Genomic DNA, 140161 nt, shown 5'->3' on the forward strand with positions numbered 1-140161 from the left:
TAGGCTTGCTAGTTTGCGAAAAGGACCCGTCAGTGATGATTGTGAATAGGATAGGTCGACCCGCACCATATCTATGCTGCCGTCCATCATCGATCGAATGAATGCTATTTGCCTATAGAAAATTATTAAACTATATATATAATATGCAACTGAAATCAACGAAGCTAACCTTTATTCTAGCCCTACTCCTAGTTAGCTTCATTCCCGGTAAGCTATGCACTCATGATGAGGCCGGGCACTCTATACGTGGGGCGTCGTCCGTCGCGCCCGTTGCGTGCGCAAGGTCGATCGGCTCCTGCGCATGCCCGCACGCCAAGTGCACTTGGTACATCCCGGCCGGCCGGCCGGCGGCGACCCCACGGCGGACGCGCCCGTCGCACCAGCCGCCGCCGCTAGCTGCATGCCATCCCTCCCCGGCCCAGTCCCTAGCTAGCTTCATTAGTGACCATCGATCCGTGCAGCAAGAGCATCAGGGCAGCTCGGAGTCGTGTACGTGTTTCCAGCTGTGTTTAGCTAGTTGATCGATCATATAGCTCCACCGGCAAGGAATTGGTGCCCGTGGTCTAAGAGGGGGACGGGTGAATTAAGCTAACTTAAAACCTTAACATATGGTTTCCACTACTTTTACATAAAACATAAACTAGATCATGCTATCAAGATGTGCAATTAAGGTTGATCTAGTGTGAAACCCTCGTCCAAAACAAGTTTTGCAACCTAAAACCAATCCTAGCAAAATACAAATAAAACACACAAGTTGCAAGTATATAAAATGCGAAAACATAAGAGGTGAGGATGAGGGGAAGCAAACTCTTGACACGATGATTTATTCCGTGGTATCGGTAGGCACTAAGCCACCACTAGTCCACGTTATTGAAGCACTCACATAAAAGTATTGCTTCCCGATCATCAAGTCTCTTCCAGGACACCCCTTGACTTGCCACAAAGGCTCGGCCACTAAGGCTCACGCCAAGTTCCTCGGTCACCTTAATGCCGTCTCCACTAAGGAGCTTCTCCACGAAGGAAGGGGTCTTCACGTCCCCCGCACACGGTCGTCGACACCGCTCCACACCAAGTTGGAGGGTTGAAAACTTGCCAGCGAGCCACCAGAGCTCCAAGACACCGGCACACCTTGTACAGCTGTGGTTCACTCCTTGAACCGATCACAAGGTACGCACACCTTGCACTCTCTTTTCTCTAGGCCTATCTTAGCACTAAACACTCTTCTAAACTTGTGCTAAGCCTTTGAATAATCACTTAAGCACTTTTGGTGGTTTGGATGTCTTCTTGATGAGTCTTGATCTCCAATGAACTTCTGCACACTCCAGCTTCATCCAGCAACTCCAAATGGGCGAGTGGAGGGGGTATAAATAGCCTAAGGCATCAAAAAGCCGTTGCTCCAACGGCTAGTTAAAGTGTACCATCGGATGTTTCGATGGTATGCTTTTGGGTAGCATCGGAACATCCGGTGCTACTAGCCGTTGCCTCCCCACGCCCAGATTCCTCAAAGATTCCTCACGGACTCAATCCACCGATTGATCCGGTGCTTCATCCAGTGCCCATGGGATGAATTGGTGGGTGCTGTCCGTGCCCAAAACCTCTCTGGAAGTCTCTAAAATAAATATGCTTGCTCCAATGCTTCATCGACACAAATCATCGGAACATCCGGTGTTGCGCTTCATTTCTTCTTCAGGCCAGCGATTGGTCCAACGCTTGTAGAAACCAAGGCATCGGATCATCCGATGGTCAGCTTTGATTTGGCCTCCGCACAGTTGTACCAATTGCTCCGATGGAAGCTCCGATGCTTCCTCGCGAGCCATCGGATCATCCAATGGTGTCTTTTTGTTTCTGTGCATCCCTAGCACTGACTGATTCGGTGGCTAGGTCTTTGGCTCACCGAATGAGTCGGTGACCAATACCTATTCACGCTTTGCCAGGTCACCGATTGATGCGGTGGACCCTCCAATTGTGTCGGTGCAAATGCGTCGGTGACTGATTTCTTCATTTCTTCGCTTGTCTTTGATTGTGGTTGCTTCCTTAGGATCTAGAATACCTTCAAGATATGTTCTCAATACTTTGTAGTCCTAATGATCGTGTTGTCATATTAATCATCAAAATCACAAACTAATAGCCTACCGGGGCCACGTTCGCTACACCATTTCTAGAGAGAGCTATTAGCTGCTAGCTGCAAAAACCTACGACTTACACAGCAGGATCGGAGGCAGCAGCGTCCAGGACTTGGCCATGTGAGGGGTGGTTGCACTGTATCCCGGACGGCGACCGGGACAGCCCCACGGTTAGGGGTACTTCATTCGTCGATCGCTGACTATGGAAGAGATGACGACCTGGCTCTAGCTCCGGCTCTCCGGCCGGTCTGGTCCGCTCTACGGTGAGCTACTAATAACTTTCTTGTTCGTAGACCTGGCCAGTCGAAACTACGGGAACCTGTGCTATCCTGATGAGCCACATCACAGGTTTTATTTATTTTATTTCCATCAGCTGCTGTACATTGTACATATTGTGCATTAAAATTGTGTTATGGTACCTCCCCGGATCGGAGGAGTTATCTTAACGAAAGACAATCTAGTTACGTGTAATTGGAAGGGCAGTAACAAGTATTACTTTTGTCATAAGGATGAGATGGTTCAACGTCCATTCTTTGAGTGTCGGTTGGCTCGATATGGTCTGGGCAATTGTCACAGCCTCGCAGCGTGTGGCAAACGTGTGTTGGCATATGGCTGTTTCTTGGAGCAACAGCTGCACATGTTGGTCTTTGTGCTTGATATTTGAAAACAAACAAATTTCCTTTTTGGAGGCCATCTTGTCAATTACACATCGGTTCAGTATAGAAACCTATTTCTCAGGTTCTTGTTGTGGCAGCATCTCAGTATTAGCGATAGAGATATAATCTCTTATGTAAATTCTCAGGTTGTTCAGGACTCAGGTTCGATTATAGATAAGACAATTTGTTTAGCTTTATCTCCAATATGTAATCTTACACAACCGAACCGGACTCCTAGCAACCGCCAATTGTAATCTGTCTGGAGTCTTTGAGATGCTCCTATATATTAACACGCAACCTGTAGTATGCTAAGATAGGCAACTACAGTTCTACCAATTCTTTCATGGTAACCAGAGCAACCTCTTCCTAGATACATCTACTACTCACGCCTGAAACTCCACCGTGGCCGGCGCATCCTCTTCTCTCTCGGCTCAACTCGGGTCGACGATCTCGGAGAAATTCACGCGGGACAATTATGTCCTGTGGAAGGCGCAATTCCTCCCAGCTTTTCGTGGTGCTCAGCTCGTCGGGATCCTGGAAGGCATTGTGCCGGTGCCAAGCAAGATCTTGGAGATTGTGGTGGAAGGAAAGAAGCAAGAAGTCTCTAACCCCGAGTACGATTCGTGGGTAAGCAAAGACCAGCAACTCCTCAGCTACCTGCTAAATTCAATTACCATGGAAGTACTAGCAGGAGTGGCGACTGCGACGACCTCTGCTGAAGCGTGGAAAGCGCTGGAGATCATGTTCGCGGCGCAATCAAGAGCGCGGGTTACTAATCCGCGCATGCAACTGGCGACTCTGAAGAAGGGAAATTTGAGTACGTCAGCTTACTTCAACAAGATGCAAAATATCAAGGATGAGCTTGCAGCCGCTCGTAAGTCTATTGGAGATGATGAAGTTGTGGCGCATATTCTCAATGGTTTAGATTTCGATTATCATCCTTTTGTGTCCTCTATGCTTGGCCGTGGTGATGCTATTTCACGTTCGGATCTGTACTCACAACTTATGGAGTATGACCTGCGGCTGGAGATGTTCCAAGAAGCGGGACAGTTTCAATCTTCAGCAAATTCAGCCTCTCGTGGTCGCGGTCTCAACCGTGGACGTGGAAACAGGGGTGGCAGTGGTGGCTGGTTTGGCCAAGGCCGTGGCGCGCTTGGTCAGGGACGTGGAGGACAACCACAAATCAGCAATAACAGTGGTGCCAATTCAGCCAAGAAAAAGGTGCAGTGTCAGATCTGCAAGAAAGTTGGACATGAAGCTCCAAGGTGCTGGTACCGCTATGATGATGATGATCAGCAATACAGCAAGACAGCAGGCGCTGCAGAAACAAGTTATGGTTATGATACAAACTGGTATGCCGACAACGGTGCTACAGATCATGTGACTAACGAATTGGAGAAGCTGACAGTACGTGACAAGTACACCGGGCGTGATCAAGTTCACACTGCCAGCGGATCAGGTATGAAAATTAGTAATATCGGGCATACAATTTTTTATACCCCTCATAAAAGCTTACATCTTAAGAATATTCTTCATGTTCCCAGCTCACATAAAAATCTCGTTTCCGTCCACAAATTAGCGTGAGGTAACAATACTTTCCTTGAATTTCATACAAATTTCTTGAATTTCTTTCTTATCAAGGATAAGGACACGAAGAAAATCCTACATCAAGGTAGATGCAAAGGTGATCTCTACCCCCTAGCATTAGATTCATCTAAAGAAGGTCCAGGAAAACAATCTTATGAAGTTAACAAGTCGTCTACTTCTAGATGGCATAGTTGGCTAGGCCATCCAGCTATTCCTATTGTCGAAAGAGTGCTTAGTTCAAATAATTTGTCGTGTGCTAGTGATAAGAATTTGGAGTCTGTTTGTGATTCTTGTCAAAAGTCCAAGAGCCATTAACTTCCTTATTCTATTTCGAATAAAATTTCCAGTGCTCCGCTTGATCTGATTTATTCTGATGTTTGGGGACCAGCTCCTGTTTCAGTTGGACACCATCTCTACTATGTCAGCTTTATCGACAACTACAGCAAATTTACCTGGATCTATATCTTGCGTCAAAAGTCTGATGTTTTTAGAGTCTTTCAAGACTTCCAAAATCTCGTCGAAAGAAAATTTAACAAGAAAATCCTTTGTCTACAATCTAACTGGGGAGGAGAGTATGAGAAATTAAATTCCTTTTTTCAGCGCATTGGCATTACCCATCAAGTATCCTGTCTGCATGCTCACCAGCAGAATGGTGCGGCAGAACGAAAGCACCGGCACATCATCAAGGTTGGTCTAGCTCTCCTTGCGCATGCTTCTATGCCATTAAAATTTTGGGATCAAGCTTTTCTCACTGCCACACATCTTATTAATCTGCTACCAAGCAAGGTCATAAATTATGAGACGCCTGCCGAGCGTCTTCTTCAAGAGAAGTTGAGTTATGAGAATCTGCGCATTTTTGGCTGCGCATGTTGGCCAAATCTTCGACCATATAACACCAGGAAGCTTTCTTTTCGATCTACCCGATGTGCTTTCCTTGCTTATAGTTCCATGCACAAGGGTTTCAAATGTCTCGACATCTCCACCGGCCGGATCTATATCTCACGCGATGTTGTCTTTGATGAAGCTGTTTTTTCGTTTGCAAAACTTCATCCTAATGCAGGTGCTCAACTCCGCAAGGAAATTGTTCTTCTTCCTGATCATCTTCGTAATCCGGGGGATGAAAATTGTGTTGCTTCTGATATTACTAATGCTACTAATATTCCTAGCACAAGTGGTGATTTATAGGCAGATGGAGATTTGGTGGCAGAAGGGGTTCCTGGCGTTTCTCCCTTTGTTCTACTTCTGCCTGTAGAAGATCACGGCACGGCACTCCAGGAAGATTTGGCGGCAGAAGGTGCCGACGGCACAGCTTCTGCGCCTGCCGCGCTCGGCTTGCTCCTCGGCTCGCCTACATCACGCGACGGCTCGCTCGGCGGCTCGCAGGTTGGCTCGCTCCTCGGCTCGCCCGGCTCGCGCGGCGGCTCGCAGGTTGGCTCGCTTCTCGGCTCGCGTGGCGGCTCGCTCGTCAGCCCACCTGCAGCACGCACTAGTCCGCCTGTCAGCTCGCCTGCAGCGTGCGCCAGCCCACGTGATAGCCTGCCGCATTGGGGGGCCCTCCGTTTCAGCTCCGTCCAGCGCGCCAGGGCCTCCCGTGCAAAATCCCTCCGCCGGATCCTTTGCGGCAGATGCGCCAGCGCTAGGATCTGGTTCTCTTGCTTCGTCTCCAGTACAACAACGACAAACCAGGTTGCAGAGTGGTATTGTCAAGCCGAAGAAAATGTATGATAGTATGATTCGTTATGGTTTCTTTTCCTCTACTGGTGAACCTGATTTTGTGCAAGAGGCTCTTGGAGATCCTAAATGGCGGCAAGCAATGCAAGAAGAATATGATGCATTAATACGCAATGGGACATGGCATCTTGTTCTTGATGACGCGGGCAGAAATTTAATTGATTGCAAATGGGTTTACAAAATCAAGAAAAGAGCTGATGGCAGCATACACAGATATAAGGCCAGATTAGTGGCCAAAGGTTTCAAATAATAGTATGGGATTGATTACGAGGACACTTTTAGTCCAGTTGTTAAAATTGCTACAGGTAGGCTAGTATTATCTATTGCAGTCTCTCGAGGATGGTGTCTTCGACAGTTAGATGTACAGAACGCGTTCTTGCATGGTGTTCTGGAAGAGGAAGTTTATATGAAGCAGCCACCAGGTTTTGAAGATCAGAGTAAACCAAACTTTGTTTGCAAGTTGGACAAAGCTATTTTTACTCGATATTGAGCTCAAAGTTGATTAGTCTCGGTTTCGTTGCCTCTAAGTCAGATACGTCGGCTGTTTATTTACAGAAAAGGGAATGTGATAATTTACATACTCATCTATGTTGACGATATCATTGTTACAAGTTCATCATCAGAAGCTGTTGCGGCATTACTAGAAGACTTACGGAAAGACTTTGCATTAAAAGATCTTGGTGAGCTACATTATTTCCTGCGTATTAAGGTCAAGAAAGGAAAGGATTGCATACTTCTCTCTCAAAGCAAATATGCAAGTGACATCCTGGAGCGAGTTGGCATGACCAAGTGCAAGCTGTCTACTACTCCATTGTCGTCGTCGGAAAAACTTTCGAGTCATGAAGGTGAACTGTTAGGTGCTGAAGATAGTACTCGGTATAGAAGTGTGGTTGGAGCTCTCCAATATTTAACATTGACACGGTCAGATTTGTCATATTCTATGAACAAGGTTTGCCAATTCCTGCATTCGCCCACCACACTGCATTAGACTGCAGTTAAGCGCATATTGAGGTACATATAGTACACTATAAATTTGAGCTTGAAAATTCAGAACTGTTCGTCTACTCTTGTCAGTGGATTTTCAGATGCCGATTGGGCTGGAAGCGTTGATGACAGGAGGTCTACAGGAGGGTTTGCGATATTTTTCGGTTCCAATCTTGTGTCCTGGAGTGCCAGAAAGCAAGCTACAGTTTCTAGGTCAAGCACTAAAGCTGAATATAAATCCATGGCAAATGCAATAGCGGAGATAATTTGGCTGGAATCTTTGTTGGGCGAACTTGGAATAAGAATTAAAGACACTTCTGTGTTGTGGTGTGATAATTTGGGAGCAACATATCTGTCTGCTAATCTAGTGTTTCATGCTAGAGCAAAGCATATAGAGATTGACTTCCACTTTGTTCGAGAACGAGTTATGAATAAGCAGCTTCAGGTACGATTCATTCCTTCAGGTGATCAGCTAGCTGATGGATTTACTAAAGCTCTGTCTTTGCGCCAGATAATAATTTTGTGCACAATCTAAATCTTCAGTCAACAGAAGCTTCAGATTGAGAGAGGGTATTAGCGATAGAGATATAATCTCTGATGTAAATTCTCAGGTTGTTCAAGACTCAGGTTCGGTTATAGATAAGACAGTTTGTTTAGCTTTATCTCCAATATGTAATCCTACACAACCGAACTGGACTCCTAGCAACCGCCAATTGTAATCTGTCTGGAATCTTTGAGATGCTCCTATACATTAACACGCAACCTGTAGTATGACAAGATAGACAACTACAGTTCTACCAATTCTTTCACTCAGTGCTTGGTGGTTGGTGCGGGTGGCTAGTAATTATAGTCATTAGTGTGCCTGTTTTCTCAGTTTTATGTATAAAGCCGTGCGCCACTCCGACAGAGGTTGGGAGACCTTCAAATTGTGCTATTTCTCATCTTGATGTAACTATTTGAATTTAATAAAGCTTCTCATTTCGAAAAAAAAGTACATTATGCTGTTTATGCATGCTTTGGCGAAGTAAAGGCCAAATATATGATGACCGATTGCACGCACCGGATCATATCAAACGGTTGCACGCAGGCAAATAAAGGAGCGGCCGCCAGGCACACGCAGCTTATTGCCCTGGCTGATCGACACTTGCCTGCATGCGAGAGGCGTCGTACACGACGGTGGCCGTGTCCCGTTAATCATGTGAAGGTTTGCATGCATGGCGTCGTCGTCGGTCGTCCGATCTCCGTTGGGTCCCGAGGGACCTTTCCGCCTATCTCCGATCCCTTTAGGACGTGTTAGGACATGTGACCAGGCCAGCTACTACACGTAAAGAAGTGAGCGTTGGGTGCGTGCGCTCATAAATGGACATGGTACTGCACGCCCAAAAAGTACGCGACAAAGTACAAGATGATTTCAGTACGTGCATGCCAACAACAACAAGCCGTGTACGTGTACGCGCAACTTGTACGTAGGAGTGTATACATTGTCGAGCAAAGAAAAAGAACACTTGATTATTGGCAAGTTTCCCCAAGCATGTATACATATGCGTGGCGCGATCCATGCATGGCAGCAGTGGTTGTGCTTTGAAGCCTGATCAATAATGTGGCGCGCAAATGCTGCGGCACCTAACGTGCATTTGTATGTGCACGTTGTTTCCTTGCTCGCTGCCAGCTCCGTTTTGGATGGTTAAGGGACCCTCCAACATTATCATCCCACAATAATGCAAGCTAGCCTAAGTAAATATCTATATCTCCACTAACTTAATTATTAAACGCAAGTTATCACCTGCTACTTCCTCCGTTTTTGAAAATATATATGATGTTAATTAGGGCAACCAATTAATTCATTTTTGAATTAAGAGGTAGTATATATGTGTACCAATTCAAATATATCACTTGATTTTTAAAAAAAAGCCCGTCAGTGTTTGAACTTTGAACGACACGTGTGCTATATATTTCAGCTTCGATTTGCAGTGTCTGTAGTCTATACCAACCTACCTGTATTTTTCTTTTGCATGCTGGATAGTATTTCGTGGAGATAATTTTGCTAGGCTTTCTTGCATGTTTTGTTTTGACAGTTAGATCCTCAGGTTTGTTAAGTATCACATCATCCATCCAACAACGACATAACTTCGCGTTAGCATCACATGCTGAATAGGCGTTTTGGAGCTTTGCCGGTTTGCCCATCACCTGCTCTGATATATATCCTTGTCAACCGGCAGTCACATCAAAATGGTCAATGATTATATATATGTGCAAGCAGCCCGAGCTCCATTTCTAACTATATTTTTTTTAAAAGAAAGAAGGCTCTTTTCATTGTAAGTACTACTATGGATATTCAAGGAAATTCCCCTTGGAATGGTAGAATACATATTGAATATTGAAGCAGAAAATAGCACCCCCCCTGGCACGCACGCCTTGATTATTTACGAAGGAAGCAGGACTCGAACACATGCCAATAACATGGTTGATCAAGTAGAGCCATATGTCATTGAGAACACCTGATTGCATTTGAAGCTATAAACACATAGTTGTTGAGTGCCATGTCATGGATTTTATAGCTTTTCTGTGTGTGTTTTCTTACCCCTACTTTGAAGTGCAATTGTATTTTTGCCTTCGCTTTTCAACTTTGTGATTTTGTCTTTGCTATTTACAACTTAACATGATTTTGCCCTTGATTTTTGTACATTTTCCCCCACAAAAATGCTTTTATTTACAAGTCAAGATGAACCCCGGCCCCCTTTTCCCCCAAAATACTTTTTTGTGCCAATGATTAACATTTAAAATCATGTTCTTTTTATACACACAAGGAGTTTTTGCATGTTCTATGCAATTCCTTTTCTCTTGCAAGGAGTGCGTATGCAATCCTAGACCAAATAATCAAATGCAGGTCTTAAACTCTTGATAACATATAACATATTATAGGACATTATCACAAAGCCTGATGCTATACTAAACTAGACTATACAATATCATATCTTGTCAATCAAATGCTTGCTGGCCCATGACTTTTGTCCAAGAAAAAAAATCAAAATGCTGAACTACTAATAACTGGATTGTACTGTAACGTACGCCTAATCAATTTTCGAGCACTGTAGCGAGAGAGATGCTTTATCGCTACATTGAGTTCTTCACGGGTTCCTGTTTACAACAGGAGTTGTGTAGGGAAGCTCATTAAATCATCAACCGTACGTCCACCTAATTCCCGTCAAAAGGAAAACAAAGACTGCCCGATGAATAATGCAGTTCAAAAAGAGTTCAAAATTAAATAGTAAATTGTTTATGGTTGACATACTGCTTGCATATTTACATATGTATATTGTCCAGAAAATAGACTAAACCTTTTCACATGCTAGTTGCTCAATCCAAGGCTTGTTCGGAAGCAAAAGCAAATGCTACTTAAAATTTGCTTTTCTGAGATCAATAAACAAACGAACACTCTCTCTATAACTAATGTGAGACACCACCACCCTGTGGAATCGAAGGCGCCGTGCAGTGAAACTAAAGTGAAGAGCCATATCTAATAAGTTGTCCCTCAAAAACATAGTGCTAAACTGCTAATTCATCAGTAGAACAATCTTTTTTTGTGACGGATAACAACGCATCAGAAAAGAAATTAACTAAACGCCACGTGCCATGTCGGCGTCGAGAACATCACACGTAACAAATAAAGATGATGGAGCACGTATACACAAAAAGGCAGAAATTAAAAATGGACCAGAACTTGGGAAATTAAGAGGAAATGATCGAGACGAGAGCATGACCGAACATATGTGTTCACTTTGCGTGTTAACGAGATTTCGTCGTACTTCTTAAGTAGGGTTAGCTAGGGTACGTATAAGCAGGAGCAGTGAAGTTAGACGTTTTGCATGGCGCGCAGGTATCGCGTACGTCACGATCGGCCTGAAAAGAAGCTTTGCTTGTGAGTGTAAGCAGCTACATAAGCATGCAACAGTTACGGCCGGGCATCTCCATCGGACAGGACGTAACGGGCCGGGTGCACGTACGCATGCCACTGTATATGCCATGTAGATGAATTAATCACTGGGACACGCACACGTAGTACATTACGTAGAATAATGACATGAATGCTCTATACGATATTTACGTAAGTGCGTGATAACACTTGCTAGCACGCAACACGCACGCACTTACACTCCATCCGTTTCGAATTGTATATAATTCGTTCACTTTAATTTTGTCTTAGTCAAAATTTTCTAATAATTTTAACTAAATTTATAAAAATAATTGATTATAATTTAAAATTTTAACTTAGAAAAATTAGAATTTGAAACTAAGGATGGATTAATCCACGTGTCCAATCTAAATTTCACGTCAGAGATGCAGCCAATTTCCTTTTCCGTTACGAGAGAGTATGTAAAAAACAAATCCTCGTTCTCTGTTTCACTCAAAGCTGTCAGAGTACACGCATAAGTACACATCAGGAATCACCCAATGCAAAAGAGCTAATTTTACCTTGACGCCTAGCAAGAAAAGTATGCAAGAACACTTTGCTTTTGGCTGCACTGTGGTGCAGTGGTTAGTTGCTTGCAAGCGGAGGTGTTCACACAGTGATCTGATCTCTAACAAGTAACAGCACATCATGCTCACAGTACGTAGCGCGTACACCCCGGCGCGGCCCTCCTCTTCCATCAAAGGAACTGTCCAACACCTTTTTCATGCCCTGTCACTGTGACCATTCATGAGATTCTCGCTGCTGCAACCTGTACGCCCGGCCCGGCCAGGCGATTGCCTAGTCGATGATCTTGGATTTTTTTTTTCATGGGAAAAGCACAGCAAAGACTTGCGTGTCAGTACATACGCACAGACGGATACGAAGTCGTTTTCCAAGAGGGAAATAAGAAAAAGAGAGTGATGTTTACAGCAAAGTGAATGTCGGATGCAACCCACAGGGGCATGCAGGCCATGCAAGATGTGCCTTTTATGTACCTTTCTCCAGATGTGCATGGCAGGTAACTTGGATGAAAAGGATTGAAAATAGCTATTAATGTAGTGAGAAAAAAATAAGTAGTGTATTACTATACCTAGTTCTCTCTATGCCAAAAAACATAACTTAATCAAATGTTCCACAACTATCGTGTGTCATCTGATTGGATAAGGACGTTCGAGATGGAAGGATCGCCAAGAATAATCCCAAATATGTCCCGAAACAAAAGCACCACTCTCACATGCCCTGCTAGCAACTATGGCGTGTTCCACGATGTTTTATTAATTTATTTGTTGCACTAACCAACCAAATTGCCTACACAATTACGTAGCAAGGTCTGAAAAATACAAGATTGCGCTATACAACTCTATTGACCGGCTATAAGTGCAACTGTCACTACAAGGAATTCAGTTTTGCCAACATAAATTATATAAGGACAAACATCTATAAAACACAGTTCAGTTTTGCCTACAACTCAACAGCATGCTAGCTGATATGATCCACTAAAGTTGTTAGTTAAATAAAGTTTGACCCAGCATGCTAGCTGTATTCGTTCTAGAAACGACACACATCTATGTCTGAGAATGGAGGGAGGAGGAGTAATGATTAGGGATCGTCGATAGCTCACTCGGTGAAACAGAGACTTCCCTCACTCGAATTTCTTAGCCATTAGATCTAAAATCGGTGGCTCGGATCAACTCCCTCTCTCTACCTTATCTCCTCCCCCAACCTCCCCCACCAACCCTGCTGCCTCCTCCCTCACGCCGCCCGCTGCCTCCTCCCCGCTGCCCCCCCCCCCCCGCCCCAGCACCGCCTAACCGCCGTCCACCGCCGCCCCGCCGCCGACACCCTCGCCGCCGCGCCTCACTGCCCCCACGCCCGCCACCTCTGCCAGGCCGGCCTACCGCCGCCAGCCCTCCCTCTAGGTTCGTCGGTGAGTTCCCAACCCCGAAACTCTAAACCCCGAACCCCCTAATCTCGTCGGAGCTGCTCGCCGGAGCTCAAATCCCTGTGAGGAAAAATCGAGTGAGGGAAGGTCATATTTCACTTGGGTGAGATATAGCTTTTGCCAATGATTACGAGAAAAAGCAAGGTCAGTGAAGATATCATGCATGAGCAAGAAACAAGAAGAAAAGGTGGCGAGAAATTAAGAGCTAGCAGGAAGGGTGGGGGGTCAACTGCCCCACCACAGCTGTGCGGACAGTTACGAGAGAAAAGGAGAGCGAGCCCCCCTCCTGCAGCCTATGAACACGCACCGGCGAAGATTGCCTTATCATGACACGATTCATGACCAAACTTTTTATCTAATAATTTCCGGCCCGGCGGCCTTCTTCTAGCACGCTTGCAAACAGCTAGCAAGATTATAAAGCGAGGCCAGCAGGCCGCGCTGTGCAACCGTGCGACGCAGAGCCATGTGTGGGCGCGCGCCATCGCTCCACTTGTAATTTGTAAAGGCACCACCACCCCCAAGCGCGGAGGACGCCGCACTGTGGCGCCACCTACCTGAGAGCGACCTCCCTCTTCCCCTCGCTCGCTCCAAGCAGCTCACAGAGGCCCTCTCTCCTGCTGGCATCTTTTATATCCCTTCTCCTGCTGGCCTCTCTTCTTCCCCCCTGCCTGCCACCATCATATCTCGGCTTCCATATAACGATCGATCATCGTCAAGGTCGTCGGTTGGCGGCGCACGCAGAGGCCGACCAACCGGACATCGACCGACTGGCCGGCATGGCGAAGCAGTCGTGCTGCCACAAGAAGAAGCTGAGGAGAGGGCTGTGGTCGCCCGAGGAGGACGAGAAGCTCATGAACCACATTGCCAAGTACGGCCACGGCTGCTGGAGCTCCGTCCCTAAGCTCGCAGGTATTACTTGTACCTGCACAGAATTAGTCTAGTAAGGCACTCACCAGCACAGTTTGGTAGTGTAGCTACTCTCGGCTAAATCTGAAGTCGTGCATTGTGTTGTTGGTTGGCTAATTTGTTCAGGACTTGAGAGGTGTGGCAAGAGCTGCAGGCTGAGGTGGATAAACTACCTGAGGCCAGACCTCAAGAGGGGCACCTTCTCGCAGGAGGAGGAGGACCTCATCATACACCTCCATTCCTTGCTGGGAAACAAGTAAGCTGTCGTGTTTCTGTCTGGCAACTTGTCAAGAATGCTCTGCAACATGCATGGCGGCGGCCAACAGTGGAGAATCTAATGAACTTATTGTACGGTGGCATGGCCAGGTGGTCTCAGATTGCGGCGCAGCTGCCCGGCCGGACGGACAACGAGGTCAAGAACTTCTGGAACTCGTACATCAAGAAGAGGCTCAGGGAGCGCGGCATCGACCCCGCCACCCACCAGCCGCTAGCCGAGCCCGCCGCCGCCCCCTGCCGCGCGGTGTTCGGGGACGTCGTCGACCTCATCCCGCCAACGACGACGCCGCTTCAGGCGCCACTCGCGGCGGACTCAATGCCGCTGGACGGCGTGAAGCTCCCGCTGGACTGGCCCGTCGCCGGCACCGCCGCGCCGCCCCCGTCGTCGCTGTCGAGGTCGTCATGCTACCACCAGCTGCAAGGGGCCTGCTTCGACATGGACGCGCTGCAGCAGCACTGCGCCGCAGCCGCCGTCCCGGCGGCGCCGGTCGTCCCGTCGGCGTCCAGTTCCAGCACGCTCACCTCGATGGCAGAAGCCGAACACTGCAACGCTAGCGTCGCCGGCGCCGACGGGCTCCCGTGGCTGGAGCTCGGGCCGAACGCCGTGGCCGACGCCGGCCACGTCGACAGCTACGCCGGCGCGCTGGACGAGCTCAGGTGGTCGGAGTACTTCGACGCCGCCTTCCAGGCCGCCGCGAGCCAGCAAGGCGCCCTGCAGGCTGGGCAGTGTGTCTACAGCGGCAAGGACGACGTCGCGGTGCACTTCGACGTCCATGGCCTGAGCAACTGGTGCTAATCCATTCACTCAAGAAGAAACGGTTCATCGCTGCAAATTATTACTGGCTGTTAAGCCTGATCAACGGAGCATTTCACCTGGTGTTACTTATTTTTTTTCTTCTTCTTAATTGTCCTGTTGCTGTTGATATGAGCAGCGAATTTGTTCGTGTGATGATGATTACAATTCAAGTACCACACATGTAAAGTACATATACGATGTTAATCAGTAAATACCTGCAGAGAGAGGAGAAAGAGATGAACGGGCCAAGGTTAAATAAAATGGGAATTATTATTTGGATTAGCTCAGCATAATGTATAATGTATATTGTATGCGTGCATGTATTTGACTTTATCTTGGGGTCCCTGCTTGCCCTCGTTTTGTCGTTTCTGCTTTGTCCATTAATGATATTTTGGTCCCATTTCTCGGGTTGATCTGTGGATGCAACAATGTACGTACGTACTTCCATAATTTAATACCTATCCAGTATTCACGCGGCTAGCAAGAATAACCGGTTTACGTTAGTTCGGATGATAATCATGGAGTTTTGCTGAGCTAAACGATCTTCCTATTGCTAAAAAGATAATCTTTTTTAAGTCTTCACATAATCTTTTTTAAGTCTTCCCATTAAGCCTCACGAGACATGTAGAAAAAATAGAAATACTAAAAATCTCAAAAAAAATCGGGGTTGTAAACTTGACAGCAATGGCTATTATATTAAACTAGTACCCCCTAGCCAATAATTTCGGGAGACATTAGCATTCTAAATTCATGAAAAAATAGGATCCATAGCTAACAATAAAATATTTTTACCCCCTCTCTCATTTGTTAAAATATTCTAACACAATACTCATAAAACATATACTTATTTTTATTTGCTTACGTTAGATTTGAGTTAGCAGTTACTCTATACAATACACCTTTTCATCCACATCTATAGTTTTCACTTTTCATCACAAATCCATATTTGTTTGACATGTGTCTAATTGATCAACCCTTAGGTTAAGCTTTATATTTTTAACATGAAAATTGGTATTCTCATCCCTTCCTCCATACATGTACTGCCATGGTGTCGCCGGTGGCCATCGAGGTGGTGTTCATCGCCATTGATCTTGACTTGATCTCTAGTGAGGTAGACATAAAGTATGAGTATATTGGTATGATGCATTGGGGTGGGACTTTGATCCCCATTGTACCGTGATGGTGTTCCCGCATCCACGACGAGTTCGTTGCTGGTGGAGCTAGGGATTATGTTATTGGGTGGCTTCTTTCAGCTCTCGATTGCAGCTGCGCTAGTTCTGGATTTTCTCCGTCGAGTTTGAGCAGGAGGTTGTCTATGTGCTCCAGTAGACCCAGATGCGTCTTGGTGGTGGTGTCGGGGTGTTGGCTGTTGGCTCTTGCGGCGATCCAATACTTTGGGTATGTTTCATGATTGACTTCTTTGTAACTTTTAGTTATTCCAGTGACTTCTATGTAAAATAATGGCGGGGTTTTACCCTCCCCGAAAAAGTAGGAAAAGCCCTCGTCGGAAGAAAACAAATCATATTGCCTAGGGGAACGAAAACGGTCGTCGGTCATGTTAATCTTCATGCACAGCGCCGGCGATCGTCTCTCTTCGTCAGTTCAATGATTAGATTAGCACGAGGCGCAGAGCGCGGGAGTACGTAGGCCAGCGAGCAAGGGCGGGAATAGCACGAGTTGCAAAGCGAGCGTATATCTTGTGATCCTTCCAGGGAGATCACGCCTTTCTGGATGATGAATAAAGATGCATGGACACACAGGCAGCTGCGCTCTTTCGGCCGAAAGCAAGCGCGCGCAACGGGCAGGCAGCCGGCTCGCCGGCCGGTACGTTCCCGTTTGACTTGGAGGCGTACGTCGTCCAGGGCACGGGCGGCGCACGGCATCGCCATGGCTGGCGGACGTATCGTACGTGTCCGCGGGTTCACGGATAGGACAAGGATGCATGCGCGATGCACGGTGGTGGGGAAGAAACTGCTACTACTACTGTACGTTTGGAGCGTTTGTTATCTAGGCGTTTTGTTCCATGCGTGCATTTCTCACGGGCAAAAAAACATCAGCATTCATTAGCGAGGGAGGGAAAGTAGTAGCCGAGTGCGACAAATTGACATGTATATATGCACCATGTTGTGGTCCAGTTTTGGAGTGGAAAAAAATGCCAACTTAGAGCAAATACCGGTACCGCCACCACGTCATCATATTTTTTTTTTTAAAATACCCATTTTAACGGGTCCACGGTACAAATTGAGCCGGTTTTGACAGTTTGGGTGAAGCCCCGTTTGGATCAGCTAGACATGTAGATTATGATTACGATTTTCGAAAGCTCTAGCTGATCCTGATAAAATAGACTAGGTTTGACAATCTTTGCTCAAAGTGTTCCAATCTCATGAGTTGCCTTCCCAAAAGCTATACCAGCTAGGTGTGTGGAAAAAAGATCCAACTGCCCATTGGATTTTCTAGGAAATTACCCACCATTACTATTCACCAACCTCGCATCCTTTCCACTCCCGCTAAGGCCGGATTGTCATGGATTGAGAGGGATCATAGTGCGCAACCGAAAAAGTATGGTGGACATTATAGAATATTGATATTCAAAAGCAACAAAACTGCTCCTACAATTTGAGGACCCAAACCGGGGCCCCAACTTTTACAGTAGTCCAGCTTTGGATAACAAACCACAAGTTATAAGTCAGCTTTTCATAATCTCTTAACCAATCTCAACGGGACCTACATTGTCTTGAAGTTGAAGCTAGAAGAAGTTAAACAAATAACTTAGAGCTAAAAATGGACTTGTCTCTATGTCCCCACGCAAGGCACGACCTGAATAAACATCATGCATGTCATCAACGCAACGGTGTCAATAAAATAAAAGATGCTCGTTCAAAGATTTCTTTCACAAAATAAAAAAAAATAACAAATAAAATCAAACAGGAAACATGCAACATGGACGACATGGACTTCTCCAAATTAAAGAGTTGAAGGTGGCACAGGCCGGCCTTAACAACCACCCTTTGCACTGCGTCGTCGCCTTCCCTGAGGCCCTGGCGAATCAACCTGAGCCTCTCGCTTTCGCCTTTCCCTCGCTTTCCTTTCGCGCTGCTCACCACACAGTAGTGCTAGCTAGTGCAGTAGCTGAGTGAGGTGCCGCATGCGTATGGACACTGGTCCATGCACGCAGGCCGTTTGTGCGCGATACTAGACACATAAGCTAGCTAGCGACGGCACGCGTACTAACAGTCTAACACCTATCCAATTCTCTCCACGGATGTGGGTCTCGCCCTGTCCTTCACATGCACATGCGCCGGTCGATCCATCCGTGCCTGATTAATTGCTTGTTGGCATGCCGCACCTGCTGGTCCCCGGCGGCCGGAGCTCTCTCCTCCATCAGTCTCGCTGCTTCGTCCGTCCTGTGCTTTCATATGCAGTAACCGAAATGTACTTATGTTTACTATGAGATTATATGCCTTTTCTAGTCCCTACTGTTACTGTTAGCATGTACGACAGTACTACGTACGAAGACTTCTCTCTCCTGCTTTTTCCCCCCGGCCCCTCTCCAGTCAAGCAACTTGCATTGTAAGATTCCTGGGCCCTAGCAGTGACCAGGTGCTGACAAGTGCGCCATGTCAGCAAATCACGTCTACTACAGTGCCACATCAAACAAAACCTGCAGAGTGGTTTAGTTAGGAGCTGAGCAGGGGTTTATTATTTGCTCCGGTTTTGAGAAGTACTCATGCGTTATGCTATACTAACTGTGGTAAACTTAAATATTTTTGTTTTTACTTTTCTTACAAGGATATAATATGTATTTTGCCCCGGTAGTCTAAGTAGCAATTAATGCAACTAGCAAGCTGCTTCGAACGCTTGTTCAGTGTCGCGGGTACTTTTTGTTCTTCTAGTTGAGTCATCAGTGTCTCTATTGGTGAATTTGGCCATGTCAGTTGAGTCCGGGAATCAGGCGCTGGCCCATGTCGCAGTCGAGCTACCACATGAAAATAAGAAAGCACGGGGTCGATGCATGCAAGCGCACCGCATGAAAATTGACAACTCTCCTTTCGAAGACAAATTTCATCAAAATTTCTGGCTCTTTCTGCAGGGTAGCTAGAAGCCATGGATGCATGTAATGTATATAGCTGCTTGTACAACGTGTTTCTGGAAGGAGAGGCGGAGGCGCGCGCGCGGAAACCTGCTCGATACAGCGTTCAATGCGTTCCGTTCAGGATAAGGGCGCTGCTCATCCTCCTGATCGAGTCCTCGTTTAGTAGCACCAGTCCATCAATCCATACTCCCGAGCTAATATTTTTAAAATTATTGTATTTAAAAATTAAACTCTTAGCTAATAATCAAAGTTGTTTACATAGTACTCTCTCATTCTTTTCAATACTTCAACATAATACTCATATAGATGTGTATTTATCTTTATCCGATCATCATTTATTTTTAATTAATAATCACTCTATACACTTTTTCATCCACGTTCACACTTTTTTCATTTTGTATCACATCTCCATACATTGTGTTTAGCATAAAAATCAATATTTTTCATATTTCCACACATACATGTATAAATGGTCTACATGTTGTGATGAGAACATCCCACCGGTTACACAAGACCATGCTTATACACAAGCACATGTGTATGAAGGACCAATTACAGCCAGCCGTGCTAAGAAACTCCAACACGAGGTGCATGCTTTCCTTTCTGAAATTAACTTCAACATACTTGAGAATTCTATACTACTTAAATCCTTTACATGGGTTGTTATTAAGTTTACACATGAAGAGGTGGGTACCGCACTACATGAAGATGAAACGCAACAATCAAAGCAAATCATGAGAAACGGACCAACAAGGAACGTTTGGATATGAGTGGATCAACCTAATGAAGCCAAACGTCCAGATTGTTCCTGTTTTGAGCGGTTCGGACCTGCATAATAAATCAGTCATAATTCTTGATTCCCGATATCTATGGAGGTGAATGAGTACTTGATGGAATAGGCTTCAAGTCTACTTTCCAATGTAATAAACCGCATGTCCATTGGACTTCCCAATAAGGAGTTATGCCCGATTTAGTGAAAACTGCACAGAAGCTGAGAAGACGCACGGGATTCAAAGGTCACCTCGTGAATGCTTCACCACTTGACCTTCCACCTTCCAACGTGGAGAGTTCAGTTCATACCTATCTAGGAGGGTTGTTCCTAGTATAAATAACCCCTATGTATTACAAGAAAAATAAGTTAAATTTTGATGAATAGATAACCTCATATGGTTTTGCAGTTGAGCTGTTGAGTGCCTTGCACACCCTTATTCTTCCCTGTTCTTCGAGGACTTGTGAAGAGATCTCTCTGAGGTCCCTAATTTGTGCTCTACGACTTCCAGTTAGACTACACCGTTTTATGTAGATTAGCCTCAAATATTGGTTCTGTGATCGTTCGGTGATTGAGTCGAAGTCTTCAAGGTTTCGGTGCCTCTCACCCTGGCGCTTGGTCGCATCCACCCCGGATCGTGATTCTGTGCTCGTCAGAGATCGAGTCGGAGTTCTCTTTGATGCCTCTCTCCCTGTCACTTGGTCGCATCACCCGCTGCTTGCAGCAAGTGCAGCAAGTTATCCTTGTTATGAAACCTACTGCCGTGAAGATCAGGCCATCCCAAGGACCTTGCTTGTATGGTCTCTATCATGTTGACACTCATCATGCATATATACCTTAACTTAGAATTTCTATATTAACATTGACATAAATAGATAATTTAGAATCATATATTAGTCTACTATTGAACATGTTTGTATGATGGATATGAAGATAATTAGATTAAGATTTAGGTGTTTACTGTATATTATTTTTAATAACGAAATACGTGGGTAACATGGATTCAAATTAAGAATGATATTTTAAGTTATACTTTATAATGATATGCGTGAGTAAATTGGATAAAAATTATAGGGTTACTTTAGATTATTTTTTATAATGGTAGAGCTCAATAATTTAGATATAGATTTAGGATTTATTTTAGAACATTTTCATAATGATAGTGGTGGGTAACTTTTTAGAAAATATAATATACTAACTATTAGAGTTTATAGGATTGATGTTTGATGTTTCTGATTTTTGGAATTTCTAGCATTTATTTTTCTTCTAGCGTGTCTCGTGAGAACTAATGCAAATGAGGTCGCATTGCTACAAAAACTATTACCTTGAGCTACATCTCATTTGTTAAATATTCGAACACAATACTTATATAGATATATACTTATTATCTTCATCCAATTGTGATAAATTTTAGTTAGTAATTACTCTATAATGTTTTCATCCACATTTATAATCTTTAACTTTTCACTTTAAATCACATGTATGCAATTGAATTTGTTTAATGGATCCTAAGTTTGAGCTATAATTTTAACATACAAATATATATTCTCATCACTTCCTCTATATCTTTATAAATGGTGATACACATCATGCGTATATACCTTAATTATTATATCATATACCAATAGTGTAAGAAATAGATGATTTAGAATCACACATTAGTGTATATATTTTTAATTAAGGTGATTTGTATTCAAATTTAGGGTTACATCATGTCCTTTTTAATAATGGGCATATGATTTTCATTCATATCCCAGGAACATTTCCACACCCATAAAAATTAAGTTAAGTCCATCCAAAAAGGAAAATAAGGTCTGAATTGTAGGCTGAAGAAGCATTCATGTGACCTGGCAGGAAAGTGGTAGTCGTGTAATTCAGTCACTGGGTAATATAGATGAAAATTTAAGAGTTACTTTAAGTTATTTTTTAAGTATTAGTGGTGAGAATTAGTTGCAAATTTAGGGGGTTATTTTAAATTATTTTTATAATGGTATATGTGGGTAATTTTGATGAAAATTAGGGGGTTACTTTAGTTTATTTTATATAATAGCAGAGATGGGTAATTTAGATATAGATTTTAGGGGGTTACTTTAGGTTATTTTCATAATGGCATAGGTGGGTAATTTTTTAGAAAATATATTAGATCCAATGGCTATGATGATTTGAATTTACCGATTGGTGGCCAGTTATTTTGATTTTTTTTTAGAATTTCTAGGATTTTTCTTTTTTTCTAGAGTATCCACCTAGTATTCTAGGTGACTTTACTTGGAGGTTTCAAAAAGGAACTCCAATTAGTAATAGTAAGATGGGCTGGGCTGGTTATTGGTGGGTTGTGGTAGCTAGCATGTGGAAAGCAAATGGGTCGGAACAGGAGAGTTCGGCCGGAAGGGTGCTAGAAGGGAAAGGGATGGGCCTAAGTGATGGATCGCACCCTACTTAGGAGATGAGTTTTCTTGAGGATGACACCAAAGAAGAGCCCACCTTCATGTGTTTTGATAAATCCAAAAAAGAATACAAGAAAGAAAGAAGAAGGAAAAAAAAAGGAAAAAAGCTGTCAACTACGGTTCTAACAACCTGACGAAACAATCTCTACCTGAACCTCTTTGCGCTGATCAACAGATCACTAGGCCAGCTGAGCTGCCGCATGCATGGTCCTGGCAGAGGCAGGGCGATCAATGTGGGTCTCTCCTTCACATGTGCACACCCATGCCCCCACCTCCTGTCTCGTTCTCCCTACCTTTTTTTTATGGAACTCGCTCTCCCTACCTGGAGGCCATGGACTTCATGCATCTGTAGCAGTATCAAATATCAATGATATCGTGCTCGCTGTCAGAGTCAGATTGTATATGCTTCCATGAGGTAATCGGTAACTGAACTGTACCTATGTTTACTCGTCTACCAAGCTGCTGGTCCCTTATCTCTGCTCTTAGTATCACTTGTCAACTCTCTCCTGCTTTTTTCTCCAGGCAAAGTTGAAGATTCCTCGGTGCTAATCATGAGTACAAGTACTGGATCATCAGTCGATATCCCACGGACCTGAAGATGAGCATAAACGTAACACCAATGCTGCACATGTGTAGCTCCTGGCTGATCACGGAGTTAGTTCTTCACTTGTGTTATCGTCTAGGCCTGTCAGTTTTTATTTTCAGTGTTTATCATTACTCGGCTGGGGCTCCAACAGTTCCCGTGAATCAGTCCAAGCATGTCGTAGTCGAGGCCACAACATGTGAGGAAGAAAGCAAACGCTACGACTTGTACACTTGTGTCTTGGTCTTGGATACATTCGTGGTAATTCATGGCAACTTTTTGGCATTTTCTACAGAGGGGTAGCCACAGCCCACAGCGGCAGCATGCACGTTTTGTAAACGAAATGATGGCTCCAGAATGATTGATTAGTTAATCAAACAAAAGGAACAAAAGCCGGAGACCAAGATCGTCCCACTGAAAATTTGGAGAATAATCAAGCAGTAACACTTACTGGTAGCTAGTTGAAATTGCCGCCTGCAAGGGTATGAACTGAATTGGAAGCTGGCATGTCATGGCCCAGGTCTCCAGTTGAATAGGTGATGATGATTCTACAGCAGCGAGGGTCGATGGCAGGTGCCGTGCAGGCTGCCGTGCAGACTGCAGTGGAAATTGTTGCACCGGCCGGCCAAAGCCATCTATGGCCATGTTTAGTTACTCCCAACTCCCAACTTTGACACTATGCAAAAAGAAGATTCCCCATCACATCAAACTTGCGGTACATGCATGGAGTACTAAATGTAGATGAAATTAAAAACTAATTGCACAGTTTTGTTGTATTTTGCGAGACGAATCTTTTGAGCCTAATTAGTCAATATTTGGACAATAATTCACAAATACAAACGAAACGCTACAGTGTGCTACAGTGCTGTAACAGTAATTTGGCACCTCCCAAATTCCCCAACTAAACAAGGCCTATCTCTGCACACCGTCGATCATACCAGCGACTGAACCACGGCCCTGCAGGCCCAAATGCCAGTGCAGGCGTCAGCCATGCAGGAAGCAATATCGGGAGGAATATCGCCCGTACGGGACGGCACTTATCCGTTCGCGCGTTGCGTGTGCCTGTCGGACGACCTGCAGTGCAGTGCAGAGCTTGATCCATCTGCACTTCTGCAGAGCATGGAAACAAATCGTATAGCTTTTCAGATCTTTTGGTCTCCCCTCTGCAGCTGCAGGCTGTGAGCTACTGCTGGCCACTGATGATCATTGCCCTAGCAGTAGCAGGTCGAACGACAAGGCACGCAAGTTCAGAAAAAGCTACTGCAGGAGCACCAAAGGCTTAAAATTTAGGTGCACGTACACTGATGCTCCCAGTATGATTCCCAAGAACGATGCTAATCAAAATAAGAGACCATAAGAACGACCACAGGCTCTAAGGAAGCCATGAATTTCTGCAGGTAACCTGCGTGCGGGAAAAAGATTCAGAAAAAACAAAGGCAGTAGTCAACTTTGCAATGTAGGATAGATGTCCATCATGCAGGTGCGAGAGCACCGAGTAGAGTACGATGCTCCAGTTCAGTAAGACTTTTGAAAAGACGGTCGTATTCCTATCCTAACAACTTCTTTTGCAAGGGTGACATGATACCCAGCTGGAGTCTGAAGTCAGTCTGAACCCCAAACCTCCAGCTCGCTCGCTCTGGTTCAGTACAGCAGATCTTGCTGGACCAATGGATCATGCACACATATCACTGAAGTAGTGAAGTGGGGGTCTACTACTACTAGCTTGTTGTTCACATGCATTTCAACTGTGTGGACAAGAGGACCACCTGGATGTAGAAAGTGGTCAGCCTTTCAGGATAAGAACTGGGGAGCACCTGAATGTAGAAAGTTCCTGCTCTGTATATTGGAGGGGGATCATCATTTGCGTCCAGTCCTGCACTGCGCTGTCACGCAGGTTTCTGACCGATCAGTTCTCATGATGGGAATCAGTGGGCATACAGCAAGGCTATAATTCAGTGCCAAGCTGCATGCACGCAGCAAAAGGCATCAACGTTTTACTTTTGCGAGGAACGAACGAAGGCATCATCATCATGGGTTTTTGCTCAAACACAGGCCTCTGACACCTGAATATCTGATACTCCGATCCTTGTGCACTACACAAAACAATTATTAAGGGTAGGGTATTTTTGCCACGCCCCTCCTATATTCTGGCTACTGCCACAGCAGCCAGTTTATTTTGGGGGTCTGACTGGCTCACAGTTCCAACCGTGGCCTAAACTGGAAACAAAAGCTCCCTTACGTACAGCAGGCTCTAATCTAAGCTGGAGGCCTGCCACAATTTGTAGGAATCGGTACACACTGAGAAAATGTCCCGTGCACATGTATCCTTGGTAGCTAGACCAGACCAGTCAGTAACACAAATAAACGTTCGTCGATACATATGATGGGGAATTTTCAGTGAACGAGAGGACGTCACCAACAATGACATCAGTAGGTCAATCAGCACAGAAAGTAGTTAAGGATAAACTTCATTTAGTTCGGAGATCACACACTAGAATGTGCATACAATGCAACTTGTTGACAGATACAAGCTCTCCCCTCACACAGATCCTAAGCTAGATGCTACTAGTACATGGCATGACCAGCATATCATATTTCAGACGATTACCAGACCTAAACTGAGAAGTCAAGAACTACTACTAGACACTAGCAGTAGGTAGTAATGTACAATCTCGATCAACGATCAGGGTACAGACTCCGTACGTACATACGTTAGCGGGAAGAGGCTACGCCCGGCTCTAACACACAGCCGTGCTTAATTTATGCGTGCACCGGCGACAAGAGACGAGAGACTACTGGTGGTGGCTAGCTAGCTGCTCCGTACGTCCTGCAGACACGGCAGCAGGTCGGTCATCTAGAGGTTGTGAGCGGCGAAGAAGGCCTCGACGTCGGCGCCGTTGTAGTAGTCCCTGCGCTGCTGCTGCTGCGAGACCGCCCCCGCGGGGGCCCTCCTCTTCCTGGGCGCGGCGGGGCAGTCCCCGCCCGCCGCCCCGCCGCGCGCAGCCTGGCCGTTGCCGCCGGGCGTCCTGCACCCGGCCGACGACGACTCCGCCGCCTCCTTGCCGTCCGCCTCGCCGCCGCGCCACTGCTCGAGGGGGAGACCCATGCCTGCCTCTGATCGCCTCTCTGCCTGCCTGTCTCTCCCAGGAAGAAGGCTGATGGTGTGTGTGGAACTCAACAAACGCCGAGCGAGGAAGCTATGGATGTGAAACTGCGAATACAGGAGGAGAGGGTGTGATCGGCGAGTGGCCGCAGGGGTGTTTATAAAGAGCGAGGCGGGCGCGCGGGGAGGTAACGTACGTCCTGGTGGTGGTGGGAGTGCAGGGGGTTATAGGAGAAGAACGTGGGATATGTATGGGAGCACCGAGCACGCGCCACGCATATATGCCGATCGATCGGAGGATCAGACCGAATCGTTGCGTACGTGAGGCGGTGAGGGAGGGCACGGAGATAGGAGAGGTTCGTGCGGTGCATGCGAGCTGCATGACCCTCTGATCCCCCGCGGTTTCACGACTTGTGGCGGTTGCTTATTGCTGCTGCAGTGTAGGGTTTTGATTGCCTCCATTCCACCGGTACGACTGCTAGCTGCGTGTAACAACTGTCGTCATTCAAGGAGAGCAATGCGTTTCACTTCTCGGGCAGTAGTAACTGATGATGGAAAGGATTTGACACGGTGGTTTAATTTCTGGATGCAATAAAATCAAGCGCCTTAACTCGAGAATTTAATTTGGTCTCCCTAGTAAGGTTGGGCCTATAGCTGACCAGAATTTCCAGAAATTTTATGGTATTTTCTTCTTTTTTTTCCTTTCTGTTTCAGTTGTTCCCCTGATTTTTTTTCCCCAGAGGAATGGACGAATTGATATCGGATCATCTTGAACGGGCCGGGAGAAGGAAGATGAGGAGACACTTTGAGCTCGAATGCACGAATCGATATCTCTGGCCCAAGGCCCAAAAGGAAGGCTGGTCAACCTTACATACTTTTGGTAGGCCTCGTAAATGGCTCAGATTTGTGGGCTCCAACTTGCCAGAGCCGAGAAAAGGGCAAAAAGGCTCAAAAACAAACGAAATTTCTAAACATCATCAGCCGGATAGAAATTTCGTTTCAAGATTCGTGCAAGTGTTTTTAATGTACAGGATGTTTGCATTAATGCTGTTCTGGTTATTTCTGTGTGTATATGGGCCGAATGTGTGCACCGTGCACAAACATAATTCCTCTTTCCACTTTCAGCCCAGGCATACCATTTCTGTATTTTTTTTCATTTGATATATTTTGGGCCGAATGTGTGCAGCTGTGCATGCGTTGTGATTTTGTGCTGGCGCATGACCTTGAAATAGCAAGAAAACAAATAGAATTCAGGATTCGGGAGGCACTTGCTAATTTCCAACTTCTATGCATCATGGGATGCATACAGCTTGGTTCTACCACACAATACCTTAGCTAACTGCTAGATGATGGACGAAAATGATTATGATTTTAAACTATTTTCAAAATATTATAGAAAAATAATGGTTACAGATTGATCTTGTACAGTCAAACTAGCTATATAGAAAATGAGAATGGAAGGAGTATAAATTTCATAAACATTTAAATGAAACCTATGCAAAGCACATACACCCGCTACGGAACTAACCTATCTAATAAAAAACTAATACTTTGGTATGTCGATGCAAATTTGTCCATAGTACACTACTAGCTAGAAACCTATAGGCAATCTTCTCTCACCCATCGAGGTTCCTTAAGATGAGCGGCATCCCACTCTTGGGAGTCAACGAGACGACATACTTTGGCTTGTGAACGTACGTGGGGGACAGGGAGAAGGAGAACTTCCTGAGGATCATCGCCATGACAACCTGCGCTTCTACGACGCCGAAGCTCTGGCCAGTGCAGGCCCTCGGTCCCAGAGAGAAAGACAGCAGCGCGTTGGGGTCCCTGGCGGCCCTCGAGACGCCATTCTTGAACCTCATGGGGTTGAACTCGTCGGCGTCGGAGCCCCACACCTCCTTGTCCCGCTGCAGCATGCCGATGGGGATCGATATCGCTGTGCCCCGGGGCACCTCGATGCCCCTGAGCACGACGTCCGAGGAGGTCGTCCGTTGTATGAACACGATCGGGGGGTACAGCCTCAGCGTCTCGAGCAGAACCATGTGAAGCTGCATGTGGTGGTTGCATTATATACTTATATGTATCTTGAGAGTCAGCTGCAAGCTACATACCAACTTCAATTTGGCGAGGACGTCGGAGTTGGGGACGACGACGCCGCCGTCGTCGGCGCCGGAGAATTCGCGGAGGACCTCCTCCCTGACCTTCTCCTGCCATTGCGGGTGCGTGCTGAGCAGGAACATGGTCCAGACGAGGAGGGTGGCAGTGGTTTCGTGCCCCGCGCCGAAGAAGGTCTTGCACTCGTCGATCACCTCTTCGGTTGTCAGCGTCGACGTCGCGTCGCTCCCTTGCCGCTCCGGCGACCACGCCTCCAGCATTAGCCCGAGCAGGTCGTCGCCGTAGCCACCGCCACCGCCATGGACGCTGCTGCAATTGTCTTCGTCTTTGGCGGCCGCCACCCGCGCCTCCATCATCGCCATGATCTTGGTCCTCAGCAGCTTGTCCAGACGTCGCACCTTTAAGTTGCGCCGCGTCGGCAGATGCCTAGAACATGAAACGGAATCAAAACCTGGCAATGCCATCATCGAGTTCGATGACTTGATCTATGCACGCTTTATATAATTAAATTACCAGAGTATCGGGGCATCCAGCATGGCCGCGGCGCCCATCTCCTGCATCTCGTGCATCAGGAGGAGGACCTCGCCGGCTTCGTGGTGGCTCGTGCCGAAAGCCACGCGGCCGATGATCTCCGCTGTCAGGTCGGAGATGGCGCGGTCGACATGTATTTCCGCTGCTTGGTGAGCGCCGCCTTGCAGTATCTGGTCACGCCATCGCCGCGTCATCTGCTCCGTAGCTTCTGCCGTCACCGCCGACATGCTCTGAGCACGAGGCAAAATCATCATAACCAAAGTCAGCTGCGGCTAAATCTGTTCATACGTGCATGTGTATGTATAGGTGCATGAGCGTGATCTTTGCGACCTTGATCCTCTCGTGGTTGAAAGCTGGGAGGACAACTTTCCGGTGCCGTCTCCAGTCGTCCCCGTTTGCCAATATGAGCCCGTTGCCCAAGAGGACTTTGAGAATGGGGACCATGAAATCCTTGGCAAACAGGCCCGTCCTGTCTGTAAGCACCTCCTTGATCAACTCTAGATCAACGGAGAAGATCGCAGGGATTGGCCCGATCCAGTACAGGAATGTTGTCCCTGAATGAACAACAAGAAATTAAACTAAGTGCGTGCTTCGATCACATTTCACACCTCCACGTACTACTCCACTGATATTGAATTTGATTTCCGTATGGTTTACCGTAATCAGCGACCCATCTGTGGAACGGCGGCAGCAGGAAGGGCATGATGTCGTGGGAGCCGACGTCCAGGGGCGGAGCCCGTCTCCGGGTGGCCACCGCCAGCCGCTTCGCCTCCGGCAAGGACCCCGCCAGGAACCTGTAGGCCGGGCCCCTGATCCCCTGCCTCGCCAGCGACCGCGCTACGGCTCGCGGCCGCCGCACGAGGCGCCCCCACAGCGCGATCACCACGATCAGCAGCAGCAGCAGCGCGGCCAGGAGCAGAGCCCCCATGCTGCCACCACCAGGGCCTTCCTATTCATTCATTTAGCTGGTATGATGCATGCATGTTTCTCGATCTCCTCCTCTCGCTAGTTGTTCGTCTGGTAGAGCTAGCTAGCTTTCCTTGCCGGCCTGGTCGATCTCCCCCACACGTTCGTCGTGACTCTTTCGTGATCATCCATGGTTTCTCTGGCGTGTGGTGTGGAGATCGAGTTCGGTCTTATATATGTGCACGTATCGTGTGATATCAACATGTACCATGGGATGGGAGGTGAGCACGACAACATTCAAGCATATTATATACCTAGCTACTACTCCAAATTACAAGTCATTTCAATTTTCTTAAAGAGTCAAATAATTTTATGTTTAACCAAAATTATAAGAGGATCATAAAGATTTATGGCACCAAATAGATATACTATGAAAATATATTTAATGAAGAAACTAATGGCATTTATTTGGTATCATGAATGTTAGTACTTTATTGTATAAATTTGATCAAACTTGAGATGCTTTGATTCTCTAAGAAAGTTGGAATAACTTATAATTTGGAACGGAGGGAGTAGTATATATGTGCCATGTTTTTACTGATTATTCGGAGACGGACGATCTCAATCACAGGTCCGAGTATTGGTCACCAAGTCCAAAAGCTCTCACATGTTGTCAGTAACACCTGATGATCATAGCCCGGCGTGCAAATTTTTGTGCACGTCGGAGCATCACTGCCCTAAAGTTTGAAAGCATACGGCAACGTACGAGAAAATCTACAAGCCGAATCTTCCAGCCGTCAGCGTGTAGAAATAAATCTGAAATTTGCAACGGAAATCTGAAATCTGACCTGACCAAACCACTGTGACATGGTGAGTCCTTTTAAGGATCTTAATAATTCACGAATGGTGCTGATGGGATCGGGGGCAAGCCTACTGAATGGTGCTGATGGCAATCTCCTCCTAGGAGATGCAGCTGATGTTCATGAATGGTGGGACAGGGTTTTGGCGCCACTCAATGCTAACCAGCGAAGGTCAGCGGCTACAATTGTGATGTACACAACATGGAACATTTGAAAGGAGAGGAATCGAAGGATCTTTGACAACTCTACGTTTCGGCCTGACCAAGTGTTCAAGTTCATCAAGAACGACGTTCTAACGCGACAAAGAGCCAGTGGGACTCCGCTGTTGGGAGAGGAGCTCCTTGAATCTTAGGCGATCATGTTTCCCTCTTAGTTCTAGTGTTCACCGTGATGGAACCTTTATTATGTAATAACCTGATCATTGTAATCCTGAATTGCTTTCTTACTTAAATGCAAGGCAGTGCTTTTTAAAAAAAAATCACGAAAAGATCAGGACTTCACTAATTTTGGGAAACCCCATGCTCCTGAGAGAATCGAGAGAAATCGAAAGAAGCAGCAACTGAACACCAATGTCTATGAAACTTCAGCGGTGGTGGTATATAAAGGGAAGATGGCGATATATTCTTAATACTCGGTGTGATTGCGGGGGCCGCCCTGCTAACTCATTATTGAATTTTATAAAAGGGTTGGATGAAGGGTTATACTACCAATATGCTACTCCCTTCATTTCCAATTGTAGGTCGTTTTAGTTTTTCTAAATACATAGATTTTATTATGTATCTAGACATAATATATATCTATATGCCTAACAAAAATTATGTATCTGGAAAAGTTTGAACGACCTACAATTTGAAATGAAGTTAGTAGATTGGTGTTCATTTATTCATACAATACAACAATTACGTGCTGCTCGCATCCTTCCTTGCCTCATTCGTTTAGTTTCTTCACGATGAGAGGCATCCCAAGTTTGGGTGCCAACGAGATGGCATACCTGGGCTTGTGAACATACTTGGGGGACAGTGAGAAGGAGAAGTTGCTGAGGAGCGAGGCCATGACAATCTGCGCTTCCATGACGCCGAAGCTCTGGCCGATGCAGGCTCTCGGGCCCAGGGAGAAAGACAGCAGCGCCTTGGGGTCCTTGGCGGCCTTCGTTGCGCCGTGCTCGAACCTCATGGGGTTGAACTCGTCGGCGTCGGGGCCCCAGACCTCCTTGTCCCGGTGCAGCATGGCGATGGGGATCGAGATCACCGTCCCCTGGGGCACCTTGATGCCTCCGAGGACGACGTCCATGGCGGCTCTCCGTTGTATGTATACGATCGGCGGGTAGAGGCGCGACGTCTCGATCAGAACCATGTGGAGCTGCAAGCATGATGAGTGACGATGAGCTTACATGTAGGTGTGCGTGCATGCTCGCAATGATGATCATCTCGATCTGGGAGATGAGATGCAGTCCTTACCAGCTTCAGTTGGCCGAGGACATCGGCGTTGGGGGCCTCGCCGTCGCCGCCGCGGAACTCCCGTAGGACCTCCTCCCTGACCCTGTCTTGCCACTGCGGGTGCACGGCGAGCAGGAACATGGCCCAGACGAGGAGGGTGGCCGTGGTCTCCTGCCCCGCGGCGAAGAAGGTCTTGCACTCGTCGATCACCTCGTCGGCCGTCAGCGTCTCGCCGCTCCCTCGCTGCTCCAGCAAAATCCCGACCAGATCGTCCCCGTACGCGCCGCCGTCTTTGGCCGCCGCTACCCGTTCCTGCACCATCGCCATGATCTCGGTCCTCAACACTCTGTCCAGACGCCGTACCCGTAAGTTGCCACGAGTCGGCAGATACCTAATTAAGTACAATTGAGCGAAGCAAACAAAAGTTAATGGAGCTTTGATTTGAATCCTAGCGCTTTTCATGTGAATCCATAACAAAATAATGCAAGGAGTTAGACTGTTACCAGAGTATCGGAGGATCCCTGAAGGCTACGGTTGCAATCTTTTGCATCTCGCGCATCGCGGCGACGATGACCTCCCTGGATTTCCGGTGGCTCGTGCCAAACGCGAGACGACCGATGACCTCTTCAGTCACTTGAGAGAAGGCATTGGTCATGTCTATTTCAGCTGCTCGGTGGCCACTGCTTTGCTGTATTTGGGTGCGCCATGCCTGTATCATCTGTTCGGTGACTCGAGTCGTCACCTCTGACATGCTCTGGAAACACACAACCAAAGCCAGTCATATTGTGCTCACAGATGATCGAAAGCGCAGAGTTTGGATCTCGTTACCTTGAGCTTCTCATGGTTGAAAGCCGGAAGGACTAGTTTCCGATGTCGTTTCCATTCGTCTCCATTTGTTAGTATGACCCCGTTGCCGATGAGAAATTTTAGAACGGGGATCAAGTAATCCTTCTGGAACATGCCTGTCCTGTCTGTGAGCACTTCCTTAATCAGCTCAAGATCAGTAGAGCAGATTGCGGGGATTGGTCCGAACCAGAACAGGAATGTTCTCCCTGAGCAATCAACACCCAAAGGACGTTTGTATAGGAGTATGGTTTACATGACCATATTCACAAAGAGAGCGAGTGTTCATACTTTGTATGTCTGCGTGAAAAAAGAAAAGACAAAACAATTTACCATATTCAGCCGTCCAAGTATGGAGCGGCCGGAGCACAACGGGGACGATGTCGTGGTTACCGGCGTCCATGGGGGCCGCCCCAGTCCGGCCGGCCACCACCAGCCGCTTTGTCTTCAGCATGGACCCGACTAGGAACGTGTAGGGCGCCCCCCGGATACCCTGCCTCGCGAATGACCGTGCCACGGCGCGCGGGCGCCACACGAGGTGCCACCACAGCGCGAGCAGCAGCGGCAGGAGAGCGGCCACCTGCAGGGCCGCCCACACGCCGGCACCCATGAGCTTTGCTATCAGCTCGTATGCTTCTCGTCTCCTCTTGCTCGATCGTGAGACTGCTGGTAGGTTTCTCTCGAAGAAACTAGTGGTGTTTATATATAGGCAGGTATCATATGGTCATATGATCTTGTAGGATGATTAGTGAGCATGTTTTTCTCTCTCGAAAAGATAGCAAGAGGATTGCCGCGATATATTATTGATAGAAAGGAAAGAAAAAGCAAGACAAATAAAAGAGAAGCCAAAACGCCGTGGAAAGGCTTAGAGAGCCGTGGTGAGCATGTGTAGCATACGGTTGGCAGTACTGCATGTAGCACCGGTGCATGTTTTTCTTGCACAAGATCGAATTGAGTTGGCCGCATTTATTATATATGGACCTACAAATTGATGTGTGTTTGGTTTGGCGATCCTACCTATGAAAATGCTTATATGTGGATTTGCAGACAAATCAAACGGGATCTCCATAGTCTAAACGTCTTCGATCGGCTTCAGTACTCGCACTCTGATACGTGTCAAGTCGTTACAGTTAGTGAGCTGTCAAGCACAACTAGCATATGACTAACTTCAATGGTAGCACGTTTATTATTCCATCGCTACTACGAAACATAGATAATGTAAACATTCTTATAACACATTCATCCTTGTGTTACAAAGAAGATTCATAACAACACAAAACTATGTATTACAATAAAAGGTACCACTTATCCTTTAAAATTGTGTTAAAAAATGATTATTGTAACACAAAAATAATATTACACCCAAAATGTTATAAAGATGATAGTATGTTGTAACACATAACTGGAAGGTCACTACTACGTATCCTAGAGTAACACAAAATAATGTTACAACTTAAGTGTTATAAAAAAGACTTATATGTGTCTTGTCATTGAAGGTTGATGCACCACTCATGAGTGTCCAAATATTGGATAACTTTTCTATTAATAATTAGCACATAAGAAAATAAGGGAAAATAGGTATATGACTTAAATATATGATAGCCATGAGTCACTGTTTTAGAGTATCGCGAGGGTAAATACATTGGAGAACTTTTTTTTATTAATAATGAACACATAAGCAATTATGGAAAAAATATGGATATCTCTTAATTTTATGATACACATGACAATTAAAGATATCTCCGATACCTGTGCGGGAGCATGGGTTGATGGACTAGTAAAGATAATTAAGATGGTAGGTTAGCATGTGTAGCATGCGGTTGGCAGTACTGTATATAGCATCGGTGCGTGTTTTTAATTTTTTCCCCATGTTTTTAATTTTTTCCCCTGTACAGAGATCGAGCTTAGTTGCTGCACTTATGAACCTAAAATACATCACATGGGAACTTGTCAGTGAACTCACTATGGTTCATTTTTGGTTTGGTTTGACAGTAACCTACTCCATCCATCTCAAATTGTAGGTTATTTTAGTTTTTCTAAATGTATAATTTTTACTATGCACTTAACATATAGTGTAAATCTAGATGTATAATAATATCTATGAACTAAAAAAGTCAAAATGACTTACAATTTGAAACGGAAAGAGTACCAATCTATGCAATTATAATGCTTATTTGTGGATTCGTAAACAAACCTAGCGGCATCTGTAAACGTCTTGGATCGGCTGTACCCGGCCCGCACTGTGTGATACGTGTCAAAGTCGTTATAGTTAGAAAGCTGTCAAGCACAACTAGCATGTGACTAGCTTCAACGGTAGCACGTTTATTCCATAAAAGATCGAGATGGTTTAGCCAGGACCTTTAAGAACTTGGAGGTGCACTTGCGTGGATTCCAAGAAAGTCCGTACAGTACTTGAGGCTACACTCACATTCTGCTTTCAGCTACAAAATAGAGGACTCGCAAGTTGGTCTGATTCTGATTCTCTATGGAGAGTTGATTCTTTGAAAGAAGTGATTCTGTGACTGAAAGTGATTCTCTTTGATTCTCTAGCATAAACTATTAAAATCAGAATAAAGAATCACTTCACAGAATCAGGAAAAGCTAGTTTTTTCAACTCCTAGTCTCTTAGTTCATTTTAAAGAATCACTTTGCAAAAATCAGCAGAGAATCACTTCTGTCTGAAAAACTGTTTGGCAGAGCTCCTACTGAATTCAGCAGAGAATTATCTCTGGGAACTCTGTCAAACAGGATCTATATAACGACATTCTGGCGCACCCTGCTCTGAGACTATGCCGACCAGTACATGAGCAAGTTGTTCTTAGGAGACTAACTCCAAAAGTTCCATTAAATTACCCGTAATTAATTAGGAGAAAAAAATAGCCTCCAACAGCTCCATAAAACTTCATGAATATCCGACAGCTCCCTTAAAACTCCGCGAATATACGACGACTTGTATCCTAACTTTCTCGATCAGCATGTTTCCGCGAGTTTTCACCTCCCCCAATCTCAACTGTCTGTCGGCTCCGTGCTCCAGCTCCCCGCCGTGTTATTTGCCTTCTCTTTTTTTTTTCTCTCGGTTTGTACCTCAACCTTATCTCTTCTTGCGTGAGCCCACGACCAGAGCCTCGCCTCGCGCATGCTGCTTCTCACACCGCCGGAGCTCGCGCTGCTACTCTGGCGCCACGTCGCTCCGCCCACCCTACTCATTCCCGTTCGCTATGAGTACGAGGCCACGAACTTCCTTCGCTACAAGCGCGAGGCCGCGAGCTGTTGGCCTGCCCTTCACGGCGAGCTCCGGCAAGCACGGGGAGCTATCGCGAGCTCCGGCTGCTCGATTCGCGCCACAGCTGCCTTGATTCCCGCTGCCCTTGCCTGATTCGCGTGCGCTCCTGCCTGATTTCGCGCAGCCCTTGGCCGTCCTCGCCTGTAGCCTACCGGCACAGCCCGCCGATGCTGCGTCCACTGCCGCTCGCCCATCGACGCACCGCGCGTTGATGGTGATCTGAGAGGAAGGTGAGCAGCTACCCGCTGTGCCTCGGCCGGACCTCGTGAAGGGATTGCGCGTGCACGATGCCGGCGGCATCATCCTGTTCCAGACGTCCGTGTTTATTACCGGGAATATGCTATGGGATGACATAATTTCGAGGAAATAAAATTTTAATAGAATCACAAATAGATAATTATAAGGAAGAATTTTTTAGAAACGCTCTAAAAACATCTTCAGAATGTTCCTAATAACCTCTCCCCTCCTCTAAATCCCCAACCATCGTTATGATTTTGGGTGTTCTTCATGAGTCCCCAATAAAAACCTCCGATCCCAATAAAGTGTTACAGGTGATCAACAATAAATCACCCTTAACTCTCGTATACCTCCCTTTCTTTTGAACAAAATGCAACCGCATGTCAGCCTATACCCAAGATACGCCCGAGCTGCTCTGCCACCAGCCGTCCACCCGCCCATCATCCTTGGCCACCATGAGCCCCGCGTAAGCTCGGACGGAGTTTGCACTGTTTGCCACACCCCCAAGCTGCTTTGCTACTGTTGCTGCCCTAAGCCCCTCTTTGGCTACAACGCGAGCTGCTCTGTCGCCACCTGAGCCCTACCGGTCTATGACGTGAGCAATCGTGCCCCGAGCATACCTCCTCTTCCGAGCTAACGGCAAGCTAGCAGCGGCGTGATGGTCGACCTCCTCTCCTAGCTGCAGCCCGGCATCCATTGTCGTCCTCAAGATGCGCGATAAAATTATTGGTTTTTTTAATGAACTTCATTGGAATTGTTCATTAGATTTGTGCAGACGAGCTCTCTTGTATACATGGCTGTTTATATATAGTGAAGGAAAAGAGTATGTGTTATTGGGGATGATATATTGCGAGACTGCAAAAACATCTTTCACAATAATCCTGAAAGTGAGATTAATTAGGGCGCAGTCACAGTACCCCTTATTGGCGGGATGTTGGGGAACACCTGGAGTTGCTATAAAGTAGCTAGTTATAGCTATACTGTAATTTTTATTTACCATAGACGTGATAGGGAGACAAGTATTTTATTAGCTTCTGCAGTAATATTTATATTTTTATTTCTAGTACTAACAGATTTTTATGTTGGTAATTTTTCTAGTAAAAAGTTGGTGAAAATACACTCTTATTAGCATAAACGTGCAGCCACGATTTACATGTACACAATTGTGCCAAACATGTTGAATTTCCTCTATTAAAAATTTATGAGTAACATACTTTTTTTTAAAAAAATGGAGCTCTTATGACGAAACTACCAATGCATATATGTTATAATGTTTCTGTAAACAAATGCATAAACATGTCTAAAGTAGCAACTAACTTAACTAATTTATCATCACCGTGCATTATTAGTTTCATTGCTATGTGGTTGGTGAAGGAAACATTTTTAATCATTGCTAAACTATGAAGATACTTATTGCCCATGGATGCATGTATATTTTGGTCTGTCCGGTGGCACCCAACATATATATTTACATGGAGTTAGTTTCTAGTATATATAGTGGTAAAAATAAGTACTTTGAGTTAGTTTCTAGTATATATATTTGTTTGAGTAAGTATAATTTATGGTATTTTATTCATAACAAAGTATATGAGTAATTTAGTTGTAGATTTAGGGGGTTAATTTAGTTTATATTAATAATAACAAGAGTGTGTAATTTAGAAGATTATTATGTTTTGTAATGGCAAATTTGGGTAACTTAGATACTAATTTACGTGGTTTACTATGGATTATTAACTTTCATAAAGGCAGAGTGGGTAATTTAGATGCATTTAGGCAGGGTAACTTTAGGTTGTTTTCATAGTGGTTGTTTACTGTGAGGATTTCTAAAGTTTGTTTCTTTTTTTTCTGAGAATTAACGTTCAATTAGCACTAGTTAGATGACCATCCTGGTGCGTCGGCATATAGTTACTTCTTTTTAAAAAAAATAATTGAAACGCCACCATTCATCACACAATGTAACCATATATTTATTCTCACACCCTACAAGGAGGTTTTACAACCATTGTCACCCATCTATATTCTTCACGATGAGCGGCATCCCAAGCTTGGGGGTCAAGGACAGGAGATATTTCGGCTTATGAACATACTTCGAGGAGAGGGAGAAGGAGAACTTCCTGAGGATCATCGCCATGGCAACCTGCACCTCTACGATGCCGAAGTTCTGGCCGGTGCATACTCTCGGCCCCAGGGAGAAAGACAGCAGCGCCTTGGGGTCTTTGGCCGCCTTGGTGGCGCCGTGCTCGAACCTCATGGGGTTGAACTCGTCGGCGTCGGGGCCCCAGACCTCCTTATCCCGGTGCAGCATGGCGATGGGGATCGATATCACCGTCCCTTGGGGCACCTTGATTCCTGCTAGCTCGACGTCCATGGCGGCCCTCCGTTGGATGTACACGATCGGCGGGTAGAGGCGTGACGTCTCGAGAAGAACCATGTGGAGCTGCAAGCATGATGTGTGACGATGAGCTTACATGTGTGGTAGGTGCGCGTGCATGCTTGCATTGATCATCTCGATCTGGGAGTTGAGATGCAGTGCTTACCAGCTTCAGTTGGCCGAGGACATCGGCGCTGGGGGCCTCGCCGTCGCCGCCGCGGAATTCGCGGAGGACCTCCTCCCTGACCCTGTCCTGCCACTGCGGGTGCACGGCGAGCAGGAACATGGCCCAGACGAGGAGGGTGGCCGTGGTCTCCTGCCCCGCGGCGAAGAAGGTCTTGCACTCGTCGATCACCTCGTCGGCCGTCAGCGTCTCGGCGCTCCCTCGCCGCTGCGGCGTCCACGCCTCCAGCAACAGCCCGAGCAGGTCGTCCCCGCAGCCGGCGGCATCGCCGGCGCCGGACTTGGCTCCCTTGGCGGCCAGTCGCGCCTGCATGATCGACATGATCTTGCTCCTCAGCTGCTTGTTCAGACGTCGAACGTGCAGGTTACGCCGAGTCGGCAGATACCTGAATGAACGAGAAGAAATTACTTCTGTTGATGCCATGAGCTTGGATTCAGAGCAGTTGCATATACAAGTGAATACTGAACACTACTACTACTTTACCAGAGGATTGGAGCATCGAGCGTGGCCGCAGTGGCGTGCTTCTGCATCTCCCGCATCAAGACGATGACCTCCTCGACGTCCTCGTGGCTCGTGCCGAAGGCGACGCGGCCGTTGATCTTTGCCGTCAGGTCGTTGAAGGCGAGGATCATGTCTATCTCCGCTTCTTCCTTGCCGCCGCTCTGGCCTAACTGCTCGCGCCATTGCTGCATCATCTGCTTGGTGACCTCCGCTGTCACCGCCGACATGCTCTGAACACGGGGCAAATTAAATCTCATCAGCCCGCTGCTACATGCTGCTAATGTTCATATCTCGGCCGGTGCATGCAGGGGAGGCGTGGTGTCGACCATGACCTTGATCTTCTCGTGGTTGAAAGCCGGAAGAACCACTTTCCGGTGCCGTTTCCAGTCGTCTCCGTTTATCAGTATGACCCCGTTGCCGAAGAGAAATTTCAGGACGGGGATCATGAAGTCCTTCTGGTACAGGCCCGTCCTGTCCGTGAGCACTTGCTTAATCAGCTGTAGATCAGTAGAGAACAGAGCGGGAATTGGACCGATCCAGAACAGAAATGTTCTCCCTGAACAAACAAGTAGAAATCAGTGAACGTATACTGAAAGTTAAGTAGAGTACGTCTTAAAGATAAGGCGCCGGAACTAAGTGGCTCACGACCAACCAATTCATATCACTAAATCATTTCTGCATTCAATTTTGTATGGGAATTTCTTTCCTCAGGAGTTTGTAGTGCATGCTTATCATTAATAAAGTATCTTGGGTGAAAAGAAGGGGATCAAGAAAAAAGAAACAGGTGTCAGATTACCATAGTCGGCGACCCATCTGTGGAACTGCGGCAGCAGGATCGGCATGATGTCATGGCAGCCGGCGTCGAGGGGCGCCACCCCGATCCGGCCGGCCAGCAGCAGCCGCTTCGCCTCCGGCAGGGACCCGGCCAGGAACCTGTAGGCCGGGCCCCGGACCCCCTGCTGCGCGAACGACCGCGCCACGGCGCGCGGCCGCCACGCGAGGCGCCACAGCGCGAGCAGAAGCGCCAGGAGCAGAGCGCCCAGCTGCACGGCCACCATGCCGGCCGCCGAGACGACTGCTAACTCCTCTACAGGTTCTCGTCGCCCTTCTCACTGAAACCCGTACGCGCGGCGGAGCGCTTGGTGTTGATATGCGGCGGATGTCCTATGGCGTATAGCATCGGCCTCGTTAGCAGCACGACTATCAGTGCCATGTTCTTATCGATAATAGGTCGAGCTGAGTTGGTCAGCAGGCTTAATCCTAGGCGAAACGCCTTGTTGGGTACAGTACTTGTTTTTTGTGCATAAGTGTCGAGTTATTAACAATTTAACATTGCCCAATGAAAATTGAGGATCCAGAGACAAGTTGGAGATTGGTGGTGGTGTGTGCACGTACTCGTCTTCTCTAGTGTGAGGCCATGACTCCTAACACTGTTATGTTGGTGGCCACTAACACAGTGTCATATCTAACCATGTTTTTCCAGCTCCATTATTATTGCTTATAGACATATGAATGTATATGGTGCTTTAGCTCTATGTCTCGTGTGCTTGTGTCTGATTTTTCTTGTAAGTTTGTGTGCGCTGGTCATTTTGTCTTCTTTTCTAAAGGGATATTGGACCAGTTTTTGCCTTTTTCTTAAAGGGATGGTGACGGGCAAATCATGATGCCTCAATGAAATTATTTGTCTACGATGAGAGTGCAGAGGTACATTATTTGTACACAAAAGCCTTCAATTTAAACTGCATTACTTAAAATTGGTCAAACTTGTGTGTCATAAGTTACTTTTTTTTAAGAAAGAAAGAATTGGAACCCTACAATTTATCATATAAATAAAAGCACATAACGTGCAAAGAGCAGCTCGGCATTGTAAATCTTTGCTTCTCAGTTTATTAAAAATAAAGAAAGCTTTATTCAAGGTGATACAATCGACCTAAAATCACTCTTTAGCTTCTGCATAGCTAAGCATTAAATAAGAAAAAGTTATGCCATCATATATCATGCCAAAGTTGGCTATGTTTCTTGTGGTGAAACCTATCCAGTCGGGTTGAAGTCTTTGACCCAGTATGGATGCGTGCAATTTTCTAGATTTTTTTTGAAAAAATTAACAGCACTATTTCTTCATTGGAATAATGAAGGTGACGTGCTCCTTAATAGCAATCAGCAATCAGTGATTTCGTCGGTCTCGAGATCTGCAGGTCCAATGGTCCAAAGATGCTCATATGGGGGTGTTGAGTACATGTATTTATAATGATAAGTATACGTGTATGTATATAAGTTTCGTGTGTGTTTAAAAATATATCATACCATAGCGAATTATAAGAAACGACATAACCTTGAGTCCTAATAAGATAAAATATATCGTACAGCAGCGAATTATAAGAAACGACGTGATCTTCAGTTCTGGTAAGATCGAGTAGTAACGTACTCATCCATCCCAAATTGTAAGTCATTCCAAAAATCTTGGAGAGTCAAAGTATCTCAAGTTTGATCAAATTTATATGATAATATAATAACATTTATGATGTCATGTAAGTATCATTAGATTCTTCATCAATTATATCTTCATAGTATACCTATTTGATGTCAAAAATCTTTATAATTTTCTCTATAGTCAAACTTAAGATGCTTTGACTCTCCAAGATTCTTGGAATGACTTACAATTTGAGATGGAGGGAATACGTGCCAGAGAAATTGGCAAGCCATGCCCTTGTGGGAGATCAGAACAAATCGCGGCTCTCTTCACAGACACATCACTGTGCAGATCTTGACCTGGTGATCCCTGAAAGAAATAACCCGGTAGCCACAGTTCCACAGCTTCTGTGACACTCATAGCTGTTAAGCTGTGCAATCACGGCACTACAAGTACCACTGAGCTCACTAAATCTGTACGTCCCCCCTGCTACAAAAGCCTTGACGCTAAGAAAGGCTTACAGAGACATGACAATTCGCCCAAGTTTCTCGCCCGCATTCGCCAGGGCTCAAGGCTGTTGTGGATAGATATGATGGTCCTAATGATCAGAATAGCTTGCCAGACGAGATAATTCGTTGCTTAAATCAAAAGCGAAGAAGAAAAGAAACAAAAATATCCACGTTAGGGATCATTCACAGCCACTCAACTTGTAGTGCTGGTGATTGCTAGATCAACATCAAGTCCTACACTGGAGGTAGCAACAAAGACACTGGCTAGGTACAGCAATCATGCATGCGAGGTTCACCGTTCACGAGTATTTACACATCTGAAACTTTTTACAAATTTGCAACATGCTATGTTCGACTGCAAACTTTTTCTTTTTGTAACAGGGCCGGCGCTTTCGTTTGTGTGCATGCAGAGTTAGAAGGATTCCCCCACGCACGACAAGGAGGAGGAGCGCACGTCTGCGTCCTTCTTTGGGAGCACTCTCTCCAGTTCGGTAGAGGCAGCGACAATCTGACAGCCACAGGGCGACGGCTTGTGACCTTGTGTGACAGCTACAGCTGCTCTGCTCTCCCCGTCGTTTGCAAGTGCGATCGAGCAAGAAGAAACCTAGCTAATGGTCCAACCCTGTAGAATAGAATGGCTATCGTTTGAAGCAATTCAAGCAACAGAGTACTGCTGATGCTAAGAGGTTGAAAGGAACAGTGCAAGTGATTTCTTCAGAGAATGACGTGCGCAAGTGCGATTACATATCTGCTTCTTAATTACTACTAGCTCTGTGAGATGCGTGCTACTTCGTACAAGTAGCATTCATCGAGACACAACCGATCCAATGTTGGACCATGTACATGAGATTAGTTACAGACCTCAACATTCAAAAGATTGAATGCCTACATCCACTGGAAACAAAAGTGCAGTCTTAAGACCACCATTGCCATACAGCATTACAGAAATGTTCAGAACTAAAAGACAGAGGAACAAGCAACTAGGTAGCAATTCTGTTCATGGTATTCCATCCAAATCTGCTGAAGATCTCCATAACAGTGATCTCCAGGCTTCGGCAGCTCGCCATTAGGATGATCTTCTCTTCCTCTTTAGACAATACTCCCTCCGTTTTTATTTATAAGGCGTACACGTATATCAAGATTCAAACTTTGCAATCTTTGATCAATAATTTGACTACTAATTTTTATTTTTATAATATAAACTTTATATGGTTATTGTAGGTTAAGATAAATGAATGGTAAAAGTGTTATTTGGAAGACCTTACTAAATCATACTATACTTTATAAAAATAGACGAGGGAGTAGCGACCAAACTCCTCCTGAAAATAGACGAGGGAGTAGCGACCAAACTCCTCCTGAAAATTACCTGCAGAAGAGAGTTAGGCTTGATCTTTTTGACTTGAAGAAAATCATCCAGTAATTAACTCGAAGAAATCTGTAGAGCAAGCATAAGAAGCAACGGAGAGGAAGAACCTAGCCCTACAAGTTCTGTTTTTTCCTCTTGTTCATGCGGGCCTGTTGCAGGGCCGTGAGATAAATTCTCGGCCCGATGGCCTGCTCACGCGGGGCAAGCCGGCCCATTACTTACTCCTACAAAACGCCGCGCGTTAGGCTTAGATGGATTTTGGCCCAGGAAAGGCGTCTCAGCTCGTCTTGCTGCCTAATTCGCCGAGCAACCGACGCAGCCAGCGCCGCCCCCGGGCATCAATTGGACGCCAGCGGTGGTGGCGACCGCGCCGCCGGTCTATGCCCGACACGGCGGGTGCAACCGGAGTGAGCAGGCTCTGAGGTTCTCAATCCAAGCCGTGGGACATAGGAGGGAAGGTCAGTTGCCGGTTCTTCTCCCAACCAGCACCGATTCATCTTTTTTATTAAAGGAAAGCACCGATTTCATCTGATTGGATAGGCTCATCAACAAATCGGATTATTATTTTTATTTATCTCGAAGTAGATATTGTGTGAAAAGAGCGGGGTAGATTAGCCATCCACAATAGTAATGTTTCTGCTTTCCAAATCAATCAAAATGACCCTAATGTTTGTTTTTTCTTGAAACATTGACACTAATATTTGTAAATAATGACTTTGGAACAAGGATAGGAGCTCAGTATTCTCCATTTTTTCCAATCCATTTATACATTCACTACATACACCGCGTACCATTAAACGCAACTCCCAGATTCATAGGTTCTTGGAATATACTGTGTGCCACTGTTACAAGTCAGATACTAGTATCACACATCCAGCGGCCTCAAGATTACAGGAAGACCAAACTTAGGTTTCAATGTAAACAGATCCACGGGCGCATGCACATAATCTGGCGAAAGAGTGAATGAGAACTTCTGGAGCATCAGGGCCAGCGTCGATTTCGCTTCCAACATCGAAAAGTTCCTATCTCTTAGAGCTTTTAAGACTTTAACCTTATTTCGATTATGTGATTCTTTCTTCTGAATAAAGGTAAAGCAGCATGAAGAAATCATATAGATTAACCCTTGTGTATTATGGTACCATAATTTAGGTTGCATCAAGTGGCAGCTGCAGTTTTTTAGCATGATAGCAAGCTAAGAGAGTCAGGCATTACCTTTAGCTTATCGATGGTGAAAGCAGGATTGATTATCCTGCAATGACGCACCCAATCTGTGCCTTCCATAAAGCCGAGCCCCTTACCGACCAAAGCCAACAGAGTTGGGTGTGCATCGTTCTTCACGAAATGTCCAGACTTGCTTGAAAGAATTTGCCTGGCGAGCTCATAGTCAAAGATGCAAATTCGGGCTTGTGGACCGTACCAGCAGTACAGAAATGGTTCTCCTGTAAAGCAATGAAATATTGTAAGAGAAATATTTTTTGAAGCGGGTATGGTCCCATTTCCATTACAGAATAACGGGAATACCTGGTAGCATTACAGAAACAGGAGGTGGAAACAGAAAGAGGTTTGGGGGAAAGATCGTTCAAACACTCCTGAAAGCACCTAAACATGTATCAGGCAAGGCTACCTAGCTTCCAGTATCCCACAAAGAACGCAGAAAAAGACCACACCCCTGAAACCAAGCTATATGTCAAAACTGCGAAAGAGTAACCATTTGGTAAACCCCTGGATTTCTCAAAAAACTTTATCAATAAGTCTGTATATATAATTCATAGTTTCTTGTGTTTGCTTAAAAAATAAAGCAACTCCATTGTTTCTGTTTATTACGTTGCTCTTTAACTAGGGTAAAGTTTTGTGGTGCCATGTAAGAACTCTTGGGAAAGCTATGTACTCCCTCCATCCCTTATATTGCCGTTGGTAAGTTCAATTTTGAACTAATCAACATCAAACATTAGAGAATGGAGGTAGTATTAGGTATGCCAATAAAGGGTCCAAGCATCATGATCATGTTATACATTTTTAGATAATGAACATCGTGTTAGATATACAATTGTACACTTGGGTTTGGGGGGAAAAAATCAATTGTACACTTAGTTTTTGCAGATTTAATATTCCAGTGTTCTGCTTGAGTTGTGTAGGATGTATGTTTCTATGGCCTATGACAAACTCTAACCAAAACAAAATACAACAACACAAATGAGGTCATAACTTTCCTGGTAGGCTGGTACATCTTCGCAAAAAAAAAAAGAACAACTTGCCTGGTACCAGGGGCTGATCCAGTACCTTAAGACAATCATTGGTTGAATGAATAATACAATCAGGTAACAAATTATGTGTTCTAAGGCCCCGTTTGGTAGGACTTCTCAAAGTGTTTCTCCACCGCCTTTTGGTGAAGCCCTACCAAAGGGTCAATTTCAAAACGGCTTCACCACCAAAGCCGGGGAGAAGCCGCAAAACGGCTTACACTAGAGAGGAGAAGCTGAAAAAAGTGGCTTCACCGGCTTCTCCTCTCTCTCCAAGCATTAAGTGATCATAAAATTACATATACTGCCATTGAGAAGCCGTTTTACCAAACGTTTTGCAAAATGGCCTCAACTTCACTAAAAAAAGCCACTCCACCGAAGAAGCCGAAGCCGAAGCTGTTTTATGAGGAGCTGAAGCTCTACCAAACGGGGCCTAAATATACTGATTCCTTCTACTCTACATCTCCAATCAAAGAGCCAAATCAAACAAACATGATGACCTATTACCTCTTAGGAGGTAAAAGGTCACCTTCTTTGGGCCTTTAGATAAAATGAAACGGATGAATAACACTAATTTAGGAGTAACAACTTAAAAACCCCAAACGCAAAAGAAAAAGCACAAAACGTACCGTACTGAGCCCTCCATTTGAAGGTGACAGGTGAAAAAAAAGGTGCTGGGGAAAAATCTTTGGGCTTGGCCCGGCCGGAAGAAGGTGCTGAGAAAAAAAACAGACAACGACAGATGGGATCCACAGCTAACAGGTGGGATGACATCATTCCATCCCTCTCAACCTCTCCGACAAAAAAAAAAATTAGAATGAATACAGCTTATTCTACTAAACACAAATTTAAAAGAGACGGAACCAACCTAACCCAATTGATTTCAAAACCAAACGCATGGTTAGTGTATCATTGACGTTGAGGTATGGAACGATCTCCTATGGTCCACATCCTTCGAGCTACTTTTTTTTTGGTTTTTTGGCTTCTGATCAATAGCATCATTGAGTAGTTTATCGACTATGGACAGTCTCACACAGCACGATTCAATCAAGGTTCCTTAAAGAAGGCAAAATAAAATGCACAAGTTGTTATAGGTGGAGGGATTGGATGTCTCTTGTAATTAACTCCTTGGTTTTGATTGTTATTATAGGTCGAGGGGTTGAGTAGTTTATCGTCGCTTGATTCTGAAGATCTTAACTTCGAATGTATAGCTATTAAATTAAAGTTCCGTGATGCTTGCCGAAACACTATTAAACACCCAATGAACAAAACTACATATATAGACTAATGTACAACGACTTGGTGCACCAAGGATCCAAAGCTAAAGAGACAGAATTATAAGTATTTAATTAAGATAAGATAAACTGAAAGGCTAATGAGCTAAGCAAGCAAGCGCAACAAGCAAACGAAGTACTCCCCTCCAACTGCTCCTGCCACTGCCGGCTCTTTTTCTTTTTCTTTTTTTAAAAAAGAGTTAAATGTGTTACTAGAACATAAATTCGAGGGAGCACCGAAGGACATCATCTTTTAAATTGCTCATATAAGGAACAACAACTTAGCATATAGGTGTAGGTTACAGGAACGACATATGGGAAAAAAAATGGCACATAGGCAACCTACATGTACATTTGGTGTTTACTTGTACATAACGTGGTGTAGCATTGGCTCTTAATTTATTTACTCATTTTTAATGATTTGCGTTTACGATGAGCCGAGGAAGGTTTGAACTTAGTACTACTGTGACGGTGAAAGATAGACGCCCCGAGGCACGGCGTACGATGGGATCAAGACAAAGGGAATGGGCTATTAGGACTAGATGGTCAAGAAATGTCATATGGGTTTTTGTTGCTTTGTCATCTAGCACATATTCACTGAAATTTGTGACTCTTGTATGAATTAATCTAGGCAAAATATATCATGAGTTCAAAAAATTAAGATAAATTGTTGATGCGCCCGGTTTCAGTTTTTTAAAAACTTCAAAGTACACTTTGGATGAATTTCACCATTTTCAGAAAAGTAGCCCATTTCCACCTGATATGCACTCTAATCCCCCTGATAAACTGACTCAGCCGATGCTGAACTGGATGCCGGCGATGGTGCCGGCCGTAGGTTGCCCTGGCATGGCAGGTTTGATCGGGTTTGGTGATCCGCTGGCAAGTCCCACGAGGCTTCATTAGCCACCATTTTCTCGTGCTCCCCTCCCCAATCAATTAATTTCTTCAGGTGCTTCGCCCTTCATTTTCTTTGTTTTTTTAGATCAGGGGGAGAGAATCCCCACCTACATTCATTGGTGGAGCTTCTTGCAAACTTAGCAATTTTACAAAACCCAACGCAACACACTCTTAGAACAGAGATAGAACAACATGATAGAGCACACGGACCCCACATTACAAGTCTAGAAAAAAGATTAAGATCAAACAACCAACACATGCAACCAAATGAGGGCAAGATGCCTTTTCACTGGCCTGTGTTGTCATCGAACTAAACTATAATTTGCCAATCCACCATTCTGCAACTGTGAAGCATTGAGTCAAAGCCGAAGCCGACACATGACAGTCTTGATTGCAGTGCCTTGGAGGACCATCCGGGATCCAATCGACGCCCTTCTATGTCCTTTATGGGGAGGAAACCACAAAGAAGGAAGCGCTGTTGAGGGGAGAATGGGGAGATCCAATAAAGGGGTTTATGGTCTGAAAGGATTTAGGATGTCGACTAGAGGGGGGTGAATAGTCAAACCTCAAAATTTTTACAATTTTGAACAAGTTTATCAGCAACTTCCGGATATTTCCGGAGATTGTTCCACTTTCGGAATTTCCGAAGAAATCTTCGGATTTTTCTGAAGATTGAAAGATTTGAACTACAACCTCAAGAAAAACTTGCTGAAAAGTAAATCGATGAATATAGGTTATTCACCAGGTTATTCTAATCCTTTGGCACAAGATAGTACAGCTGGAAACTAGCTAGAATGTAGATCGAGCTCAAACCCTATAAATATGTTCTATGCTTGAGTATGAATGAATTTAAGAACAACAAGCACATGAGATACAAGGATTTGTTTCCCGGAGTTCAGCTTCACACCTTGAAGCCTACGCCTCCGTTAAGGACTCATGAAAGGTGGGCTTTTCACTCCTAAGCCACTTTCCTCCCTCTAGCGACCACAAAGATCAAGCTAGAGTCACTTACTCAATCATAGGGGTAATACAAACTTTCCAAGGCAGCCACAATCCTTGGATGCTCGACGGGAAACACCTAGCCAGCTAGCAGCTTGAAGCTCCAAGAGTAACAAATGCGGAACCAACACAAGGTGCTTAAGAGATGGAAATTCAGCTCACTAGCATTCTCCCTCGCTCTCTCTTGAATCCCTACTCAAATCCCCACCAAATGTCACAAAGAATGCCAAAGGGGAGCAAGGAGGGAAGTTAGAAGCTTTTCTGAAGTTCAGCAACCTTCGGATTCTTCCGGAAAACTTTTCAGAAAAATCCAGACCTTCGGAACTTCTCCGGAAACTCTATAACTTCCAAAATATTTCGGAAGATTTTCCAGAAAACTCCGAAACTCTCAAGTTAGCACCATTCTAAGTAACCCCATGTGATATGCAGGTGCAAAGATGTCTCTCAAAGGTGTCTCTCATATGTTTGTTAGGTCATCTTGAGCACCTTTTTCAACTTTAAGATCAGAGATTTCGCATTCCTCTTAATAGTGCGGCATTCTTATACTCAAATTTAAACCGAAAATAAATTTAGTCTTCAAGGTATGTTGTTTATTTATTCATTTCCTTTTGAGGGGTCCATCACAAGTGCTTCATGACCAATAATCCTTTTAAACCTGCTTATGCACTTGAAACTTTATTAGATATTTAAGCTTGCATTATTAAATCACCAAAACACACTTAAGGAGGCCAATATACTCTTCATGGTCCCGTTAACTCGGCATAAGATGAGACAGTACTATCAAGGAAGGAGGAGGATGACAGAGTAGAGATGCCGACAATAATCACATTCCTGCTCATGGTGAAAGCGAACAAAATGGTGTAGGGAGGCAGGACCTTAACAGCAGTACCAACATCTTGGCAGGGGGAGGAAGTGACCGGTTTCATTGGGAAGCAAGCAGTAGCAGTAGCAAGTGGGTAGGGGCATCTCGACAAAGCCTCCATGGAGGACAGCGGCACCCGAAGGCGTCGCCATTGTCGGCACCGGTGCAATACTGGGCTTGGATTTCTCCCTGAAGTTTTCCACCCACCTACCTTGGCCGCACCAGCAACTAGATGGAAGCAAATTTGAGGATTTCTCCTTGCAAATTCCACCCAAACTGGTCACCAAAACTGCAGCTGCAGCACCGTGCGCCGTTGGCCACGCAGCCCAGCGTCCCCAGCACACATAGTATTGCTGGATAGCTGACGAGCTTGAGCTAGCCATGGCGACCTAGATTTGGCTGACTCGAGGGGGGGAGCTCGGGGGTGACCGAGCTGCTGCTACTAGCTGGATCTAGCCGGCTCCACAGTAGATCCAGCGACTGAGCCCTATGTTGGGCCAAATCCGAGCATCCCCGGCTAGGCCACGCTAGAGCTCCAACCAGCCGCTGGCCACAAGCTCGCAACCAGGGGGAGGAGCCCCGGGTGGGAGCACGAGATCCAGCCCAGGAGAGGACAGATCTGAGCGCCGCCGAGCGCTAGAGCCTGCTGCAGCTTCCTTCCGGACGGATCCTGAATGGCGTTGTGTGTGAGGCCGTGGAGGACGAGGGGGAGGATGAGGACTGAGGAGGCCTCGTTGCCGCTATCCTAGCACCTGCACGGACTTTCGGCGTGGTGCTCCGGCGGCAGCCTGGGAGGTGATGGAAGGGGCTGAGGGTGCCGGTGGCGGCAGCGGCGGCGGTTCCACCCGAGTCGCCGTTGGGGGTGACGCGGAACGAGCAGGCTCCCGGCTGGCGGCGGATCACCCTCATCCCCTTCATTTTCTTTACAACAGGACGTGCACGTAGTCAGGGAAAGAGTGAACGAGAACTTCTGAAGGAGCATGGCCATTACTGACTTGGCTTCCATCATCGCAAAGTTCTGACCGATGCATGACCTTGGTCCTATTGAGAATGCTAGCAGAGCGTGATGAGGAACCTTTGCTGCTTTTGTGACTCCATTCTGAATGACTTTACAACAAAGTGCTTCTAGTGAGAATATTCCATTATTTTCTTTATGTTGGATTTGTACGTTCTCTACATACACCACATACCATCTAAGGTAACTCACCAGGTTCGCAAATTCTAAGAAAGTATGACATTTTACATGTCAAATATTGTAAGCTCATGCATCCAGCCGCCTCACGATGACGGGAAGGCCAAACTTGGGTTTCAGCGAAAACACGTCTGCAGGGGCATGCACATAGTCAGGGGAAAGAGTGAACGAGAACTTCTGGAGAAGCAGGGCCAGCGTCGACTTGGCTTCCAACATTGCAAAGTTCTGGCCGATGCATGACCTCGGTCCCATTGAGAACGCTATCATGGCGTGCGGAACCTTTCCTGCTCTTGTCACCCCATTCTCAAATCTCAGTGGATTGAATTCACCCGCATCGTCACCCCAGACCTCCTTCTCTCGGTGCATAATAGGAATGGGTATGACAACCGTTACGCCCTTGGGCAGTTTTGTTGCTCCCACTGTGATATCAGTGACGGGCTTTCTTTGCATGAAAAGAGCAGGGCCATAGAGCCTCAATGTCTCGAGGAGAACCATCGTCGTCTGCAAGATATGGCTAGTCAGCTACAGCCTGAAATCTCAAATCGAATCAGATACACTACAAGGAGAAAACACAAACATTCAAGTAAAAAGGTAAAATTTTCTCTTGTTTCTTGCCTCTTTCAGTTTGCTAAGGGCATCGGCACTGGGCTGTTCCCTTCCAATTTCCCTGAAAACCTCCTTCCGGAGCCTTTCTTGCCATTCGGGGTATGCGCTGAGCAAGAAGATTGCCCATGTTAGAAGAAGCGATGTGGTGTCATGACCAGCAAAGAAGAACATCTTGCACTCATGTATTATCTCATCGATGCTCATGCTGAGATCGCCTTTCTTTCCTCCTTGCTCTGTTGCAATGCAAGACTCAAGCATCAAACCGAGCAGATCGTTTCCGTAGTCACGGCAGGTAGACGCTAATCGTGGTTGTATGATTTGCAGAAGCGAGCTCCTAAGCTTCTTTTCAAGCATCCATTTGCGCCGATTCCTCTCAGTAGGAAGGTACCTGAAATGAAAAGGATACATAACAGTGCATATGGGAAAAGGTGTACGAAAGTTGTCAATGCTCATACTACAAAGTTCTAGATTAAATGAAGTAGAGATTTTACTTTAATCCTGGTATCTGAACATCAAGGAGACTTTCCAAGTAGATTGCCATCAGGGCATGTTGTGTCTGGAATACTTGTTTCCCTAACTTGTAACTGCTTCCAAAGGCGGCATGGGATATAACATCAGCTGTGAGCTCTCTCAACTCTATGTCGAAATCCACTTCTATTTCTCCATTCTTGCTTTGGCATGCTTTATTTTCCAACTCCTTGATCATGCTTTGAGCACAAGCCAACATCGTTGTTGTCATCATCTGTACTTCACGATGTGAGAAGGTAGCATGAAGATATTTTTTTTGTAGCACGGTAACATGTTAGGATATTCAGGGCGGCATTACCTTGAGCTTATCCATGGCGAAAGCAGGCTTGATTACCCTATGATGGCGCACCCAATCTATGCCGTCCAACAAGGCTAGTCCCTTGCCCACCACATCCAGCAGGGTAGAGGGTGGATCAGTCTTCAAGAAATGCCCAGACTTGCTTGAAAGAATTTGCCTAGCCAGCTCGTAGTCGAAGATGCAAATTCGGGGCTTCGTCCCAAACCAGTATAGAAACGGTTCTCCTGCAATCCATGCAAACATCCTAATTTGTAATTCATACACAAGTGGAAGGCTCTGGTTTTCTATAGACGTATATATGTTTGCCAGAACCCCTGATAATTTGCAAATTCGAGTACCTTTCGTGTTCCTACATATCCCACTCATCTTGTCATTCGGAATTTTTGTTTGTATTCAGACTTTATTTTTACCAGTTGATGCAAAGCTCTTGTTCCAACATTCTTAAACAAAAAGAGAATTGGATGGTGCACTTTCATAAAAGAAATTAAGAAGTGACATGGTGATTTGGTGAAGAACATAGCAGTTACCATACTGAGCCCTCCACCTGAGGTAGTGCGGCGCGATCCTTGGGAGGTGGTTGTGGTCGTGAACATCCAGTACCAAGCCCTCCGCCTCCTCCTTCATGGCCTTGATGTCGTCGTTGCTGCCTCTGACGAACTTGTAGGGAGGCCCATGGATCCCTTGGCCCCTGAGCTCCTTGCCTATGGCGTAGGGCCTCCACACGAGGCGCACGACGGCGTAATCCCACAGCCATGCAATGGCGGCGGCCGCTAGCAGCGCGACGAGAGCCGCCAGGGGTACGAGGAAGGCCATGGCTGCCACGGGTAGAGCAGGGGAAGGAGGGGATGTGTGTGTGTGTGATATGGCTCACTGTTGTGGACAGCAATCGGCCGTCGTGGCACTCATGTACACAGCTCCAGGCAGCAGCCTTGTTGGACGCCCCAGAGAAAGGCAAATTCTGGGAGATATACTTCCAAGGAAAAATCTGATAGGCATAACGCATCCACAACAAATCTGATAGGCACCTATGGTGGTAGAAGCGGCAGTTCCGTCCATTATCACGAAAATAATTCTTTTCGTGACAGTCCACAGAATAACATCATGAAAATAACTTTTTTGGGAGTCTTTCAACCACCTTCACAAAAATAAAAAAAATTTCATTGTGATTGTTTGCTCCTCTCACGAAATTAAATGTCTTTTATGAATTTTTCGTTTTGTAACAATGGTGGAAGAATTTTGGTGCAGGCGTCGCCCTCCCTCCTCCAACCACGTCAACCTGAAGCATTGTCCGCGTCTTGCACACTCAACGGCAGCTAGACCAAGCACCCGAACTTTGAGCTCATCCAGGGAATGCCATCCATGATCCATGGGCTGTTGATGGATTGGAGCTCATCGATAAACTGACCCTTTTGACTTTTGAGCAACATCAGTTGGGGACGGGGCATATAAACCATCTTGATTGTAACTTGTAAGTGAAATATAATGGGTTGTGCTACAGTACCCCATAGGAGCCTACTCCACGTTACATAATATATATTTATTGGTTTGTGTATATTTTTTTGAGGGGTATAATTTAGGATGAAGGGAGTATCTAAATGGATGGTTCCAGGAACCGAATTAACAGCTGAAATTAAGTGATATTTATCGGTAACCGTATCGATATTTTTTAATTAAGATAAAAATATCCAGTCTTGAACATGTGAATGTCTAGTCATATCTGTGTGCAGTGACGAAGAAATCTATGTGTATTTCTGGCGTCGTTTGTTGGCAACGGTGGGCAGCACGCAAAGTGGTGGTGCCGTGCGTTTACATCTGCCGTGACCCGTGCGAGTTTTCACACTATACGCACTCTGATACGGAACACCGTGCGGTCCAAAATAAGGATTTGAAATATCTTGTGCCATCGTCCTGTGAGAGCGAGAGCTAGCCGTCCTGTGAGAGCGAGAGCTAGCTGCTGAGCTGTGTGGCTGCAGCTGCACGAAAGCATTCAAGGCATTGTTTGACACTATGAAAAAAGAAGATTCCCCATCACATCAAATTTACGGTACATGCATGGAGTACTGAATGTAGACGAAATCAAAAATTAATTGCACAGCTTTGTTGTACTTTGCGAGACGAATCTTTTGAGCCTAATTAGTCAATATTTGGACAATAATTCACATATACAAATGAAACGTTACAGTATGCTATAGTGCTGATACAGTAATTTTGATTGTCGAGCAACTAAACAGCCCCAAGCACCATTAGCATCTGCGAGCTCTCCATCGTGGCTGTTCGGTACGTGCTCGCGCCGCCTTCCCTGCGCTTCAGCTTATTCAGTCGGCTTATCAGCCACCAAACAGTGTTTTCCTCTCACAATAAATCAGCCGTTTTAGCTTTTCAGCCAGCTTATAAGCTGAAGCGAACAGGCCCGCTGCTGCTCTTGGTGATTGCAGCGACACGAGTACCAGTGGACTACTGGGCTTTGCGTGCACGTTACTACAGGGGCTTGGTTCACACAAGCTTCTCGCCCACATTATCTGTGTAATATACTAAAGTTCCTGACTTTGAAGCCCTCTCGTGAATCTGGCCCACGTGGGATTCATATATTGTTCATATGGGATCCATGTGGGAGCTGTACAAATAGGACCCACACACTATTAGGGTGGGACCCACATACTATTCAGGTAGGACCCATGCACATTGGTTGGTGGGACCCGCAGTTCCATTAAATGGGTCCCATGATCTAAAAAATTATGTTTTTTCCATTCTTCGAAGACTCATGTAATGTTCATGTGGATCCATGTGGGACTTGTTCAAGTGGGACCCACACACTATTTGGGTGGGACCCACGCGCATTCAGTGGGATGCACGTGGGACCCACATACTATTCAGGTGGGACCCATGGTTCTATTAAGTGGGTCCCATAATCTTAAAAGATTGTGTTTTTTCCATTCTTTGAAAGAATAAAATATGTTTAATTATTTCCTATATATGAAAATAATAACTAAACTTTGTACACTACGTTCACATGTACTTTTTGCGCTGCTTTTACTTCATAAATTCGCAAAATATGATTGAATTATTTATTCATTTATAATTTTATCTTTTGCCTCTACCAAATCAATAACTAATGTAGCCAATCCATGAGTTATATCTACTAACACCCAAAAGTTAATGAATTTCTAGGAAAAAAATTATCTGTACCTCTATACTATAATACCTGGGATTGGTACGCTCTCAGATTCTGAGCTACTATGCCAATTTACTGTAACTTTTGAAATTGGTTCAATACATCGATACGACGTTGTTTTGAGCATAGTAGATTTTAGGTTAATCTTTTTGGTTCAGGCGTGCATGGCGCGCCAATCTGGCTAGTATTCTTCATTCACCAGACCAATGTGAAGATGTGGACGACTGGACCTCTGCTGAGCCGTGACCTCTCTAGCTACCGGCCGAAACGACGATCTGATAGTGCCAGAGGCTCACCGAAAGCTGAACCGTACAAAAAGAAATGGCATCTTATCGATCGTTCTGTCATTTCCAGCGTCCGGTCACACTCTTGCGTTTTGACTTATTTATTGGCCTGTATATTTTTTTTTAGATTAAGATTGGCCTGTTGTGATGAGCTACAGTTTTTTCCAAAAAAAAAAAGAATGATTGGGTGCCTTCACTTTTGGTGTTTTGTTGAGTTCAACAGACTTGTAAGAATCGAAGCAGTAGCGATCTCACATTGTAGTTTTCTAGAAACATATGTAGTTTTTCTAGCTGCCTTTTGTTTTTTACCTGAGAGATTTCGTATTTGGTTTAAGGTCTTTGGGCATTGCAGTCTCTTTCTATTGCCGGATTCCGGATTGGGGCACTGCAGTTTTTGGGTCGCTGGTGGTAGCTCATGCGGCCCGTTGCCACTGTGAGCCCAAACCTCTCTGCCGGCCTGGTCAGGTGGGACTTGCCAGCCCATCTATTCAATATTATAGGCGCAACCGGGGATTTCGGCCCATACAACAAGAGCGGCGTCGTCACTACGAATCCGGCCGACCAAGACCGGCTAGGCGCGACACGACGGATGGAACGCCGGCGCTGGTGCCGGCCGTCAGGCTGTCCCGGCACGGCAAGGGTTGGCCGGATTTGGTGATCAGGCGGCAGTCCCACGAGGCTTCAATCGCCCAATGCCGGTTCTCGTGCTCCTGCTCCTGCTCCCCCTCCCCAATTAATTTCTCAAGTGCTTCGTGCTCATTCTCTTTAATTTTTTTCAATGCAAAAGATTAATTATGAATGTTCATAGTATCGCCTATCAGGAGTAGGGCAAGAGTATTTATTCAGTAGTGGTACACTCCACTATTTTCTTATTTTATACATCCACTTCGTGAATCGCATAGCACCAGAAGCTGACAATTATCTGAAGCCTGGCAGTGTAACATGGAGTAGCATCATCTAAGCCAGCAGCTTCAGGACAACAGGAAGACCAAACTTAGGCTGAAGAGTCAGCAGATCAACTGGGGCGTGCACATAGTCAGGGGAAAGAGTGAACGAGAACTTCTGAAGGAGCACGGCCATTACTGACTTGGCTTCCATCATCACAAAGTTCTGGCCGATGCATGACCTTGGACCTATTGAGAATGCCAGCAGGGCGTGAGGAACCTTTGCTGCTTTCGTGACTCCATTCTGAAACCTTAATGAGTTAAATTCATCTGCGTCTTCACCCCAAAACTTCTTGTCTCGGTGCATGATTGCGGAAGGTATGATAATTCCAAACCCTTGGGGTATTTTTATTTCTCCAACTGCCATATCTGTCATAGTTTTCCTTTGCGTGAAAACAGCAGGGCCGTAGAGCCTCAGTGTCTCAAGGAGAACCCTTGTCATCTGCAACATAAGTCATGTTGTAGTTCGCTGAGGATGTCTTAAAATACCTTTGAAAATATACACAGTGGTTGAAATGCTACAATAATAATCAAACATTGTAATGCACACAACTGTTCCATATATATTGAACTACTCAATAATCTTTCTTTTAAAGAAGGGAAATGAAAAAAAAATCCAAGAATCAACATGTGGATTAGTTTTCCTGCCTCTTTCAATTTGCTAAGGTTGTCACCACTGGGTTTTTCTTTTCCACATTCCCTCAAAAGCTCCTTCCGAAGCCTCTCCTGCCATTCTGGATACACACTGAGCAAGAACACTGTCCATGTAAGCAGAAGTGATGTGGTTTCATAACCAGCAAAGAAGAAAGTTTTGCACTCGTGTATGATCTCATCCATGCTCAAACTGAGCTGTTTCTGCTTGCCTCCTTGCTCGGTTGGAATGCAAGCCTCTAGCATCAAGCCAAGCAGATCATTTCCATATAGACTCCCTTCTGGCCCTGATCGGGATTGAATGATCTGAACTAGTGTATCCCTAAGCTTCCTTTCAAGCTTCCACTTCCGCCTATTGCTTGCTGTAGGAAGGTAGCTGAACACAAAGAACATGTGATGAATGAGTTATATATGTATTTTGGTTCATGAAACAAAATAATCATTTTTCTATTTTTGCAATAAAAAGCCATTCCATAAGCAATGAGGGGAGGTATTAGAGATGTTACTTGGATCCTGGTATCTGTACACTAAGGAGAGTTTCTACTGCAATTTCCTGAAGCTCTTTCTGTGCATGGAAGGCTTCTATTCCCAACTTGTAGCTACTCCCAAAGGCTGTATGGGATATGATATCTGTTGTTAACTTTTGAAATTGTTTATCAAGTTCAACTTGAGTTTCCCCATTCTTGTTTTTGGATGCTTGGTCTTCTAATTCCTTGACCATGTTTTGAGCACAAGTGACCATTGTTTTTGCCATAATCTGGAAGGCAAAGGGCATATAACATGAAGTGATGAAGACAGGATTATACGAATAAATGTTTTGCTTAATGTATATTCCTCTACTCCAAATTAGATTTTTTATTTGATTTCTCTATTTCACCATGACTACAAGTAACTAATATGTGGATGGAGATATACTAATTAATGCTGGCATAAAGGAATACTAGAATTTAAGACGTGTCAAATTTGCTGCCTGAACCCTACAATTTATTTAGTGCATTCCATATGCAACCATGGAGCACAACTAAGAACTGTGAGATCAGCAAATAGAATCACCTTTATCTTGTCCATGGCAAAAGCAGGGTTGATTACTCTGCGATGCCGCACCCAGTCTATGCCTTCCACGAAGACCAACCCTTTACCTAACAATGCCAAAACTGTTGGCTGTGTATCAATCTTCAAGAAGTGTCCAGACTTGTTTGAAAGAATCAGCCTTGCCAATTCATAGTCGAAGATGCAGATGCGCGGTTTTGGTCCAAACCAGTATAGAAATGGTTCTCCTGGACACCATTCACATTTGAAAATATGCATGACATCCATTTAACAGTTTATTTACAAACAAGAATCCAGAATATTTTAATAACAAATGGAGGTGGTAAAACTGATCATGCCCAATCAATTGACGGGGAATTTTATTAATATTTTTGGAATACTTTTGGTTTTACATGATTTCTGATAAATAGTAGCATGCAAAATATTATGTCCAGATTGTTTTGAAGATTAAAATATTTAACAAGGATGTTCAACAGACCAGGTGTTTCTTGTGGTCAATTTTATTAATTAGTTTTTTTCTCAAATATGTAAGAGAACTTCATATCATCGTATTAAGAAGAAGAGCAAAATATTTACAAGACATTACCCCCACACATAGCACAAGATATTAATTAGTTGGGAACCCATTAGTTGCTTGATTACTAGACGTTTAGCTTTGGAATCCTGTCAGCTGATTGTGCTCAGTTGCTGCATAATGTAGCAAACCAACACCAAGAAAAACATCATGATTAGGGTCAAGTAAATTTAAGCATAATATAGTACTATATTGAGCCTTACATCTATGGAAGAATGGCAGGATCCATGGAAAGTGGGTGGAACTTGGGATCATGAATATCTAGCACAAAACTTTCAGATGTTTGGGTTGGATATGGAAATGGCCCAGATGTAAATTAGATGGGCCATTCAGATAAAGTTCTGGCTTGTTTCTAATCATACTACTAACTCAGAGGGTAAGTATTCATGCTATCCAAATCTGACACATTGTTAACGGTTTGTATATTTTGGTTTCTTATTTTATATATGTTCTCTACAAGGTACTCCTTTTATGTTTAGACAAGGCAATATGGTAGTCCTCTTGTTTAGTCATATCTGAAGCCTTTTATTTGCCTACCGTACCCCGTACCTATGTAGAACTCAGAAAAGCTGCTGATTCACTTGAGTTCAACTGACAACCTAAATTAATCCTTGTTGCATGTGATGAACTATATGTGCATGTATCAAAGGATATACACCTTCCGTTTTGACTATATTTTTTTTCCTCCCCCCCCATCTTTAGTGTATTTGTTTGGTTGGGACTACCAAACTTTCTTGAAACTAAAAGATGTTGTTGTTCTAGTGTATTTGTTCAGTGCACAAATATTAAAAACATAAGCGCTTGAAATCTTACATTTACAATAGCATAACAAACCAAACCAAACCAAGTAAAAGAACAGAGAGTTGAGAAAACTTCAGAAGAACCAATACCATATTGATCCCTCCATTTCAGGTAGTGTGGTGCAATCCTAGGGAGGTAGTTGTGATCATGAACATCCAGCACCAAACCATCTGCCTTCTTCATTCTCTTGATGTCCTCATTGCAGCCTTTGAAGAATCTTTAGGGAGGTCCATGGATACCATGTTCCCTAAGCTTGTTGGCGATGATGTAAGGCCTCCATATGAGGCGCAAAATCGCCTAGTCCCATAGCCATGAGATGACAAGGACTAGCAGAGCAACGAGAAGCAGAGCAAAGGAGGCCATGGCGAAAGATAGGCTTGGGAAGTAAAAGGAGCATGGTGTAATATATATTCTCTTTTGAGTTGTTCTAGAAGGGTTTTTTATCATATGCATATCCTTGTTATTTTTTATGGTGCCTCTAATGCATAGACATCTTTGTCTTACTGAAAACAGTTGCTACTGCTCGTTCTAAAGAAAAAGGAGAACATTTGCTGGAGAAGGTGATTGATAGGACATCCGAAACTACTTATGTGATTCAAAAGAAATTTTCAAATTGACTTCTTCCAAGCAGGAATATTACCATTATTTTCATGGCAAGCATGAATCCATCTGTGAATTGCTGATCAGTACTGAAATACCAAGTAAACGACATGAATGGACCTATTACAGAGAGATGCAAAAGGTGCCACATATCAATACCAGAGTCAGGCCTACCATTCTACCACTGTTCATATCCTTCCTGCTTTTTGTTTCTGTTTTCATGGTGTCATACCGGACTGGCAAAGTATGCACATTATTTGGCAAGTTCTTCAAGGCTCTAACCAAAATCAGAGAGGAGATATCATAGATGAGATCATGTGTGATGCCATTCATATGGCAGTAGTTACTGGGAAATCAACATCAACAGAAGGGGCAGGCTACATGAGAAATTCGCCCTCAGCACATTTGGATGATACATGGTGCTGTTAGTATTTTTCCTGCTCTTTGAACAGATGGAGACACCATGAATTGACTAGAGCAGTCATCAACCTTGGGCTTTATTCGTCTCTTCTTGGCAAACAATTTAGGATGGAAAGCGTACCATCAAAGGACACCAGTATTGAACACTATAGCAGATACGGATTCATAGTATCCACTATAAGCTACCAACACCTTGGAAAAGTTCCCTACGTTACTTGGTACCTATCTTCTTTTCATTTACCTTGCAATGATACAGGCAATCTACATTGATCTGTGCTGCTCAGACCCATGATACTTAAGACTAGTGTTCTCATTAAGGTGGTACGTACTTCAGCCTGGATTTTTCAATCCACCGATATTGCACTTCCTGTCACTATTCTTCAATTCTATCTTCTAGAAGAATAAATCTGATAGCCACTGATACTGGGTTTGCTGTGCCTGTCACAGAATATTGCACATCTTGTATTGTTGCTTTATTGCCACATAAAAGAAGTCTATTATCTCCAATTGTCGTTGTCAAGATTTGCGGATCGAGACTTAGACTAGTAAATTTCTTTTATGCACGTAAGGCTTCGGATGGTGGCGTGGGAGACACGGGGTTAGACTGGTTCGGGCAAAAGGAGGCCCTACGTCCAGTATCGAGGCTGCTCGTGTTACCCACGCGGGGTTCTGTAGTAGGGTTTACAGATGGGCGAGAGAGGGAACTGATCCCAGGTCTCTTGAGTATGCTTGTGCTCTAAGGGAGTGCGAGTGTGTGTTGTTTGCTAGAGAAAAAGGAGTCCCCGTCTCATGACCCCCGGTCCTCCTTTTATAGCGCAAGAGGGAGCTCGGGGTTACAGTTGAGCCAGGCGTCAGGAGAAGAAGCAGGAAGGATAAGCTAAGTAGAAAAATAATACAAGGGGAGGGTCCCAAGGCCGCCGCTCTTGCTCCAGCCTCCGATCCCTGTCAGCGCATCCGGTGAGGGACGGCGATTCCTTCCTGATCTTGTCGATGATCTCCCTTGTCGCCATCGCCGTCGAGCGTGATGATAAGCCTCAGCCTCGGTATCCGTGCCCACCAGGGAGGAGGTCCGATTCTGTTGCCCCGCCGATTACCGTAAGACCCGGACGTCGCATCCCTGAAACTGCCGTCGAGAGCACGGGGCGCGAGAGCATGCGATGCGCCCTCCTGTGTCGTTCGGCGCAGCTCATGAGTACCCTGTGGCGAATCAGAAGGAGCCGCGGCCACTGCAGCTCGCGCCGCATGGCCGCGCACTGGTATTCGGGACCGGTTACGTTGGGGACGCCGCTCCCTTTTGGCTTGACAGGGCCGCGGTGTATTTATGACGAGTTCGATAGGGGGACCCACGAGATCGTCATCCTGATCCTCCAGTCCGCGCCCGAGGCGAATATTCGTCTTGTGGACCCGAGCGAGTCCGACCCCCGTGCCCACGGTCGGGCGAGGCGGAGTTTCTGTGGTGGGGGTCGGCGCTCCTGACCCCAGTCCCCTGGGTCGGGCGAGGCGGAGTTTAGTCTTCTAGGGGTCGGGAGCGTCCGACCCCGGGACTCCAGGTTGGACGAGGTGGAATTTAGTCTTCTAGGGATCGGGAGCTCCTGACCCCGGGACTCCGGGTCGGGCCAGGCGGAATTTAGTCTTCGAGGGGTCGGGCGCTCCCGACCCTGGGACCGCGGTCGGGCGAGGCGGAGTCCTGCCATCGAGGGGTCGGGATTGTCCGACCCCAGGGTCCTGGGTCGGGCGAGACGGAGTAGGATGTTCTCTGCCTCTACTGAGTCGGCGGTAATCGTAATTACCGCAGGTGGGCCTGGGCCTTCATGACTGTTGCTTTAAGCGGCATTAGAAGGTCGTTAATATTTCCCCCCAACACCAATAGTATGTCCGTCATCTACAACAACAAAATTGATGTCCAAATTTCTCAACCCACCTGCATTGCACTATTTCAATCCTATCTTCTAGAAGAATAAATCTGATAGCCACTGATACTGGGTTTGATGTGCTTGTCACATAATACGTGTGCATCTTGTATTGTTGCTTTATTGCCAGATAAAGAAGCCTGTTGTCTCCAATTGTATGTCCAAGTCATCTATGAAAATAAAATTGATGTCCAAATGCAATGTGTCAGTAAACAGATTCTCTGGTATTTACATGATATACATGTACAATTCGTCAACAAATCATCGAAGGCTAAAAGTCCCACTATGCTGAAGCTCGCAGAATCGGCCGTGCATCTGTTCGTCGAATGCCGGTTCACAAGAAGAATTTGGACCATGGTGGCCGACTGGGTGTTGGCACCATCAATCCACCAAGGGTTTGGGAACAGGCAGACACGCTACACCATTGGTGGACGGTGAGGGCGGCAGCAAGTTGCTGCTCAAGGAGAGGCATGCGCACTTTCATCATGCTAATTACATGGACTCTATGGAGAGAAAGGAACATAAGAATCTTTAACAGTAAGGAATCTACTATCAACATGATCTTTGCAAGAATCAAAGATGAGACCGCGACGTGGATTATGGCTGGGGCAAAACATCTATCCGCTCTACTGGCGCGATGCTGATTGGTGTTGTCTATAAAGTGTACTTAGTTGTTTAGCTCTTTGACTTTTCTATATTTTTTGGTTTGTTAGTATTTATCCAATCTGGAACTCTTCTTTTTAATATAATCGGCAGCTCTTCTGCCCGGTTTGTTTTGAAAAAAAATCAAAGGCTGAAAGTGACAATTTTGTCTTCAATGAATGAGTGGAAGCTCTACTTCTTTCCTTTACAAGAAAAAAGTGACAATTTGGTCCTTTATATAAACATATAAACATCATACAATGGAAATGGATCATGTGCTTCTCTACATGCTCAGTAGACAGTCATTGCAAATGGAAGGGAACCCAACATCTACCTGACCGAACTAGAATTTGGAAATTCAGGTAATTGAACTCAAAATAAATTTTTGAATAAAAAGTTTTATGTAGTCTTTAAACATTATATTAGCATACCTTAGAAGTTATTCTGATCGCATTCCACAGACATTTTTATTTGGTAGCAACTACAGATGGAGAACACCCCTGAACAATGTAGATATGGCCAACTTTTCTTCAACTAGTTTTAGATTTTTTTTTTAGGTTTATGTTTAGGTGAATGAAACTAAATGTTTTGAAACACTTGAAGTATTTTGCCTATCTACGCATCACAAAATTCTGCTAATATGTTGCATGTACGGCAATTTAACATTGTACATCCAGTGGCCTCTAGATTATGGGAACTAGTCCATCAACCCATGCTCCCACACGAACTGATATTTTTAAAAGATATTATATTTGAAAATTATTTAAAAATTAGACTCCTAGCTAATAATTTTTTTAACTGACTACTCTCTCATTTGTTTAATACTCTAAGACAATACTCATGTAGATGTGTACTTATCTTTGTACTGTTGTGATTTTTTCATTAGTAATTACTCTATATATTTTTTTCATCCACATTCACACTTTTTTTTCATTTTGTATCGCACCTTCATCCATTATGTTTAGCATAAAATTAATATCTTTTCATCGCTTCCTCACATACATGTATAAATGGTCTATATGGTGACATCTATCATGCGTATATACCTTAACTTAGTATTTCTATATTAAAAATATTATAAATAAGTAATTTAGAATCATATATAGTTTACTTTTGGACACTTTGGTCAAAAAGATAATTAGATTAAGATTTAGATATTTGCTTTAGGTTATTTTTAGTAATGACATATGTGGGTAACTTAGATACAATTTTAGAATGTTACTTTAAGTTATTTCTTATAATGATATGCATGGGTAAATTAGATGCAGATTATAGGGTTGCTTTAGATTATTTTTTTACAATAACAGAGCTGGGTAATTTAGATATAGGTTTAGGGGTTTACTTTAAAATATTTTCATAAGGATAGTGGTGGGTAAGTTTTTAGGAAACATAATAGATCAATGGCTATGATTATTAGAGTTTACATAATTGATGTTTAATATTTTTATTTTTTAAAGAATATCTAGGATTTACATTTTTATTTTCTAGCATGTCTCGTCAAAATTAATGCATGGTCTCCATTTGAAAAAAATGAGGCCACATTGCTACAAAATGGCAAAATAGGTATTTTGGTCCTTGAACTTTACACCAAGGGTCAAGTTCGTCTCTTAACTTTCAGATCAGTTAATTTAGTCCCTCAACTTCCATTTTCGGGTCAAACTCATCCTTGTATTGATGTGGTGTTATATCTTAGTATGAGACTATTGTGAAAAGTTCATTTTATCCTTGGCTCATGTAGGTCAAACATGTATATGCTCGTACTCCCTTGATACGTACACACAGTAATATATTTTTGAACTGACAAAAAATTATAGTTCCTAAAAATGTATGTACAAGGGCCTTCCAGGCGAGGAAGTGGGGCATGACCCTGCGGACGTAGTCGTGGTCGCGGACGGCCTAGCTGCAACGTGAAGCTGACGCGCCGAGTCAGCCAGCCGGGAAGAGGTGATGTCGGATAGTGACTCGACGACCGCGGCTGGGCTTGGACACGCTGGATCCTGCGTGGCAGAGCGTTAAAGGTCACGGACAAACCCGCTTGCATTCGTACTGTCATGTTGGTTCTGGCTTTCTGCTTCTGCAGTGATCGTAGATGCGCAGCGTCCATTACTTCATTTCGCGCCTGTCTGTCCTTATATTTTACGGACGCTCTTGGGCTCTTGTCCTGCCTGGCCGCCTCAACCAAACCACCGGCCAGCACCAAAAGCTCTCATCCCCCACAGGAACCGGCTCTCAGTTTTGTTTTGTTTTGTAAATGCGCGAGCGCGTCTCGTCCTCCCCGCCCCGTGGCTCGTAGCTCCACACGCACGCGCGCGCGCGCCAAGCTAGGCTACGAGGACCTCTCCTTCCCCGGCGAGCCGAACAATCGGCGACCTATCTCCTCCGCCGCGGCTTCGCAGCGATAATGGCGGACAGCGCGGTGACGGTGGTGCGCATCATCCTCGCCATCATCCTCCCGCCGCTCGGCGTCTTCCTCAAGCACGGCATCAAGGTGCGGATCGTTGTACGCCTTCTCGTACCGACAGACCATGCGCAACCATGGCCTCCTCCGCAAATGGTGTCGTTAATTATTTCCTTCTCATGCATCCACGCATGCATGAATGCAGATCGAGTTCTGGATCTGCCTCCTCCTGTCCTTCTTCGCCTACCTGCCGGGGATCATCTACGCCGTCTGGGTCATCGTCAAGTAGCGACGGCTCGGATCTAACGGACGGCATCGATCAGTACGTTAGCGCAAAGATTTTGGCTATTGTTCTAGTTCCGGAACCCATGCGTGCATGCAACGACAGTTTTTGTGTGGATGGGAAGAGACGGGGGGTGACTATTGGAGGAGTCGTCCGCCGCAGTTTTAGGCTTTAGCTTTGTTTTGGCCTTGCACAGAACTAGCCATCATATTCGATTGTATTCGTCTCAACTCTCAAGTATAGTATACAATACAGCAGGACAGTTCGGACAAAAGAAAGCTTCAGCGTCAGCCTTCATCCATTTTTTTATTTTCACATCTGTTTCACTGTCTGAGAGAGCATGTTGATGGGCTCAATCTTCAGGATGTAAGGCCCAATAAAATTTGTTGGGCCTTCATCTGCTTTCCCTCCTCTCATTTCCTTTTCCCGACAATTGGGAAGTCGTGACTTGTCGTCACGCGATGTGTGCGCCTGACTGGACGCCGAGGCTCTTCTCTATTCGCCGTGACGCTGTAAGCACGCACAAATGTAGGTCGATCGTGCACACGGCAGCATCTCTATCATCGAATAAGCACTGTGGCAACACGGGCCGCTCAAGTACTCGAGAAGCGGAAGCGAGCGTTTGAGTGGAAGCAAAAGCAAGGCCTGACTGACGGGACGGGTCAGGCCAAGTCGTAAGCACCAAGCAGAGCCTGCCTCAGTTCGATGTAGTCAGCTGGGAGTTGGCGAGAGAAGCAGAAAGCTTCCAATCTTTGGACAGGAATAATGCAATGGCTATACTGTACAGAGTATCAGTAACCCAGTATGCAAGCAAACCTGATGAAATCAAACAAAACGAAGACGACACACATCACCGTCCCTGACACGCACGCTTTCCACACAGCTGCTGACTCGATCGAGTCCCGACTCTTTGAGACCCAAACAATCCATCACACATTCACACACTGATACATCACCCAACTCGCAGCGATCAAAGCGGCTCCGGCCACCGGCGGCGGCGGCAGTGCACGCCGATCGACGTCGATCGATGCATGGGCATGGGCTAGTACTTGTGCTCGAAGTCCTCGGTGGCGCGCGTGGGCTGGTACCCGATGCCGTGGCGGTTGTTGGGGAACACCATGAACACGTACCCAGCGGCGCCGCCGACGACGGGGGGGAGCACGGCCATCATGGTGCGCTCGCTGACCTCCAGCGCCGGGTACAGGCAGGCCACGGTGTCGGCGTCCAGGAGCGCGATGGTGGCGAACACCAGCAGCGACAGCGCGGCGTGGACGAAGTCCCCCGCGCGGAGCCGGTACGCCGACAGGTCCCGGGACGCCGTGTCGGGGTCCGGGGAGAAGGTGTGGAGGCCACGGCGCGTGACGACGCCGTAGTAGACGCGGCCGTCGGAGCCCACGTAGCTGTCGGTGAAGGAGGAGAAGGCGCAGAAGCCGCCGCAGAGCGCCACGAGGGACCCGCTCAGGACCTTGTTGAAGGTGGAGCAGTGGCCGTTGTTGGTGACCAGGGGGGTCAGGAACTGGAACAGGAACACCGTGCCGCTGGGAAGGAGTTTGATCAGGTCCGCCATCCCGCGGAGCGCGCGGTCCGCCATGCTCACGCCGCCGCTCCTCGGCGCCAACGACGACGACGACGACATCGCGGGTCGATCTGTCGATGCTCGCTCCTCCTGGCTGCTGGTAGCTGAGCAAAGTGTAGCTTCTTTCTTGCTGCGCGCGCGACCAGTTGCGATCGAATGGCGCCTATGGTTTTATAGGGCAGGGGTACTGCTTGCTTGCTAGCTAGATGGCTAGTAGATGCTAGCGGAGCATGCATCTTGTGACTTGTGGACGAGCCGAGACGGAGGAGGGTTGCTTGGAAGGATGGTGCATCCGTTTCCGGGTCGGCGGTGTTGGTTTGCTTGCACTCCTTGACGACATGGATATCGGTCGATAGCCTTTTTGCATGCTTTAAGCAGGGATGACATGCAAAAGCCGGTCTCTATCGTCCACTTTATTTCAGCATGAATATATACTCGCTTTTAATTTGCTTGGCATGCCAGGATGAAGGGACCGGCAGGATTTTGCTTCCTTTTGTTCCCAAGAGATGTACATGCCTTTGTCTAATTGTTGCGAGCTAGCAACTGATGGTTGCTTGTGTCAAAGAAATGATGGCTATTACTGGAAATGGCCGGGCGGGGTGTGCCTGACTGATAAGGTAAAAAGGTAGTGTTTGTGTGTTAAGATTACTAGTACTAATTTGGGAAGATAGGCAGCGTGCGTGCTAGCTAAGTGTTTCGTCTTCCCTTAGCTAAGTGTTACTTCCACACAGTCCGTGCCGATCGACTCTCTTGTTTATTTGACTGATTGATGACATGCATGGTTTCATGCCTCTTTCTGGTGTAAAGTCGTTCGTTCCAGAGGAGACAAGGAATATGTTGCATAGTCGTAGTAGGTTGTACTAAACCACTCGACGGACCGCCCGTTATTAGAAATTCATCAATGTTTATTTACGTGATGACAGCAATTAGCAAAAACAGCCCAGCCCGTCTCCAACTTGAACCCAGTCTCAAAATAATAATCCCGCTAGGCCGCTACATTATTGGGCCAGGCGTAGTAGCACTTTTGCGAGTAGCCCAAAGTCTCCGCGTGACTTTGGGCCCAGTTTACTGGGTCGATGGGAATATTAAACTTAGGCCTAGGCACAAATTTACGGTTTTCCTAAACATCTATCGGGTGATTTTTCTTCCTTCATTTCACTCGGGATACCTATGGCTGGGATTCCGTCAAGATTCGTGCAGTTTATTTTGTTAACAGGCCGATGTGTGTTGTTATTTTTGTTGGCCCAACAGCTTCGTGGTGTGTGCTTTGTTTTCCACTTTTCTTTGTAGAGCTCGCCGTACGCCCGTACCTCCGATGGCGGGCGCGCGACGATGAGCGATGGCGTACGGCGGTGACGAGGGACGGTGCGAGGGCGGCGATTTTGATGGACTGCAGTGCCGGTGACGGTCAGAGCGTTTTATCCCGGTCACCTCGTTCTACTCTTCTTTTCCGTCCTATCAATCTATTTCTTGAGTCAGGAGCAGTGTGCGTGCTCCTCGTGGATTCTGCAGTTGTGGTGGTCAGGAGCAGACTTTGCGATTGCCGGTCCGGGCGCTGGGGGTGTTGAACAACAAGGCCCGCCTGCTGATGGCAGGTGGTGGTAAGGTGAGCAAAATCATTTCGGGGGGCGTTTAGTTCGTCGAATATTTAGGTACTAACTATTATTAAACGTAGACTATTTACAAAACTCATTACATAAGTGGAGGCTAAACGGCGAGACGAATCTATTAAGCCTAATTAATTCATCATTAGCAAATGTTTACTGTAGTAACACATTGTCAAATCATGGACTAACTAGGCTTAATAGATTCGTCTCGCTGTTTAGTCTCCACTTATGTAGTGGGTTTTGTAAATAGTCTACGTTTAATACTTCTAATTAGTATCTAAATATTCGATATGACGGGTGCTAAAAATAACCAGGAGAAATCAAACCAGACCTTCCTTTTCCTAAGGTCGTATGGTGACCTGGGCCATGAATGACCCTACTAACAATAGGAATGTCACGTATCTCAACTAGGCGTTGTATTAGGTTCCGGGTATTCATTAGCAGTGCGTGTGGTTTTAAGTTATCCTTTTTTGGTACCAGGAGTGTGTGTTCTTTAGCAGTTATCACTTTTGTTTAAGACTTTTTTAATCAATTTTAATGAATATGTTTTTGGAGTATATTTCTAATTTTCTTGTAGGCATATTATATATTTTTCTTTTGATTTCACTCAAATTCAGTTTTTTGTTTGTTGTCAGCCTATCTATAAATCCATAGCGTCAGGTTGACTAGTAAGTATATAGTTATGTTTCTACGCAAGTGCCGAATCCGATCACCATATGCAATATAAAAAGCTAGCTAGCATGTTTCGCAAAGCATGTTTCAAGTATGGTTGTTGCCACGTACCTCACTAATGCTACTTTTTTACTAGTAGTGCTGAGATTCTATGAGTTGCGGGCTTTTATTTTTATACAAGTAACTTACATTATTGTTTGAGCAATAGGCATGCAACAAAAATTATAGGGTTTTACAACTTTAGATGGTATGCTGAATCACGAATTAAATCTCACTGAAGCATGTGTGATGAACTAAATCTCACTAAACTCTTCTAAGCATATCTCAACAGTGTTTCTTTTGGAGTTGTTTAAGGCAAAAATGGCTTTGAATGTAGTAGTGCTTTGCAACTATTTGGCTATTTTAGCTATTTTTTCTTTTCTTTTGGAATGTACAGAACAATTGATTTTTTAGGGACTGCTGACCAATTGTGTTCATGTTCATATAGTTGTCTATTAAAAGGAAGAATTGCATGGGGTGTGATTTGTCTATTAACACTATTTGATTTTTTAGGGCAAATTTACACTTGAGCATGTGCATTTGGCGGACGCATGCATAAGATGGAGCCTCGGCAAAGATCAAGTAAGGTGCTCTCTCTTGCCACGTTATGACTATAAATTAAAGGGATGGTTTGAATGGGCGGCTGAACATGGTCTTCTCTGTGACATTCTTCAGAGCCCGGGCATACGGCCAGGGTCACCGGGCCCTGGGTTCCACCCCTGAGCATGTGGGTAGCCCCCCTTTTGTTGGGGGGAAATATTAACGACCTCCTAATACCGCTCAAAACGACAGTCATGAAGGCTCAGGCCCACCTGCGGTAATTACGATTACATCCGGCCCAGTGAAGGCAGAGAACACCCCACTCCGTCTCGCCTGACCCGGGGCCCCGGGGTCGGACAATCCTGACCCCTCGATGGAGGGACTCCGCCTCGCCCGACCGCGGTCCCAGGGTCGGGAGCGCCCGACCCCTCGCCGCAAGGCTCCGCCTCGCCCGACCGCGGTCCCAGGGTCGGGAGCGCCCGACCCCCCGCCGCAAGGCTCCGCCTCGTTCGACCCAGGGAACCGGGGTCGGGAGCGCCCGGCCCCCACCACAGAAACTCCGCCTCGCCCGACCCTGGACGCGGGGGTCGGACTCACTCGGGTCCACGAGATGGATATTCTCCTCGGGCGCGGGCTGGAGGATCAGGATAACGATCTCGTGGGTCCCCCTGTTGACCTCGCCATAAATGCGCCGCGGCCCTGTCAAGCCAAAAGGGGAGCAGCGTCCCCAACGTAACCGGTCACGAATACCGGTGCCCGGCCGTGCGGCGTGGGCTGCAGTGGCCGCAGCTCCTTCTGATTCGCCACAGGGTACTCATGAGCCGCGCCGAACGACACAGGAGGACGCATCGCTTACTCTCGCGCCCCGTGCTCCCAACGGCAGTGTCACGGACGCGACGTCCGGGTCTTACGGTAATCGGTGGGGCAACAGACTCGGGCTTCCTCCCCGGCGGGCACGGATGCCGAGGCTAAGGCTCATCATCACGCTCGACGGCGACGGTGACCAGGGAGATCATCGACAAGATCAGGAGGGAATCGCCCTCCCTCGTCGGGTGCGTTGACAGAGACCGGGGGCCGGAACAAGAGCGGCGGCCTCGGGGCCCTCCCCCTTTGTATTGTTTCTCTACTTGGCTTATCCTTTCGACTTCTTCTCCTAAGGCCCGTCTCAACTGTAACCCCGGTCTCTCTCTTGCGCTATAAAAGGAGGACCGGGGGCCATGAGACGGGGACTCAGACTCTTTTCCTCAAGCCAACAGCACATTCTCACAGTCCCTTAGAGCACAAGCACACACAAGAGACCTGGGATCAGTTCCCTCTCTCGCCCATCTGTAACCCCTACTACAGAACCCCGCGTGGGTAACATGAGCAGCCTCGATACTGGACGTAGGGCCTCTGTGACGATCGACCCAAAACTCTCTCGAGTTAATCTTAATCCGAGTCCTTAATCTCCCTATCTCAGCTTTCCCGAGTTTAAGTACTCAACCTCCAGCCCCGGCTCCGACCCCTAAGATCCGACCCCTCTCCGCTTTTCCCCCAGTCCCGACCCCGCCGACCCCAACTCACCGTCGAATCCTTCTAAGACTTCCCACAACGCCTCCCTTCAATCTGAGCAGTAGACCAACCGAGACTGACCGGTGGACCCACAAAATCTTTTCCCTGATCTCCCGCGACAGACGCACTCGAGTTGCATGCCCGCTCCAGAGTTCCCCTGCCGCGTGGCTCAACTTCTCCGACACCCGCCGCTCCGCCTTGTCGCCGGCCACGACCGGATGGATTCTCGTGCCACCTTCCCCAATCGTAGCGGAAGCTCCTCTGCTACCCTTTCTGCAGCACCTCGCCGCCCGCGCCCATCATCACCTCGCCAGACCCCCGGCTGTAGAGCCCGATGCCGCCCGTCTTTTCCGTCGCTCCTCCACAGTCGCGCCGCCCTGGTCCGCGCTACGCGACGATTCCTCCTCCGCCAACCCAGACCACGGCCGCGACAGCTTCTTTTCCCGCCCTGTCAGAACTCCACCCCCGACAATCTGTTGCTCCGCGCTCGCCCGCGCGACCGCAGCCGCCTGTCTTCTCACCTGTGCGCCCTTGTTTCTAGCGCCGTTCCCGCGGTCACTTCCATCCACCGTACGACGACGCCCACCTCCGCCAAATCTCAACCATCGGCAAAACCGCGCCTGCGCCGCCCCGTCTCTGGTGCCCAATGACCGCCGGCGTCATCCCCAAAGTCCTGCTCCACCGCCCTCGTTGCTCAATCACCGCCCCGGCAGCGAACTCCATCGTTCCTTCCCCGGTCTTGGTGCCACTCCAACCTTCTCTCTCCCGCGCGGCTATAAAAGGGAATGCCAGAGCCCCGCCGCAGTTCCCCTTCGCCATCGCTGCCCTCCCACCTTGCTCTCTATTTCGTGCCCAAAGCGCTACCGCTTAAGTTCCTGAGGAACTCTCCTCTCCGCTCAACACCGCCTTTCCCCAATCCACCTAGCCGCTTGCTCCTCCGCGCTGCGCAAATGCTTGCTTGTGGTCCACAAGAAGCACCGCCGCCGCTGGAACCCGCCGAACCTCGCCGCTGTCCAAAGCCTTAATCCTTCCGCCCAAGCCTGCCCCTTCCCGACCCCAAGCTTCACCTGAAGGACGAAGGTAAGCTGCCGACTCTTTTTCCGCCTCGTCCGACCCCTTCTGTCCGACCGACCCTTGTTCCGTCTCGCCCGACCCTGTCTATTCGCCGACCCTTTCTTCGCCTCGCCCGAGGGCTCGTCTGTATCTTTTTCCTTCAACCGAGGGTATATGTGTAAAACTCGGGGACTTCTCTGCGTTAAGTCTGAGGATCCCAGCACATCTATTCCTCTAGTTTAAGGGTCTGATCATAAGTTCCTTCCCATCCAACCCTCATATCTTGATCTCCACCAACTCAAGCGAACCTCCCCACCTTTCCGTAACTTGCCGCAAGTTTCTGGGCTCAAACTTGCAAGTGTGGCTGTTGAAATAATCGTCTAAATGCTAACCCATGCATTGCATTCGTGTAGAGCTGCATCTCGCTGACGGCGTCTACGAACTGCACCCGGTGCAAGAAGATGGAGCAGTAGCTAAGCCACCGACCGCAGGAGCTGTAGCAGAGCCCTTTGAGGACCAGTTTCCCTCCCCTCCGCTTGAAGGCAAGCCCCGGATGCATGAACTCCCTATGTTTTTCTAAACTTGCGCATGCCTTCTTTATCTTGTTTGTGCATTTACGTATAGGAGTTGTTTGAAACCGTAGATGCATGACTTAGATCCCTTGATCTGAACACTAGTTGTTGGACCGAGTAGATGCTTTGCTTAAATAGGAAACGGTAAAAGCCGAGTGATTTCCTGTCACTCGCGAGTTGTAGGAGTTGGTTGTTCCTCTTCTGTTGCAACTATAAGGACGATGGACGGGGCAAGGTTCTGGGTAACTCTTTGGTGGTCGGCTGATCGCGCCGTCTGTCTATGAAACTTGCTAAGGCCCGACAGTGGTGGTGTTCGTGATCAAGTGTTTGAAAGTACTAATCTCATACCTAGTATGGGATGGGGAAGCCTAGTACCTGATTGAACTAGGGCGTGGCTTATACCCCTGCTGTCCCTGGAATGAGGTTCCCATGGTGCATCATGTGGGTGCAAGTGCGGTCACAGTACAGTAGAGACCGGGACTGTGGAGCATTGCATGCCAAGGGAAGTTTGGACCTGACACGCGCCTGGGAATTGATGGGGACGGCCGACACGGGAAGCGACCCTTGTGGTGCGCGGATGTCGTGAGATTAGGTTCGCCATGCATGGTTAAGAAAACTCGAATCGATTCGTCTGCCTCTCACAGCTTGAGACTACTTGATCGCTATGTCACCCTGAGTAATAATGGAATCTGATGATGACATGGTCTTGATGAGGATATATATATACCTTTTGGTTGGTTCTATATTTGCTTAGAGTAAGTTGCTAACCTAGACCGGATAATGAACTTAGAATCTGAGCTAAAACTTTGAAAATAGGGTTTTACATAGTGCTTTTGGCAAACAAACCCCTCAGCCAAAGAGCCTTGCATGTCTAGAGCGGTGGAGTAGCTTCCTCCTATCGGTTAAGTCTTGTTGAGCTTAGTAGCTCAGTCTTGTTGTGGCTTCTCTTTTTCAGGTGAAGTTGCTGCCCCTGAGCCCTCCTTTGTTGGCACTTGGCCGCCCCAACTCCCTCCAGGTTGGACGGTTGAGTGGGATCCCTCCTCGGACGGCGAGGAGAGGGATCACTGATGTCCCGGTTGGCCTCACCAGGGATGTCTGACCCCGACGAAGTAGCTTCCGCTCGTTGTTTACCTTCTGTTGTTTTCTTATAAACCTTGTAAAAACTCTGATGTTTGTTTTATGGCCAAACTAAATGGTGAAGTTGGTTAAAATCAGTGAACTTGTTGTATTCTCTGGAACCGCTCACCTTCGTGTGAGTTTGCTAATTCTGTCCTGTCTAAGTGGTTAAATCGGATGAAATCCGACGGCACTTCGTGTTAACTTGGCTAAGGCATGAGTGTCGCGTGTTAGGCGACTTAACCATGTTTAACCAAGTTAATCCGAGGTGGATCCGCCACAGCTCCTTTGCCCGAACCAGTCTAACCTCGTGTCTCCCACGCCACCATCCGAAGCCTTACGCGCATAAAAGAAATTTACTAGTCTAAGTCTTGATCCGCAAATCTTGACAACGACACCTTTAAATGTGAAAACCTACAACCTAGAAACAATGTACGACCTGTTCATTAAGATGTGATTTGTCTTGCACCTCGTGATGAAAAGCGTATAAGAGAATCACATGAAAAGCAAGATTGGATAGTGTCGGTTGATTTCTTTGGGAACACACATGGAAGAATGTAGTTCAGAGCTATGCTAAGACCTTGTGCAATTCGGGTGTTCATTTTCTATTTCAATCATTGAGTATTGTTACTATTCTATGTTCTCAGTACTTTTAAGTTCAGATGTTTCTTCAGTGTACATTGTTCACATCTATTCAATGGTTATCAACAATTGAGTATTGTCGCTATTCTATATTCTCAGTTATTTCATTCTTCTGTTAATGAATCTAATTAATTGTTTTGATTTATAATTATCAGTATTTTGCTGATCATTATGTAATCTCAGTGTTGTCTATTCTGGCTGTCCTTGCTGTTGTTGCGTGTGCATCGAAAGTTTAGATCAACCACAATGCCAAGTCACGTGGAAGAGATATGGCTCACTTTTGTGACGATGGACCTGAACAGCACAGGAAACGGGAGCTTTTGGGTGATATTTGTAGTTGTTGTCACTCAGTTTTATCTTCTTGCATGTCTCTTGCTTTTTCCAGTTGAAAATAGTTGTCGTATCATTCAGTTTTTTCTTTTTTGTTTAGCTGTGATGTGTCATTATGCTATTGGTCTAAAAAGTGATTGATCACTAACAAAGAAATCACCTGGAAGATGAGTAGACACTCCCCAAATTTAGGATAGAGCTTCTTGATCGGCTGCCTCCAATGGGCACATCTTCCTCTAAAAAACAGGGCACAAACCAGCACGCGAATTGACAGCCCTTCACGTCCCTCGTCACGACTCTCACTATCTCAGCTCTAGCTCTACGGAGCATTTACCATCTCCCCCTGTTAACCGTGTCACAATTTGTACAATGCAAAAGGGCCTTCATCTTTTTTTTTTGATAGAATAAAGAGCCTTCATCTTAAGGTTCCTTAAACATCGAACTTAATTTGCCGTAGCCTGTGGACCTAACTTCTTGTTCTGAAAGTGGTTGCGTCGGATGAACTCATTGTGTATATAGGCACTTGTTTGTACTTTTTTTTTATCGGCACTTGTTTGCACTCGATAACAACAGGAGTTCGAAGTTGCAAATGAGGATCTCTTGCCACCGCCGCCCTCCCTCGCACAACGCACGGCGCTGTCACGTGTAGACCGAAGGTACAAAAAAAAGTGTGCGCGGAAAGCCGGAAAATAGTTCAACCCGTCGCAATCTCCGCCTCCATCCCTGGAGAACGGGCCCACTTTTCAGTCGTGGCGCAACCAACTCACGCGTCCGCCCGCACCATGCCGCAGTCCAAGTCCGCCTAGGCTGGCTGGCTGGCTTAACCCAACCCAAAACGCACCCCACCCGAGCGCAAGCTCGAGCCCAGTCCACCGGAAAACCCCAACCCTAGCGCCCCCACGACTCGAGCCGATCGATCCCCCCACCCCCCTCTCCTCCGACCCCGATCCGATCCGATCTAATGTTCCCCACCGTCGACGACCCCTCCGCCGCCGGCGCCATGGTATCCTCCTCCTTCCCGGACGCCGACGCCTACGGCAACGGCGACTCCGACGACCTCGACTTCCCCGTCGACCCCCACCCCACCCCCGTCTTCTCCTCCCCTCCCGCCGCGCCCGCCTCCGCCGCCACCGCCGCCGCGCCCGCCTCCGCCGGGGAGCGCCGCCCGCTCTTCCAGCGGCTGTGGACGGACGAGGACGAGATCGTCATCCTCCGCGCCTTCGCCGAGTTCACCGCGCAGCGGGGCACCTCCTTCGCCTCCCACCAGTACGACACCACCCCCTTCTACGAGGACATGCGCCGCCGCCTCCACACCGGCTTCACCAAGAACCAGCTCGTCGAGAAGATCCGCCGCCTCAAGCGCAAGTACCGCAACTGCGTCGAGCGCCTCCGCGTCGCCGGGGCCGGATTCACCTTCCGCTCCCCGCACGAGCAGGCCATCTTCGAGATCGCGCGCACCATCTGGCGCCCCGACTCCGACAAGCACGGCCGCGACTCCGACGACGAGGGCGGCGCCTCCGGCGCCAACGCCCACGACGGGCCCCTCGCCATCATCGACGCCGTCGCTCCCAACGGGGAGTCCACCAAGTCCCCCACCTCCAGGCCCCGCCGCGGCCGCCGCCGCCGCACGGGCGACTTCCCCGCCGACGCGGCCGCCGAGACGCTCGCGCTGCCCCAGCCGCCCATGCCGTTATGGCCGAGGACGCGCTCCCGTCCTTCCCCGCGCCCGGGCTGCCTCCCATGGACGGCGGCGTCGGCGTGGGCGGCATCAGCATGGACCCCGCGCTGCCGGCCGCGCTATCCGCGGCCGCGGCGGCAACGGCCGTAACCGGCGGCAGCACCGTGGAGAACCCCATCCTGGCGGCGCTGTTCAAGGAGATGGTCCGCGCGATGCTGAGCATCGGCGGCGGCGGCGGCGCGGCGCCGATGGGGCTGGAGCCGCCGCCGGCTATCGCGGGCCTGCCGATGGAAGGGGAGAAGTGGCGGCAGCAGCGGATCCGGGAGCTGGAGGTGTACCTCCGGCGGATCGACCTGCTGCAGGACCAGGCGAGGGCGGCGCTGGAGGAGCTCAGGTCCGCGCCGCACGCGGGCGGCATGAACTCATGATTGCTCACCTCACTTCAGCTTGAGCATTCGCCGCCTTCTTGCAGATAGCATCGTCCATAAGAAAAGATCATTTACTGGTAGATTTGTCTAGGCTCGAGCAGCAGAGCACAAGGGTTTTCGTCTGTAATTCTGATTATCTGCCTGTCAGGCTAGCCGCTTCGTCGTTATTATTTATAATATAACTTATATAAAGATTGTCCTAGCGTGCCTTATCCTATTTAAAATTTACAAAAGAGAATGTGAGCCGAGCAGCTCATGTAAATTGCCTGTCAGTCTTTTCACTGCACATGGAACATCATCGCTGCACGCTGCTGATGCAACCCGACAAGACAGACAGTAGCCAAGAGCATGAAACAGCTCCCCCACATACAGGAGATGCATTACGAACAAGAGGAAAACACGAGAAAAGTTGAGTGTATCAGACAATTTTGCATCACTCAGAAAAAGTGCAGCTGAGGTATTGTACTCTGCAAACAGTGCAACAGTACTCAGATGAGATGACACTGTCCGAAGACTGAAGGGGCCACGAGGCCAAACTTTTGAAGCAGGGAAGCAGCTGCTACGGTGCTACCTTCATCTGCCAGCACCCAGCAGGTAGCAGCTTCTCTGTGGCTGCAAGCTACCTTTGTCTTCAGAACAGTCACTTCAGCGAGAAAGAATATCAAGAGATGCACAGCTTTGCAAGTTCAAAATTTAGCTTCAGCCAATTGTGCCAGGGCCACTGAGGAGACACATCAAAAGCCCTCTTGTATTCCTATATCTTGCTCATCAGTCATCACAGGCTGTCATGACTAAATACTCCCCCTCCGTTCCAAATTACGAATAAGTCAGGACTAAATACTCCCCCTCCGTTCCAAATTACGAATAAATCAAAACAAATAGTAATTTGTAACGGAGGGAGGGAGTAGAACTTTAGAACTTTAAACGCAAATGTTAAAACACTGGGACCTGCATTGCTCCCTATTATTTGGGGCAGGGCCAGCAGGGTATTCACAGCTCTTTGGCACACAAATATCACTTGACACTGACATATTGCTCCAACTCTAAACTACTCTCGTGGGATCTGATGGCTAGAACAAAGATCAGAGGCAACATCGACAAAACCTCTAGATGAATGTGGATCTCTAGCCAACACTCACCAGCGCATCAAAAGATATCCATCTGACATGACCATAGGAAAAGATTCAAGACTTAACTTTTGCTGTAGCATCAGTAGTTGCAATATCCGTTGTGTTTATGGACAGTGGCTGCCACCCTGAAGAATGGGGCACAATCCACTTTTTCCTAACAATTACAATATGTAGGACCTGGAGAATATCACCGAGGGCACAGTGCTGCAAGCACGATCTCTTCAAGATCGTTGCAGCTTGGTACCTACCAGCAAAGGAGACGCAGGTATGTAACTGCATTCAAGAATGGAAAACGAAATGATTATCACATACCAGAAGTTACAAAGCCTCACCTGGACTGCGAGTTCTTTACTGCTGAATAACCATCAGGGGATGATATGTACTTATGAACTCTCTCTAGCTCCTCTATGGGATTCTTTGCTTTGCTATTTGTTACATTCACACATTTCCAGAGGCTCTCATCTTTTGCAACAAATAGTGGCATATCATGTAGTAACTTCTTCATAACAACAGCTTCATGTCGAATGGCCAGTTCAAGAGCCTTCTTAACATCAAAGCCTGTTAAATTCATCTCTCCATAACATATACAGTCTGCAATATTTGATTCTGTAGGGAATATCTTTTCAGTCTTCAGTATGCCCAAAGCATGTAATATTATTCCTATAGTACCTTCATTCCTAGGAGAATCTGGCAGATATTCTGGCTTATCTCCAGAATGTCTGTAACTTTGCATGTCAATGGATAGATTAGGTTGATGCCCTGCTCCGCAATTATCGCTGCATGGAGGATGGCTACTTTTAGGATCACTAGAGTGATTAAGATAGCAGCTGGTGTTAGAACCAAGGTGAAAACATGATCTGCTATCGTGAAAACCTGTAAGATGTCCAGAAATATCTGGCATTTTCATAGAAGGATCATTAGTAGGTGCACCTTGGAAAGATGTGGTCTCAGCAGTTCCTCTAGGGCATTCAGAAATATTCAATCTACTAAAACCAATGCACATATAATCCAAACCATCAAAAGGTGAGCCACTGGACCATGTTTGTATTTGTGCAGAAGAAACCCCATTATGCACCACTGATTGCGAAGCAGAGCTGCCTCTAGGTGACTCTATATGAGGATGAGTACCTGAATTATGTTGCTCTGGTAGCAGAGAAGACTGGGCTTGCGGGTACGTCGGGTGGTACTGGCCACTACTAACACCAAAAACAAAAGTTTCATCTTTGCCTGTGCACTGAAATGATGTGCTAATCTTGTTACCAAAAGCGGATGCTGCTCCATCTTGATGCAAATGATCAGTCTTTAAAGATTTATGAGCTGATAACAGCGGAATTGAGTCATTCGCCTTTGCGCTCTCAAGTGATTTAGAGCTTGGTATTGCTGTCAAAGATTGACTTGGATAGCTCAAAGTGATTCCTTTAGAATTATCAATAAGTCCATTAAATGGATTCATTTCATTGCTTGCTGAAGCTGATGAAACATTTATACATCTTACATAGACTTGATCTTTATTGAGCTTGTGTTCATTTCCTACCTTTCCACCACTATCACCCATATAAGAGTAACATGGGAGCTTATTCTGTGCTTCAGAAGGATGGGATTGCTGACATGCTGGATGACAATTGGTAGTACTAACATTAAAATCATGAGTTACGGTTCTTGATGCATACTCAGCTGATGTGCTAGGTTTCTTACCAAGGATGGACTCATGTGTTACTCTCGCTTGCTCAACCGGTGTGCTAGGCTTACCAAGGATGGACTCATGTGATGCTTTCACTTGCTCAAGTGATGTGCTAGGTTTCTTACCAAGGATGGACTCATGTGGTGCTTTCACTTGATGCAAATGAGCAGAAGCTACAGGTTTTTTAGCTGATGAATGGGACGGAGTAGAAGTTGGCGATGATGAAACAGAAGCTTGGTCTATCTCAATTGTACGGTTTCCAATAGGACGGCCATGGACTCTAACTGAACAAACTTGCTTTTCTGCAGAGCCAAATGTGACGTTCATCTTCTTTACATACTTCTGAGGTGGCTTCACCCCAGGTTGACTGACTGCCTTTCCCTTATTACCACCTGTTGTAAACTCAGAATGAAGCTTATTCTGTGGTCTTAAATGCTGAGACATTTGATTATAATGACCATTAGTAGGACCCAGATCAAGAGTTGCATTTCTTAGCACCCATTCCGTCGATGTGCTAGGTTTCTCACCAGGGACAGATCTGTTTGTCGCTTCCATTTGTTGCGAATGAGTAGACAACACAGATTTATGAGATGGCAACTTGGACAAAGTAGGGGTTTCTTGTGGAACTGAGGTATCCGCCTTTGCACATGCCAGTGAGCTACTTGATGATGATAATGACGAAGCAGGGTCTATCTCACTCAATGTGCTTCCTGTATAACTTTTAGAAACTCCATCAGCTGGCACTACTCGATCTTGAGTAATTGCAGGAGTAGATGAAATACTTGCCTTCTTCACATACTTTTGAAGTGGTTTCACTCTATTTTGATTACCTGCCTTTCCATTACTATCACCTTTACCATGTTCAGAACAAACCTTACTTTGCGAGCACTTCAATGTATCCAAACTATTCACGTTCAGCTTGCAACCTAACACACTTCTTGCAGGCGGCGGCTCTGGCAGCAGCAGCTCTCCTACTGTGAGGTTTTCCCAGAGCCAAACCTTCTTAGCTGCGGCAGCAAGCGCCTGAGAAGATGCATTGGGAGGTCGTACTAGCAGTATATCATAGCGCTTCATCCTAAGCCTGTGAAGGAGATCAGATAGATCCTGATCGCCTGAGATAAGCAAGTAATTGCCCGGTGGAGGATTGTCGAATGCCCAGAACAACATGTCAACAAGCATCCTCTTCTCACTTGTGTCTTTGCTCCCTGGCAATCGACAGGGTGGGGAAAAGAATACGATAAGTTTTACAGGGAATCCGATTGCCAACGCGCTCCACTTAGGCGGCAATGGAGTGAGCGGGAAGGGAGAGGGTCCATACCGGCGGGGACGTGGTTGAGGCAGATGCCGGTGGCGGAGAGCGCCGCGAGGACGGGCGGGGGGACGCGGGCGGCGTCGCCGTAGGCGGCGATCGAGACGGGGCCCGCGTACCCCGCGGCGGCGAGCGCGGCGATGAGGTTGTGGGCGATGCGGTGCGGGTCGCAGCGGCCGCGGGGCACCGCGCACTTGTCGATGTCCCACCACACCGACGTCTTCGACGTCGTCGGCGCCGCCGCCGTCGCAGGCGCGCACTCGCCCATTGCCCTCCGCGGGTCCGATGCGCTGTTGATCGGAGGGCTGGCTTAGGGTTTCGCCGGCGGCGGCGCGGACGGTGGTGGAGCCGTCGGGGCCGGGCGGGGTGGAGTCCTTATTGGTTTTTTCTTTTCATGGTCTTGCCTTCGAAGTACTATCTGAACTTTACACATACACATAAACGCACCACACACACACTCAAGACTTACATCCTATACTCATACTCACATGACCACCTTGAAGAGATGATCACGGATACCAGTTGGGATCGAACCTGCGACCTCCATAGGAGGCTGCTGACCAACTAGTCGCAGTCCTGTTCGCGAGTCCTTATTGGTTTGGACACCGGCGCCGCCTCCACCTAAACAAGAGGAATCGGAGACCGACGGGGCGACTCGTTAAATTGAATGGATCAGATCAATTCGTGCTCCTTTCGTGTTGCCGTGTATGGAAAGATCTATCTGATTTGTGCGTTTGGGCACATTTGTTTGTGAGTTCGCTTAAATATTTTTAAAATTTGAATGGGCATACATTTGGGTTCTCACTACAAGTTTGTCGAACTAATTTCGTAGATTGCTGACAACTTGTACAAACGAAAAATTCAACATTCAGGCTTTTTTGGTTTGTGCTTCCTAGGCTCCTAGCCCAAGAACATATTGTTCTCTGAATATTTTCTTGCAGCCAGATGTGGAGAAAAGACGGCGCCCCCTGGACGTGAACTTGCATGAGTGTTCTCCATTTTTCCTTTTCTTAGCAACGAAGTTCTGATGGGCGCAGGGCGGGAGCCACGAAAAGCTCAAAGCTCACGACGGCAGCGGCGGGAGCCGGTTTTGATATGGTCATATGGGGATGAAACAGGCTGACAGTCTGACTCTGAGCATGTGAAAAACAATCAATCTCAAATTGCGTGCTCCAGCCAATACATCTTTTGTGAGGCATTTGGTTCTAATAACAAGGAACTAGGAATTCTACAGAGAGTAGGCTCGTTTTCACATCAGCATTCACCATTAGATTTCAGTGGAATAAGATCATTCCTCAATCCTCATACTATGTCGCACAAGGATGTGATCAGTTCACACTCCTGGAACTGAAAATTTGCTAGGTTTGCAGTTACGGACTTATGGCCATATGATGAATCCCATTACTCAAACTAAATGCCTCGGGTGCTCGAGGGCAACTATTTTTGGAGGTTTAACAATTATAACAGGAGAAGAAAACAGAAACAGGATGCTTCCGAGTACAACAACACGAACAGATGAACTATATAGAGCTGGCTGGCCTTCGGAACTATATTTGCATACCAGCGCAGCAATTGCGAAAGCAATAGAGTCCTAATTACAGAAATGGCTTCTTCCCGATTGATTAAGGCAATGGTTCCTCTGAATCTCCCAGCCGTGATAGGTGGAGGTAAGCATCGGTTCCTACATAAAAGGGAAAAGGCAATAATGATCAGTTGCATGCCCAGAGTGTAGCTATGCTGTATTTCAAGATGGAAATCGATGTAGCAATACAGTAGTTGTGAACAGTGAGCTGATTGAGCATCATGTCAGTTTCAAGAGTTGTAGGTTCTGTATAGCAAATCAGCTTAACTTTCCAAGGTCTTAAATGTTAAGAATTTCTGACAGTGATTTACGAGAACCAAAGGGCAAGATGAATATGGCCGCATTCTTCTGTATGTCCATTACATAAACATAAAGGTGAAGTATGGACATACCATATCCTTCCATAGAGATGATCTGCAAGTCCCCGCCGAAATATCGAGCATAAAGTCGACTAATCGGGATCCCATAACCATATCCAGCCATAGTTACTCCTTCGTTATGTTCATCCAGGTCAGGAGGGTTTTCTGCTGTACTATAGAGATAAGTAAAAATTCTTGAGAGGCCACTCCTTGGTATTCCACCACCTTCATCACTAATCTGCAAAAGAGGGTTATTAGTCCAAAAGCTCATGCAAAATCCTGAAGAATCGAAACTATTGAAGTCTACTGATATAGGCGCGGAAGATACAAAGTTGACAGATATAGGTACAGAAGATACGAAGTTTGCTGATATAGGTGCAGAAGATACAAGTATGTCAGTGGCATATCATAGAATTAATGAGAGCAAAAATTCTGACAAAAGGATATTTGGTTAATTAGTTTCATGTAGCTATCTGTTAGCATCGTCAAAGGCACTTGATTTTACAACTCTGTTAATTGCATTTGGCTAGAATCAGGAAAAAAAAAGAACCAGCTCACACGGATTGATGTCTATTAATATGTGACTTGTATCCTTGGGCCAGCAAGAAATAAATGGAGTCCATTTCCCTCAAATCTCCTTTACTCCCTTGGTTGACATGTGACATTACATTACCATCACGGAACCACGGCAAGACGCAAGACAAGGAAAGTCCAGTGTCAAGGTCAAGGTCAGCTGCAAAACTACCTCTCTTCTACAGTTCTACTACAATGTCTATTTATCTTCGAAGCGTATATCAGACTCACAAACGCCAGCATTACCCTAACAATAATAACTCATGAGTTTAATTCTCTACAGTTAAAATTATACTGTTTGCCCATCCTACAAAGGAAGGACAATTAATATACACATTAAAAATTAATTGAAACTTGTTCGATAAAAACATTTGAAAAAAAAACTTATATACCATGTTTGACACTACAAACTTCCCAACAGAAAATGTAATGGGTAAATCTTAGGTAGAGTCGCACCTTAATAGTTACATCCTCTGCTCCATCAGCAACTATGATTCGAACTGGTGGTGCATGCTTATCAGAGTTCATGTACCGTTCCTGTACTGCACGAAGGGAGTTCTTCACCAATTCGAAAATCATGAGATGTAGATGTGGTGTAACATATCTGAAAAGAAGATTTCAAGAATAGCTCAGAAAGTCATTCAGGGACTCTCCGTGGTTCAATAATATTTTTTTATCAACAGAATGACTGGTACAATACAATCAGACTTTTAAAAAAAAAAGAGTCGCTACAGAGGTTAAAGTACAACTAGGATAGTTCCCAACACACAGTGATAAGAGAAGAATAGCAATTAAAGGTCATATAAATAAGTCAAGCAAGAAATTGACTGAAAATGATGAGAAAGAAAAAGGTCAAATGTCACAAGGGATACATGCGAATCCTGAAGTAAAGCATGATGACATTTAATTAAGGCAAAGGCAGGTAGCAAGAGTTCAGAATTGGGACTTACGGAAATGTAAAATCCGGATCTCCGTATATGTCGACATCAGGAGCTGATCCATACTCCCGCATGCAAATAGCACGTGCATCTTCACTAGCAATTCGAGCTACTGTCATAGGTGACATTTTTGTGTTTATAAGTCCTATCACACCAGGCTCTGGATCAGGATCGTGCAAAGCAACATGCTGCCCTGAATCAAGCAAATCAGCACATGGTTACTCCATATCAGGACAAAAGCAGGAGCACAGATGCATTTTTCCTTCTTTTTTTTAAATGACGACATAAACGACAATCGCATGGCAACCATTGTCCTCTAAAAGGAGGAATGGGATGATTGGGTAACCATTAACTACTAGATACTGAAGAACGTTACAACAGTTACTTCTGATATCCAGCTAAAAACACTGATTTATTAACTATTAACCACCACATTCTGTGGAAAATCATGATTCCTATGTTTGAACCCTAATTATAGTTTCCAAATAAACTAGGGCTGAAAAGGCTTTTAGCAAGATGTCAGACAGAATAAGAGTCTCAGATGCCCTTTTGACAAGGGTTTAGGGTACATTAATGTTCAGATCAACTTAAACCCTTTCGGCAAGGGTTTAGGATACGTTAACGTTCAGATCGACCTAAACCCTTTGGACAAGGCTCAGATCAGCCTAAATCCTTTGGGCAAAGCTCAGATCAACCTAAACCCTTTGGTCAAGAAAGAAAGCAGTAGCAATACAGTGAATGTTAACATTCATGGCGGATGGCTAAAATGGGGCAGTAGACAGACTGCTTTCCAATCAAGAGTTTATTCATACCTAAAGTGCTAGATTACCAATCTTGACCAATACACCTTTCTGAGGACCGGACATAAGAGAGGTGCAAGTGCTAAGTTCACTAACCTATCAGCATCCGGATCCCGATCCTTGACAGGTAGAAGCGATCAAGGAATTGATGGATCTCATCGATTCCAGGGGGGAATGCCTTCGAACCGCCCAAGTCCTTCTTCAGCTGCTGCACACCCAATGCAATTGTGGGCACCACATTGGTGTGCCGCACCCTAATCATTTTGATCATCTGGGTGAATGCGAGCTCATCTTCCTGGCTTCTCACCTCCCGGAAGGACCGGATGTCACGGAATGAATCCACGTACCAATCTCTCACCTTCACAGAGGCAAACAGACCAAAAGTTAGACATGCAAATGTATATTTTGATCTGCAAGAAGCTGCTAGCTGGTTTGGACTCTGTGAATTCCTCTTTTGAATATTTGCAACTTGAGAGATCAGGTGCTTCTGAATAGGATTAGAAAAAGATCCAAATGAATTTAAGCAAGTTGGCAGGTAGGAATGCTCCAAATTTCTTCATCATTCTAGAATACAACTATGCTGCACCTACAAGAACCGAAAGCAATTCTTAAACAAAGCCGGCTGGAATTGAAAAAAAATGATCTGATGATGTAGTTTAGTGAAAGGGAGAGACCGAAAATGACATGACAACTACGATGTTAATTGGGACTAATGGAATCAATTTCTAATTCGCAAATATCTGAGGCTCAGAAAGGTTGCAAAAGGCAGATAACTCAGGAATAGGATAAAAAAAGGGGTATCTGCGAAACAGGACCATCTCAACAGTAATAGCGGCCATCCTTCCTGTTCTTCCCAAGAAGGCAGGAACCGGCAACAAACATAAAATGGAATGGCACATTATTATATATTTAGGGCCTGTTTGATCCAAGTGCCAATGGGTGAAAGTGCTAAAGTTTAGCACCTTTATGCATTAACACATCCAAACAGGAGTGCTAATGGGGACGGCTAAACTTTAGCCTACCTCCAAAAAGATGCAAAAGCATTAGCTGGTGGGGAGGTGCTCATAGGTGCTAATGGGCACCTGGAACTCGCGAAAAGACCGAAATACCCCTGCCAACCTTATCCTATCCTCGCGCGTCGCCCTCCCCCTCGCGAGATGCCGCCGCCGCCGCGTGCTCCTCCCCGCTGCTAGCCGCACCACGGCACCCTCCCTCCTTCCCTCGCCACACGCCGCCATGGATTCCTCCCCTGCCACCGTCCGTGCTCCTCCCCGCCGCCGCCGCCGTGTGCTCCACACCGCCACTGCCATCACCGCTAGCTCCTCCCCGCCACTACTCGCGCCGCAGCACCCTCCCTCCTCCCCTCGCCCAGCCCAGTTCTCCGTCACCGGAGATGGAACCACATGGGCTGCAGGACGGCGAGGGCTTCATGGACTTCTTCTCCCACGGGGATTCCACAGTGCCGTCCTCCAATCTCGGTGGCTTCTTCTCCAAGGGGCTGTAATTTATGTTAAAGGTTGGCATTCTGAAATTGTATAGCAGCTTGGCAAGCAGAACATTAGCAAGCAGAGCAGCATAGCAGCTTGGCAAGCAGAGAGCACGCGGGTGGTCAGGGAGGGGACCAGGACGCACGGGAGGAGAGCAGGGAGACAAAAGCAGCATGCACGGGATCCAAACAGAGGCTAAAGTTTAGCACCACGATCCATTAGCCGACTTAAACTTTAGCAATGGCACATCCACTCATACAAAATCTAGGAACAGAGCACCGAATCCTATAAGAAATATTATTAAATTGTCAACATCCTAGGAGATAAACAAGTGGCAAATCGATCGTTCGCGAAAAACGAAACAAACCCTTCAGTCGCAAAAAAATAAGATGTGCAGATCGAGCTAGGCCGCAAGCAAGATGTCCGAAGCTATCCACATGAACGAAGAAGCGAGGAAGGGGACCGCCCCGCGCAACAAAGTACAAACGAACAAATCGACCCCGCATGCGCAACCGGCCCAAATCAGGCCGGTCCGGCCGCCACGAGAGAATCCAGAAGCGAGGAGGACGCATGGGGGCAGGAAATCAACCTTGAGGATGGCGGGCTTGCTGGAGAGGCCGAAGGGGAGCGACTCGAGGTCGAGCGCGCGGCGCGCGATGCGGATGGGGAGCTCCTTGTGCAGGAACTGCGCGGCGAGCAGGAGGGTCCGCTCCGTGGGCCGCGCCCCGAACTCCATCATGTAGCGCAGGCTGACCCCGGTCTGGCGCATCGCCCCCCACCGCGCCACCTCCTCGGCCACCGCCCGCGCCACGGGCTCCGACGCCATGCTCCCCGTCTCTGTCTCACCTGCGATTGTGGGGCGGGGGGAAAATGGCGGACGGGCGGGCGGCCTACGGCGGCACGACGACGGCGACGATGGCGGTGCCACCGGAGCGGCGCATCGGCTTGGGGGTATAAATAGCGGGGGCGCAGGAGGAGGAGGAGGGAGGAGTGACGGAAGAGGAGAGCCAAAATGGGATGGGATGTGAGGGGCAGACGATGGGTAGGGATGGCAACGGGGCGGGTCGGGTCGGGCGGAGCTTCCGCGGACCCGTCCCAGAAACTCGAGAATAAAATCCGCTCCGGCTCCGAACCTCATTTCGAGTGATAATATGCACCCGTCTCTAAATCGTGTGGATCTTTCGAAACCCGACGGGTCCCGAAACCCGAGCAAGACAGTGATACAGTGATACAGTCATACAGAAACAAAATAGGGATAGCAATACCACTACTTAAGCACGCCACCACACAATACAAATATCTAACCACAGTTATTAGTCACACAATAATAAAGTTATTGTGACCTTGCTTAACAAAATAAGCAGTTAACGTAATCTAGCTTGATAGCTATCAAAGTTCCAGTACCATAATAAAAGATCATTACAAGACATGAGTTCCTAGACTAAATAGAAATGAGCAGTAACACGAGTCCTTAAGCAATAGAATGAGGCAATGAGCTTCTGAAGTCTTGATGACTTCATTTGTTGTTGTAGTTTATTAATCAACAACATTTGATTCAGGTTCATCCTGAATAAGTAAAAACAAGAAATAAGTTAAATACTCGAATGTCAGGAGACTAGCGGGACCAAGTTGAATTGTTCAAGAATGAAACATCATTACCATATCTTCATCTTCCTCGTCAAGATTAGTCATCAATGCAGAAAAAAAGTGGACTGAGATCCTATAATAACAAATAAAGAATTCACAAATTAGTTAAGAAACGAAACAAATATTGAACTGTTGTTAGACATTAGATCATTTACCTAACATGTCGGCATGAGACAAAGCTTGCATACACATAAGTGCTTCTACCATTGATGGTGCAAGTCTACTACGATGTGGACTAATAATTCTCTCATCAGTACTAAAGACTGACTCAGATGCCATTGTTGTCATAGGAATTGTAAGGATATGACGTGCAATCTTTCTTAAAATAGGATATTTTAGCCCTCCAACTTTGCACCATTGTATGACATCCAACTCTTGTGTCCTAGGCAGCACCTCCTCCTCCAAGTACAAATCCAACTCTGTGCGCACATGAGTGGTACGTACTTGTGGCTTTTTTGACATGTAATCATCAAAAGCCTCCGCCCAGTCTTCAATTACCGAGTCAGCATGAACACTGATTTGCCTAGTTTGAGCACCATCAGTTGTGGCAACACTCTTCCTGGAATCTTGGTATTCCAAAATTAAATTGTACATCAAGTCTTTCACTTTATTGACAGTCGTAGCTGTACTTTCAGACCTATGAATCTTGGTGAAAAGAGCATTCAACAGGTGTAGTTTATACCTAAGATCTAGGGCAGCAGCAGCCATCAAACCACGCACATCTGACCAATATTTGTTGAATTTGTCTTTCATTTTAGTAGACATTTCTTCTACCTTGGGGATAGAACTCATTTGCCACTTCCTAATAGCAATATAAATATTGGTGATTTTGGGAAAGAAAATATTTGCTGTGACATAGCCAGTGCCTGACAGTAGTTCAGTTACATCATAGAATATTTTTAATTTATCACAAAGATCTTTAGCAAACTGTCAATCTTCTTGTGTTGGAACACATGGAGCACGAGCAGCAAGGCGTTCAAAAACATCTTGGTACAACAATGCAGTGCTAAGCATTATATAAGCGGAGTTCCATCTAGTTTTACAATGGAAAAAGTCTATTTTACTCTCCTCATCTATTTACTTTGTCCACTTAACCCTCTAAGCAAAATTTAGGCTCACTTTACTCCCCCAAACTATTTCATTTGGTCCAATCTACCCCCTAATTAAATTTCTCTTTTTTGTTTCTTCGCGTACAAATTGAATTTTAATTTCAGATTTTGTCAGTTCACTTATAACATGACGCTCCATGTTAAAAAAATATATTAGAATTTTTTCATGATTAATTTTTGTACAGTTTTGTATATCTACGATCAATTTCATATTAAATATTCCTAACCTATGAAAATAACCATGAAAAATTCTTAGTATAATTTTCTAATATGAGGCATCATGTTTTGTATATGCTCACAAAATTTGAACTCAAAATTCAACTCATACACGAAGAAATAAAAAAGAGAAATCTAATTAGGGGTAGATTGGACCAAATGAAATAGTTCGGAGGAGTAAAGTGAGCCAAAACTTTGTTCAGGGGGTTCAGCGGATAAAGTGGATAGGTGAGGGAGTAAAATTGACCTTTTCCTTTTACAATCAAGTGCTATTCTTTTTTTCATATTTACCTTTCGTTTGTATTGTCATTTTCTCAAATGTTTCATGTCTTTTAGCCATGGCAGACCAAAATGCAACACTCTCACGCACTATATCTATTCCTTCCTCCATGATACTCATTCCCTCTTTCACTGTCAGATTTAGAATGTTTGCAGCACAACGTATATGTACTAATTTACCCTTCAACATACAAGAGGAAAGTGTCAACTTGCCTTCCATAGCGATCGTACCCTTCTTGAGCTCATCATTGATGGTTCCGGTCATATTCTTCATATTCTTCATGAGGTTGTCATTGGTGCTGCAGTTGTCAAGAGTTATAGTGGACAAATTCCTCTCAATATGCCAATCCAAAAGAACTTCATGAAGAACATCAGTTATAACCTCAGCTGTATTGCACAAATAAGTATCGTAAGGAGCAAGGAAAAGAGTAAAAAAATACAGATAATGAATAACATAAAGATAAATAAGGTTGGCTGTCATATGCTTTATTATTATTAAGAAGAAAACTTTTCAAGTCATCATCCAGAAAATAAGCTGTCACTGCTATGTACCCTTTCCACTGATGATTTGCGCAGGAGGAGGAGGAGCGAGGAGAGACGGAAGAGGAGAGCCAAAATTTCCTTAGAGTCAAAATAGGATGGGATGATTTGCACAGGAGGAGGGAGGAGTGACGGAAGAGGAGAGCCAAAGTGGGATGGGATGTGAGGGACGGGCAACGACGAACAGGAGAGGAGGGGAGAGAGCGCGATGGGGTGGGGCCCGGTGTGCCACCGGGCCGTGGGCCATCCCTGTCAGTGTCCCTGCACGCCTGCAGCGTGGCGAGCCGGGCGGTGCGTGGGCATGAGAGCAGGGACCTCTAGCTGGCAGGTGGGGACACGGGGACCGGTGGGCTCGTGGCACGGATTACCGCGCCCGTGTGGGGTAGGCGATGGGACGTTTTGGGAAGGTGATACCGAGGACGACATGTGGGGACCAATTGCTCTATTTTCGATGACAGGTGGGCCTGGAAGCGCTTCCGCGAATAGTATGCGGGGGTAAAGGAAGGTGCCCGGTGACTGGTGAGCGACGCTTGCTGGCGTTCGTGCCTTCCAGCCATCATCTGATTCACGCTGTCCACCCGTCGTGCAGCTAGATGATACACTCAGCGGAACAAGAGTCTCGTGTCAGCAAACCGTTTGGATTTGACAACAAACCATTTAGTCTAACGGTCAGCGTCATTAACATGTTTGTTTTACTAGTTTATCTTTTTAAGTAAACATATTTGGAGAGATTTGGTTTAGTAAATAAAACCGTATTTATGATTTAAGCTAGCTAAATGAGTACGGTAGTGCTCAAGAATGGCCATCTCGTTCCACGGAAACGGTGGATGCAGCTGCTTGTTTTTGGGTTAAACCAGGTGCCGCAACGAAGACAGCGTGCCACATCAGGGAAGAAAAGGAGCTCCAACTTTGCAGATCGACCGAGCCTGTAACTGTCCATCAGTCCATCCGATCCTACCTTGCATGCATCTCGTCGCTGTCCCAAATGGTCAGTTGGTTCCTACAGTAGCGCGTTTCTGATGAATCGTTGCATGCATTTTAGCATGTATGTGCCATGCAACCTGCAGCATATATGGAAATCACTTGCTTAAGCATATATGGTTGGAATTAAACAAGGATGGGAATAACAAGATTATCGAGCTTATGAAAGAGAGGCACTTCATGTACAGCTTATCTGCACGCTTTCGCTTGGGAAAAATATAAGACTTGATCACAGAGTACCTTGGCCAAATGGCCACAATAATCCTGCTTCAACCACATATTTTGGTGGAGCACTAGAGCTACGCGTGTTGGACTGACAGATGGCGATGACCGCACGATGAAGAATACGATGGGGGTGCCAGCGACTTGAGAGAAGGCCCTGCACATCGATAAGAGCAGGCAACTTATACTTAGTTTACAGCAGCTAATCCGTCCAGTTGAACGTCGTTTAAGCACCATTGACAGCTGAGTCAAGCGCGAAACAAAACGAACGGAACGCCGGCTCTTTTGTCTGACGGCGATAGCATTGGTTTCAGGTATGGTGCAGAATCATTGTGTGATTGGTGACAAGTGACATCCGATGTGTACATGGTCATCGTTCAACTTAACCAAGTAAACCTAAGCCATCAGCCGCTAACTAGCTTATTAATTAGGTGAAAATGAGATAGCATGCCAAGGGTTTGATGTTTTCTTAATTTCTTGCCCCGCCCCTGTATGCGATCTCTCTCCTGCTTTAAGATCCGAACTGATTGATGAGCAACGCTGGCACCTCGACCGGCAAAGATCGAACTGAAAATAATGTTCGTTAGCCTTGAACAAAGCAATCCCCGAGTCACGCACGGCTCACGTACGGCTCCTTTGGCTGACTGGCTACGCGCGTATTGGCACCGCAAACTCGGTTTGGTACGGCACTTGGCGGCCACGTCACAGGGCAAAGCCGTTAAGCCGCGCACTCGTACGAGTGGACCTCATCCAACCAATTATCTGCTTGACACAGCATCCGCACCAATCATACGTACCCTCTTTCCTTAATTAAGGTTATTATTACGGGAAAATGGTACAAATCTTTGCATGTGAACAAAATATGGTCGGACCATGAGATATCGTGCACGCCTCCGTTGAGCTCACACGATGACGACACGAACTCCAGCAGCTGGCTAGCTAAGAGATACAATACGAGTTGGTGGTCTTTGTCCCCATCCGTGCTCTAAGCTCTATATGCACCATCTTCCTTAAGATCTGCAACGAAGCATGCTCCATGTGCATGTTCTACGAACTAATTAAAATTCACAGACCTCATGTTGTATTCGATGATAATTGAAAATATCTCGGAACATTATTAGCAACGGAAGTTGTTTCCTCTAAAAAAAATCACAGAGCTAATTGGTGCTGTCCTGCAGTGCACCTGTTCTCTTCAGCTAAAGAGTGGGTTAGGTTAAATGGTTAACTATTTATATTCTGCGGTTTCTTCACTACGGTTCATTTCAATATGCGCCACTTATATGGATTTTTGAAAGTTGGCACAATTTCCGTATGCTTGGGGAACCCCGGAATACCATAAGCTTCTGAACTAGGATAAAATTTAATCGATCAAGGAGGATAGAGAGCTACACATATATACATACGTACGTACGTACGTACGTACGTACACACACACACACACACACACTCTTTTGACATCTCGCTACTATTAGGTTGGCGAAAGACAATATTACTCAAAGTTCTCGCATCGATCCAAATTAAAATCTAAAGAATCCTCGATCAATGCCAAGTGGCCCAAGAGAGGATGGTTGGTTATCAAACATGAAACAACAATGAAATATTCTGATTCTTCGTTGGCTACCTTGTGCGGAGTTAACGAGGTTATCAGGATCATATACATTAGTCTGCCCCTTGAACCTAGACGGATATAATCGACACATGTGCAAAATGCTTTACGAACCAATCAGTGAGACTCTTAGAGATAACCGCAGCATCCTAAGCACTTCCATCATTAAATCCCATTGCTTTTATGTATTTGCAATTGCAAGGGCAAGGCATTAACGTGTTTTTTTAATTTTTTTTCTTGACTAGCGACCTGAAGTCTACGTAAAGTTGTGCTGCAGTCCATGTGCCGCGAAATGGCCATGCGTGTGCCCCCGTGAAACTACCGGGAGCCGAATTCGTGTTCTCTTTTAATTTCCCCCGTTGGAATGAATTTTTTTTTTCTTTTCCTGAGGTCCATCAGGCACAGTGGCAGTGTGGCACTCTGAATGAACACATGGACTCACGAGATGGACAGAACCCATCGACACCCTCCGATCCTATGGGTCCGTGACTTGCAATCCGCGCTAAAATAGGTGACGAGAAATGACTAGTTGGTCTCAATCTGAAGAGATCGCAGTTGGGCTCCAGCACATGTGAACGTTGTTTTTCTTTTTGAGAGGTCTAGGCAGCATAGAAGGAAGGACCGTGACTTGCAAGGCATTGACGTGCCATATCTTTTTCAGTGACTAGCTTCCTGGAGTTTAAGGTAAAGTTTTGCTGTCAACGTGCCGCGAAATGGGCGTGTGTATGTCCCGTGAAAATACTAGGAAACGGAGTGCCACCGGATCGGGGTTCGTGTTCTCTTTTCCCATTTGAATGGAAGGTTTGTTTTCGAGATCCTTCAGGCACACCTTGAGGCACAAGGGGGCACACGAGATGGACATAAAACATAACCATTGACCATCCGATTTTCAAAAAGTATTGGGCCAAGCCAATTTGACCGTCAACAACATTCGGGTCTGTGATTTGAAAATGCGTGCTAGCTAGTGCAATGTCAATAAACAAAAAATAGGACTTGTTGGTCTCTTAATAATCTGAAGAGGTGAGAATCGGGCTGCGGTGATATCCGTCACAACGTGAGATTTCGTAGAGTGTTGAAGAATGAACTTTGTTTTTCTTTTCTTTTCTTTCCTCCTTTATTTTTGTCCTATGAGGTAGGTAAATGCTAGAAGATTAGAAGAGAGAAGAAGAAGTATGTGCTAGTAACTCAGCCCAAAGAACAATATGGGCCAACTACTGGAGCAGGGCATTTCTTGACAAGGCCTCAAAAATACTCTCTCTGGATTGCTGCTTCAGCTATTTGGCCCACCATTCTCCAAAATAGACAGCGCCATGTGTGCACCGTGCACCTTCGCTGACGCAAATAGGAAGGAATCACGAAGAGCTCAAAGTTGGTACATCGCATTGTACCATGAAACGTTGAATGTCAAATCCTTGACGACGCACAATCCGACTTTTTTCTTCCCCTCCCGCTCCTGCGACCTCCTTCTAAGTGAAGATTTAATGCTCTTCCACCCTTCTCTCTGATCACCTTATCGGTTACCTCCCTTAGCCATATTGCCGTTAGTGACATGCATACCTCACAAAGACTACCGACTTCGATTATACGTGGATGGTAATGACCTAACCTTCCACCACCGTTTTATCTTTATCTTTTTTAACCACCTCAAATTCTCAAGTGCACACCACTCTATTAGTGATGCTTTGTTGTATCGTACTCCAACATATACTCTCTCTGTTTTTTTACATGTCATATTATATTTGTCCTAAGTCAAACTTATACCATTTTGACCAAGTTTATAGAAAAATCTAACAACATCTACAATACCAAAATTATTTCATTGAATCCACGATGGAATATATTTTGATAGCGCATATATTTTATAGTATAGTTGTTGTTGAATTTTTCTATAAAATTTAGTCAAAGTTAGACATATTTGACTTAGAACAAAACTAATGTGACATGTTAAAAAAATCGGAGGGAGTAGCTCTGACGATCCTTCTAACCTAAACCCTAACTTATCCTTTTTTAGCTACTACCAACAAGCCCCAACGATGTGCCATGTCATTGTTACTAGTTGGCACATGCACGTGCGTTGTTTGCTCTAGCGATGATGACTGAAACTGTACATCTCTTGTCCTTTTCCCCTCCATTTTCTTCCATTTTCCTTTTTTTTCTCCATCCTTATTTCCTTTCTTCTTTCCATGGAAGCTAGTGCTCCCCTCTTGTAGGATTATATCCGTTAATCCATAAATCTTCTATCATTACTTCATAGCGCTAATCATCTTCTACATCTGGTATTACTACCTTGTCGTGTATCCTTTCACGTCTGGCTGTGCTCACCGTGAGATGTCTCAATCATGATGTCCGCCGATAGCTTGCCTATGCCTCCAACCTCATCCACCCGTTGTTGTTCATCGCCCAGCCAACGTCGCATCCACCACCTCACCTCACCATCCTGGATTTTGTCACCTCCACTGTGAGCCTCTCCAAGCCTCGCCTTCTCTTCCCCGTTCCGGTACCACTCCCAATAACTCTAACCTAGCTTCTTCTCCGACTCAGGCCGGCGACCCCTCGCCGCCGATGTGTGTCCGTTCTTTCTCCTCTGAAGCGTTCGCACGTCGACTAGGGATTTTGTAAACGTTGCAACATGGTTGGTTCGCTGCAAGGTGTCCATCGATCCACTCTGACACCTGAAAGAAGCGACGTCATCACGTTTTAGCGGTTAGCTGGAACCACGAAGTTAACAACGTTATCTCACCCCAACCGAACCAGGCAGCCAGTCCCGCATCGCTTTCTTCGGCCTCGCTGTTTCGCCGGATTCTATTCTAAACCCCAGCTAATACGCCAGCCCAGGCAGGAGCCAAGCCCTAGGGCCCCTAGTACTCGTGTACTCTGACCCGAAATCCCCAAGACCCCAAGTCCCCAACTGCCCCTCCTCTCTTCTTTCCCCATCGTCTTCCTCTCCGGTTCCCCAGTTCCCCGCCCCCGACGCTCCCTCTCCGCGGCCGCGGCCCCGCCCTCCGCCTCCGCTCGGACCCCACCGGGAATGGCGGCCTGAGGAGGCCGGCGTGCTAGGGTTCTTCGATCCGTGAGCGGAACGGCGGGGACAGCGGGCGGAGTCGGGGGCCGCCCGCCATGGCGACCGACTTGCCCATGAGCCCGGAGCTCGAGCAGATCGACGGCGAGATCCACGACATCTTCCGCGTGCTACAGTGAGTCCTGGATCTCCCCTCCACTCGCCTTCGCTGCGTTTTGACTTGCTGCCTTGGCGAAGCCGCTGACGGCTTTTCGGGCTGCTCTGACCTCGGCGCTGTCTAAGCTGCGTTACAGCTGGCGATTGGAAGCTAGAATTTAGCAAACGGAATCGAGTTGGTAACCAAACAATTGGCAATTTCGCGTTCGGGGTTGTAGTCACAAGGAACACTGAACCTTTAACCTTGTGTGCTGTGATTTGCTCAGACGTCATTCGGGATACTAAAAATGGTTTTTTTGCTTCCATCGTTCAGTGTATTCCTGCTGCCATGTTACTTTTGAGATTATGTAAATGGCACATGGTTTCGTAATTTTACCATTCCTAAGCATTCTCGCATAATTAGTGAAGAAGTCCCGCTGAATTTGCTGCCTCTTTTGTTCATAATACTTGAACCCCACCTTGGAACTGATAGACAAAATTTTGCAATGGCAGCATTGGCTTATGGTGTGCCTATATAGTATGATTGGAAACTGCTGAACTTGATGCTTCTAGTAGATTCGACAACCTAATTTCTCTTCATCAACTTATTTGCTGTCACACTATGCTGTACATGGCGTATAGTCTTGTACATGGATTTCTATATAAGGTTTTGGAAATCTTTGTCTGAATGCCAGTACTTCATTCTTGGATGACGTTAGGTACTGTGGTTTGATCCGTGCTTGTCACTTAGATGATTTGATTAATGATTTCAGACCGATGCTATAGTTTCCTGCCTTTTGTAGACACTTAGATAATGAGATATGGAATGGTTTGGTGCTATTAAATGCTGGTGAAAGTTTAAAGCTCTTGTAGAAAATTCCTAGGGCCAGGATGGATTTTGATGTATGCCTCCTTGTTGGTAATATAAACACTGATCTGATTAAAATTAAAATATCTAACCTTGCCCCGCTCCCACTTCTCTACTACTTCATTTATGAATACTGCAAGCCGTTTTTGGCTTATCTGAAGGATTTCGATGCTTGCATCCTTACTCTGAACTATATTGATCCCACAAATTGATATTTGAAATGCAGTTCTTTTGTGGGATCCAACCTGAGATGCAAATAATAGCATCTTCACCTTTTTTATGAGACCCGATTACGTTGCGTAAATGTTTATGCAGATTTTAAAACTCATTGTTTAACTCTCTTCTGATCTCATTCAACATGCGTTCAAGTTATTAGCTGCTTTCCTATTTAAGTACCTCTGAGTGCTGACAGGAAGTTTTATTCCATGGTATGTACTTTTGTGCAGAAATGGATTCCAAAAGATGGATAAGATTAAAGATTCAAATAGGCAAGCTAAGCAATTGGAAGATCTTACAGGGAAAATGAAGGAGTGCAAGCGGTGGGCCAAGCTGAACACTACTCTTGAATTTCTTATTGCAAAATTTGATGTATTTGTTTTCAATGCATGCACTTTAGTTACTTATTCATCCATATGCATGTCCTCCATTTTTATTATGTATTTATAATTTAAACATCTTTAACTTGTGTGAACTGCTGAATTAGGAATGATATTACATGATCTCTGTTTGTCATGAAGATTTCTCCTTTGAATGATTTATTATTATTGTTGTTGTTGTTATTATTACAATCACTATTGTTGTTGTTGTTTTTATTACAATTATTATTATTATTATTATTATTATTATTATTGTATAATAATTTCAATTCCACCCTTTTTTTCCAGCTTGATCAAAGAGTTTGATCGCGTTCTCAAAGATGAGGAGTCGAATAATCCACCTGAGATCAACAAGCAGCTAAATGACAGAAAACAGTTCATGGTTGGTAACTCACTTCAGTAGCCTCATTACCTTTCACTTTGCACACTTTTGTAATGTTTCTTGTGCACTGTACAGATCAAAGAGTTGAATTCCTACGTCACCTTGAGGAAAACGTAAGTTGAAGTCCGTCCTTAAGAAAATTGCTGTTGTGCATGTCTCTTTTTCGCTCCCTTTTATTTTTTACCTCAATTTCAAAGACGCATAATACTAAAATTGGAAACTTCTATTTTGAACTGTTATACCTCCTGCAAAGTCTTGTGCCACTTGGTACTTATTTTATGTTTTAAGGCTAATTCCAAATGTTTCTTGCAGATATCAAAGTAGCCTTGGTAACACCAATAAGAGGGTTGAGCTCTTCGATATGGGTGCTGGGAGTAGCGAGCCTGCTGCTGAGGACAATATTCAAATGGCATCAGGTGAAATTAGCTGCTAACTTCATCATAAACTCACAATTTTCTATCTCGCTGTTGCTTTGCAAAACTTAAAGCATGTAAAATGGCTTAGTCACAGAGCATACAAGCATATCTGCGACATTTCAACTTATGATCCTTTTTGAAATTTAACATTAGACGTACTACGGCTAGACTAAACTTCCAGAAAGACAGTGTTGTGAAATTTAAAAATTTGTATGATAGGAAATTATCCTTTTCTGTTAACCAAGTAAAGACTCGTGATCTTGTTTCAGTTGGCTTGTTCCAATTGTGGATGCATTATAAATGCCTGATGGACATCTAAAGAAAGAAAGTAAAAACACATGAACAACAATTTTTTCCAAGACAAAATTCTCACATCAGGATTGTACTGGTTCATTCTATTTTTGTTCATAACCCTTGATATAGGAGCAAGGTATTTTATTTCTTCTAATAGGATCATCTGGCTAACCTTGCAGCCATGACAAATCAACAACTCATTGATGCTGGAAGGAATCAAATGGATCAAACAGATCAAGCTATTGAACGTTCAAAAATGGTTGCTTCCCTTACTATATACCCTTATCCAGTTTGTTTCAGTGCTCTTCCATGGCATGTCTTACAAGACATTCTTCTTGTAGGTTGTGGCACAAACTGTTGAGACTGGAGCTCAAACTGCTGCAACATTAACACAGCAAGTATGCTTCTCTTATACCGGAGTACCGAAATTTCCCCTTCTAAGTGTGTTTTCTGCTGGCTTACATGTTGGCTTACTTAGCATAATGATTTCTTGGAAGATGGATGTATCTGCAATGTCCCATTCAATTTCATAGATTGCATGTAGACAGGCTCAAGATTTTCTGGTTAAAGTTCCCTCTTAAGACTTGCATTTGAGAGTATTATTAGGAGTTTGTAACGCTAAATTTCATCTTGTTTCCAGACGGAGCAAATGAAGAGAATTGGCAATGAGCTTGATTCGGTCCACTTTTCTCTGAAGAAAGCTAGCCAATTAGTGAAAGAGATTGGTCGCCAGGTTCTCCCTCCCTCCCTCTCCCTCTATCTCTCTCCCTCCCTCCCCCTCTTCCTCCCTCCCTCTCTGTGTCACATACACTTGCTGAGGTCGTCCACAAACACTAACTGAAAGTTAAACACATAAATTTTGCAGGTTGCAACTGACAAATGTATTATGGCATTCCTCTTTCTGATTGTTTTAGGTGTGATTGCTATCATTGTTGTTAAGGTATGTAATGCATGCTTATCATATGCTTCTAGAAGGATATTCTCAATTTAATATTCTTCAAGATCTCGTGCCATCTGATATTACTGGCTTATCATATGCTTCTACAAGGATATTCTCAGTTTAATATTCTTCTTCTCAGTTTAATATTCTTCAAGGAGATCTCATGCCATCTCCTGATATTACAATGCGACAACGAGAATCTAATCAGAGCCATTCACTATCTACTGTCCTTCCAGATTGTCCATCCAAACAACAAAAACATCCGAGACATTCCAGGACTGGCCCCGCCCGCACAAAATTATCAAATCCATAACAGGAGATTATTGTGGGCAGAGGATTTCATAGGTCTGTGATGTGCATGGAGGTTACATAAAGGTGCACTGTTTGCGAAGCAGCTATCCACATAAGACATAGGATGTCGTAATTGTTCTTTGTGCTTGTGTATTTATTCTTTCGTGTTAACTCCTAGCCCTAGGTCCGAATTCCTGCTTTTGGTGTTTGTACACCGCTGGCCGTTTGGCTCTGTATATGCAACAGGGATGAGATCTTATACGAGTCATTAAAAGTAAGTTCAATAGTGCATGCTTATGTCACTTGGTTTTTTATTCTCTTTTGTACGAGTTGCAAAAATGATTTTTTTCCCGATAGAGAAAGGTAGAAATGTTATCGAGAAATTTTACAAGCCATGCCATGCCCATGGGCCCATGGGCAAGGTAAAAACTCTACTTGAACAAGATCTTCGTTCACATCAGTCGACGAGCGGCAGGTTGTCAGAGCCGATCCAGCTGCTGGCAGCGTCTTTCATCACCCCTCGCCTTTTCATCATCTCCCTGACGTCGCGCACGCCGTCCCACTTCCCGGCCGCCGCGAGCGTGTTGGAGAACGCCATGTAGGCGCCCGGCCTCCCCGCGCGGCTGAGCTCGAAGACCTCCCTCGCTGCGGCGTCGGCCACTTCCACGTCCCCGTGCAGCGTGGCCGCACCGAGCAGCGCCGCCCACACGTCGGAGCTCGGCCTCGCCGGTATCCCCCTGACGAAGTCGTAGGCCTGGCGCACGCTCCCGAACCTGCCCAGCAGGTCCACCATGCACGCGTAGTGCTCCATCCGCGGCAGCAGCGAGTACTCGCTCTCCATGCTCCGGAAGACCTCCTGGCCCTGCGACAGCAGTCCGGCGTGCGCGCACGCCGAGAGGACGCTCAGGAAGGTGGCGTGGTTCGGCTTGACGTCCGCCCGCTTCCGCATTTTGCCGAACACCTGGAGGGCCTCCTCGGAGAGGCCGTTCTTCCCGTAGCCGTCGATCATCGAGGTCCAGGTGACGACGTTCCTCTCGGCCATGTGGTCGAAGACCCTCCGGCCGTCCTCCACCCGGCCACACTTGGCGTACATGTCAACCAGGGCGCTCCCCATCTTGATGTCGCTGAAGAGGCTGCTCTTGATCGCCTGGCAGTGCACCTGCTCGCCGAGCTCCGGCGACGACAAGAGAGAACACGCGCCGAGCACGCTCACGAACGTTGACACCGTTGGCCGGAACCCCGCTCGCTGCATCGCCTTGTACACCTCGAGGGAGCCCTCCACTATCTCCTCCGACTTGCTGTACCCCTCGACCATGGCGTTGTACGCCACGACGTCCTTCTCCTCCATCCCCTCGAATATTGCCTCCGCGTCCCTGTACATGCCCTCGTTCATGCACCCGACGAGCAGCGCCGTCGAGCACACCACGCTCTGCACGGGCATCGTGCCGTGCACCCGCCGCGCGTAGCCGAGCAGCCCGCTCTTCACGTAAGCGTCCACCAGCGCGGCGGAGAGGATCTCGTCGGACTCGACGACGGACCTCACGACGCGCGCGTGGACCTCCCTCGCGACGACGCCGGGCAGCGCCAGCGCCGCGGACAGCTTCAGCGCCATGGACAGCGAGAACACGTCCACCCGCCCCGTGGACGCCGCGAGCCGCCTCACGACCCCGAGCGCCTCCCCGGGGAGCCCCCGCCGGAAGTAGCCAGCGGCGAGGTAGTTGTGCGCGGCGTGGGTCGGCCTCGGCATTCTGTCGAACACGGCGCGGGCGTTGTGGAGGGAGCCGCATCGGAGGTGCAAGACTAGGAGCTTGACGGAGAGGTCCGCGGCACCGCTGAGGCCCGAAGCGAGGAGCTGCGCGTGGAGGGTCTGCGACGCGGGCCGCGGCGGGGACGCGTCGATGAGCCCCTGGAGCGCGGTGGCGAGAGCGGCGGCGGTGCGGAGGTGGCGAGGGACGCGCGGTGGGAGCGAGCCAGCGTGCGGTAGGCAGTGGACTCTGTTACTCTGTTGCATTTTGGGCGATGTCACTTTCCGCTTCAGGTTGAAATATTTCTAGCTCGCCTCGACAATCGAGATATCCCTTGTATACAAGCTAAAGGTCTTTTTTTGTTTAACATGTTTTATTTGGGTTTAATTTTGGTTCCTCAATTGTTATCTTTGAGCTAGTGCAAATTTATGACCTCCATAGCCTCTCTCTACTTCAACCAACAGTCCAACAACCATCGATTTGTCGGTTGAACTAGATAGCGCTGTGGAGATCCTTAGGGTTCAAAGTGATTTTAATTTTTAGTCGGAAGTACAATCTGTTAGTGAAGCTGATAGTTTCACTGTCCGTTCGTGAGAAAATTTGAGAGTGAAGGCAACTTTTGCTCCCGGCTTTAGAAGGTATCAATATTCACTACACCATGCATGGTGAATTGGTGATGGTTCATTTTCTGTGGTTGCCTGATGGCAGTTAGTGTCGATTGATCCAGGTCTCCAGGGTTAAAATTTGATTAATGCTGTGATCGAAGGGCTAACGTTTTATTAATGATGTGGCCAAACGAGAGACCCGTGTTTGTATACCCTCCGTCCCAAACTCCTATATTTTATTATGCATCTAAAAATAATATATATTTAGTTACATAGCAAATCATATGAATCTAAAAAAGCTAAAACGACTTATAATTTGGAACGGAGGGAGTAGTTAAGATTATTGGATAGGCAAACAAGCTTTTTTTTATCTCCATTAAGGTACATTTTGCTTAACATATTATGATAATTGATCTTAGAATCTTCGAGCTAGCCCAAACGTGCTTTCGTGAATTGTACCAGACGGTCTACATCAAACTTTGATAAAAATACTATGATGCCAAATATCTAAAGTGTTGGGGAAAAAATCAGCTTATGGAAGACACAATCCCAAGTTACTTTTCAATGGCCACATCTTTAATCCCTTGTTAATGCTCTCCCTATCTTCGGCTCAAGGACAAGGGCCGTTAATAACCCCATTACTATTTATGCTTGCATAAATTTGTTGCCACATGAAATCATTTACACCAGGGGAATAAAATACTTATTTTAGACTATTGTTAGCATCCGGTTCATATGTATAATCTTACCATATTATGACCCCACCAAGCTAAAATGATCTCCATCCCATTTTATATCATAATTGTTAGGCTTTGTTTGGATGTCGATATTGGAGGGCTCGGTATTGAATTGAGTCCGATACCAATTCAACCTAGTTTTAGAAATGGTTCACAATACTAAAACAATTTTTTGGATGTACATGTAATTGCTAGATGGAATTCAAGGAGGATTCAAATACCAATTCTTGTTTGGATGTGCATACAATAGAATTTGGCATTAACTATCTTCTTCTCTCCATCGAGTCCTCACCTGCGCCTCCGCCTCCTACTGCTCCGACATGTCGGCGAGATGGAGGGCCGCGGCAGAGGGACGCTACTGCAGCGCGGCCACGCTAGCGAAGGGAGATGGAGGGCCCCCACCGGGGAGGAAGTGGAGGAAGAAGAGAAGGGGGCGCTGCCGCGGGCGCCGCCGCCGGGGGCGAGGAAGAAGAGAAGGGGCGCCGCCGCCGGGGGCGAGGAGAAGAGAAGGGGCGCCACCGCCACTGGCAAGGAGAAGAGAAGGGGTGCCGCGGCCGCCGCCGAGGGATGGAGGGACCCTACCGGGAAGGAAGTGGAGGAAGAAGAGAAGGGGGTGCTGCTGCCGGCAAGGAAGAAGAGAAGGGGCGCCGCTGCCGGGGATGAGGAGAAGAGAAGGGGCGCCGCAGCCGTCGGCGAGGGAGAAGAGAAGGGATGCTGCCGCCGGTGAGGGAGAAGAGAAGGGCTGCCGCGCCGCCGCAGGTGAGGAGAATAGAAGGGCTGCTGCGCCGCTGCTGGCGAGGAAGAAGAGAAGGGGCACCCCGCTGCATCTGGGGAGCGGGCGACTATTTCTTTTCGAGGGGGAGGCGAATTCAGCGCAAAACCGTGGGGAAGCGCTCGGTATCAAGGGTGACAAGCTGCAGGTGCGGTAAATACCGGTTGGCATTGGGGTTAAATTCCAATTCCGAATTCCAAACCATCCAAACAGTAGGCATTAGAGTTAGCCAATACCAATTCTCAATTCCAGGGCTGAATATCAACATCCAAATGCAACCTTATAGTATTATCGAAGCATTCTGTGTGATATTCTTCCTATCCTAACATAAATATTATTAAGATTTAAAATTATGTAATTTATATAAGAAATTAAGTTTTGTCGGTTTATTCTTTGGGAATGACTCCACAATAATCAAGTGAAATGTATCTTTGCATCACTCGATTTTTAGACTAATGGTATGTTGCAATATTAGAATTAGACATCAGACAAATTTTGAGTGGAAAGGAGCAAAAAGTCACTCGATTTCCCTAATCAATGTCGTTTGTAGTAGAAAATTAGACTGAAAAAACTATATATTCATCAACCAAAAAAACAAAAATATGCTAGCAACAAGGCATACGTCAAGATGTATAAATCGATTATGCTACTGGAAAAAAATAATGGTAGTATAGAATGGGCAAAAAATAAAGATAACAAGATGAAGATGACAAACTCATAGGCACATATATGAAAAAGAAAACATATCTTGGCCTTACAAAACATAATAGAATATTACATTAATTTGATTTGGCCCAAAGAAATCACATCCTGCCAAAGGTAAAATTAAACAAAATTGTAAAGATTGAAATATATTACATAAGTAATGAGAAAATTTAAGAATATTTAGGTGTCCACTAGGATTAACATTATCTTCAGCAATTGATGCATCAACCATGCAAAATTTCCTTTCCATAGCAATCTATAAACAAAAATGAATAACACAGTGATTTGACCGAGTAGTGTCATAATGCTGAAAATTCCTGTAACAAAATGAAAACCCGATGATCTAAAAAGACATAACATGAAGGGAACCTAACAACCTAGTTTCTGCAATAGACCTGATCATGGGTCACCCGACCCGACCCACTAAAAAAAATCCGACCCGACCCAACCTGATTAATGTGTTGGGTGGGCGTGGGCCGGTATTTATGATCCGATCTAAAATATGGGCTGAGCATGGGTCAAAATTTTTGACCCGACATTAAAAAAACCCAACTTAACCCGAAGAGTACACACAAAAATATGGGTTTGATCCGATCCAACATGACCCAACTCCACAGCCACCAAAGACAAGCATGCCTCCTTCTCCGTGCTCCCCATCGATCCCTCCTCTCTCTCCTCAAGCCATAGCCGCCCGCGGGAGGAGATAGATGGGAGGAGGGAAAATGGTTTGTAGGGAGAAGAAATCGCATGGGAAGAAGAAAAATCGCCGGGTAGCTCGATTTTGGGGGTCGGGAGTGGGAGTTAGCAGCACAAAAATGGCTCCGATGGCCGCCAGTATTGGATGCACTGGAATATTGGGCAGCGGTTTGGGCACCTGTCGGAGCAAGTATTTTTGAGTTTGTTCCCAAAACTAATTTTTAGGAGTAGATTTTGGATACTCTTGGAGATGCTTTTCTAGACATTTAGAAAAGCATAACCTCTCATTCACATCACCATCCAGAACATTGCCAATTTTGATGCCCCAGCTATAAAACACGAGCCGCTGCAGCCGCTCATCACACCTTCCTCCACTCCCCAAATGAGCAGTTAAATCCGGTGGATGCATGGATTTGCAAGTCGAATGCAGTGAGAGATGGAACATGATCTGAGGAACGAAACCCCTACCAAAATGAGCATAGGATAATACAACCATGGTGGGAATACCTTAGAACAAGAACTCTCCTTTGCGAAGGGAGCGCATCTGCCCTCCGCCATGAAGCGCAGCCGCCGTCGAAAAGTTTGATCTCCGGCGCGCTGCCTCTGTTCAAGATAGATCCGAGGGACTGAGAAAGAGAGGGAGCGATGGAGAAAAGACAATGAAGGATAACCGGACAAACAAACCTGGGTTGTACCGGCATATACGGGCCTTACGCGCGTTCCGCGGGTCGGGTGAAAAAAGATATTCGACACACAAAATCTCCAAGGGGTTGGCACGGGTAGATATGGACAGATCATCCGGGAGATCAATATAGGGAGGAAGATTCAAAACTGTTGAGGTCGTGCACGAAAGCAGAAAATCCAACATCGAACGCACATGTGCTAGCTAGGAGCTCGATTTATAGTCAGGTCAGTAGACATGTGTGGTTTCTAACACCATCAGATGGTGTTTGTAATTCGTACTCCCAGATTTTTAAATAAATAAAAGGTGGAGAGATCTAAAAAATAACAAAATTTGACTCACGATAAAAATTAGTTTTTACTCGTAACTGTTTTTTGGTTAACATGACATTCATTCATTAACCAACAACATTGTTACATTCAGAGTCAGAGTCAGGATATCCCACATTGGTAGTGGTACTTCATTCTGCCACTCAGCCACTACATGAAAACGGGATACCTGCCTAGCGCACACATTCGCAAGCTCGTTACAATCTCTACTAGCAAACGCAAATTTAAAGCACTAAAACAAAGCTTCAGATCCTGCATACGCTGTATTTGCGGAGAGATCACTAATCTTTGATTCCTACCAGCGCGCCATAGGGTGATAAGCTCCTGGGAATCTGTCTCCAGAATTAGCTGACAAACATCATGTCTTCTCGCAAGCTCCATACCATCAATACACGCCATCGCCTCCATTGTTAGGGCATCCAAAGAGTTCGCGTACCATTTGGCATATCCAGCAATCATGCCACCGTTGTGGCTACGCAGAACCGTACCTGCTGCTCCCGTTTGTGAGTCCACGTTAAGGGGTTGATTGGTTGCCTGTGCGGAGGCTCAGCCAGGCTGCTAGGATGCAGTCTGCGCTAGTTTGGTTGCCTGCACACTCATGCGAGCTGGTCCGGCTCATGCAAAAGGCACCACTCAGCCTGGCTCCCGGGAAACCCAGATGGAGTCTGTTTCCCGTGGACCTGGCTCGGTGGGTGCAAGTGATTTTCACTAATGATGATGTTAAGCAAGTGATTAACTTATTAAGTGGTATTAGTATTTTTCAAAAATGATTAAGATTTAATGAGGTAGAATAAGAACTATTAAAGTAAACTTAAATAAAATAAGCATCATAATAATATTTATTTGTAATAGTTCATCTCATGCAACATGTTCTCATGCGGGCAATTAAACAACTTCTGTCCATGGTCCGGGTGAATGAATACAGGCAACCAATCAAACCTTTATTGCATCTGTTGAGCCTGGCTATCGGGAGCCTGGCTCCCAGATACGAGCTAGGCTAAGCTCAGCAGCAAACCAATCACGCCCTAAAGGCCGCATCCGAGTTGCATTTGACCCACCCGAGCCCAGGTTTCTCCCACATCTTCTCGATTCTTGGCTCTCTTGTGGCCCTCTCAGGGTGTTTGATTCGGCACAAGTCATATGCGGTATCCTTGGCCCATGCAACAGCCATGTTTAGCGGTATTGGCGACCCTCCATGCCGATGTTCGTTCCTCGCCATCCACAGGGATCACATTCCGCATAAAATAACTGATGCATGCTCTTTAGGACACACTCTGGTGTCCAGCAAATCTCTCGCCCAAGTTACTGGATGCAAACGGGGCAGTTTAACCCCCGTAATATCTCTCTAGCTTCCCAAAAACTTCTTGCCAATATTGTGCATTCCACTAGGATATGAAGGATTGATTCTTTTTCGACTCCACAAAGTTCACAATTTGCAACCCGCTCAATGTGCCTCCCGGCGCGCCAGATTCTGATAATAACTGTTAGGAATTTCGTATTCCACATGTTGATACTCTTTTGCGTGTTGTGATACATTAACACTTAATGTATAAATGGGAACTTTTAAAAGACCAAGTTGTAATAAAATATTACCTACACTTATGGTGGATTGAAAATAATGTGAATTAGTCCACTTAAGTTAACATGAATTCAATTAAATTATCAAAGTGATATTACTAGCAAAAGTGTCCATGTTTGTTGATACAGGCGAAGGGCGTATGTATATACTAGCAAATTTGCCCGTGCGTTGCAATGAGATGCAAGAGCAGTGAAACAACCACAATGGTAACGTGCAACTAGAGGTCCACACTCAGTTGGAGTGGCAGTTCTACTTCCCTCCGCTGCTTGCAAGCTGCCTGCCGCCGAGCCCCCTCCGTCAAGCTCCTTCTCAGCATCCCGCTCCACTTCCTTCCCCCTGCCTGCAAACAACGTGTTGCCGTTCATCCATCGAACATCTGCCACTGGCGGCGCCAGCACGAACGCGTAATAAATCATGTGATGCCACAGAGAAGGAGGGGAAGCTGGTGCTAGTGGTGATAAGTGTGCTGGTGCCGAACCTGACGTGAACGCGTGCAAGCAGAAGTTGTCGCAGAACCTGTCGCAGCGCTTTAGACTGGTTCGTGGGGATGGCGGAGGGGGCGCGCGTTGTGGACACGTCGGCAATCGTAGACACGCGCCACAGGCGAGGAAGAAAAAACTGCAGCGTGTTTAACTCACAGGACTGTGAGTTGATTACAAAAACTGTGAGTTACTTTTTTGCAAAACAACCACGATGGTTGGAAGAAACATACGGCACTTTAATATTATATATAAATATATTAGCAGGTATGCCCGTGGGTTGCAATGGGAGAAAAAAATCATCGCACAACCCTAACCTAATAAACATGACAAACAACTCAGGTGATATTGTGACAACTTAATTGTTGTTGCCGTGCGGCCGCACGGTGCACAATCCGTCAACGTCAGCCCTTCAGCCTTGACATGCACCGACTTAGCAGTACCGGTAGTCCAACCAGCGACACATGGAGGAGGAAAGGGCACACCGAGCTCTGCGTCGTACATGTGCATCAGACTGCGACAGGAGAAGAGCGCGGGGGCTATGCTATCAGCGTGAGGATGCAGGAACCAGCTCTCGCGCCAGCTCAGCCATAGTGTGCCTTCAAGTCGAGGCTTCATTTTTCTCTTTCCTCATCAGGCATCGGTTTGCATGGGATTAGCACACTGCGGTGAAGGACGCGATGCTCAAATGAAAAAAAGCCAGCATCGATGATTGTAGGGTTTGTTTGGTTACCGGGTCGATGTGGGACGGAACGGGTTCGACCCCATCGTCCCACGTTTGGTTGGAAATGGAGTGGGTTGGGTTCGACCTCCATAGGGAATATTCCCCGTAGATGCGGGTCGAATGCGTCCGTCCAAAACGAGCGGACGCACTCGACCCGCACGGACGGCGTGTGCGTCCGTCCGTGCGTGCGCAGGAGGCGGCGGCCGTGCGCGGGGGCAGGGGCGGCGAGGAGGCGGCGGCCGACGTCAGGCGGCGAGGAGGCGGCTGCCGGCGCTGGGGTGGGAGGGAGCGGGTGGCGCCGGGGCCGAGGTCGGGAGGGAGCGAGCAGAGGAGCAGGCGTGGAGGATGAAGAAGATGGCATGGGAAAAAAGAGAGGATGATATGTGGACCCCGCAGCTGACAGGTGGGACCTGTTGCTAACGGTGTTAAAATGCTATCCATCCCAACCTTCTCAATCCCTCCAATGAAACAAAAAACTGGGTCCAACCTATCCCTCTCCATCCCTCTCATCCAAACACGAGATGGATCAACTCCAACCCATAAAAGGGGTCGGCTCCAATCCAACCCTCGTCCCAAAATCAAAAATCAAATACATGCGAAGTTTCCTCGAGGCCAAAGTATAGATTATAATTTCCATCGGCACCTGTACCGCTGCTTACCTGCTCACGGGTTAGCAGTGAGAAGAAAATAAGTTATTTTTGTACATTTTAACTGTTAGCGGGCCCAGCGGGCCCTACAGAGATCAATGCTCATTCGCTCAACACTGCAGCAAGAGAATAGAATGGAGCACCGGTGGTGACGTGACTTTCACGCATCGGTAGTGTACGGCAAGCTGTGACTTTCAATGATCCGTGATTCTGAGCTGCTTAGGGCCTGTTTGGCTCCTAGATTCTGCCACCTCAGGTGTTTAATTAGTCGATATTTAATACTAATTAGAAGTATTAAGTATAGGCTAATTACAAAACTAATTGTACAGATGGAGGCTAATTCGCGAGACGAATCTATTAAGCATAATTAGTTCATGATTTGATAACGTGATGCCACAGTAACCATTTGTTAATGATGGATTAATTAGGCTCAATAAATTTATCTCGCGAATTAGCTCGGATCTTCTGCAATTAGTTTTATAATTAGCTCATGTTTAGTCTTCTTAATTAGCATCTGAATATTCGATGTGATAAAGGCTAAACTTCAGCCCTAGTATCAAAAAGCCCCTTCTATTCCAAAATGTTATTCCAAAATGTCACTGGAGGCAAAAGTCTTTTCATACTCAAGACTTTATCGTCGAGGACGTTGACATCAATGTCATATCATTGCATCTGCAAGGGTCATTGAAAAAATTATACTGCTAATCTTTCATCCGTCCTGATTTCGCTGATTTGGCAGCCATGCTGTAATAAGCGTTGCGATCGTTTGCAGGTTCGGTGACGTGGCCGAGCTGGTGGAGTGCTCGTCGCTGGACATCTACGGCCGGCTCCCGGCCGCCGAGCTCACGCCGGCGACCTCCTACGCCGCGTACCTGGTCTACGGCGTGGCGGAGGGGCACCGCGGCCTGAGCTACCCGGACTAGGAGACGACCGTGGCGCTGGGCGGGGGCCGCGTGGCGGCGGCGCGGGCGCGCCACGCCGTGTGCCTCCACCCCGAGGAGGCCGCGGCGCGCAAGTTCAGGGCCGTGTCCCGCGGCACTGGCGAGGACTCACCGAGGCGGCCGAGGCTGCGGGAGGACGGGTGGTCGGAGATGGAGATGGGGCGGCTGCGCACGCCCAGCGACGACGGCGGGTAGGAGGCCGACCGGGAGGTGGTGGTGAGCTTCGAGGTGCTGGGGTGGTACCCGAAGCGCGGGCTCATTGTCGAGGGCGTCGAGTTTAGGCTCGTCAACTGATTTCGGCCTTTCTAGCTTGTCGACTTCGACTCTTCGTGTAACGCTTGGTTGAAGGGAAATTTATGTAATACTAGATGTTCGTGCATTGCAACAGGAGGAAAAAAAATCTAGCATCCAACTATTACGAATGTTGTCTTATTTTGATGATACTTAGCTATCATTTGTTGAGCGTGGAGTCACCGCCACTGGCTAAGCACAACTGCTATCGTTGATTGTCATGGCCCTGCCATCACTTTTGCTCACTCGGCTTTTGTCTTGCTCAGCCGTCCACATGAGCTGCATCAAGGAGCGTTTTGTAGGTGCTTAGATCAAGGGTGGCATCGTTTCACCGTGGAGGATATGGGCTATCTCTTTTAGTATCTAATTTTCAGAAAGATCCAATATAGAGCTCTCGCTCAAATTCTCAATTATTTGCACATTAAGTTCAGTTGCTCTAGAAAATCCTTCTGTTCCTATTTTTTTCTATGGAAAGATCTTTAAACTACAAAATATTTTTTTTGATTCTTTGGATTAGTTTTATTGCTATTTAATTCTCTTCTTATTCATTTGTATCTAATTTTTATAGTCAAATTTACTTCACAATTTAAATTATTTTGGGTCAAAACACGAAGCACATCCAAGAGGTCAAAACACGAAGCACATCTAAGAGGCGATCGTGCCAAGCACCATCCCTACCTCTCTCTTGATTTTTTTCTGTGCTCCTTCATCATTGAAATAGGCAAACGGCAGCTGCAGAGCACCCACGCCAATCATTAGCTCCACCTGCATCTCTCTCTCATTCTCTCTCTCAATTACTCATCTCCAGGTCTTCTTGTCGGTTGCTAGTGCAGCATGTCCATGCAAGGGCCTTGAGGGCAAGCTCAAGCATGACCAGCAGCCTCGCGAACTGCTCCGGTGCTTGTTTTCCCTCGCTGCACCACGTTGAGGATCAATGCGCCATGGGCCCATGGCTGAAGCAGATGGACACGGAGGGGAGCAGCAACAATAAGTGGCGTGCATACAGGGGCAAGGTGAGTGGGCGGCGGAGGGTGGCCTCCCTGTTGTTTCTGCTGCCTACGAGTCCTGGCCGAACACGACGGGAGAGTTCCGACCTTCCATTATCAAGAACTATTCCAAGGACCGCGGGTTGATTACGAAAAAATTGAGGAACTGTTTTTCAAAACAACCACGATGGTCGGAAGAAACAACCGCACTTTAATATTAGGTAGAGATATACCCCTGATTAATTTTGCAAACAGATACCATGCTCTTGTCCGCAATAGTAAAATTAGTGGTATTTTCAGGACAACTTTCTCAAATCAATGTTATTTCCATGTGAATGTTTTTTCCAGATCGGTGATCTAAGATTGGGCAATTAGTTATTTGCCAACTACTTATAAAAAAATATTTGTTCTCGATGTCTCAATGGAACACGAGGTCTATATGTGTTCCTGACAATGACAAACAAGAGATCGTGCAAAATTACGGGATATCAGAACACACCATGCTACCATTATATAACGAATAAAATTAATGTTTAAAAAGAATAAACAAATTTATGCATCTAATGTAAGCATAAAGGTGTTCTAAGAAATGTAAAACCTTTTTAGAACCTGCTGTCTGATTGAATCTGCTTATATCTAATAATCCATCCATATGCAAATGACGATGTTACTATTAGGCTAGTTTTAATGGGAAGTTTCATGTCATTAAATTCAATATCACATTAGCAAAATTGCTGACTTGGCAAGGTAATTAATAGAGAGAGAGAATTTCATCAGATAAGAGAGGAGTTTCGTTCCATAACACTTATCTAGCACTAATTCACCTATACATTAGTAGTAGTTAATCAAACAAATTTATGCATCTAATGTAAGCATAAAGGTGTTCTAAGAAATGTAAACCTTTTTAGAACCTGCTGTCTGATTGAATCTGCTTATATCTAATAATCCATCCATATGCAAATGACGATGTTACTATTAGGCTAGTTTTAATGGGAAGTTTCATGTCATTAAATTCAATATCACATTAGTAAAATTGCTGACTTGGCAAGGTAATTAAAAGAGAGAGAGAATTTCATCAGATAAGAGAGGAGTTTCGTTCCATAACACTTATCTGGCACTAATTCACCTATACATTAGTAGTAGTTAATCCTCGAGTCCTAATAAACTAGGCCGACGTAGTCGAGCTCCACTGATCCCAGCCATAGCTGGCCGTCCTTTTCGGCAACATCGCTAAGCGTGACGCCCTTGGCCGCCGTAAGCTCCTCCACCTCCACGCCATCCGACCCGAGCCGGACGCCCACCAAGTGCTTCACGGGAGCCGCCGCGTCGAGCCGCGCCTTCTCCTGGTTGAGCGCCACCCAGTAGCCTCCCTTAGCGTCGCGCCTCACATTATCCGGGTACCCCGGCAGGTCCGCCATGAGCTCATACTGCCCGGCCTTGGAGCCCTTGAGCCAGTACCTGAACGCCTGGCACGGCACCGTGTGCGCTACCACCACGTGTGTCCTGTCCCCGCTCACTGCCACGCCGTTCGGGTACGGCAAGCCGGCCCGGAGGACGGTCACCTGCTTCGCCCGCGCGTCGTACTTTAGCAGCCGCCCCGTCGCATCGGCATTCATCATTATCTCCGTGTTGAACCGGCGCGGGTACGTGATACTGCTGTCGGTGAAGTAGACGTCGCCGGTAGCCTGGTCGACGTCCAACCCGTTGACGAAGTGGAATGGCACGCCGTCAGCCTGGGTCGCCAATACCTCCGCCTCGCCGCCGTCGGGCCCAACCTTCATCAGCCCGTGGTACGCGTCGGCGATGTAGAGGTCGCCGGTCTTGGCGAAGAACTGGAGCCCCAGCGGGCGGCCGCAGATACTCTCCGTCTCCTCCGACGGCACCACGGACGCCGTGCACAGCGGGATCTTCCGGTAGTTGGGGCTGTGCGCGAACGTGGTCCAGCCGAGGGTGCTGCCGCCCCACTTGAGGACGCGACCGTCGGAGACGCCGGCGTAGGGCCCCTGGCCCAGGCGGTCGAAGGCGAGGCTCTCGGCGCCGGTGACGCCGTTGGGCAGCGGAAGATGAAAGCTCCAGAGCGTGGGCGTGGTCTTGATCGGCTGGGCGGCGCAGGACGACGACGTGAGCAGGAGCGCGAGGGCGACGGCACACAGGAGCGACGCCACCAGGTTCTTAATGCGCGCCATCTCGATCTCGATTATGCTGAGAGCAGCTTTGGTTTGATGGGACGGCGTGGTGGGCAGGTAGCTGCCGTTTTATTGGCCAGGCCGAGTATGCCGCGACGGACTCGGACGCGGCCTTGCGTCGCCGTGAGTGTTGAGGAGACTCGAGCTCTTCTTCTTTCCTGTGTCCGGTGCGTTGTCGTCCGAGCCCAGCTCGGGTTCGTTTTGGTGGGTGTCCCGTGTCCGCCTCGGCGACTCGCCCAGGATTCGCCTCTGCTTGCAACGTTTCGGCGCCGCAAACCGGGAGGAGTCCGTCGCGCGTCTTCGCCCTTTCAGGTGTCTCTCTTCTGACGGAGTCGGTCTTGTGCACGTCAAGCGGTTTTGGATTTGGCGAAATTTTGCGTTCTGCTGCTGCTTCGGTTTGATCGTTCCTCGCTGGTGTTAGCACCACAGGTAGCACAGCAAGTCAGCAACAGGATATAGGAACAGAGAATTGAATTGGAGATAGGAAGAACAGAGCAAGGATAGGAGAACATAAAGGAAAATGAATTCCCGTTACAATGCTACTACTCCGTAGTACATTGTAGATTCAGTTTACATATATTGGACCTAGTTCATTCTGGACCTCACTTCGACATTGCCTTGCCTTGCCCGTTCTCGGCGACGGCGAGGCCCGTTTGCTTCCACTCGTTCTCTCTTTCTCTATAGGCCGTGACGATGGGTTGGTTCTTGGTGCTGGCAGCTGGCGCACCAGAACAAGTTTTATCTGTGACTCAGATCCTAACGAATGTCCTGGTAACCGGGGATCTGCCTTTGGAAGTTCCTCGCTCACGAAGTCACGATTGTACTCATCTTGAGTGATAGTATATCAAATTTTTTGGTCAAGTTTAAGAGGGAAAAAAAGAATACTTGACCTAGTTAACTAGTACTACCTAGCAAAATGCTTGTCGTTGGTTAGTTCATTTTTGAACTAATCAACATCAAACATTTTGATACGGAGGTAGTAGTACATCCCAACATCCAGGCTACCCATTTTTTAAACCCAGCACCTGTAGTCTTACGCTCCTTCTGTTCTTCTGCCGACCAAGTCGCATTGACTGCGCTAACAACTGAAAATCGCCACAGCCGCCATTGTTCCTGATAAAGTTCAGGCCAAACCAGGTTTCCACAGTTTCGTTTTTCTTTTTAGGCAATTTGGTTTGGTGGGAAATGGGCTGAGAAGGCTATTGGTTTGGTTGGATTGACTCGATTTTGTTCAAGGTGTTTCTGTTTAATATAGGTCTTAAACCTGTTGGATCGCCGCTGTCCGCCACGCTCGTGGATAGGCTCGCCCCCAGGGAGGTGGACTACTCAATGTTTTTAGCAAAATGGACTAAAATCTATAAGAGATAATTCAGTATATCAGTCAGCTACTTTGTGCATATTAATGCGGCTGAATCGACTTCACCCTACTTCAAAAGGTAGACCCTGTAAGTAAAACACTGCATTCACGTCATAAAATTTTAGCAAAATTGACTGAGTTTTGTTATCATTGAAGGGAGAAAGAAGAGAGCGAACTTTATAAGTTTGAAACACTGGTGTCTCTGACTCTCTTTGGCACCTATGTGCTTTGCAACCGGTACGAGAGACATGCATGGCCCCATACTAAAGAGGGATCTTTGGTACCGGTTGCTGCAATGTATGAAAAACCTTTAGCACTGGTTGGATTCATGTGCACGCCGATGCATGGGAATTCCTTTAACATATACTAAAGGGTCTTATTTTATTTTTTATTACTTATTTTAAGTTGCACCACTATGTGTACGCAGCATGCGTACCACGTATCTATCTTGCACTATTATATGTTCATATACATTGTTATGATTGAGTTGAGAATGTATAAAACTAACTAACATCATGTAATTAAGGGCATTTCATATATCCCTATATAATATACAATATATTATATACATATGTATAATATATTATACATTTACTACTACTTTGCTTAAGAAGACGATTCTAGTAGACCAAGAGGATGGCTCGTAGTGGAATTCTCTTGTGGTACTCATGACCTCATCCATAAGAAATCCTCGTTCTTGAATTGTGAAGATCCTATACGACATAAGGAGTTCTTTCTTCATCTTCGTCGACTGCCATTTGCAAAATATGAATAAATTAAATCAACGCTTGAACATATTGAGAAACAATATATTGTTATTGGTGCTTACGTACTTGGATATCTGAATTCATCACCTTATCACCTACAGAATTGTGAATGAACTCAAAAACATAGCATCTATATATATTGTTCCCCACTTCCTGTCTCAGACACTTTAACAGAAAAAGAAATTATGAAATATTAGTGGCATAGAACAAATAAGATGTGCAAACTCCATACATACCGGAAAGTCCATCTTAACAACAAGTGTTTCCTTAAATTCATCGTATACATTTAGACGGAACCGTGCCCATGCTTGCTTAAGAAGTCTAAGAGGATTTGGAAACTTTCCTTTTGCTTAAGGAAGTCTAAGAGGATTTGGAAACTTTCCTTTAGTTTTCTCAATTAGTCATCACGTTAATCCCGATAGTGTTACCAACCAGTACCAGTTGCACACATTCCAGTACTAACATATGCCACCGTTAGTACCGGTACTGATGCAACCAACAGTATCGGCTCTATATATAGTCGTATATATCATGGATGTAATTTCACAGTTCGCTCATAGTGAGAGGTCCAACAACATCCAACAACAACTGCAGGCATGGGTAAGGAATCCACTTCGGCAAAGCATGATGGCATGTTCTCGTTATTGTAGCTGATCTAAGCAGGTCCGGCTGGAGGAGGCTTGGAAGCAGACTGGAGATAAAGAAAACAGCAGCACCGAAGAAGGGAGAAAGAACAGAGCGAAATTTTAGAAGTTAGAACGACTAATGTAATCCCTCTGGTTGTTTTGATTTTTCTAAGTATATAGTTTTTGCTATGCACTTAGATGTAGTATATGTTTAGACGCATAATAATATCTATGACCTTAGAAAGTTAAAATGACTTACAATTTGAAACTGAAACAGAGGGAGTATACATAATCTTTAGGGCGGATCTGCAGGGGTGCTGTAATCATCATGCACATAAGACACGACGCTAGCTGAAGTGCTAGTCTCAGCACCCCTTTGAACTGATCCTAGTTCCACACCTTATCATCTTGCTTATACTCGGCTGATTACGGAGTTTGATACTTTACATCTATGTTCTTGGATAGATGCGGGATGATGCTTATCTCAAAGCAAGACTTTCACCTCCATATTCTTCTGGCGATGTCATTAGTGATGCAGTGGCTGCTAAAGTAAAGCATGCTATGTATTCTGGTTCATTGTTGCCGCCCGGAAGGCGTGGAGGATGTATATAACACTAACAATGACAGTCGAACTTTGAACACTTAAACTGCTCAAGATTTTTTTTAAAAAATACGTTTGAATACAGTTTAGTTTATGACCTAGCGTGCTCTAACTGTCTATTTAACTCCGCGCGCCAGAGAGAGTCCGAGAGCACCAACAGCAACTGCAGCCATGGAGGAGGAATCCACCGCCTGGTCCACCTCGCCGCTGCTCCTCCTCGGCACCCTCCTCTCCCTTGTTGCCTCGCTTCTCTTCTTGCTTCGCCGTTCCCATGGCTGCAGGAACGCAACGCCAGCAAGCAAGGGGCAGCTTCCTCCCGGCCCGCCGGCGCTGGTCTTCCTCGCCAAATTCTTGGCGCTCCGACGATCGATCTTCGACCTCGGCCCGATCCTCCGCGAACTGCACACGCGCTACGGCCCCGTCATCTCCGTCCGCCATTTCCGCACGGTGGTCTTCGTCGCCGACCGCCATATAGCGCACCGCGTCCTGGTGCAGGGCGGCGCCACCTTCGCCGACCGCCCACCCCTCTTCGATCCAGGACGCCTCCTCTACACCGCCGGGGCACGCGACATGAGCAGCTCGCCCTACGGCCCCTACTGGCGCCTCCTCCGCCGAAACCTCGCCGAGGCACTGCACCCCGCCCGCGTCAGCCTCTACGCGCCGGCGAGGCGGGCGGCGCTGGACGTGCTTGTGGCCGACCTCCTCCGCGCGCGCGGCGGTGACAGTTCGAACCCTGTCCTGCTGAGGCCGGCGTTCCGGCTCGCCCTGTTCCAGATGCTTGTGTACATGGGCCTCAGCGCGAGGCTCGACGCGGAGGTGCTCGACGAGGTCCAGGACATACTGCTGAAAATCCTCCGCTCCATTACCTGCTTCCCCATCTTCTCCTTCTTCCCGGCGATCACCAAGAAGATCTTCCGCAAGAGGTGGGAGGCCTACGTCACCGTGAGCCGCAGGCTGGACGAGATCCTTCTCCCGCTCATCCAAGCTAGGCGCGCGGCGCGGCGCGGCGACGACCCGCCATGCTACGTGGACTCCGTCCTCGCGCTGCGCCTGCCCGACGAGGGCGACCGCCCGCTCACGGACGCTGAGGTGGTCAGCCTCTGCTCCGAGTTCCTGAACGCCGGCACGGACACGACGGTGACGTTGCTGGAGTGGATCATGGCGGAGCTGGTCAACCACCCCGACGTCCAAGCCAAGGTGTACGAGGAGGTGAAATCCAAACCGGAGCTCAACGACGACGACCTCCAGGAAGCGCGGTACTTGAAGGCCGTGGTGATGGAGGGCCTCCGCCTGCACCCACCGGCGCACTTCGTTCTCCCGCACGGCCTGCAGAGCGACGCGGAGATCGCCGGCTACACGGTGCCCAAGGGCGCCGAGGTGAACGTCCTGCTGGGAGAGTTCGGCCGTGATGAGAAGGTGTGGACGGCGCCGCTGGAGTTCCGGCCAGAGCGGTTCTTGGACGGTGGCGAGGGGTTCGACGTGGACATCACGGGGAGCAAGGAGATCAAGATGATGCCTTTCGGTGCCGGGCGACGGATGTGCCCGGGGTACACGCTGGGGATGCTGCAGGTGGAGTTCTTCGTGGGGAGCCTCGTGAGGGAGCTGGAGTGGCTGCCAGTGGCGGAGGGGGTGGCCGTCGACATGACGGAGAGGCTGGATTTCACAGTCGTCATGAAGCAGTCGCTCCGGGCTCGCATCATACCGAGGAATTGAAATCGTCAACGCCTGTTCTGAAAAAATCGAAATAATCGGAAAAAGGCTCTCAAGTTTGCTGATGTAATTTTGTTTTATAGATGTATCTCATGTATGTGTTCGACGTAATAAACACGTATGCAATGTGCAGCTTGATTTGAACTAAACTTTCAAAATATGTCCATATACTTAAATAAGTAAAGAAATTGTGGGGTTTTCAGGTTTATTCCTGGATTGCTATTGGTACACACGCGTGCATGTTCAGCGGTACTGCGTGTTTCCCGTGCAACGAGGGCAGTAGGCTCTCCAGTCTCTTCTTTAGTGTGTGTACGCGTTGTAGTGTGCGTCCTATGTATGTACCCTCTTAGAAAAATCTACTCCTACCATTTCAAAATATACGCCCAAGTTGCAAGACGTGTAAAGCGCGTGCCCCCGTGTCACTCCCTGTGCGGCCGACTCGGGTGACGACCAACCAAGCCGTGTCGCCACCTTCTCCCCCCATCTTCCCAGCTGTGCCGCCGCCAGAGCGAGTTAAAGGAATCCCTCTTGGCTTGCCACGATGGCGGCGGTGAGGCAAATCGACCGGATCTGGAGGCTTGCACCCGGATCTGCGCATGGGACGGATGCGATGGTCATGGCGGTGCCGCGACAGAGTGACGCGGCTGGAGCAGGGCGAGCGGCATCCCAACGGCGGCGGGGGCATGGCCACAGAGGCCCGACGGGGCTGCATTCTCAGCTCGGGATGAGTCCTGGCTAGATTTGGGCCACGTTGACGGCGCTGCGGCATCACCGGCATGCGGGCATGGCGGCGCCGCGTATGGGCAAGGAGGAGGACCGCTTCTCCAGGGCCCTCGCGTCGCTCCTTGCGAGCGACTCGGGCGGCGCCCGAGTAGCCGCGCCGCAGTACCCTACCCCCCACGTCCCTTGGCGAGACTTTCTCTACTTCATCCCCGAGTTCAGCTGTTGCCGTGGATTTGCGGCAGCACTCTTGGTGATAAGCCTCCGACGATCTAATCCGGTATATTCAACCTTGAATACAGTGACCTCTTCTGGATCTACACTGGGATATGCCATTCCTACCAGTGCATGGGTTCAAGCAACCTTGTGCCCGGATCCCGCGACCAGCACCCTTCCAGTCGGACTTCATCAGATGTGCGATGGGGTGGCAGCATGGTTGAACCTCATCAGATGTGCGATAGGGTGCTAGCATGGTGGACTTGGCGCGGTGTCAGCTATGACATGACACACGCATCTAGGCCTTGCCGCGACCAGCCCCCTACCCTAGTGTGGTGGGCGTGAGTCACAACGGCGGCATATGGCTCTCGATAATGACGGCTGCAGTCGCGGGTGTGCTCAACACCATTAGCGGCTTGGTGAGGTACCTTTGGAATTTTTTTGCTTAGGTTGTTATTGGCATGGCGTGATGAAGGTCGGGCTGAAAGCCTTGTCGGTGATGCTTGCGGGTGCCACTGACTCCTTAGAGGCGACTTGTTTGCACCTTCCCACATGGTCATGTTTTGATTCTCCGGGTGTAAACCTAGACCAGTACTCGGACCGACGATGATGGCGTTGTTGGCATCATGTTCTTCACGAAGGCGTTGTCGTGGAGATCCATCTGGTGTTTTGGCATTCTCTATTTTTGCTCGGCTGCTCGTGGGTGATCTTCCTACGTCGCTTTGAGGTTACCTTCGGGGCAACATATTGGCTGCAATTTATTAATGTGGCGTGAGGACATAAGTGAGACCATCCATTTGACAAGCAGAGCAATTGAGGCTTTGGATTTTCGTCAAGGGTGGATGGATAAGCAATATTAGACATTGCTCATAATTATTCTCTTTTTATGTACTCTTCCTCCTTTTATTTATTCTTTTAATAATTAGCTATTGAGCTGAAGAATCTGTAAGAACTTGCCTGTATGCGCTTTCACATAGGCCGGATGTATTTTCAATGTTAGATATTGCTTGAGTTCATTTTCCTCTCAGATGCTGTCACCCACCTCCTCTCGCTGTGTATCCTCTCACTCGAGCACATCCCCCGATCATTGCTACCGGTGCGGCAAGGATGTGTCCTAGCGCCACCACTCCAAGGGTCTCATCTTGCCCCGTCCTCATCTTGCCCCCATCCTTGGTGCCACATCAAGAGGTACACACCTGAGCTCGCCTTTCCCTCCCCTGTTCACTCTCCCATGCCCCTCCATCTATCTCCCTTCTCTCCACTGGCCGAGCACCCCAGCCCGAGACACTGTTGCCCACGCGCAGACGCACCACCGGCCCCTCCAACGGCTGCCAGCCGCCACCGAGCTGCAAGCCAGCCATGGCTGCCCCCGACTGAACCCAATCCGACCCGCTCGTACGCAGCACCGCTGCCGCCAAAGTTGCCATGACCCATCGGCTACACGCATCACGAGTGCTTGCCCAGCTTCAAGATCGAGAGTGAGTTGTGATGCCTGCTATTTTTCCTTTTCTTTCCTGGATTTTCTTGTAGATAGTGGCACCGGTCAGTTTCAAGCAGGCTACAATGGCGCATTAGGCAGCCTCCTGCGGTAGCAGGACAACGCGAGCTATTGGCGGGCCGGAAGCGGCGCACGGATGCGACGAACGCATCGACCATCGAGCGCGCCACGTCATCGTTGGCAGCCTGCCTCCGCAGCACGACCGCGAGCTTCCGGCGGGCCGGAAGCGGCGCACGGACGTGACCAACGCATCAACCATCGAGTGCACCGCGTCCTTGTTGGCTGCCTACCTCCGTAGCGCGACCGTGAGCACCTCCTCATCCGCCAAATCTGCTGCCATGGCACCGCGATTGAGCTTGTCGTCCATCCTCATTATGCTCTCCATAGCGCGCGTGGCCTCCTCCTCTACCAGGGCGGCCATGGCGACGACATCTTATTTTTCTGCTTCATGGGTGGGTTAGATTCTGCAATTTGTTCAGATCAAAACTTATTTTTTTATTTCTTATTTTCTGAAACAGCTCGTATCCGGTGAACCAACGTTGTGTTTTTTTTTCCAATTTCATGTGGATTGTTTAACTTAGGATTATGGGTTGATTATGAAAAAGGTGAGGGACTTTTTTGCAAAATAACCACGACGGTTGGAAAAAAATGCACGTCATTTAATATTAGGTATATATATATATATATATATATTGTCACACTGTAATGATAAACATGATTTCTAAAAAATACGATGTATTACAAATTATTTATCTCATTGCCTCCTATTTATATAACATATAGCAAATTTCATATAAAAATATAAATTTTGCAAAATCTGATAGGATCATAATCTTACGGTCCTATTCATGTCGGGCAAAATGTGACGATCCTACCTATGATCGTGATTCTTTCCGAATGGCCCTTTTATTTGTTGGTTTAGTTCCCATTTTACGCTGCAAGAAATTCCCCGTTTTAGGTAAAGAAATTAATGTCTGCACGCGTGCACACATGGGATTCTTTTCAGTTATGCCATCTCGGGCCAATCCAACTATCCAAGCCCTGTCGCCGCACGCGAGCAGATCATAAATAGTCTTGGCAAGCTAGGGTCTCTCTCATCTCAGCGGCGATGGAAGATGATACTCCGGCCGCGGCCGCAGGTGCCGCTTCCGCTTCTACTGCTGCTGCATGTTCAGGTGCTATCGCCGTTGGTTCTTTCTCTGCTTCAGGCCCGGGAAGGTTCGTGGTGAACTTGCCTCCGGGCTACCACTTCCTCCCCACCGACGCCGAGCTCGTCCTCCATTACCTGCGGCCGAGGCTCACCAACCACCAGCTGCCCCTGCCGACCTTCTTCGACGAGCGCATCCTCCATTACCATCCGGATAGACTCATAGGTAAAGCTCCTGCAGCAATGCCAATTTTTCTATCAACAATTCAACATGGCCACTGAGAAATAATCAGCTAATGGTTTGATTTCGCATCTATTGCTGATGTATGATTTGGAGCTGCAGAGAAGTACAGGGAGTACGGCGAGGACAGGTGGTTCTTCTTCACCAAGAGGGAGCGCAAGCACGAGGGCGGCAGCCGGCCGAACCGGGCCACGCCGGACAACGGCCACTGGAACGCGACGGGGAGCCCGAGGCGGATCCGCTCCGGCCGCGCGTTGGTGGGGCGCGTGAGGACGCTGGTGTTCTACGAAGCGCCGCGTAGGAAGAAGACGACCCACGAGGAAGCTGGGCCGCCGCCGGTAGGGAAGGACAAAGCAGACAAGGGAGTGAAGACGGAGTGGACCATGTACGAGTACGAGAGCCTCGCGTCCGAGGAGGAATTCGTAGCAACATGCGCCGACGGCAATGCCAAGGTCTCGTCTCTATTTTATCCCCTCCTCATCTGGATACCAAGCTTTGTTAGTTTGTTTGTGTCCCTGTGTTTACGTAGCGCCTTGCGGCCTTGGTTAATAATCTTGCTTCGTTTTGTTCTTGTAGATGGATGTGATTGTGCTGTGCACGATCCAGAAGAAGAAGCAGAAGACCAAGCATGGAGAGGAGAGCAAGGAGAAGATAACAAGAACGAAGAGGAAGACGAGAGAGAAAAGTCAGGATGCCGAGCAGGGCAGTTGTGCCGGCGTTAAGAAGGCAAGAAAGAAGAGGATGCGTGCAGAAGAGGCACAAAAGGAGGATATAACTCTATCCGAAACAGAGGCACCAGGCCAGGAACTAGCAGTTGAGGCCTATACTGGAGTGGCCAGTTTCACCGTTGATCCGAACGCCGACACGTCCCATTGCTTCTTCTCTAACACGTCGTCGCCTGTGTCAACGCCGCCGCAAGAGACGATGATGGCGGCCGCTGCCAGAGGAGACAACAACCACATCAGTGTTCATCCAAGCAACGCTGCCATGGGGAGTTCGCAGTTCCAGGCGCCACTCTTAGCACAAGAATTTGTCCCATACTTGCACCCAAAGATCCTGGCGCCTCCTCTAGGAGGAGGCAACAACTACTGCAGCATCATGGCTCCAATGTGGATGGATCAAAACTTTGTCTCCGATCAGACAGCGCCTCCGCCTCCAGAGGAACCGTCCACAGCACCCTGGATCTACCCGCCGCGTACGTGGCATAACACGGCCAAGATTGTGGCTGCTGGAGTTCAGCTCTATGGGTTTGCCCCGGGCCTCTCCAATGGATTCACCGGTGACGGTCACCGTCTCAACGCCGGCATTGGCTATCTTGCTCTTTCAAGGTTTCCGCAGAGTTCTGCTGCTTCCATGGCAGGATCAGATGAATAGTGGCGTCGGTTTAGCACCCAAGGTTCGTCAGGACAAAGTTAGAAGCTCCTCCAATCCAAAGGTTTAAGAAGTAGTAGTACGTACGCCATGTTAGTACATTTGTGTGTCAGGGTCGTTGCCAAGCACTAGGTTTTGCCATCGTCGCCCGTTCAATGTTGGAGTTAGTTTGTTAGTTGTTCCACACTTAACCATCGGCTGTTAGAGTTCTGCTGTCATGTTATTGTTTGCTCCATTGTTGGAGCCCTCTGTGGTAAGACGGTCGATATATACACGTTGAATTTGTGTTTTCCCAGAGCAGAGATGAAACACCGATCGACTTTATTAACATTATTACCAACTCGATCCAATCATGATACAAACCTACACAAATTAAAGTTCACCATAGCAAATGGAACGAAACAATGGCGATGCAAATCATGACATACATGCATAAGAAGAGTGAAATTGAGCTTGTTGCAGCCGATGGTGATCAGGTTCGGAGGAGCTAGTTGACCACCCGGCAGTTCCTCCTGACCTCACCGTGGTTACCGGTCTTCACCTCGACGCTGGCCATCTTCACCATGGCCTTCTTGAACCTGTCCTCCCACCACCCGGGGATGTTGGCGTTGTCCGACACCATCTTCGCCGTCTCCGGCGACGTCAGGAGCGCCGCGTCGGAGGTGAAGAGCACCCGGTGCGCCAGCACGTTCTTGTAGTACTGGTTGTCGAGGGCGTCGGGCGTCACGGCGTCCTGCACCACGGTGGGGTCGTTGCCGGCGCTCGGGCTCGCCGGGCACTGGCCCCTGAGGGACGCGGCGAAGGACGGGTTGATGTCAGAGGGGGCGGCGAGGCGGTCGGGGACGAAGGAGGAGCAGTGGGAGCGGCCAACGGTGTGGGCGCCGGAGAGCACGACCATGTCCTCGACGCCGAGCCCCTTGGCGGCGAAGCTGGCGACGAGCTCGGGGAGCGTGAAGACGGGCGGCGGGAGGAAGTCGAGGGCGCGGGAGGCGACGGAGGCGCGGCCGTCGAGGCGGCCGGCGGGCATGTCGAAGCTGACCCCGCGGCCGCCGAGGAAGGCGGACGCGTCGCGGGCGGCGAAGGCGACGATGTCCGCGCAGGAGACGACGCCCGGGCAGGCCCGCTCCAGCGCGGCCTTGGCGGCGTCGATGACCTCGAAGCCGCGCAGGCTGGGGTTGTTGGGCGGGCTCAGCTTCTCCGGCTGCGGGTTCGCCGGCGTCGGGTCCAGGAGCACGGAGGCGTCGCATCCCTGCCAACGCGTGCCACGGTGTTAGTACTCAGAACAAGCCACGTGCATCAGCATGTATGAACAGAGAGTGTAAATGTACCTCGACGAAGCAGTCGTGGAAGAGCATGCGGATGAGTCCTGCGCCGACGCCGGGGTTCTTGCGGACGGCGGCGCCGACGACGTGCTTGACGATGGCCTCGGCGTGCGGGCACTTTTCGTGGTAGTACCCGACCTTGAGCCCGCAGGTGGCAGGGCTGGGAGGAGTGTAGTAGCCAGTCGCTGCCACGACCAGCAGCGCACACGAGAGCACAGCGGCCACCTTGCTCGCCATCGTGCTCTAATCTCACAACAAGCTTTCTTTTGTGTCTCAAAGTGAGATCGAAGCTGATGATGAGAGTGTGTGAGTGAGGTGGCGTTCCTGCTCAGGGCTTTTTATAGCGTGCTAGGGCTTCCGGACGGGCGGCTTCTGAACGTTTGTTTATCTGGGCAGCTGGTCGGCATGTCGATCGGGGAGGCGACCGGGCGCGGAACGTGGCTGATGATTGAGTACAGCTAAGCGCTAAGATGATTGTCGTTGACGACTGATGAGCGATGTTGTTTAGCATTTTTGTATTAGTTCGTTAAACCGGGCAGGTACTAATTTAGGGGCCGGGTTTGGAGCTGAAACGACCCTGCCTGGATGATGCAAATGGAGCGTGCATGATCGAGCAGATTGCTAGGGGACTGAAGTCAAAACAAGGGAAACCGATCAGTTCAGTTCGCTGCAGCTGGGTTATTGAAAGGCATTAGGTGGGACGTACGCTTTAATTTCGTGATCAACTGACAGGGCAGCTAGCTGGATGCTTGTACACTGCATCTCAGAATTAAAGAACATGAAAAAACAAAATTATGGTTGACTTGGTTTTGTCTGAATTTGCATGGCATAGACAAACGCCTCACGTCTGAAAGGGGAACCAGCTTATTAACACCGCAAGTTGACAAGCCGGTTGAAGGAAAAGGGGAAAACAAATCTAACAACCAGCCGGTGGATGAATAAGGGCAGTCCCAGCAACCCAATAACAGGATGGTGTCCTTAGAATTAAATGAGATACCACCTAGAATAAAAGATGATATGGCACGGGAGTAAATGAAAAAAGAGAAAGAAACCAGATCTTGTATGAGATCTAGTTTCTACACACCATCTAAGACATAATGAGAGATGATTAGTATTAAATTCAAGTATGAAATCGTGGTGTTTGCATTGGAAGAGTAGTTTTTAGTATTTAGTTTCTTGATGATGTGGAGCTTATGGAAACTATGGCTAGTGTCTTGGTTAGGACCGTCCTAAGAAAAATCAAAGTTTTAGGTTTAGGGTTCAAGTTAAATAATGGCGTTCGGATGTACAAGTCGTCTGGCCCTTAATATTAAGGATTCATTCATCCACATCCACTGCAACAGCCTCGTCGTCTGCCTGGGTGTCTAAAAATGCATTTAGGGGGTGTTTGGATCTTTATTTCGGATTATAATTCATATCACATCGAATATTCGGAGTTTAATTAGGAAGACTAAACATGAGCTAATTATAAAACTAATTACACAGATGGAGGCTAATTCGTGAGATGAATCTATTAAGCCTAATTAATCCATCATTAGAACATGTTTACTGTAACATCACATTGTCAAATCATGGAGTAATTAGGCTTAATAGATTCGTCTTGCAAATTAGCCTCCATCTGTGCAATTGATTTTGTAATTAATTTATATTTAATATTCCTAATTAGTATCTAAACATTCGATGTGACAGGAATTTTAGGAGGTTCTAAAGAACCAAACACCCCCTTAGACGTTGGCTATTTGTAGCCATCTGCTATCCTGATTATATAGATGACAGTTTTATAAATGGATCGGAGTACTAACTCCATCCGTTTCTTTTTATATACAAGTCTTTATATGTATACTTTGACTGTCAATTACTATTACAATATATTAGTTATCAGTACACAACCATATTATATTGAGAGATATGTAATTCGACCAATTATTGATCGGAAACTATGAAGTTTGATCTTTGAATCTAATACGCCTTGTATTTTTGAAATGGAGGGAGTACAACATCGTAATATATTCAAGTTTTCCTGAGTGTTTTCTCAGATGGCCGATGATTATTGTTTTCTTAAACATTATTTTTCTCTCAAGTTGCTAAGGATTTTATTTGTAGTCAAATTTGGACAATTTCGGGAAAACAAATCCGCATTCAACTTTTCAAAAAAAAAAAAACCGTTGGCCATTTAGTAAATAAATCTAAGAAAGTGTCTTAGTTGATCTTAAAATACCTTGCATATTATTTGAGAAAAATAGTAAAGAAGTGCAATAACCGTCAGCCACTCGTTAAAAAATATTTGAAAGTATTTTAAATATAGTTAAATCTAGTAGTTAAATACTTACTACAACACTGAAAGTCAGAAGTGCGTTGTGCGGCAGACCAAAAACGTCAATCAACAATGAATATTCGATCGCCAATAGCGCAAAATTGGGAGCTTATGGTTGACAAAAGCATGTCAAAATGTGTTGAGTTGACCTATTCTCGTTCCCATGCAATACCAAATTAGTGAAGAAGTCACAATCTCTAGCTTCCCCATACTTGCTTGATTACAAGCTACATCTAACTGATTGGTTGGTACGGCAACGTACGCGCAAAGCTGGCCTCACTATTGTGTTATGTATTTTTTTTTAACGAAACCACCATTGTTATTTACGCCATAGCTATATTGAATATTGTGCACTCCAGCACCATAAATCGTCGGCTGGACAGCATAAATGACTTATATGTGAGAAAATGTTTTAGTTACAATAACAGATTTGCTGTTGCCTAGTCATCTCCAATAATGCATCTGTTCGATTCATCGTTATTATTAGTCTGTTCTAAATTAGAGTAGGTTATGGCAAGTGTAACAAGTGGATAAATTTTTTTTCATGAAAAAACTATCAATATTATCTCTGGGTGGTCCAAATTCTAAAGGAGGTCCGTATTTTAAGATGGCCTCTATCCCAATGTCAAGTTGGACCAATTCTTCACTTCGGAGCCCAACAAGGGTAAACTGCTTGTGGGCTCGTTTGTAGAATTACTTCTTCCTGGACCAGGCTTAGGCCGGTCCAGCGAGAAAGAGGAGAGAAAAATGACGGAAAGGAGGGAGAGCAACGTGGTCCACAACAGGGGGATTTGAACGGATGGCCTCTAAACATTTCTTTTTCTCTACAGTAAAAAAAACCGACAAAACTTCGCAGTACCTCTTTTCGGTCCGCCTACGCCCCACCTCCGTGATTTTTTTCCAGCCATCCGCACCTTTTTTTCCACCTCACCCCCACCCCCGACCCTGGGGTCTTTTCCCGCCCAGGCGCTGCCACCCTACCTGTGCCCTCCGCCTCCGCCTCCCTAGATCCCCTACCCTAGCCATGGCTGCCGTGCGCATCCTCCTCCGCCCGCGTCTCCACTGCCACCTCCTGTTGGAGCTCGCTCGCCTAGCTCTTCTCGCCTCCTGGTACCTCCTCCTCGACTCCGCCGCGGGCTCGCCGACCGCCGCCCGCCCCTACCTTGGTGACCCGTTTGTGGATGGATGGCCCGCACGCTGCTCCCATGCCCCTGAAACGCTGCTGCCCTATGGGATCTCGCCCACCACCCCTTTGCCCCGCGACTTGTCGCCGTCGTCACTGCCCCGTGCGATCTCGCCCATGGTGTCGCGGCCCCGCGCGGACTCACTACCACAGTCTGGCATCTACCTAAGGATTCTTCTGCAAACTGAGGACGAGGGATCGAGCTCAGATCAAGGGTGACATCTTCTTCGTCCAGGCCGTGAAGGTATCATCCCTCTCTTGATTAAAACAACCCTAATCCATAGTGGCTTTAAGATGCTTTTGTCTTCTCGGATTGTTAGAGAGTAGACCTAATGCAGAGTTGGTGAAGCAGCTGCACTTATGTGATGGAAGTAGAAGCTCTATTGAAACGACCCGAATTCCCATTTTTGAGAATTCAAGCCTACGCACCTTCGTGATAGTCCCAGGAAAGCTATCACGTACGAATACCTATCTCAGATAGTACAAATCCATACCAACACAGAAATATAAAATAGTAACAGAATAACAATATCATAAATATCGAGTACAATACTTCGGCACATGCCGGTACAAGTCCATCAGGACTAAATCATGAAAGGTAAAATATCTGCGTAGCGGAAACATGTAGCATGGTGAACAACGTCTCCATAAGCGACTTGAGCAAGGGACCATCCCTAGTCTTCCCATCTGTCATTGTCGAAGTCGTAGTCGGGCTCCGACCCTGAAAAGCCACCATCTACCCGAGAAGTAGGTAGGCCATGTCAACTCCCAAAAGCAGCAAGCCAAGGAAACGAGGAAATAATACTATATGCATGGATCATCCTATATATGGTTGTAGAGGTATATGTAGCAGCAACAGTAGCAATCAAGGATGCATCAAAGCAATACCTTTTTCGAGGTCAACACCTCACAACAAGAAAGTCATCACAAATCACCGGATCCTTTACCCAAGGATCCAGCATCCAAACACACCAGACGATGTGAGAGATCCCTTCCCTCACATCTCAACGGCAAATGCCAGTCTATCTCAAAAAAAGGGGGTAGAAGAATAAACAAAGTTTAGTAAGAATTAGCGGTAGTCAATAGCACTGTCCATAACCAGTGGACACAGACTATAGCTATAGATTTATACACTATATAGAGGTTGTACAACTGTACCTGCACGGATGGTGCCTGAACGGTAATGATCCGTCCAAACCCCACCTAACAGTCAGAGCCCTAGTAAGTGGATAGTACTCTCCTGTTTCCTTGAGTCTGGAACCATCTTCAGTAGTAGGGCACGCTGTGACGACCGGCCCCAAATCTCCTAGGTTAATCTTAATCCTAGCCCTGATCATCTGTCTAGTTTGCCGCGCTTGAGTATTCAACCTTCCGACCGGTCCCGACCCCTGAGACCCGACCCCTCCCTGCTTTGCTTCGGTTCCGACCCCGCCAAAACCAGCCCACCGTCGGATCCTTCTAAGTCTTTTCCAAACGTCCGTTCTATCTGACCAGTGGACCCGCGAGATCTTTTTCCCCCAGATCTTCCGCGACAGGCGCACTCGAGTTGCATGCCCGCTTCAGAGTCTCCCCGCCGCGTGGCTCGTCTTCTCCGACGCCCGCCGCTCAGCCTCGTCTCTGACCCGCGACCGAATGGATTCTCGCGCCCCCTTCCCCAATGGCAGCGGAAGCCCCTCTGCAACCTTTCTGCAGCGCCTCGCCTCCCGCGCCCATCATCACACCGCCAGATCCCGGCCGCAGAGCCCGATGTCGCCTGTCTTTTCCGTCACTTCGAACACAGTCGCGCCGCCTGGTCTTCGCTACCCGACGATTCCTCCTTCGCCAACCCCGACCACGGCAGCGACAGCTCCTTTCCCCGCCCTGTCAGAAGCCGCCCGACAATCTGTTGCTCCGCGCTCGCCGGCGCGCCCGCGGCTGCCTGTCTTCTCACCTGTGCGTCCTCGATTCTAGTGTCGTTAACCCGGTCGCGTCCATCAAATCTACCGCACGGCGACGCCCGCCTCCGCCAAATCTCAACCACCGGCATACCCGCTCCTGCGCCGCCCTGACGCTAGAGCCCAATGACCGCTGGCGTCATCCCCGAAGTCCTGCACCACCGCCCTCGTCGCTCAATCACCGCCCCGGCAGAGCACTCCATTGCTTCTCCCCGGCCTTCGCGCCGCTCCCCTTCTCGCTCCTGCGCCGCTTCCCTTCCCCCGTCCCAGCCGCTATAAAAAGGGAATGCGCGAGCCCGCCGGAGTTCCCTCCGCCATTGCTGCCTTCTGCCATTTCTCTTGCTCCCTGCTCAAGCTCCTAGCGCCACACCCTAAGTTCCTGAGGAACTCTCCTCTCCGCTCCACTCCGTTTTCCCCAAGCCACCCAGCCGCTTGCTCCTCCGTGCTGCGAAAAAGCTCACTTGTGATCCACAAGAAGCACCGCCGCCGCCGGAGCACTGCCGGACTTAGCCGTTGTTCAGAGCTTTAGTCCCTCCGCCCAAGTCTGCTTCTTCCCAACCCAAGCTTTCCTTATAGGAAGAAGGTAAGCTGCCGACCCCAGTCCGCTTCGCCCGACCCCTCTTATCCGCCCGACCCCGGTTCCGTCTCGCCCGACCCTATCTGTTCCGCCGACCCCTATCCGCCTCGCCCGAGGGCTCGGCTGTGATCTTTTCTTCAAACCGAGGGGGTATGTATAAAACTTGGGAACCCTTGAGCGATTGAGTCTGAGGATCCCTAGTATACAAATCCTCTAATTGAAGGATCAGATCATAAGTTCCTTTACAACCCTTACCTTTTGATCTCCACCAGCTCCTTTGAACCTCCCCACCCTCCTGCTCTTTGTCGCGAGTTTCTGGGCTCAGACGTGCAAGTGTTGCTGTTGAGATAACCGTCTATGCTAACTCTTGCATTGCATTCGTGTAGAGCTGCGCCTCGCCGACGGCTTCTACGAGCTACACCCGGCGCCAGAAGACGAAGCTGTAGCGGAGCTCCTGCCCCCAGAAGCCGAAGCCACCCCCGAAGTCGAACAGTTCTCTTCCTCCTTGCTCGAAGGCAAGCCCCGGTTGCATGAAAACCCTGTGTTGTTTTCCAAACTTGTGCATGCCTTCCTTAAAACATGCTTGTGCATTTACGTATATGAGTTGTTTAAAACCCTAGATGCATGACTTAGCTTCCCATGATTTGAACACTAGCTGTTGGACCGAGTAGCTGCTTGCTTAACTAGGAGACGGTAAAAGCCGAGTGATTCCCTGTCACTCGCGAGTTGTAGGAGTTGGATGTCTACCTTTCTGTTACAACTATAAGGACGATGGACGGGGCAGAGTTTTGGGTAACTCTTTGGTGGTCGGATGATCGCTCCGTCTGTCTATGAAAACTTGCTAAGGCCCGACAGTGGTGGTGTTCGTGATCAAGTATTTGAAAGTGCTAACCTCATACTTAGTATGGGATGAGGAAGTATAGTACCGGATTGAACCTAGACGTGAGCGGTCGCCCCATTGTTCTTGGAACGGAGTTTCCCCTGCTGGTTGTCGCACGTGGTGGCAAGCGTGGTCACAGAACGGCAGAGGCCGGGTCTGTGGAACCTTGCACCAAAGGAAATGGGCCCGACACGGGTTAGGGGATTGATGGGGAAGGCCGACACAGGAAGCGACCTCCGGGTGCGCGGATGTCGTGAGGTTAGGTTCACCATGCATGGTTAAAGAACTCGAATCGATTCGTCTGCCTCTCACAGTTTGAGACTACTTGATCGCTATGTCACCCTGAGTAAATGAGGAATCTGATGATGACATGGTTTGTTGATATATACATACCTTGTTTGGGTTCTATGATTGCTTAGAATAGGTTGCAAAACCTAGACCGGTTAACGAACCTAGAACCGAAGCTAAAACTTGAAAATAGGGTTTTACTTAGTGCTTTTAGCAAACAAACCCTCAGCCAAAAGGCCCTGCATGTCTAGAAGTGTGGAGTAGTTTCTCCTGTCGGTTAAGTTTTGTTGAGCTTAGTAGCTCAGCCTTGTTGTGGCTCCTGTTTTTCCGGTGAAGTTGCTGCCCCCGATCCTTCTCCTGCTGGCACTTGGCCGCCCCAGCTCCCTCCGGGTTGGACGGTCGAGTGGGATCCCTCCTCGGATGACGAGGAGAGGGATCAATGATGTCCCGGCTGGCCTCACCAGGACGTCCGACCCCCGACGATTGCTTCCGCTAGTGTTTTTACCTTCTGTTGTTTTTCTGAATTCCTGTAAAACTCTGATGTTCTTTCGCAACTAAACTAAGTGGTTAATTGTTAACTCGTGGACTTGTTGTACTCTCTGGAACCGCTCACCTTCGTGTGAGTTTGCTAAAATGGTCCTGTTCAAGTGGTTAAATCGGAGGAAAAAAAAAATCCGACGGCACTTCGTGTTTACTCGGCTTAGGCATGAGCGTCGCATATCAGGCGGCTAAATCATGTCTAACCAAGTAGATCCGAAGTGGATCCGCCACACACGCCTCCCTAGTTGAGGACCTTGAAGTTGTGAAACCTACCCGCGCTAGGGTGCAATCTGGTTAGAGCAGGTCAACACCTCGAACTCCTTATACAGATCCTCCAATCCACCTACAGGCTGAGCACTATCCACTACTAGTCTCAGATCGAATCCCGCCCATAACAAGGCAAACGGTATGTATGAAAATAGATACTATGACTGGTGGTAAACTGACTCGGTCCTTAGGGGCCGGAGCGAGCACTCAACTCCACAAGTATGTGTCGAAGCACCTCCAACGTACAAGTACGCCACCTGCTCCTCAGTGTCAAACAAGGTACCCACCACAAGTACAGGGGGTGGAGAGAGTACAGAATGCTCTCCCCTAGCAAGGTACTCCTCAGTACCAACCGTGGTTCGCTCCCGCCAAAACACATCAAGGAATCACACTCACCCAAAACACACGTGAGAGTGTACAAGGAATCCCATCACCAAAACCACGGCATATGCCCACCCACAACTCAAAAGAATGTATATGGATATAGTAAGGTGGACTAGTTAGGGTCTGTAGCTAGCCCATAAGTAGGCAACAAGGAAGATAGGATAAACAATTATCAAGGCATGGCTAAAAACATAGGCTATGCAATTAATCATCAACCAAGCATCATAAATAAAGCGTTAGCAACTAAGCATGCATAGGATCTATATGATTGGGAGTGACATGACACCTTGTTTGTAGTCGTTGGGATCCTCCTTGGTATAGTCGGGGTCTGGAGAGTCTTCCAGGTTGTAGCTCAGGTCTGTACAAAACGAGATACGGCATAATATAAATTAATCGGCATTATATTTAGGCAAACACTCCAAGAAAGCCAAATTTAAATCTAATTAATATCAAACTTGCTACAAACAACACGGGCTTGATTTAACGAATTTAATGCAACTGGTCAAATGAATTAGTTATGAATTTTTGAAGATTAAAAGATTTATTTAATTAATTTCAAAAAATCATTAAATTAGGGTGACACGTGTCAGGTCCTGGTTGCGCCATAGGGCAGCACGGGAGTGTGCCACGTGTCGGCTGACGTCAGAGTTGACCAAGTCAACGATCAAGATTGACCCGATCAACGGTCAATGTTGACTTGGTCAATGTTGACCGGTCAACGATCAACTGGGCCCCACCGGACAACCAGTGGGCCTCACTCCTCGTGTGGGCCCGTCCTATGCCACGTCAGCACCACATGGCCCCCTTATCCTACGTGGCACTGCCATGTGCCGCCCACGTGTCCACACAGGCGTTAGCCTGGGATCCGATGTGCCAGCTGGATCCCATGTGCCACACGTGTGTGGCCGCGCGTGTGGCACGCGCGCGATTGGTGATGGCGTGGTGAGTAGCGACGGCACGATGTCACGGCAAAAGGCAACGCTGACTGCACCCACAACGTCGCGGTGCGGCGCGGCTGGCGCGCGGTGGGTTGCGGCTCGGACAAGGCTCTGCCTTTGGCCACGGCGCGACGGTGAGGCTGCGCGTCCGCGCGGTGCAAGTGAGCTCCCTGCCCGCGGCACGGCCGGCCACGCGCGCGGCGTCCTGGGGTCGTAGGGCCGCGGCGAGGGCACGATGGCGGCACCTACTCGGGGCAGCGGTGCGAAGGCCGGACTAGTGGTAAAGGTGGCAGCTCGATGGCCGGACAAAGGCGCTAAGGGGAGAGAGGGAGAGAGAAAGGGCAGCGGCGTTCACAGTGAGGCGGAGGAGAAGAGGGACGCTGACATGGTGAAGGCTCGCGGAACGGTGACGGCTCCCTTGGCGATGGCGGCGGCGACTCCTCCTCCTCGAGCGGCGACAAGGCGGCTCCGCCTCCTCTTTCTTGACGCGGCGTGGCCTCCTCGTCTTCTTCTCTTCTTCCCCCTTCTCTTCTTATCCTCATCCTCCTCCTTCCCTCCCTTCTCCTCCCCCATTTCACCTAGTGGCGGTGGCTCGGGGAGACCCCGGATGGATGGGCGAGGCCTCCCGGCCGGGGTATTTGTAGCCCTCGATCGAGGCTAGGGTTAGGGCGCGGGGCGCGAACACGCGTGGCCGCCCATCCTCGGCGTCCACGCCTGAGGGTGGCTTGGGGGCCATCCAACGGTACGGACGCTAGGGTTTGGGCGCGGCCCACGGGAGCTACAGGGGCACGACGGGGATTTCCCCCTCGCGGAAGGCTCTGGTAGGTCACGGGTGCGCGGAGCGGCTGCCAGCGAGGCACGCGGTGCAGAGCAGAGCAGGCGGGAGAGAGAGAGGGAGGCAGCGAGAGGTGAGGGGTAAAGCTGACAGGTGGGCCCCACCTGTCAGCGGGAGAGAAAGAGAGGGCAAGGTGGCGCGGTGGCTGGCAGGCCGGTTGGGACGTTTAGGCAGGCCGGCCTGTTGGGCTGCTTGCAGGAGGGGGAGAGATGGGTTAGCGGTCTAGGATGGTTGGTTGCGGGCCGACCTTGTGGGTTAGTTTAGGGTTGGTTTTTATTTTTAGTTTGAATTTTGAATTAGATTCAAAATTCAAACACACTCATATTTGAGATTCAAATAAAATCCAAAAAGAACCAAATCAAATAAAATTCAGATTTAATTTATTAGGGAATTTCTAGAAGAGAGTAGAATTTGTCTTCCATTTTCAAATGAGCACACAATTCAAATAAAAAGTTTTAAATTTTTGGAAATTTCACTCAAGTTAATATTTCATATTTTTGGAATATTACATCTACTATCTGATTTATTTTGCTTATCAAAAGTACTACATGGATAGAGTCCACGCTTACAATCTGCTGGCATGTTTTTAACCTCAATGATCTGACCTAGCTCAATGTTCAGAACCTGATTAAACTGGCCATTGCTAACGCATTAGGCATAATTGTGTTCTGTAAGTTCTGCTCAGTGAGTTTCATCAGAAATTAGGGGCATTGCTTGCGTTTTGTATGTTCAGGGGGCAAAACCGCAAAAAAACCCATTCGACAGCGCTCGATGAAGTTTTTTTAGACACTCATAATGAGCTACTGTGTGTCAAGTTTATCATCCCATCTGGCCACTCAGTCTTCAGGAAGATATTTTATATTGATCACTACATATATTAGCTAGGGAGTAGACTTGTTAGTACATAATGCTTGTTTTTCGTGGCAACGATTATTTTCATGGCAACAATTGTTTATGTTTAACAGGATGGCCATGCTAAGTAGTGATGAATGCTTCGATTCATGGCTGCCAGCTCTATTCCTTTTTGTTGCCTACCAAACAGATTAATCAAAATGTTTTTGTGAGGCGAAAAGGAATAATAAACTGAAAAAAATGTTGCTTTGGATAACTGATCCTGATCCTGAAAAATAATTTCTTTTGAGTAGACTTGTTAGTACTGATCCTGCTGCACATCAATTTATGGCACTGGTTTAACCAGAATCCATTGCCTCATATTCAAGCCATTGCCTCACATTCATAGTTTATTATTCGGTAAAGAACTTGGTAATCGAGATTATCATGTTCTCTTTTATTCCAAGAGGTGGTGGGTGATGGCACTGGTTTAACGAAAAGCCATTGCCTCACATTCATAGTTTGTTCCAAGAGTTGTGGGAATTTTCAGATTATCATGTTCTCATATACTGATGGAGAACCATTATAAGCCTAAAAGCACAAACTGCTTATTGGTGTTAGACTATGTGTATTGATCTTTTTTTTTCAGTTCTAATATATCTAATAATATGTATTGGTCTTTTTATCCGGTCAGAGCTAGAGATTGAACTGCTTATTGGTGTTGGCTATATTTTTTTTCAGCCTATTCTGTGCTATGCATATAGGTGCTCCTGCATTAGTGTTAGGTGCTTCTGAATTGAGTTCAAGCTAGGTTCCTAAATCATCCCTATTGCCCATCTGAAAATCCCTACAGCAGAGACTCTGTGGATGTATGTTCAAGGGACAGTCATGTGTTATGCATGTAGGTACCAGTTTCTTTGAAAAAATGCACTGCTTATTATTAACTTGTTGAATGCCCCGTGTATTACAGTATAAGTATTTTTCCACCTTACTTGAGATTCTAGACTTTTTTAATACCATGATACAGAAATATAGCTGTTTTTGCCTAAAAATTTATTAGCGCCAACAGATTTTACTTTATTCATAAGAACCTGAGATGATGCCAATATTCCTTCATAACAAGTGATAGTGTCTGTTTGGTCAAATGGTCTCACTGGCTATGATCTTCATATATTAGATGCAGACATGAAGGTATTATTTCTGATTTGCAGCTTTTATGGGCTGAAGAATGGGTGCAAATACAAGGTACGAGTATTTGGGATTTCTTGCTGACTCATGATTGTCATGTCTAATCAGTGTAGCTTAAATCAGGATCTGAAATAGAATGAAATTACTACTACTAATAATAATTACTACATCTAATATTAAGAAAAAGGTTTTATACCGGTCAAACTATCTAAATGCGCTAATCTTATCTGCAGCAACATCCAGCTGATTCTAGGATTTGAGGGTGAGAGTTTCCATCAATTTGGCCCTTTGGCTACTCTGAAATATTCTATTTATCTGATTTCAATTATTATTTCGATCCTTCTTGTCTAATTTTGTATTGTTCCTTATAATTTATTCTAAATAGCACGTGTTTTTTGAATTTAGGTTGTAAATGTTGTTTGAAGCTGAGTCCTTGCAAGGAAAGTTATTTGGCAATGTCTGAGCTACCATGGCAAAGCCGAGTTACAAAACCAATCAATGTCAGATACAACATTTGGGTTGATCAACTTGCTTATTTTTTAACCAATCCAAAAGTGCTTTTAGATGTGAGAGGTGATTTTGTTTCTTCCAGATGATCAGCAACGTGAGACAAGCCTTCTCATTGATACTAAAGCCTAGGTTGTGAGTACTGCAGTACTGCTTGAGCTCTATCTTCTGTGGAACAACATTACCATAAGACGATAGCCGTGTTTGATTTTGCATGTTTGTGCGACTGATATAGGCTCATGTAAACAGATTCTTCTCTCCTTAGAAAATTTCAGTATACAATGTTAATTGGCTTTGGATTTTTTTAATACAGATTAAGTGTTGCTAAGAGACCAGGTGATGTGTCAAGTTTGGCTTACTAGAATTGCAATGCTGGGCACATAAACAAATATAAATATTTTTTCCTTATGTGTTTTTGGGTTTCTCTTGAATATGTTTGCACATATATGGTTACAAGTAGGAGTACATTGATGTGATTCACATAAAAGA

At 46.9% G+C, this 140161-nt stretch overlaps 14 protein-coding genes and 3 pseudogenes across 14 annotated transcripts; 5 read left to right on the forward strand and 12 right to left on the reverse strand.

Annotated features, from left to right (window-relative positions):
- The first annotated feature begins 13411 nt into the window (after positions 1–13411).
- LOC101782822 (transcription factor MYB80) lies at positions 13412–15284 on the forward strand. Its single transcript, XM_004984205.3, has 3 exons — positions 13412–13884; positions 14008–14137; positions 14248–15284. Exons 1-3 carry the CDS (start codon positions 13752–13754, stop codon positions 14951–14953), a joined length of 969 nt encoding a protein of 322 aa, XP_004984262.1. The 5' UTR covers positions 13412–13751; the 3' UTR covers positions 14954–15284.
- A 10039-nt stretch (positions 15285–25323) lies between these two features.
- On the reverse strand, positions 25324–26149 carry LOC101783224. Its single transcript, XM_004984206.1, has one exon. The coding sequence runs from the start codon at positions 25946–25948 to the stop codon at positions 25697–25699; it is 252 nt and encodes an 83-aa protein (XP_004984263.1). The 5' UTR covers positions 25949–26149; the 3' UTR covers positions 25324–25696.
- Positions 26150–27320: 1171 nt separating this feature from the next.
- On the reverse strand, positions 27321–29781 carry LOC101783630 (cytochrome P450 709B2). Its single transcript, XM_004984207.3, has 5 exons — positions 29249–29781; positions 28922–29145; positions 28574–28821; positions 28057–28486; positions 27321–27993 (listed from the first exon to the last, which is right to left on the reverse strand). The coding sequence occupies exons 1-5, from the start codon at positions 29517–29519 to the stop codon at positions 27562–27564; spliced, it is 1605 nt and encodes a 534-aa protein (XP_004984264.2). The 5' UTR covers positions 29520–29781; the 3' UTR covers positions 27321–27561.
- A 1431-nt stretch (positions 29782–31212) lies between these two features.
- LOC101784028 (cytochrome P450 709B2) lies at positions 31213–33290 on the reverse strand. The gene is made up of 5 exons (XM_004984208.2): positions 32970–33290; positions 32622–32845; positions 32297–32547; positions 31815–32184; positions 31213–31716 (listed from the first exon to the last, which is right to left on the reverse strand). Exons 1-5 carry the CDS (start codon positions 33244–33246, stop codon positions 31285–31287), a joined length of 1554 nt encoding a protein of 517 aa, XP_004984265.1. The 5' UTR covers positions 33247–33290; the 3' UTR covers positions 31213–31284.
- Positions 33291–38098: 4808 nt separating this feature from the next.
- On the reverse strand, positions 38099–40431 carry LOC101784444 (cytochrome P450 709B2). Its single transcript, XM_004984209.4, has 5 exons — positions 40009–40431; positions 39545–39768; positions 39195–39442; positions 38694–39096; positions 38099–38593 (listed from the first exon to the last, which is right to left on the reverse strand). The coding sequence occupies exons 1-5, from the start codon at positions 40268–40270 to the stop codon at positions 38162–38164; spliced, it is 1569 nt and encodes a 522-aa protein (XP_004984266.1). The 5' UTR covers positions 40271–40431; the 3' UTR covers positions 38099–38161.
- A 10405-nt stretch (positions 40432–50836) lies between these two features.
- LOC101784849 (cytochrome P450 709B2) lies at positions 50837–53206 on the reverse strand. Its single transcript, XM_004984210.3, has 5 exons — positions 52921–53206; positions 52394–52617; positions 52059–52309; positions 51577–51955; positions 50837–51462 (listed from the first exon to the last, which is right to left on the reverse strand). Exons 1-5 carry the CDS (start codon positions 53204–53206, stop codon positions 51031–51033), a joined length of 1572 nt encoding a protein of 523 aa, XP_004984267.1. The 3' UTR covers positions 50837–51030.
- Positions 53207–56806: 3600 nt separating this feature from the next.
- Positions 56807–60232, reverse strand: LOC101768402 (annotated as a pseudogene).
- A 6612-nt stretch (positions 60233–66844) lies between these two features.
- LOC101785245 (protein DMP2) lies at positions 66845–67857 on the reverse strand. The gene has a single exon (XM_004984211.3). The coding sequence runs from the start codon at positions 67756–67758 to the stop codon at positions 67165–67167; it is 594 nt and encodes a 197-aa protein (XP_004984268.1). The 5' UTR covers positions 67759–67857; the 3' UTR covers positions 66845–67164.
- An 8681-nt stretch (positions 67858–76538) lies between these two features.
- On the forward strand, positions 76539–78143 carry LOC101785645 (annotated as a pseudogene).
- A 192-nt stretch (positions 78144–78335) lies between these two features.
- Positions 78336–83222, reverse strand: LOC101786050. Its single transcript, XM_004984212.3, has 3 exons — positions 82056–83222; positions 79389–81942; positions 78336–79300 (listed from the first exon to the last, which is right to left on the reverse strand). The coding sequence occupies exons 1-3, from the start codon at positions 82312–82314 to the stop codon at positions 79111–79113; spliced, it is 3003 nt and encodes a 1000-aa protein (XP_004984269.1). The 5' UTR covers positions 82315–83222; the 3' UTR covers positions 78336–79110.
- A 149-nt stretch (positions 83223–83371) lies between these two features.
- Positions 83372–88789, reverse strand: LOC101786452 (pyruvate dehydrogenase (acetyl-transferring) kinase, mitochondrial). Its single transcript, XM_004984214.3, has 6 exons — positions 88375–88789; positions 86395–86656; positions 85511–85691; positions 85017–85164; positions 84021–84225; positions 83372–83727 (listed from the first exon to the last, which is right to left on the reverse strand). The coding sequence occupies exons 1-6, from the start codon at positions 88609–88611 to the stop codon at positions 83669–83671; spliced, it is 1092 nt and encodes a 363-aa protein (XP_004984271.1). The 5' UTR covers positions 88612–88789; the 3' UTR covers positions 83372–83668.
- Positions 88790–97232: 8443 nt separating this feature from the next.
- On the forward strand, positions 97233–101640 carry LOC101752573 (novel plant SNARE 13). The gene is made up of 10 exons (XM_004984215.3): positions 97233–97579; positions 98854–98946; positions 99292–99385; positions 99461–99498; positions 99698–99801; positions 100275–100354; positions 100437–100493; positions 100736–100828; positions 100961–101035; positions 101272–101640. Exons 1-10 carry the CDS (start codon positions 97503–97505, stop codon positions 101386–101388), a joined length of 828 nt encoding a protein of 275 aa, XP_004984272.1. The 5' UTR covers positions 97233–97502; the 3' UTR covers positions 101389–101640.
- Positions 101602–103447, reverse strand: LOC101769221 (pentatricopeptide repeat-containing protein At1g28690, mitochondrial). The gene has a single exon (XM_004986908.2). The coding sequence runs from the start codon at positions 103335–103337 to the stop codon at positions 101784–101786; it is 1554 nt and encodes a 517-aa protein (XP_004986965.1). The 5' UTR covers positions 103338–103447; the 3' UTR covers positions 101602–101783.
- Positions 103448–105072: 1625 nt separating this feature from the next.
- On the forward strand, positions 105073–112261 carry LOC101769628 (annotated as a pseudogene).
- A 2140-nt stretch (positions 112262–114401) lies between these two features.
- Positions 114402–115430, reverse strand: LOC101770030 (protein STRICTOSIDINE SYNTHASE-LIKE 10). Its single transcript, XM_004986909.1, has one exon. The coding sequence runs from the start codon at positions 115428–115430 to the stop codon at positions 114402–114404; it is 1029 nt and encodes a 342-aa protein (XP_004986966.1).
- A 3521-nt stretch (positions 115431–118951) lies between these two features.
- Positions 118952–120616, forward strand: LOC101752987 (cytochrome P450 89A2). Its single transcript, XM_004984216.2, has one exon. The coding sequence runs from the start codon at positions 118953–118955 to the stop codon at positions 120492–120494; it is 1542 nt and encodes a 513-aa protein (XP_004984273.1). The 5' UTR covers position 118952; the 3' UTR covers positions 120495–120616.
- A 5367-nt stretch (positions 120617–125983) lies between these two features.
- Positions 125984–127303, reverse strand: LOC101753387 (peroxidase 2). Its single transcript, XM_004984217.2, has 2 exons — positions 127013–127303; positions 125984–126933 (listed from the first exon to the last, which is right to left on the reverse strand). Exons 1-2 carry the CDS (start codon positions 127241–127243, stop codon positions 126172–126174), a joined length of 993 nt encoding a protein of 330 aa, XP_004984274.1. The 5' UTR covers positions 127244–127303; the 3' UTR covers positions 125984–126171.
- Between the last annotated feature and the right edge of the window lie 12858 nt (positions 127304–140161).

The sequence above is a fragment of the Setaria italica genome, chromosome IX (genome assembly GCF_000263155.2).
Source record: "Setaria italica strain Yugu1 chromosome IX, Setaria_italica_v2.0, whole genome shotgun sequence".
NCBI lineage: Eukaryota > Viridiplantae > Streptophyta > Magnoliopsida > Poales > Poaceae > Setaria > Setaria italica.

Coding starts and splice junctions, on each gene's coding strand:
- LOC101770030 (XM_004986909.1), bottom strand. CDS start 115,430: ATGGCGCGCATTAAGAACCTGGTGGCGTCGCTCCTGTGTGCCGTCGCC.
- LOC101753387 (XM_004984217.2), bottom strand. CDS start 127,243: ATGGCGAGCAAGGTGGCCGCTGTGCTCTCGTGTGCGCTGCTGGTCGTG. Junction 126,934..127,012: donor TCCACGACTGCTTCGTCGAG/GTACATTTACAC, acceptor ACGCGTTGGCAG/GGATGCGACGCCTCCGTGCT.
- LOC101783224 (XM_004984206.1), bottom strand. CDS start 25,948: ATGGGTCTCCCCCTCGAGCAGTGGCGCGGCGGCGAGGCGGACGGCAAG.
- LOC101784444 (XM_004984209.4), bottom strand. CDS start 40,270: ATGGTGGCCGTGCAGCTGGGCGCTCTGCTCCTGGCGCTTCTGCTCGCG. Junction 39,769..40,008: donor CAGATGGGTCGCCGACTATG/GTAATCTGACAC, acceptor TTGTTTGTTCAG/GGAGAACATTTCTGTTCTGG. Junction 39,097..39,194: donor CTCGATGCTCCAATCCTCTG/GTAAAGTAGTAG, acceptor TCGTTCATTCAG/GTATCTGCCGACTCGGCGTA.
- LOC101752987 (XM_004984216.2), top strand. CDS start 118,953: ATGGAGGAGGAATCCACCGCCTGGTCCACCTCGCCGCTGCTCCTCCTC.
- LOC101769221 (XM_004986908.2), bottom strand. CDS start 103,337: ATGCAACAGAGTAACAGAGTCCACTGCCTACCGCACGCTGGCTCGCTC.
- LOC101784849 (XM_004984210.3), bottom strand. CDS start 53,206: ATGGCCTTCCTCGTACCCCTGGCGGCTCTCGTCGCGCTGCTAGCGGCC. Junction 52,618..52,920: donor CAGGTGGAGGGCTCAGTATG/GTAACTGCTATG, acceptor CATGGATTGCAG/GAGAACCGTTTCTATACTGG. Junction 52,310..52,393: donor TCGCCATGGATAAGCTCAAG/GTAATGCCGCCC, acceptor CGTGAAGTACAG/ATGATGACAACAACGATGTT.
- LOC101752573 (XM_004984215.3), top strand. CDS start 97,503: ATGGCGACCGACTTGCCCATGAGCCCGGAGCTCGAGCAGATCGACGGC. Junction 99,386..99,460: donor ATGACAGAAAACAGTTCATG/GTTGGTAACTCA, acceptor TGCACTGTACAG/ATCAAAGAGTTGAATTCCTA. Junction 101,036..101,271: donor TTGCTATCATTGTTGTTAAG/GTATGTAATGCA, acceptor CTGTCCTTCCAG/ATTGTCCATCCAAACAACAA.
- LOC101783630 (XM_004984207.3), bottom strand. CDS start 29,519: ATGGGGGCTCTGCTCCTGGCCGCGCTGCTGCTGCTGCTGATCGTGGTG. Junction 29,146..29,248: donor CAGATGGGTCGCTGATTACG/GTAAACCATACG, acceptor TTGTTCATTCAG/GGACAACATTCCTGTACTGG. Junction 28,822..28,921: donor TCAACCACGAGAGGATCAAG/GTCGCAAAGATC, acceptor CCTCGTGCTCAG/AGCATGTCGGCGGTGACGGC.
- LOC101786452 (XM_004984214.3), bottom strand. CDS start 88,611: ATGGCGTCGGAGCCCGTGGCGCGGGCGGTGGCCGAGGAGGTGGCGCGG. Junction 85,692..86,394: donor CGGGATCCGGATGCTGATAG/GTTAGTGAACTT, acceptor TGCTTGATTCAG/GGCAGCATGTTGCTTTGCAC. Junction 83,728..84,020: donor CATCTCTATGGAAGGATATG/GTATGTCCATAC, acceptor CCTTTTATGTAG/GAACCGATGCTTACCTCCAC.
- LOC101785245 (XM_004984211.3), bottom strand. CDS start 67,758: ATGTCGTCGTCGTCGTCGTTGGCGCCGAGGAGCGGCGGCGTGAGCATG.
- LOC101784028 (XM_004984208.2), bottom strand. CDS start 33,246: ATGGGTGCCGGCGTGTGGGCGGCCCTGCAGGTGGCCGCTCTCCTGCCG. Junction 32,185..32,296: donor AGGGATCCTCCGATACTCTG/GTAACAGTCTAA, acceptor GTACTTAATTAG/GTATCTGCCGACTCGTGGCA. Junction 31,717..31,814: donor TCCTCGGCCAACTGAAGCTG/GTAAGGACTGCA, acceptor TCATGCTTGCAG/CTCCACATGGTTCTGATCGA.
- LOC101782822 (XM_004984205.3), top strand. CDS start 13,752: ATGGCGAAGCAGTCGTGCTGCCACAAGAAGAAGCTGAGGAGAGGGCTG. Junction 13,885..14,007: donor CTCCGTCCCTAAGCTCGCAG/GTATTACTTGTA, acceptor TAATTTGTTCAG/GACTTGAGAGGTGTGGCAAG. Junction 14,138..14,247: donor CATTCCTTGCTGGGAAACAA/GTAAGCTGTCGT, acceptor TGGCATGGCCAG/GTGGTCTCAGATTGCGGCGC.
- LOC101786050 (XM_004984212.3), bottom strand. CDS start 82,314: ATGGGCGAGTGCGCGCCTGCGACGGCGGCGGCGCCGACGACGTCGAAG. Junction 81,943..82,055: donor CCTCAACCACGTCCCCGCCG/GTATGGACCCTC, acceptor GTCGATTGCCAG/GGAGCAAAGACACAAGTGAG. Junction 79,301..79,388: donor GTAAAGAACTCGCAGTCCAG/GTGAGGCTTTGT, acceptor CTTTGCTGGTAG/GTACCAAGCTGCAACGATCT.